This window comes from Synchiropus splendidus, chromosome 5 (genome assembly GCF_027744825.2).
Source record: "Synchiropus splendidus isolate RoL2022-P1 chromosome 5, RoL_Sspl_1.0, whole genome shotgun sequence".
NCBI lineage: Eukaryota > Metazoa > Chordata > Actinopteri > Syngnathiformes > Callionymidae > Synchiropus > Synchiropus splendidus.
In genome coordinates this window covers 4,739,449-4,883,627 of record NC_071338.1, presented here as the reverse complement: position 1 = coordinate 4,883,627, position 144,179 = coordinate 4,739,449, and the positions used below count along the sequence as shown (strand labels likewise).

The window sequence follows — 144,179 nt, the reverse complement described above, 5'->3', positions numbered from 1 at the left end:
GACTGCATTGACAAAGCAGTTCAGTTCTTCATCCAAGCTCTGCGCATGGCACCAGACCATGAAAAGGCCCGTCTGGCTTGCAGAGTAAGTTATTTTTTGTTTACTAATCTGGAACTTTTTTAAAGGCTAGAGCACTATCTGTTTCTGCATGCAGTATTGTCTTCACAGTTTTTCCATTGAATCTGATTTATTGATTTTGGAATATGGAGATCATGATGTTTCGAGTAGCTCTGCATCTCAGTGCTCTGTGTTGGACACTACCACTGCCACTGTGCAGCACATGTGTGTTTTCTCACAGTAGTTTTAGTAAGTTTTGTCATTGTCAAGTGTTGATGCATCAAGTCTGATAATGACGTCATGGTCAGAACACACATCAACACATTTAATGTTACTGGAACAGAAATTTCTTTAAATGTATGTGTCAATTGAAGAAGGAACCACTCATGCACTTTTTAAGGTATACATTTATTATTGGTGTGTTCTTTTTAAGTAATAAATATCCTAAAGTCTGCAGTGTTTTTGCTTGAATTCCAGAATGCCAAAGCATTGAAGGCCAAGAAGGAGGAGGGCAATGTTGCTTTCAAAATCGCCAACTATGAAGCTGCATATCAACTCTACACTGAAGCACTGGCAATAGACCCCAACAACATCAAAACTAATGCCAAACTGTACTGCAACAGAGCCACTGCTGGGGCAAAGGCAAGGTCTTAATGTATGTTTTTGAAAATAATTACCATTTCCAACAACTCTTTGTCCTTGAGCAGCTCAAGAAGCTAAACCAAGCCATCGAAGACTGTTCCAGTGCAATCAAACTGGATGACACGTACATAAAGGCATACCTACGAAGAGCACAATGGTGCGTATCAGCCTCACCACATTTCCTTATAAAAGCTGCAAAATGGTTTTTAGTCCTCTCCTCTTTCAATTTTACCATTTAAAGCACATCATAATATGATATTCTAGGTATATCTTTGTATGACAAAATTACAAACATGAGCGTGGTGTTTGTTACATATTAATGTCGAAATGTAAATTGTAATGGAGTTGGTGTCTTGGATGAAAGGTACCAGACTACAGTGACACAAAAAAAGATCTCAAGTACGTTGCTGAAAAAAAAACGACATAAAAACTGTGCACCGTTTCTTATCCTGGTATTGGGTAGCAACCGGACTCAGCCTCTTAAAGTGGGAGTGGGCATCTGTGAAAAATTGCTGATCCAGGAGCCTGTTTAGTCCTCACGTTGATGTCTCACGTGGCATCCGTCATAACGATAACATGGCAGCGGCTAGAGATACAGCGTTGCTACAGCGAACTGCCGTGGAGTTTTCAATTTCTACCCAAAGTTAAGCTTCAGTTCTCCACCCGAGTCATGCGAGAATGGCTGGATCACGAAATACTTTGATTTAAAAGAGACCAGTAATCGAGGATGGCATTGCATCCAAATCAGCGATCAGTTAACCTACATATATTCTGGCACACAATAGAATCATGTTGCATTGTTTGTTGCGGACCTATGGGTATGTGTTGATCGATGTGCTTTGTTGAGTGATTGATTATGCAGCCCATCCTGTGGTTTCGCTTTAACTCTCAAAGTAAAATGCGTATAACGTCAACACATAGTGATTAATTATGAAATCAGAGCTACAGAGTGCCACTTTAAAATGAGTAAACCAACAACTACAGGAAGTTGACTATTTAAAGGAAGAAAACGATTTTGCCACTATGCGACATGTATCCGATCTTATGACAGTCTGAATAATTTTTTCCCTCCACTCTTCACCCCCAAATGTGACAAGGTCACTTGGATGTGTGGTCCAGAAACCGTATCTGATCTTGAGACATGCAACTTCATGACCAGGTCACATTCATCCGACCTACATGCCATGGAGTGCTCACAAAAGTATGCAGAAGTTCTCTTGTCGTACGGAAATTATGAATGAGCTGAAGTTTCAGTGAAGCTGCTCACGTCAGAATCCCACCACTCTTGGCTGCAAGTCCACAACCACATTTCTCTTATCTTTTCCATCCTAACCTCCTCCTTAAAGCAAATATGTTGTACATGTGGTGGCTACAGTAGAACAGGAACTTTGAAATTACCAGACATACTCCACTGGTCTGATAGCGTCCTACTTTGCAAACACTGAGCACTGGGTCTGGTCATGTCCTTCATTGCACATGTGGGACACTTTAATGTTCAGATGAGAGACTCATACTAATCGCTTTTGATTGGAAATGTGAACAGCCTTGCAAAAAAAAAAAAAATCTGAATTGAGTGTCAGAACATTTCCTAAGTGATGAAACACAAAAGAATCATTGACCATGTGGGTGGATCAGTTGTTTGTGGTATCAAACCAGTGAGGAAATCGGCAGACAAAATGAAGCCAACCTCTATGATGCAGGAGGAGAGAGTCTCAAGACTGGAAACTGGCAAGAGTGAGGAGCATGACAGTATATTCAGTGCCAGAAGAAATGGAATATTATATTATCAGGCTGTTTATGGTAAACTTAATTAAAGGCAAAGAGTTGCGCGCACAACACAACGGATCTGAAAGCTGCCTGCTTGCCGTCTGAGACCACAATCCATTTGGTCAGGCTGGTAGCATCAGGTTGGATGGCCAAACTTGGACATTTAGAGAATAACATTCAAAAGTTTTTAAAAAATAGCATCAGACTAGTGGCAATAAGAAAGATGTTCTGGTAGTCAAAGACACATGCACACATTCTCTTCCCTCTGAAACATGCTGCAGTTCTTGGACAGCTTGGAGATAAGATGAATACGTAGCTCTATAATGGCCTGAATTATTTGTATTGCTGCCTAATGTTTGAAACCACGTGTCATTTACATTCTGCTGTGAAACATAACTGCATGAAGCAAGCTAGTTTTTATAACTGTTTGCCTATTTATTATCAAACCTTTATCAGAGGACACACCACATGCAGGTAATTCCACCAATGACCAAAATGCCCACTTTTCTGTCATTCCTTGTTTGAGTAGATTTCGATCAGACTGTGAGCCAGCACATACATATATACACTTACAATGGCCTATGACGTAATTGTCTTTTAATATTTCAATGGCCTTTAATTCCAAGTTCTGGGATGTGCTTTTTCAAGTGTAATCTTTTTCGTTTCATTACCAAATAGTCATCCACCTTCATTGAAACAAACACATAAAAGCGCACACATATGCACTCCCATACTGGGAATGAGGGAACCTTCACACCCCTTTACACTGAGTCACTTCATTGGAATGTTTGAATTTTGAATTGAATTCTTGGCTATGGATACTTATGTATCCATATTTGCAGGTGTATAATCCTAATATAGACAAATTTTTTGTTGACTTGATGCTTACTGTGTGTCAACTGTAGTTACATGGACACAGAGCTGTATGAAGAGGCAGTACGGGACTATGAAAAGGTGTACCAGACGGAGAAGACATCAGGTAATTATGACAATGATTTTCTTGTGAGTTCTGTTTGGTCCTCTTGAATGTTAAAATGCGTTAATCTCCAGACCACAAGCAGCTCCTTAAAGCAGCACAATTGGAACTGAAAAAGAGCAAGAGAAAAGATTACTACAAGGTACTGGGTGTTGGCAAGAATGCAACAGAGGACGAGATCAAAAAAGCATATCGTAAACGTGCACTGCTGCACCACCCAGGTATCTCTCAACGTCTACACAAATGTAGAATTTACATCGGCTACTTCAGTGTTTCAATATCCACCCTTGTGTGTGCTACAGATCGCCACAGTGCAGCAACACCTGAGGTGCAAAAGGAGGAGGAAAAGAAGTTTAAGGAAGTTGGCGAGGCCTTCACTGTGCTCTCTGATCCAAAGAAGAAGATCAGATATGATAATGGGCACGACTTGACTGATGATGGCGGCTTCGATGGTGGAGGTACCTGCTTCGAATATATTGCCTAATGCTTTTTAACTATTTTCTGTAATTAATGAATCAAGCTCTATTGTTGTCATTGAAAAAAATGCAGAGTAAATTCCTCAACTTGTGGTATTTTCAGTTAAATTTGTTCTATTATTGTGTCAGGTAAAAAGTCTGATCCATACAAGAAAAATAACTTGAACTGGAACAGCTCCAAACAGTGACATATGTTCTGTGCCAGGGACAATATTGCTTTGTTCTTTAATCCCCAAATGATGAAATGATAAAATGAATCAAATCAGAGGTCTCTGTGCTGATATTCACACATTTCTCTGTGACAATAGTACTTAACATGGAACTGAACTTGTTGCTTCAGATAATTAAATAAATAAAATGATCATCATAAAATAACTTGCTGAAATACTTCTGGTAGTCTACTCCCGTCACACAGGGAACCGCACCTTGATGTAGTGATCAGTCATGATGTCATATTCTCATATATAAACTCATTCACGACTATTCCTATTTCCTGTTTCTAGACTTTGATGCCAACAACATCTTCAGAGCATTCTTTGGCGGAGGTGGTGGAGGAGGATTTACTTTTGATTCTAGTCCTGGTAAGTTTGGATCAGTTTAAAATTCAGTGTTCTCCCAACAATTTTGCCCTCGTGTAAAAATGAACTGTTGATATTTGACGTGTCAAAGAAACGCGTTGTAGAAATGCATCTAACTGTAGTACTGAGAACACTCAGAGAGGTGCAATGTGTCAAGCATACAATAAGTGCCATTATATCAATGAGAAACCTCACACCCCATACCCAACAAGGATAGCAATACAAACTTACAAATTCTTCTTCTTTTTTTTTTTTTTTTTTTTTTGTATTCTGAGCTACGATTCTGCACCTGACAGTTGTCCTCGCCCATTCCAAACTGCCTGCACTCACCTCTTCACCTTTTCTCATCTCTGTCCAGCACTCTATTTGACTGAAAACTCAACTGTTTTCACTTCCTCTACTGCCTGCATCTACTGCCTCTCATCCTTATACACACGTGTTCTATCTTATCTATCTTATCGAGCTACTACTACTTGGCTAGTCCACATCCATATAGCTTATCAGCATATAATTAAGTAATGCAGCCCTGGCATATTCTGATATTATTTCTTCTCATTTTGTCGTAGTTATGAGGTCAGACATATCAAACTTTTGTATGATATCATAAAACTAGAATGTAGCCCTTTTAAGGTTGGAGGAGGGTATCTTATGAAGACTTATGTTAATCTGTATTTGCAGATTCCGGCCCAGGGAACTTCTTCTTTCAGTTTGGATAAACCTGCACCTCAAAAGTACACAAGCTGCGATGGACATGTTGGACCCCCAGTCACTTGTCAGGAATCAAACTCACACATGTTCTCTCAAATTGCTCAACTCTTTGTAGTCCTGCCCCTTCTGTGTTGACTAATGCCAGCAGATGTTCTGAAGCAGGCTATCAGACTCAAATAAAGGTTCTGCTCTTGTGGCGGTGGCCATGTTTCAGCCGCCAGCTTCACGGATGTTTTCTCTAGTTCATATATGTAAATATTTTGGGCTTTTTCCCAATGAGAATGTCTATGTTTTACAGGTTCCAACAGACTGTTGAAATTTGGTGTCAAATCTGACCTCAGGACATCTTCCTCTTATCCTTTCTTTTGTTTTTTTTTTGTTTTTTTTTTTCCAACGCATTGTGCTGCGTTGTCTATTGACTTGAATGTTCAGTCGCTTCCCTTCATGTACTGTATTTTTCTTCCCCTCGCTTTAACTCTGGTCTAATTGATATTTATTTCACTGCGTTGTTCCAAATTTGCAGCAAACCTTTCCATGTCCATTTCATGTAAGTCATACTCCGTATGCTCCACTTCAGTCATTGTATAAAAATGTCCCTCCAAAACTAAAACTACCTTTTGACTTGAGCACCGAGCACACCTGTGTGACTGTTCCATGGCGACTCGAGTGCCTTACCATGTCCTTTTTGACCCACTGTTTGGAGTCAATAACAAACTGTACAAAAGTTCTCTCCGAAACAAAACGCTGTTCATGTGACTCGTCCAAATGTAGCTGTTATGCATGTTCTGATAAACGTCCCACCCCTACTGGTCTAGAAACTGTCCATGGACATCATCTGTTCATCATTGTATTCAATTGATGTTTTGTTTATTTAAAAATAAAGGCCTGTCTTTTCCTGATAGTGCTTTTGTTTTCTATTTTCTTTCAGTTAAGTTAACGTTGTTCATTTTAGGGATGGGCGATAAATTATCGTACACGATATACTGCCAAACACAATCTCCACGATGACAACTCTGCAGCTCACAGTTGTGGACTTTTGTTCACTCTTCCACGTCCCCATTAGGGTTCACTGATCGTGGACACCCTCTCACAGGCAGCGCTAATGCTACAACCCGGCATCAGTTAGGGACCATCAACAAATTCTAAGGTGGTCAAAGTATTAGTGAAATCTTCAATATGGAAATGAAAAACAACTGTTTTAGGAGAGAGAATTGTGAAAAGGTTTTTCATCACACGAGACAAAGGACTGACAGTTTGTATAATGATTTCGAGAATAGAATATGACTAAATGATCATTTATTCACATTATTTCTAATATTTCTTCAATAACATCTAGGAAATGTGTCCAGACTGGTCCATAGTTAAAGTCAACTGCTAAGAGACATGAGATACAGCAGACAGACGGCTCAATTTAACCCCCAAATAAAGCTGGCAGAGCAGTATGTCAGACATGACCGGGTTCAACCAGAGGCGTGAAACATTGCATTTCTCATCCTTAACTATTATATATAAACATAAACAAATAATGATAATGAGAATAAGTTTCATCATAAAACAGTTTCAAGAGAGACTGTAGTGTCCAACACATGGAATAGAATGAAATTGTATTTATCGTGATAATTACACAGAAATTACCACATTTATCACAATAACATTTTTGTCCATATCGCCCAACCCTGGTTCATTTCATATTCCTTTACTTGTGATCAACCTTATTCACCTGTACTTCTATGTCTGTGCCAAGACATTGTAGTTACCCATCTGTGCTGAGAATGGCTTATTCCATCCCAAATGACCTCTGGATGCTTCTGCACAGTGGTGCCAAGGTTCTTCTTTGGTCTGCCTCTTTAGTGGAATAACATACATTTTGAATGGTTGATCATTCTGTGCAACTTTGTTAAAAGTGACTTGTTTGTTGATCTAACACACTGGTACACGACACTGTGGCTCCTCATGGCACTCGGTCTGATGGACGGTCCATTTGTGGCAGGTGAAGTGATCTGATCCACAGCACACAGTTGTACACGTAAAGACGATGCTTTAAGTTAATTAAGTTGGCTACACATCTTTTTTTCTGGATTCTTTCTTGAACGTTTGAAGTGACCAAAGTTGTTCAGTACCTCATTAGTACCGTGAGAAACACGGCCACATTGGTGTGGATAAGTTTGTTTTGAAAAGCAGTTTTGTTTAACATTATCCGTTAAATGTGTTTGATAAACACAATATGCATATATATATATATATATGTGTGTGTGTGTGTGTGAGACAAGTTATGATGTGCACGTTATTTTGAGGAAGCTGTGCAAATGAAATGGCATGAACCAGTTTCACCTGCAGTGACAAAACAATGTAATCTCAAGGTCAACAGCCAAAGGATTTCTACAATATTTACCACAAAAAATGTGCATGTCAGCCATCAGTGGCGCCATTTGGCCATAATGACGTGGACAATTGTATGTCAGTGAGTGTTTACTGATGTGACAGGACCTTTCAGTGTCGTGTTTAAGTGTCTGTGCAGGATTCTGCTTTCCTGTATGGGAGAGGTTCTGTTTACATTTTCAGGCACATCTCTAACATGAGGACACTTGGTTATTGTGTTCAAGAGTGAGTCTATAGCTTCTCAGAACTGAGACAGTTTTGAAAATCAGTGATTTGAATTCACTACGGGACCTCGTGCGGTGTCCCTCTAGATTAGGAGAGTATAGATGGGGAGAGGACGGGTGTAAGATTGGATCTATTCTTGTGATGGCCAAGTCTTGGAAACACATCTGGCTTAGTTAGGGCCGATTTGCCGTTCCAACAAGGTTAAAAGGTTATCAAAATTACTAGGTCATAACAATTGGGTAATTGGTAAGTTAGGTTATGAGGTTTACCTTTTCAGGGCGAGAAGCCAAACCACACGGTCGAATAACAATCATTTAAAAAATATGGAGATGGCCATACCACCCTGTTACCACCCTCTCTGTCTGTTCTGAAATGAAGAGAAGGCTGCTAAAATGATGACGGGAAAAAGGGTGATAATTAAAAAAAAATAATGTTGCTATAATTGTTGCTATATACTCTGGGCGTACTTCCATAATTCCATTCTTGACCCCCAACCAATTTCATAAATCCACAACCTCCCATTCCACGTCCCCATCAGGTGGTTGTCATTGAATTAGCTGTCTTGCTTGTCTGATTCGTCTGTGGGCGGGTTTGACCTCCCCACGTGACGCCATTTTGACCAATCAGTGTGCGGGCTGGGATACGTAATCGGTCGTCAGATTATGGTGAGAGTGGTGAGTGTACTCTTAGGAACACACTCCCGATCAGGAAGAGACAACTCTTCTGCTGACCTCTTGTTGGGAGCTGGAGGCACTTAACTTTCTCTACAGGTTTGCCGCCCTCGCTGACAAGGTAAGTGTTTTGTGTTGACGTGGCTTATGCGCTTGCCGAGGAGGTCTGTTTTTGCGATGCTAAGGCTCGGTTGCATTAGCCCGTTGTAAGGTTAGCTCCCGTGTGATGGTATGGTGTCAAATTCAACTCTGCAATCGCTAGTGTCAAACTCTGAGCTGTTGAGTTATGTCGAGAATCTCACTGATGTACACCTGTTGAAATAGTGCTGTCTTAAAAGACCAACTCAAAACGTAGCCTCCGTTTCCTGAGTCTCTCTCAATAGAGTTTCCGAACCGTATATTTTCCTGATTTCTTTTTCCTTGGAGGTACTTGTCTGATGTTATTAACATGCTACTCTGTCTGGTTGTGGTCCAGCTTGACGTGGGTGTGGTAGTTTCATTCAACCATAGTGACGCTCATGAGGTAGCTGGTCAGTCCGAGTACAGTCCGAATTTCTGACTCCTTCTCCTAGACCCCCTGCTGCCTCATACCCTAGAAACTGTGCAGATACTTTTTACGGGTACATGAATTCAAACAATGCTTGCTTTGGCAGCCTCAAACGGGGTACATCTTCAACGCATTCTATTCTTTGTTCAGATCTCTGTAGTAGCAAATGTCAGTATATGGTGACGCTTCAAACTAATTTGGAAGATAGTCCGTGACAATTTCTGACTTTGTTTTAAATAACCAATTCATTTATTGTCATATAATTATCATGTCAGTGATATCATGTTGGTGATAAACATCTGTGAGTTTGTGATGTTATTATGATTTTTCTGGAGTACTTGAGTTATTGCTCAAGCTGTGTCCTGTGCTCAAACGCTTGTTGATTTTAATTGGTTGAGCTATTATTATTTTTTTGGGAGTGACAGAACAAGGGCTGAGGATAAGTCGGATGAGCAGGTCTGGCAGCATGTTGCAAACAAGATGGGCAGGAAAATCGCTTTCAAATCTACCCTTCACTTCCTTTCTGTTGAATTGCTGAGGAGGAGTTTTAGTTGAATGGAACTCAAGTGTTGGCCGTTTTATATTCTATGCCCCTGCAAGTGAAATTTCTCACTGGTGTTAAAATGGTGACCCAAGTTTCTCTTTTTTTTTTTTTTTTTTTTTTTTTTTCTGATTATGAGAATATTGCCGTTATTTCTGTATTCCCCTATTTAGGGAAGACGAAAGGCAATCTAATACTCTAATTTCCCTGGATATCAAGTCTATTGATTGACCAATCTTTCAATAATAGACATCGACTTTGAACTGCATATTGGCTTTATGACCTGTAGTTGTTCTGTACTAATAGATTGCTGAAAAGCAGAAAGTGCTCCCTTCTCTGGGTTCACCCGCTGTGAAACTTTTTTATGAAAATTAGATTGTCTTCATGTGTCACAAAATGACAATTTTTGCTTGTCAGTCACTAAAGACATGATAGTAATCATCTCAATATCATTGATTCAAAGAGGAAAGAAAAAGACAACTCTTTAACATTTTTTTTAATCTGTTGTGTAACATGTTGGTAGTGCCTTTTAGTTTTTCACTCTCTTTATCAACACCCGACTAAGCTTCAATTTCACTAAAACAACAGCCGGCTGTGTGTTTTCATCTGAAATGAACTCGTGACTTTTCCGTCATTTTCATCAAATGTTTTATTAGTGAAATTGTGTAACAATGTCAGACAAATATATTTATAGAATACCTCTACATGTTCACTTGCTTCGTATCCTTACATTTAAAATATAATTGTTTTGTTCTGGTGAAGGTCAGGCTCAAATATTGTCATGTCAACAAAAGCCATCTCCGAGCAGACAGGGAAGGAGTTCCTGTATAAGTATATATGCACCTCAGCTGCTGTGCAAAACCGCTTCCGATATGCTCGGGTCACACCAGAAACGGATTGGGACCAACTCACACAGGAGCATCCATGGCTGCTAACAGAGGTACAGCAGAAGACCTAATGTGTATGTGTATGTGTATGTGTATGTGTATGTGTGTAGATAGATGGATGGATGGATGGATAGATAGATTTTCATTGGTTTCTTATCCTTCTCTCTGTAGTGCCTGGTGGTGAAGCCAGATCAGCTGATCAAGCGACGTGGGAAGTTGGGGCTGGTAGGAATAAACCTGAACCTGCAGGGTGTCAAAGAGTGGCTCTCTACTCGCTTGAATAAAGAGACCAGTGTAGGTTAACTTCTTTTTTTTTTTGTTTGAAGTGATGTGAATGTAACTAAATCCCTTTCATGTATAAAGGAGTTTAAATGTAAGATATGAAACACACTCATTTGTGTGCTGCACGATGCCACAGCTCTGAAGCCACAACCTACGTCATATATGTTACATTTAAATATTTAAATGTTAAATATTTGGGTTATTATCTGGCCTTTAGATGGTTCAAATAATGGTGACTTGAACGTTATGTATATTGGTCCTTGCAAGTGGCTCCCTCATGTTTTAATGTATGGTCTGCTTGGAGCACTTTGACTTATGTTATAAGGTCAAAGGATTTACAATGTCAGTGGCGGCAGATCCTTTCTGATATGCCGTTCGAACTAATATGCCATGGTACATGTCACATATGCATTTATTCCCACAAGACAAGTCATCATTTTATCAGCATTTTATTTACTTACTCCTGCTCACGTTTTTGATACACAAAGAAGGTGTGCTTGGGGACATTCTGCTTTCATACCTGACTTGTTTGAAATACCTGAATGGTTTATGACATCAAGTATTTATTTTTCCCAATAGGTGGGGAAGGCAAAGGGTGTGCTAAGGAACTTCCTCATTGAGCCTTTTGTGCCACACGCACAGGTAATGAGAGCAGCGCAGCACACTGAGTACAAGTTCCTCTCTAATCTCTTGAAAGCAGAAATTTTGTCTGCTCTTTCTGAAATCTTTTTTGTTTTTTAATGTCATGAAATGCGCATCAGATAAGATGTTTCTCTTCCCTTTGTAATGAAGTTTGTATTGGTGGCCTTGAAAGATAAAATACAAATTTTCGAATTTGCTAGCCTTACTCCTGTGACTTATAGTTTTCCTGTACTCTCATCCCTGTCAGGAAGAGGAGTTTTATGTGTGTATATATGCCACCCGTGAGGGCGACCATGTTTTGTTTCACCACGAGGGAGGTGTGGATGTTGGCGATGTGGACATGAAAGCCCAGAGGCTGATGGTGGCTGTGGACGACAAGCTAACGGAGGACCAAGTCTCGTCACTGCTCCTTGCACATGTTCCAGATGAGAAAAAAGGGTATGCGTCAAATGCAATTATAACAGAACTGTAGGACTTATGAATGGATACAATTTCACACCTGCTCTTATTGCCTGTCATTCACTGTGATGATTGACCTCAAGGATGTTTTTCAATCTTGACCATGACAGTAGTGGCCTCTGATCTGGGATCCAAATGAAAGGTCACTTCATTTGTCAGACTGTTCCCAGGAGATGTTTTCTTTTCAGACAACATGCTGTCTGAAAAAGATGTGGTGCTCTAAACATATGTAATATATATCTAAACTGAAACTAGTCAAAGCATTCTAATGAATTTTGTGCATATGTGCTGCTAACTGATTTGTCTCTAATGCTGACCACTGCTGCCCTGCCAAATATTTGCCTCCCTCTCTTTTGTAGAGTCCTGGCCAATTTCATCGTGGGCCTCTTTAACTTGTATGAAGACTTGTACTTCACCTACCTTGAGATCAACCCTCTTGGTGAGAACCATTGGACATTTACTTGGATAGATGTTTGATCCTTTTTCAGTTACGAATATCTGTAAATTCAACGTAAATTAGTTGCATAAAGTATTGAGGTAAATGAAGAATGTATTTTGATTTTTGATTCCTTTTCTGACATCAGCAAGTTTGATTAAATAATTTGGGAGTTTTTTTGTTCGGTTTAAGGGGGGGTGGGAGTTCCTATTTGTTGTTTACTAATAATAAATCTCAAATCTTCTTGCTCCTATAGTTGTTACCCAAGATGGTGTCTATGTCCTTGACATGGCTGCAAAGATAGATGCCACTGCTGATTACATCTGCAAAGCCAAGTGGGGTGATGTGGAGTTCCCCCCTCCATTTGGCAGAGAGGCCTATCCTGAGGTTCGATCATGAATATTATATGGTGGAAGTCATTTTTATTTTTAAATCACTTTCTCAAACTCTGCAAAATGTTTTCAAGTGCATAACCATAATGTGAGAAAGATGCTCTTCTTACTATTTCTATCATTTCAAATTATGGTATGTGCATGCGTGTTTAGCCGAAATAATATACAAAGATAGGTAGCCTTTGTTTCTTCCTGTCTGACATTAAATGGGGGGGGAATCTCATGTAAGGTGAGAAATGATTACTGAAGTTATTTGGTGAAAGACAGAATAATGAGTTATTGCTTACTTGAATCTCAGACGTTAACATAGGTTTCATTTGAATTTATGTTGTCTTTAAAGCACCCTGAAAAACGTACATTTACATGACATTTTTCGTCAGCTGAGCTCAACTATGTGACATGTATACTCTGTACATAAAAGGCAGAGTACTCTCAAATATTAAGGAGCAGCTCTCCTTTGCAGATATTTCATCCATACATGACCGTGTGTAAGCATAATAACAAATGGTTAAGAACTATTTTTTTATTGAAGTTCAGGAAACGTTGATATTGGAAAAGGGAAATAAAAATAATTTTGGTGGCTTTTCGGTTTTCCATCTAAATCCAGGAATCTTTTGAAGGATTGGGTATGGGGGTGATGCTTAGTGTTTGCCCATTCTCAGCTGCTCCATCGAAACTTTGAAGAGCAGTGGATCAACACTCAATAGGCTTCTTGGTACACCACACCTGCGTGGTGAATGGATTATCACAGCGTAGGAGAAGTACTCTTTAACACAGATTTAGACAGCTTTGTAAACAAGAGAGAGAACTGGGCCTGTGTATGTGGAAAAAGTTGTGGATGTTATGTTATGTTCAGCTTGTGAAAAATGGGACCAAAAACAAAAGCGGCGTATTTACATTTTTGTTCCGTGTTCCTGCCTTAGATATAGAGGTGAAGTCACAGAAACAAGTTTGAGATCACCTTATCGCACACACCTTTTCTGATGACTCATGAATTTTAAACTCTCATGCGTACATATTATTAACTAATGTACTCCGATAACGTACACCTAACAAATGTATTGTTGGTTACTGGCGTTCACCATGTATGCTCTGGTGGTTGGGCTGGTCAAACATTTCCCTGATGTCTGCAAATACATGTGTGCTGTTTTGGACAGTAGTGGGCATTCCCAAGTTAACAAGTTGAATGCATGCGAGATACAGCCTTGTCTGGCTCTACCGGTCCTGAACTGGTGAAACAAGTCATTATAATGACGCTGGTATTATTCTGAACCATGGTGCTACATTTTGTTAGTTCGGTAGAATGATTTTCAAGTAGATGACTGTACTTGATGCATGCGTACACCCTCATTTTAGTGTGTGGCACTCACATCACTGCAGTTAACTCTTGAAGCGCTGTGAAGTTTATTGGATTACTGATGTCTTCTCTTAAGGTCGGATGAAGAATTATTTTAAATGCTTTTATTTTGGAAATCAGAGCTTACTACAACAACATAACAACAACATTGGATTGTATACTGCATTCCTCAGAGAACATCAACCTCAAGTGACATGTAGTGATGGGGTCTTCATTGTGTGATGTGTATCAATCATTATGGCATGAGTTCACTTCAACTTTTCAACACAAAGTTAACTTAACGCAATGTATAACCTGTCCTTGACGGTGCTCTTAACTTGCCCGTAACTTAACATATGCCACCACATTTGCCAAATTTGTATCGACTTTTGGATGCCAATGAACCAGCCATACAAACTTAAAGTTGTAGAAATTGGTGAAGTGAACTCCCTGATGTCATTGATAATGTGACTATCTGTATTGTTAGGAGGCATACATTGCTGACCTGGATGCAAAGAGTGGTGCCAGTCTCAAACTGACTCTGCTGAATCCTCGTGGCAGAATCTGGACCATGGTGGCTGGTGGAGGCGCTTCCGTTGTCTACAGGTACTGCTCGTTTTTGATGAAGGCTCAGTCTATTCCAGACATCGAGTACCTTTTCTATTGAATCAACAGACTCTTATCTGTGGCACATGACTCTGCGTATTATAAATTCTTGAAACCGGTTTGATACAGATCTCATTTCCTCTTCAGTGACACCATCTGTGACCTAGGTGGCGTTGATGAGCTGGCCAACTATGGCGAGTATTCTGGTGCGCCCAGTGAGCAACAGACCTACGACTACGCCAAAACCATTCTCTCCCTGATGACTCGAGAAAAACATCCTGATGGTGAGCACGCAAAACACCTCTCAGCCAATGCATTCTATGGACAATGTTGTGTATGCCAACTTGACTGCACAGTGTGTGCGCGTGTCACTGCCAGGCAGCTGACCTCAAGGCTGTCAAATAAACATAGTGTCAAATTTCAGGTTGAAACATATTTTTAACTTGACACCACCTCTTTTTCTTGTCTTCTGTCTGTCTTACAGGGAAGGTTCTAATCATTGGGGGAAGTATTGCCAACTTCACAAATGTTGCTGCCACGTTCAAGGTAAAACAAAGCTAGGAAGTTTGAAAACATTCTGTTTTAAATTGGGCTTTATTTCAATTTTGCATTCTGTTGTTCGTTTTTACGAATATCATTTTATCGATTTGGGTACAAACCCCCCATCGATCAGAGGTCACAAAAAAAACTATACACCCCCTCCCTTTAATGTAGAATTATTCAAAAAGGATCAATAAATCTTGTTTGTTAGATGTCTGTTCTCTTTCAAAATGCTTCTCCAAAATGACAAAACTGAATAAATTCTGTTTCAATTATGCACAGAAATTTACTAGAACATGCAAAATTTAAAAATTTGCCTCACAATAAAAGTGAGAAAATGTGTTGACTAACTTTTCAGGTTTGTTTTTGTTATGAAGTAATGAAATTAGAGCTATGCAGAGACTGTTGAAAAAGCCCCCATAGTAGACGAGTTTCTCAGTTGTGCTTGGCCGAGCGGTCCATTTGACCACTTTTGCACTTGAAACACACTCCTGGAATCCTGCCAGTCTGTCATCAACATAGTTCAGGGTTTTTCAGTGGCTTATTATTAACACAGTGAATTGAACACTCGTTTTTTTCACATTTTGCTCCTTTGTTACATACATTATGGAATATTTATGTGTAGGAAAATGTATTTTACTGTTATTAATGCAACAAAATCATTGAAGTTCCCCAGTGGTCTCAGGCACCCACTACTACTAGTGACGGGTGAATGAGGCATCATAAAGCATTTTGACACAATGCCGCACTGTGCTGATACCATTTGATACCGTGTCACTGAATACTGACACCTGCTGGACATTAAAAATCCCTGCAGTCAACCGACTTGACAGACCAAATTGACACTGATTTGATGATCTAGTGTATACAATAATGTCATTTAAGTCTTTTTTCATTCATATTGTATTGTTCCATATCTTAAAATAATTTGAACATGTATCACAATGTGAAAACCTTATGAATGAGGATGCTGGTGGAATTTTGGGACATTTTTTTAATAAAAAAAAAAAAAAATCCAATGTTTTAAAAATGTCTAAATTAAGTCCGCAAAAAATGGTGGGAGTAGTGAACTAAGAAACTAATTAGAACGCAACAAGACAAGCCCAAAAGCTGAGACAAACTCGGTAAAACCATGAGATTGAAATAAATATATTATTGCACCGATAGGAGATCAGAATGGTCATAGGCTACTTGCGTTTCCCCTGGAGCTGCTCCATAATTAAGTAAATAAGAGACATTCACAACGAACCGTGAGATTAGATTGTTTCAGCAGCTGCATTCCGCTGAGTCGACGCGGTTCGTTCATCGGTCATGTGATAGTCTGATGCGGGGCTTGCTCTGTGAGCTCGCCGCATGCACCGCCGCAACGGTGTTGCGGGACCCATCACTACCCACTACCATACTTACCCCTACATAAAACTGAACAAAAATTGAGGTGTACAAATCTATAAAGAATAAAATGGTGATCATGAATACTGAATCTCTTCTTTTTTCCCAACCCCTTTTGTCCCTCAGGGCATTGTCAGGGCCATTAAAGACTACCAAGGTCCCTTGAAAGAGCATGAGGTGAACATCTTTGTTCGACGTGGAGGACCCAATTACCAGGAAGGGCTCAGAGTAATGGGTGAAGTTGGTGGGTATCTTTTTTTTTGTGTTTCTCTTCTCCCCTCTCTCTGTCGCTGACTAACCTGACTTCATTTTTCAGGAAAGACCACCGGTATTCCTATCCATGTGTTTGGAACAGAGACTCACATGACTGCCATAGTTGGTATGGCCCTCGGTCACCGTCCAATCCCCAATCAGCCTCCAATGGATGCACATACTGCAAACTTCCTCTTGAATTCTAGCAACAGTGCAATGGTATTCTTATGCTCACACACACATTGGTTTGTTTGTTTATCTTTGTGAGGTTTCTCATTGACATAGCGCTTTCCCCAGCCTCTCACCTTAAGCCTAACCATCCAAATCAAATCGCTAGACTTAACCAGGACGCTGAACCACGCTAAAACCCAATCATAATAATAGATTTTTACTGATGTTTTAACCCTCTAAACCTTGTGAGGAGAGGCAAAAATGTCCTCGCAAAGCAAAATGTCCTCACAGGAAAGTGCCGTGTCAAGACTACTCACAAGATTGGCAAAACATGGCAAAGCACCAATTTCAAATTTTCAGATTTAAATACAGCGATTCCCAGACTTTTTCATCTTGCGAGATCCTTCTAGATGACCAAGTCACAATGATTTAGCTACCATAAAATGCAAATTAAATATATATTTATAAGTATATTGAGCATTTTATTTTTGTCTTGTTTGTTATTCTTTCTGTTTGCAGTAGGCGTTATTCTTATGGGTGAAAACGGTGCATTTGTGCACTTAAATGTGAATAAAATGCCTGTAATTTCAATGGTCTGATGTGACGAGGCTTGATCCTGGAGATGTTAAGCTTGTTTACTCATAAATTTCCTATTTCACTATGTCCCCAGTCAACCACGTTGATTGGTTTACTGAGCTGCAATATACAGATGAACTCTGAAGATAAGCGCTGAGACGGACAGATCAAGTTGTTCTCACATGCCGCAGCATGGGTTAGCGATCTACCTACTCTGCCTTGACGGTCGTCCGTAACACCCAATGAATGTGGCTCATATTTCTTAACCCAGGCGAGCCCCATTATGTCCCACTCTTAAGTTCCAGAATCTGGTAATTGTCCACCAGGCCTTCTTCTTCATCTCCTTGGTTTGACTCCATATGACGGTTAAGGCTGTTGCTCAGGTGAAATGTCTGGTCGTACTTAATTAAAAAAAGAAATCAACAAATAAGACAATTTCTTGTCACCCTTATGACACACGAATCTTTCCTTCTTAACCTTAATTTACCAAATGTTAACATTTTACATGATTAGGTTTTTACTTCACTCCACTTTTATAACACCCTCAATACTTCCAATGCTCTCACTTAGTGGCTGCCATTTGAAGCATGTCTTAAAAATCACTGTGCGTTTTAATACAAGTTTTTCTGGTACAGACCCCAGCTGCCACAAGAACAGCCTCATTCTCCGAAACCCGACTGGCAAATGAAGTGTTACCGACCACAAAGGCTAAAGCGGGTTCTTCAGCAGGTAAATGACCTGAATGCACTGGACCTGACCTTCCACGTGAACAAACCAACATTGACTCACAAATTCTTGGTTTTTTTTTTATTCATTTCATTGCACTTACTCTCTTGCGTACCATCTCTGCTTTTGATAATTGCATGTCTCCTCATCCCTTTCGCTCTTCTATTTCACTGATGCTTATTTTCATGGTTGTTTCTCAAAGACCCTCTCCATTCTAAACTGTGGCCTTTGAGGAACGTGGTCACAGGTGATTTGAAAGGTAAGTGATGGGTGTGTCATGCCCACTGTGCGGTGCTCTGCTCCTCATCACCTTTCTGATATGCTGCTAAAGGTCTTCTGAACTGGACCAACAGCTATCCCACCATGCTCTGTCGTGTTTCCTTTTAAAATGAGATTACGCAAAAAGTTTGGAAGATAACTTTTCTTCACTTGTTTCTCAAGTACTTTCACTGGTCCCATTTATAGTATGTAAACCTGAAACAAGGTGAAGAAACTTCCCATTGATCAGGGTTCTGTGAACTCCTGATGGGATGCACACTTTCACGCATCTGTACGATTTCTAAGACCATTCGTCTTAGATACAACGGCTCGTCATAGTTCATGTCATGTTTGACTGAATTTATCAGTAGTCTGTAAGTGTGAAACATTTCAGAAATGCACCCGTATCTCACAAGATGCTTGTTTATCTATTGTATGTTTGAAATCTTTTCATTATCCCTATAATAAAAACAGCTTTCACTCTAACCTTAGTTGATGAATCAGATTTTTGAAGACCTGCAAAAATGTTTTTAATTTATTTATGTATGGTATTTATTTTTGATGTCTCACGTTTTAAGTGTGGACTAGAGTACTGTTGCAGCTTTTAAAACATCTACAAATCAAAACAAGCTGAATGTTCGCAATTCCTTTCTATCGTTTAATTTTCCTGTTGTGTCTTCTGGGTTTCTGAAGTGCAAGCCTCTTCAGGCTGCAGTGGAGGTATGGAAGAGTGGGAGCCTGTGCTTTGTTTTCATTTCCTCTGCCTTACCTTGTGTATTCCCTGTATTCATAAAAGCCACAACATTCATGGCTTTACCATTGTCATTACGACTAATGAATAGATGTAAAAAGCTAAAGAAAGAAAAAAATATTCTAAAAGAAAAAATATTCTGTGGTGAAATAGAAGAAAGAAAATAGTTCAACAATATCTTGTACTAATGGCACAGACTGTGGTTTACCGATTACAATCTTGCCCAATGACACAACATGACCTGGCCAGTATGTTGATGTAAAATTGTCACCTCCAAAATCAAGTACCAGTAATAAAAATCCTGGAAAAAAAACCCAATTTAATCTAGATATTGGCAAATATAATTGTTCTTCTTCCCGTGTGCCACAGATCTGCTACACAGTAACTTATGTCTGAGCTAGACTTGTAGTCAAGACAGCCTAATCCATAACTGGAGTGGGTTGGATGAAGCCCATGTGAGGACAAAGACTTTTCGAGAGTGAGGCCAATACCAATACTTAAAAGAAAAAATATTTTAGGTCGGTAATGGCAAATAGAAATGTGCTACTTTCTGTTGAAACTGAAATTGACAAGTAGAGCATGCATGTTTTGTGTGTGAGCTTACACAGATGTTTTTCCCATGTCATTTGTGTGTGGAAGTTGCATGAAAGCTGCACGATTAGACTCAAATGCACATCAAGGACTGACTTCACCCTACAAGTCTTTAAAAGAACAGGAAATGTGAAATTGCTGTATACTACTTGCTATAATACTTTACATGTATAACAATTCAACAGTTATTTAATTGAAGTGGGGTTTTTTTACCCATAGTTGTGGCAAAATTGTGGCGAAGGCTAATGTTTAGTCTGTATGTTGAATGTTATGCTATTATTAATTATTTTGTCCAACAACACCAACCTTCTTAACTGTAATTAACCTGTATACACAGACAACCAATGGCATAAATTCTCAGCCGACATTGATCAAATTCTATGTATTGTCTGTCACCTTGATGCCCTTGACTTTGGTCTAGGCTGGCACTCAAAGCTGCAGCAGCGACTGTGCCAACTTGCCCTCAGTGTTTAATAACACCACTATGCAGCACAATATCAATTAACATTGTGTTGCTTGCTATACACACACCTTGAAAAGATAATGAAGAAATAATTACCAATTCATGTGATAGTGGGTTTCCTACTGTATTGCTGTATGTATATGAACAGTGATCACGTTATACTTGACATATGTGGTTGAACTGTATATTCAGTCTTCTAAAAGTAGATTTACTCCTTGTTGTTCTGTCTATTGTACCTGCAAATCTAAGCGTAGAAATATAAAATCTGCGCTTGCTTGCCTTCTCGCTTCAGACACTGTTGCCTCCAACCAAACTTAAAACTGAATCTTACCCTGGTTAAATGACAATACTTAAACAAGACTGCTGCAAAATAGAAAGAAAACAGGGAGGAGAAATGGCCGTAAAGTATTATGCTACCTTTAAAAAACTTAAAGTAAGCTAGAAGAGCCTACTATTGTAACTTAATCTTTTAATTAATCTGTGGGGACCTTTTGCCGGTCCCCACAGATTATTGAGGTTGGAAGATGTTGAGGTTGGAACTGCCTTGCAGAAGCTGGACAGGAAGGCCAAAGAGGAGATTTATGGAAGTTTGTAGGTTTGAGTGAAGAGGAAGCAGAGGACAGGGTGAGATGGAGGAAGATGATCAGCTGTGGCGACCCCTGAACAAAGAAGCCGAAAGAAAGGAAAAAGAAGACTTCAAAATAACTGGGTCATTATAATTGGGTTTAAGTTGGGTTCAGAGTCCTGGTTCAGGTGAGCCATTTGTTTTGGATGGTTAGGTTTAGGGTGAGAGGCTGGGGAAAGCATTATGGCCATGAGAAACCTCACAATGTCCCCCACAGGAATAGCAATGCAAATGTGTTTGTGTGTTTGTTGGCTGAACAACTCTCTGATCTCCAACACATAGTGGGATTTAAAGTGCAAAATGTATGTGTCCCTCATTTGTTTTCAATTTTATCCTTTTGCAAAAGATGTCTTTTCTACTGTCTATCTATTCTGGGAATGATTTTTTTTTTTGCTGTTGCGTGTTTTGCCCTTGAAAACTCATGTCACTGTTCTGCCGTTGTTTGAATGTTTACTTGGTGCTGAATATAACAGATCCTGTTCCTTCAGCCAAAGCCACGACACTGTTCAGCAAACACACCAAGTCCATTGTCTGGGGAATGCAGACGCGTGCTGTGCAAGGGATGCTGGACTTCGATTACGTCTGCTCCCGGGAGGAACCCTCAGTTGCTGCCATGGTCTACCCTTTTACGTATGTCACTCAAGTTTACTTGTGCTTGTCATCTTTATATTATTCAAGGTCTTCAGACTGCTCATATGGTATATCCTGCGTGATATAATAATGCCATGCTTTTTGGGATTACAGGCAACCTCATTGTGCTGAATTTCCTCCATCAGACAATAGTAGCAAACAAGAACGTGGTTGATTAAGACTGCATTATGCACCCTCCCATCTTAAATCAAAGTAAATCTATCAAAGAAATGAAGACACTGCTGAATCAACGGCAAAATAAATATTTATTTCTAGATACCATTAATCACTTGTTCAGTTCAAGAAAAGTCGGATGGTATTGCACTTTTTGGTGATTCAAGTCTTCAAAAACCAGAAATCTAAATTCATTCACTGTCATTGTATAGTGGGGATCACAAGCAGAAATTCTACTGGGGCCACAAGGAGATTCTGGTTCCAGTTTACAAAAACATGGCTGACGCTATGAAGAAACACCATGAGGTGGATGTTCTGATCAGTTTTGCTTCCCTGCGTTCAGCCTTCGACAGCACGATCGAGGCCATGCATTATCCTCAGGTAGAAGCCGTGACTCTTGACCAAGAGATGCACCATTTGTCCGCCATCTGACTCTGAACCTTCACTTGGTGGTTTCAGATTCGTACTATTGCCATCATAGCAGAGGGTATCCCCGAAGCTCTGACCAGGAGGCTGATCAAACTGGCTGACGAGAAGGGAGTAACAGTTATTGGACCTGCAACGGTAATATAGGTTTTTTTTTTTCCTCAGAACATTGTCTTGGGTTGCATCATTGGTAAACGTATTCTCAATTTATTTATTTTTTTCAATTTTATTTTTTTTCTTCTTAACTCTTCAAGGTTGGAGGCATCAAGCCCGGTTGTTTCAAAATTGGCAACACAGGAGGCATGCTGGATAACATCCTGGCTTCCAAACTTTACAGACCTGGCAGTGTGGCATATGTGTCTCGTTCTGGAGGAATGTCCAATGAGCTCAACAACATCATATCCCGCACCACTGATGGAGTCTACGAGGGTGTGGCCATCGGGGGTGACAGGTGCTGGAAATCTTCCTCTCAAATTTCTTATGACTGCTGCTTTTTGTATTTTCCTGAGACACGAGGGATGGTTTGCATGTCAAATCTATTGAAAATAATTTTGTTTTCTGCCATTGAAGTGGCCTGTGTCTGAAAAGGCTGGGGAAACACTTAAGTACTGTAGGTTATTGTTTTTTATGTGTCTAGATTCATGGTAAGGAAGCATGGTAAGGTGGATGATGAAGCTCTGCGTCTGCTGTAATTTAGCTGTGTCTGAATCAGTTTATGGACAGGGCTGTCGTAGCTTTTCCTTCATCTACCTGTCTTCTTTTATGTCTTAAGTTCTCTTGTAAATTCTGAGAAAAAACTGTGGCTCTCTTTCTAGATATCCTGGTTCCACGTTCATGGATCATGTTGTCCGGTACCAAGACACTCCTGGGATTAAGATGATAGTAGTTCTTGGAGAGGTGACTGGAAATCTGCCAGTGTTCACATAATAGAGTATTTTAAATTTGAAATTAAATGAATGACTGCAACATTGTAAAAACTAAGGAACAATTATTATAATTCTTGTCATTTTAATGTATAAGAAAAACCCATGCTTTACTGTGTGTCTATAGCTTTCAACTGCAATTCAGCATGGTACATGTTCAATGCATATGATTGGAATATATGTACTCATACCTGAACTTTTCTCAGATCGGTGGCATGGAGGAGTACAAGATCTGTCAGGGCATCAAGGATGGCCGACTGACCAAACCAATTGTGTGCTGGTGCATTGGGACTTGCGCCACCATGTTTGCTTCTGAGGTCAGTTTGGGAGAATTTTATTTGTTTATTAATTTTCTCTCATGTTGCTGTGATGATGCTTTCCACAGGTTCAGTTTGGCCACGCTGGAGCATGTGCAAACCAGGCGTCGGAGACAGCAGTGGCCAAGAACCAGGCACTAAGAGAAGCTGGAGTTTATGTGCCAAAGAGCTTCGATGAGCTAGGCGACGTTATCAAGTACGGAAAAAGTATATGATGATAGACTGTCTTATAACTTGGCATACTGATTTCTCGCCCTACTACAATAACTTCCACAAAAGTGAGTTTTCAGATTTTGGAAATGGCCTGCTGTTAATTTGTGCACGAAGAGAATAGAATCAGTGCCCTATACATTTTGTTTGACATGAATGCATAGTTACATCAATGGCCTCAGCAAAATTGCATGTCATTTTTAGGCATTTTTTCTATGTGGGCTACTACATGTTCCTTCATTCATTAGATGTGTAACATGCATTTAAAAAAGTCAAAAACGTTTTTTTTCTGGTTACCTGCCATCCTCCTGCCTCTCAAACTGTTCGCCTTCTGAAACCCTGCAAACTTTTCTGAACCGAAACTTCTTTTGCCCGAGTTATCATACTTCTTGTGATGTAACTCCTGTTCTATAGACTTTTGTATAGGCTACCTTTTAGGCTTACCTCTTTCTGAGAACAAAATCTGATTTCATTTGTCGATGAAACAGGACAGTTTACGATGAACTGGTGGCCAATGGGACCATCGTCCCTGCACAAGAGGTTCCACCCCCAACTGTTCCCATGGATTACTCCTGGGCCAGGGTAAGATCATTTTATCGCCATGTATGTGACACGTGAATCTGTTCTAAAACAATTCCTCAAACTGACAATGACTACATATACGGAACTGCTGAACTGAATTGTGTTAATGTGCAGGAGTTGGGCCTGATCCGAAAGCCAGCTTCTTTCATGACCAGCATCTGTGATGAGCGAGGGCAAGAGCTCATCTATGCTGGCATGCCCATTACAGAGGTTTTTAAGGAGGAGATGGGTTTAGGGGGGGTTCTGGGACTGCTCTGGTTTCAACGCAGGTCTGTTGAACAGATGACTACTGCACAGATGATGTTCAGGTGACAAGTTCCTGATCCCTTGTGCTTTGCTTTCTTCTAGATTACCACGCTATGCGTGCCAGTTCATTGAGATGTGCCTGATGGTGACGGCTGACCATGGGCCTGCTGTCTCTGGTGCTCATAACACGATCGTCTGTGCTCGGGCAGGGAAAGACTTGATCTCCAGCCTGACCTCAGGCCTACTCACCATTGTCAGTGCCGTTCTTCTCTCCAGACTCACATGTGACGTGTTGTGGTCTCACTCATTTAGGGAAGTCTGTGTGAAATTTATCAACTAAATGTTTCAGGGAGACCGCTTTGGAGGCGCTCTGGACGCAGCCGCCAAACAGTTCAGTAAAGCCTTCGACAGTGGCATGCTGCCCATGGAGTTTGTCAACAAGATGAAGAAAGATGGGAAGCTGATCATGGGCATTGGGCACCGTGTCAAATCAGTAAGTGCACCTCCTACATAGCATTGATGTTGTCCTCTAGTTTTGCTCATAGATCTTCCTTCCCTGATTGCAATTCATTTTTATAAAAATCATATGTGATTTGTGCGGGAACTGCCTAAACATGAATCTGGTGTCTCTTCCTATAAATAAGCCAGCCATAATTCATTGGTTTTTAACCCTTAAGGCATCAAGCCGTATTAGGACAGGCAGCATCGCAGCATTTAAACAAGCCAATCTGGCTGATATAGTTTTTACCTTGCACAAGCAGATGGCCGACACCTGTAACTTCAGTCAGGGCAACATTCGTGGGCGTGTTTCTGTAGAAATTTTGAAGTGAAACCAGATTGAAAACAAAGCGATGAGGGCTGTTATGCAGCTCCAAACAAAACAATGTGGCTCTGGTTGGCCACCCATGCGCTAGTAGTAGGAGCATAACAGAGACTAAGACAGTCAATTTGACTGACTGAGATTCTGAAGAGGAACATTCGCATTCTCATGAAGATCATACAGTGAAACAGGAAGTGAGCTCCTATGGCGTGCAGTGACAGCGAGTCTGTTCTGTCCACAAGTAGCACATACTAGTACTTGACTATATCTGGAATGTAGTGGAGGTACAGTCTGCAACAGTGACGGAGGTAGAGGGAATGGAAATGGCAGCAGACGCGGTAGAAGTCGTGGGAGAAAACCGCTCTTGCTTTTTCCATACCCAGTCGTCGTCACAGCAGCATTTTCTCCCCATATGCGCATGGGTTTTCTCTGGTTTCCTCCCACTGACCAAAGACATGCTTACTGGGTTGAAGCTGTTGAATACCCCAAGATCCATTACACCTTCAACACTATTGTGATGCCAGAGTTGGCCTCACAGACCTGAGCATCACAATCATATTCGGTGATCTCACTGTACAGTACTTTGCTCATTGTTGGTAACGCTTATAAACAATGAGATGATGTCATCAAGGGTCAAGTGCCTGCTTCTAAAGTGAAGTGCCAGTTGACATGCACTGGGCTTCAGGTATACATAGCTCCTACTTTGCATAATTGAAATGGTTACCTTACTGACCTTGTTTGAAATGATGCGGTTTTCCTGGCAGATCAACAACCCAGACATGCGGGTGCAGATCTTAAAGGACTTTGTAAAGCAACATTTTACTTCCACCCAGCTGTTGGACTATGCTTTGGATGTGGAGAAGATCACCACCTCCAAGGTACATTGAAGATGTTTTGATATGAATGTCAAATTTCCTACAGTTCAACAAAAGTGAAGTGAACTGCTCCATGCTGTGCTATATGCTGCTGTTAATATATCCATTCAACAAATATCGTTTGCAGAAACCAAACCTGATCCTCAATGTTGATGGTTTTATTGGTGTTGCCTTTGTGGATCTTCTCAGAACATGTGGAGGCTTCACACGGTGAGACATTCAAATCCCTTTGTGCTGTTCCAACTGAGTTCACTTCCCTGCAGCTCCATGCCCATATGGCACAGACACGTGACAAACCTCACGTGGACACATTGCACCCTCTCGGCTCCACACCATTGCAAGGAATCAAGATCGTCAATACCACAATCAGGGGTAAATTCATTTGTTTTCTGTTCTTCTCAATGTTGTTGAACAGTGATGAAGCTGACGAGTTTGTGGAGATCGGAGCCTTAAATGGGATCTTTGTCCTCGGCCGGAGTATGGGCTTTATTGGTGAGACTTGTCATTGCTGTTAAGTGGCTTCCTTCCGCAGCTTCTTTAATTCCAGTCTTGCCAAATTTAGGTCACTATCTGGACCAGAAACGTCTGAAACAGGGTCTGTACCGTCACCCATGGGACGACATCTCCTACGTGCTGCCTGAACACATGTCCATGTGAGCAGTAGGAGGTGCTGGAGTTCTCTCCATGACAAAAGCCTTTAAGAAGATGGCCGGAATATGGGCGCTCCACCCGAAGCGAGGATGAGTGGGGAACGTGTCTGTTTTTATCGTCATTTTTATGGGGGATCTGGGTGAGACATCTATTTTTAGATTTAAGGAGGGGTAACTTTTTGGATAAAACTGGCCCATCAAGCACTCCACTTGATAGGCGTTATAGCACTCTGAGATATCCTGGGTTCATCTGCTTCTTTGAAACTATTGTCATCTATATTAATATTTGTTTTTACACTTTCAATTGCAACCTTAATTTATTATTTCTGCTTTTGACACTTTGAGACCAGACAAATTTCTTTCACACATGTATTTGCTATGGCACCTTAGTTTGACATAGATGGATCCAGTCAGGTGGGTCGAGTGTGGAACCATTGAAACCAAACAGACCAGAATCAAGCCAAAGTCTTGCTGAATAAATGTGAACACAGTCATGTATTTAAAAAGAAGCGAAAAGTGATGCTTACAGGCAGGTCCAAGTGTCACTTCTCTGGTGTACACTGTCATAATACTGTTAATCCTGCTGCTTTCCTGAAGTCAGAAGTGGATTTGGTGAAAAGCTGAAGCTGAAGCCATGAAGCTGGTAACAATATGAAGGAGTGCTTTAAGAATGGCCTAGTTTCTGCTGTGTGGGACCTGCTTGACTTTCATCTATATTTTCGCTGTGTTTAACTGTGACACTCAGTCATATGTTGTGGGAGAAAAATAAAACAATTGTTTCCTTTACCTCTGACAATTTGTTTGTGTAGTACATGCATACAAAAAACAAATAATCATAATACTAATTACACACTACACAAAAACACGCCAATGAAACTAAAGCAAACCAGACATAATAGTAATACACATTCTCAATAAAGGTGAACAAATCGACAGTTGCACACAAACACTGAGCTACAAAATAAGGGGGATTAAGTAGCAGAAATTCACTCTGCTCCTTTAATTTTCTGCATCATAAAAGTAGAAATGAGTCGGATGTTATGTATCAAAGTATTGAAGTAATCACTCGTATAGTATTTTCATGGTTTGTTGGTACACCTTTGCAAGCAGTTACTGTCTTTTTTTTATGTGATGTACCTGTACCTTGGCATCTCTCGCTTTGCAGTACTTCCAAAGCTACAGCCATCTGACCATTCAAGCAAGCACAGGCCTGATTGTTATGTTGCCTGCCTAGTGGGACCATCGGAGAATAATGTATTTATTTCAAACTCCTTGTTTTACCAAGTTTGCCTCTGATTTTTGACTTGTCTTGTTCCGTTCTAATTCGAATTAAGTTCAAGGTAACTCTCACTATTCACATTATTTATTACATACACATTACATACATACATACAAATATATATATATATATATATATATATATATATATATATATATATATATATATATATATATATATATATATATATATATATATATTAATTTATTTATTTTTTTTTTTTCGAGGAAAGCGGCAGACTTAATTTAGAAAATTTTAAAACATTGGAAACCCTTTTTGTTTTTAATAAAAACAAAGTTCACAGTCATCCTCATTCACATCGTTTTCAATTAGATTTTCACATTATGACACATTATTTAAAGATATGGATGCAAAGGCTTACATGATATTCTTGTGAACCCAAGGTCATCAAATGAGGGTCAATTCAGTCCGTCAAGAAGGTTGGCTGCAGGGATTTTTAATGTCCAGCAGGTGTCAGTATCCAGTGACACAGTGTCAACACAGTGTGTCATTGAGTCTAATCGCTATATGATGATTCAATTACCCATCACTATTGAGTTCCATTGAAAATGTATCGGCTGTAAATTTTATTGCGATCAAATCTATTTGGAGATAAAAATTTCAACGTCACAAATGTGATGACCAACAGTCAAGCTAGTAACAATGCTGGATCCCCACAGAATGCCGTAAGTGGAATGCGGTGCCTCGAGACAATAGCCACAGGTCAAGCCGCTCAATGAGACGTTGCTAGTGGTGTTTTCTTCACCAGACATTGGTCGACATGAGTCTGTAAAATCTGCACGTTTACAGGTTGCATTTCTCGTTCATTTCAGAGTTCAACATACTGTATCTAGGTTTTCTAAAGCATTGTTCAGCTTCTTTATTGGATCAGATAATGAGATATCCACTCAGTAAATCTCCTGACGTTGGCATAGACTCCAGGCTTGTACTTTTTGCCGCACCCATCGCCCCAGCTGACCACTCCGACAAGATAGTGTGTTCCATCCTTCTCACAAACCAGAGGGCCCCCAGAGTCGCCCTGCAGGAGCAACAATGTCATTGCATTGGTACTGACATAGTGGACAAATGATAATGCAACGGACCTGGCAGGAGTCTACACCTCCTTTCAAGTTTCCTGCACAGAACATGCTGTCGTCCAGGGCCTTGCCGTAGACGTGGGGGGCCTGGCACTTCTCCTGGGAGATCAAGACAACCTGAGTGTCGAGCAGCTGATTGGTCCCGTATTTCTCTAGAGCCAAAGACACATGGAAAGAGTATGGAAGTTAAAGAAATGCTTTTGTACTTACAATTACGTCATCATCTGCCACTACAAATTCCTAGCTGTTTCAGTCAGAAGAGTCTGGATTGTAGTGGTTCATGCAAACAGGCATTTAGCTTTCAATTGCCCACATAAATGGTCATGTGATGAATGTAAGAAGAAATCAGAAGCAATGTTATATAACGTGTGGAAGTCTTGTGATTATAACATACTAAACAAACATTCACTCTACAAAAAGATCAGAAAAAAATCACTAAATTGTATCCCACCAGTCTTGAGATTCTGAACACGAGGATATACTAGCTAGGACTGCTCAGAGAAATTCAAAATCCTGAGAGATTCACCTCCATTTGGGTTGAATCGTAAGGCTAGACTGGATCAATGAAGTACTAATCCACAGCTGTCAAATGAGAACGAAACATAATGATTGAAGTTAGAGCAAAAGTATCTACAGTAGAGGAATAACAATAACAAATGTCTGCAAAGATCATGGGAGTGGGTGACGGGGTAGAAAACAGTTTGCTTCTGGACTGCCTCAAATAATATACTTGAAATCACTAAGAAAAAGGAATTATACTTGAAGTGAAGTGAATTATCTGTCTAAACTAGATAGCCATGAATACATGAAGTTTTTTCGTGTTGGTATATTTGCGATTCTTCCAGCAATCGTGGGTGTTATGCCCCTAGAATGGTGTCCTCTGACCAGGGTTACTCACGTGTTTCGGTGACTCCCCAACCAGATATAACACACTCACTCCCGTTGTGAAAGGGTTGGCTTGGGAGGCACGCCGTCTTGACAAAGCGAGTTTCTTGTGCACATAATGGCTTGTCTGTGAATCTCAGCTTCAGCATGGCTGCTCAGGAGACAGGAGTCAAAGGTTAGAGGTCAGAGCTCTGACAGGGTCCAGTTGGGCTGTCTCACCGATATCATTGTGCAGAGCAAAGGGGCTCTCCCTATAATCTTCATGCAGAAAGGCTCTCTCCACAGGAATCACCTGTTTGTAGTGTTCACTTTTCACAAGGTCGACTCCTCCCATCATCACCTGCATCTCTACTCCACTCTTACTGAAAACAAAGATCCAATTTTACATTGAAAACAAGGGTGTCCCGACGCGTCGTGTATGGACCTTACATGCAGTGTGCAGCAGTAAGCACCCAGCAAGAATCCAGCAGGGTGCCGCCACAAATATGGCTGAAGGGTCCTTGACTATTTAAATCTCGAGTTTGCAAGGACACCTGCCATGGATGAGCCCCAGGGAGCGATTTCTTCCCACCAAAGATCCTGGCAGAACGAGAAGGCTGGGGCCTGCCACACTGAGAGAAGGCATGTGGCTTGGTTGGTGCTGGACTGCTTTCATAGATGGTTGGTGCTGTGGCTGGAACTGGGACAGAAGGCAAGTGAAGTGAGATGTTTGGACCCAGACTGTGTCAGCTCACCTTTTGAACATTTCCTGACGTCACAGTAATTCCACCTCAGGTTACCATTCAAGGAGTAAAAACACCAGGGCTGGTCGTCTCCGTCAGGGTTTCTGTAATAAGACGAGACCTCAGCGCAGCATGAGCACAAGTGCATGTCTTGATCAAAGGATGGCTAAAAAGTAGTTATTCACTCTTAAACACTTTCATATTACACTGAATTCATTTTTTGAAAGTTTAACCTCTCCAGCTATAAATGATAGTTAAATTATAAAATTATAATTGAATTATAAATAAATCAAAATAAGATTCAATCACTTTGATACAGTGACACTGTCCACAACTGTTTCTTTTCTTTTTTCCAAGTAAAATCCTTTGTCTCAACTGCAATTTTGGTTGACGGTAAAGGCTATTCCAGGTTCCAACTGACAGAGACAGAGACTACAGAAACAACTGTTTCCTCATGCCTATTTTCCAAAAGTATTAATATATAGTAAAAATATATACTTTTAGCACAATTTCAACTAAATGAATGGCCCTTCCACTGTGGTTGATGTTTCTATTGTAACATGACGCTGGGATCTCAGACAAAGTCAGCTGGATAGCATAGCACATATCAGTGTTTTCTAGTGGTGATCCTCTGGGAGTCTAGTCTCTTGTACTCATGGTGCAGAGCACTTCCAATCACATTCGCAGCATCTGCATCACTATTATCAGAACTGTTGTGGGCCCAGGAGCCGTGACTCTTTGTACGTGTGTGGGCTAGTTAAGAAAAATATACCATATGATAACAAATGTATTTAGTCAAGCAACAGTAATTCATCGACAAATGTTTGCTGACGTCAGCAAGTGAGTAAGTGACCTGGTTTCTGTGCATTTTTTGTTGTATGCGGACCTGGACTCTAGCTCTGGCAACTTATTCAGCTAAATCCCATTAGCTTGTTTTCATGAAAGCATAACATTTTGGACCGTATTTCCCTCACTCTCGACAACTCTCCTCTGTTTTGATTTGGTTCAGCGTTGTCTGTTCCAGTGCTGTCCCACCATTGTCAGTCTTTCTGAGCAAAATATTGTGATCTACTGAACACCCAATGGCATGATTGATGCAATATAGAAGAATTTCATGACTTTCTCCCTTATTTCTTTTTCAGACATGTTTAAAGGGGGTTAATCTTTGGTTTGTTCTTATTGTTTGTTGATGCCTGTTGGTCATAAAATTCGACGGCAGGGACTGGTTGAAATGCTCATTGGTCTATGTGCAACTCCTTGCTGTTACTGTCGTGCACTTAATGTTGGGTGAAGTTGGGTGTATTTCCTGTCGTCAGAGGGAACACACGCGGAGGTGAAATCCTGTGATATTCCAGAGGACGGCATTTTTACAGGACGTTTCCTCATGTGGGGCAGTAACAGCAGTACTCAAGCACGCCACTTGTTCTCCTGTGATGGTCCCCAAATGATGGTCAAAACAAACAGTACTTAGAATTGAAACACACAATCATGGCTTACCGACGTCAGCTCTTTGCAAGAAGGCAACAAGATACCTGCAATAATTGTGAGGTCCCAGTCCATCAAAGCCGGCATACTGCTGGAAAGGATCTTGACCTTTCTGCAAGATGAAGTAGGCGTTCCAGTCCAGACAGTCTTCCCTGTCCACTGTCATGCTTGCCATGCCACGATAAGATTCCCCATTGCCCTCATAGCAATCATTTGGTCCTGGAAATGCATGGTGTAGGTGAGTTGATATCTTTCGAGACTCTAAATTTAGAGAAAAAGAAATTCACTTGCCAACTTCACAGTACTTTCCACTGAATCCTACTGGACAGTGACAGTGGAAGGAAGAAGGTTTGGGCCCCTTCGAGCAGCTGCCTCCATTCTGACATGGATTGGGTCTGCAGGGGGCGGCTGTTGACATGAGTCAGTTTGGTTTTAGTAGATGGTGTGAAATGAGGAAGTACCAACATCTCTGAGCTTTCCCTGCCAGTGCTAAGGTGTTTTTGAAGGATTATGATGCAGTAACAGTGGGCTTAGCTCTGGTGACCGAAAGGACAGGGGAGAACTTTGTAAAGCAATAATAAACAGAGCATTGAGATGATGAGGGACTCACAGCATCATGAAGAGGAGGACTTCAACACTTGAAACACATGAGCGAGTCAGGAAAGTTGGATTTGGACATTAGTTGCTCTTTAATTACATGCAGATGTGTTGGATCTGGGCATCGCAGTGTCATCGGACTATCAACAACGTACCTTTTCTGCAGTTGGGGGGTCTGAAAGGAGGCTTGCATTTGCATTCATAATACGGTGCAGCTGTCGTGAAAACGCAGGTTCCTTGGCCACAAGTGACACCCTTGCAAACGTCCTTCACTGCAAAACAGTATTACATTAGAAATAAATGGTCGGCGACAAATAAAATGAGCTAAGTATGTCACATTCTTGCCTTTCAACACCGTGATGCTTCTACAGCAGTTAACCGAAAATATGTATCCAAACTTTTAAAATGAAACCAGTCCATGTATCTACAGTCAAGACTCATCAGAACTTTACACCTGTTTCAGCCAGATGGACTTCCACGACAAGGATCAGGACTGGTTAACCAGTCGAGAGCGAACTTTCACTTCGTCTGCAGCAGACAGAGGAATTTGTTTGGTCTCAGATGGAATTAATCGAAGAGGAGTTTTAAAGACTGATAGTATTTGAATCTTTTTGTAAACCTGACAATATTGATCATTTATTGGGGACCTGGATGTTTGCCTTACTTTTTTCCTGTGTTTTTCTGGACTGAACATTGGATTATTTGAGGAGTGGATAATTCCATAAGAGTGTTGTGTTGCTGTGAACCTACAACAAGTGAACTAAGTGAACTAGAAAGTAAATTCTGAAATGGCATAAATGAGGCAAAGAAAACAAGGAAAAAGGAAAAAAAAAGTCAAAGCAAGCACTCAGTTATTCATTAGTGTTAAATGATTCTTCAATGCAAGTGAAGAGCTACTTCAATTAAAAAGGCACAAAATACAGCAAAATTGCATTTTGAATTTTCCTCCACTTCTGTCTCCAACTATTATTTGTTCTACGAATGAAGCAGGCAGTTCATTCTGCCTCTCACGTCTGAGGTTTGTTTATTTGAGCTCTAACTGAGCTCTTCAATCTCCTTGACTTGTATATTTTCATTGCAAACACTGCTTGTGGGATTTCGTCTTATATTTCACAGAAATTGAGGAGGAGAGCATGGTGATTTGATGGACTGTGTCGTCTGCTAAGGCGTGCTGCTGACAGGCAGCAGTAACATTAAACAGGAGCCTGTTCTTGCACTGCAAAACTCCATGGAACAGAAGATGTGTATGTCAGTCCATCATGCGTGGGGGCCGCATGGAGCAAGTCACTGTGACTTGATGGGCTGTAAATAGATATACTGCTGTAAACAGAATACATAGAATGAATGGAGCACCATACTCCGTTCCCCAACCTACTTTTGTGTGGCCCTGCCAATGCATCAACATGCAATGCGGAAGGCTGCCTTTTTTGTCAATATACGATGCAAAAAGCAACTTTCCCAACATCAATATATGATGCCCTGGGTGAAGGATGTGTTACAACACAATGGGTTAAATGAAGTCAGATCTGTGACTCTTGCTTTTCCACAGCTGCCAGGGACGATGGACAAGTCGCTCTGGAGTAAATCAGAAATCATTTCGGGTCACTATGAAACATGGCAGCTTAGTTTGTCCGCTCCTCCGAAGAACGATAAACTTGGCCCCTTTTCATTGTCAAAAATAACAGACACCTAGATTAGATTCGAAAACAAGCGGGGCAGATATGGGGAAGAAAGTCAATCAGGAAAGCCACTGCAGAACAATCATTGAACGAACAAGACGTGGATGCGGGCCCGGCCATGTCAACGGCAGACGGCGCTAATCCATAACAAGACGTGAGTTTGCAGAAAGATTTAGCTGAAATAAGAGACTTTTGCAAAGAAATGAACATATGGCTGTCTGATATCAAACAAGATTTCAACAGCCTATGGGAGAGAATGGAGGTTGCAGTGGCTCGAGTGGATGGGGCAGAAACACATATCCTCAACAACAAAAATCTTCGGCACAAACTGGCTAAAATGCAATGAACAATGCAATGAACCAACTGGAAAATAAACTAATAGATCCAGCGGGAAGAGCAAGACGCAATCTGAGGAGATATAATATTCCAGAAGGCACAGCAGGAATTTCACTACTGAGAAAGACTGGTGAGGAAGCTGGAGCTCCACAGAGCTCCATATTGAGAGAGTACATCGAGCACTGGCACCAAGACCTATGGGAGAGACAGGAGACAAACCTTGCTCTATAATTATCGGATTCCATCGTTACCAAACTAAAGAGGACATCTTGCGCTGAGCGTGGGGATAGAAGCAGGTGTACCTGGCTGGAAGACAGATATTTGACACTACTCTGATTCGATATATTAGAAGAAAAATTTGGATTGAGAAGGACGATTTTTTTATATGATGTTTATAGATGCAACAATTTGTCACAAAAAAGTTCTGCAGATTAATGAAGAGCAGAGACATTTTATCGAAATTTGTTAGAAGAAAACCTCTGGAGAGATTTAAAAGAAAATCTCAGTCATGTATAAAGCAGAACAGGACTTAGGAAACATTCTAGTGATCATATTTAGGAGAAATGGGAAGGTGAAGGAACAGTCACTGGGAATGTTACAATCACTGGAAATGTACAAGTTCACAGGTTTGGAAAGAGTTCAGTTGGAAAAAAAAAATCTCACTATGGCAACAACACATCCTTTTGTGGGGTATGTGGCAATGGGTTTATTTGGGTATATTTGTTTTGTGGAAAGCGCTCCACGAGGCACGACAGAAGGTTCTCGGATTCCATTTGAATTTTGAATTTATGGTTCTTTGTTTCTGCTACTTACTACCCAGGAGCTGACCATATCAGATGAATACACAATTGAAGAAATGGCTGTCAAGAGAAGCGCCAACTTTGGCCTCATGGACAGATATTATGTTGGATATATACAAAATGGAAAAACTAACGGCTGCCGTCAAATATAAAATCTAACCTTTTCAAACTGAGATGGAAAAATATATTTCTTAGAGATTGTGTGACAGTTCTCTAGATGGAAAACACTGTTAACTGTCCTCCCTTTATTTATTTATTTATTTTTTTATGTACATGTGTTGCATAAAAGTTCCATAAATCGCATCAAACCTGTATGTGTTTATTAACAATGCCAATACAAAAAAAGAAATCATTTCATCTACATGCTTCGTGCATATGTTGCCACATGCATGTACTGCACAACATGTGTTCATTAAGATAATAATGCGAAATGCTGAATTAATTTACTTCCTTCTCGCATTACATCACTCCTCTGCCCAAATGCAGACAAGTCTCACCTGCATCACTGGAGCTAATGAGGAGGGGTGGGCTAAATTGCAGGTCCAATTGAAATGATTTTTTTTTTTTTTTTTTTTGCTGGGAAAAAAAGAAAAAAAAAAGATTTGAAAAGAAAAATCTAAACTCAGAGAAGCTTTGGGTTTAGTGTTTCAAAGCAGAACGGATCATCCTTGTTCATCCTCTGTAAATATTAGCAATGGATAAACAAAGCCTCATGGAGCAGAGTCCAGAACATGGCAACAGTTGACTGAGATCATTTCATCGCTGCTCATAGAAGGTTATAATGAAGAAGGATCCTATGATGCGTGAATGTAATTCTGACAGAAGGTCACTCGCTAAGCAAAGACAGAGATCACCCCACCTGTCTGGCACATTTTGCCAGTGTAAGGCTCAGGACACAAGCAAACAAAGCCACTCTCATGTGTGGTGTCGCAGCTGCCTCCATTTAAACAGGGATTGGAGTCACACTTGCCTGCATGAGTGACAGACATGAGTGGTTATTTGCAGAGTCAAATGCCACCATTCTGTGACCATTGCAGCCAGACTTACTTTGGACATCCAGGAGATCGTACAGCCAGTCACCCGGATCGATAACGACATCGGTTGGGCTCCCAGTCACGTAATCGTAATACACATAATCTGCCAGAAATTTGAGTTGGGTTATTGTCAGGTGTTACTCCTGGGGATGAGGAATGGAGTGAAGTGAGGCACCTTCATATACATTTGTCCCTGCGTCCACCTGCAACAGAATTCCATTATCATCCAGCTTCTGAAGGCCATGTTTTTCTACAGCAATAAACTCACAGTCACGAATTCCTGTCCAAAAGCAGCTGACGCACACAGCTGTATCAACAGAGCAGCAAAAACCCCCATGGTCCTCCTTCGCTGACTTCTGCTCTTGTGAAGAGAACCTCCACTGTGCCTGCAGAGTGATCCCCTACATAGTTCATTGATTTGGGCAGAGTCCAGTGCTGATCTATACATGTCGTACCCTTCTGACCTTTGGCTTCACAAAACTAACATTTCACAATCGTTGAACATCATTGCGACCACTCTCTGCACCTGAATGTTCTGGTTCCACTTCCTGATGTCTGATACTCTTCAACAGGTCAGTTCTCCACAATGAGGAATTCTCAAAATCAAAATCGCAACAGCCAAAATGGAAACACAATTACTACTATTCGTTGTTGATTGGACAAATTGCACAACCTGATTGCATTTTGTGTATGCAACCATGGCAACCCTCACTGTTGTCGAGGAGTATTTTAATGCTGGACACACTTGCAAAGTAATCACTGATATATTGGAACTATTTGAAGATTGAAGAGCCGTCTGAGGGAAGCAGGATGGGGATCACTGTGAAGCGTGGCGTGCTGATGTCCTTATTCAAGCTATTGAATGGGACGGGTTTGAGAACGTGTTGCATATGTACAAGATGTACATGCAACCTGACTACATGTGGCATGTAGACGGTTCCAATAAACCGAAACCCTTTGGCCTGTCCCTGTCCAGTTGGATTGATGAGTTTTCCAGAAGAGTCATGTGGCTTGTTTGTGGGGCAACTAGCAACAATCCATTTGTTATTGCTCATCATTACCTGAATTGTGTCAAGGACGTTGGTGTGATCCATGTGAGACAAAGAACTGACTTTGGGACAGAAAGTGGGATCATGGCAGCAATACAGCGCACCCTCCGCCATGACCATACCGACTACTGTGCAGGCGCTTCAGCTCACACTGTTATCAATCACGAGCAGTCAATAACGTCAGTAGAAATAGATGATGGAATCAGATCACTGCAGACCCAAAAGTCTCAAGGGCCAGGTGGCTTTATGAGTGTCATGTGTTATTTGTTACTCAGTTATCCCCTGTTTTGTCAATAGTTTTTGTAGATTCTTTTAAAACTAGACATTTTCCAAGCACTCTGGATCAGGCATGCGTCACACTCATGGCAAAAAAAAGACAAGGATCCTACTATCTGTGCTTCATATAGGTCTGTTTCTGTGATGAATAATGATTGTAAAATTCTATACATTATATTGGCCAGGCGTAATCTCCTGATCAGACTGCATTTTTAAAACAGAGGCATATTTTTTCGGCATTAGGCAACTATTGAATGTCATTTATAACAAAAATGAATCTGAAAGTCTTATCGTGCAGGAGGCCAAAAAGGCATTTCATAGAATAGAGTGGGAATATCTTTGTGAAACAATGAAAAAAAGATTTAGAAATAACTTCACCTCTTTGGTCAAATTATTAAATTCCAATCCTACAGCTGCTGTTCCAACAAATAAAAGATAATCGAAACCATTCACTCGGCAGGCATGTCCTCTTCACCCTGTTGTTTTAGTCATCAAGCCTCTTGCTCTCACTTTAAGAGCTGACAAATCCTTGACAGGTATACAGAGAGGAGATAAAGAACCCTAAGTGTTCTTATATGCCGATGATTTGCTCATTTATATATCATAAACAGAGACAGTAATTCCAAAAACTCTAGAGTAGTTATAACGCTTTGGGGAAATATCAGGGTATAAACTGAACCTTAAAGAAAGTCAGCAGACATTAAAAATGTAGTAGTGACAAAGGTACCTTTTAAAGTGTCAACTGAAGATTTTACTTACTTGGGTGAATCAGAATCACAAAAACTTTATTAATCCCCAAGGGAAATTATGTTTGTAACATGCTCTGTACTCAACATATCACAATAAATTAAAAAGAAATAATATTATCATAAAGTGCAAAAACAGAGCTACGGTAACTAAAAATTTTAGAGCCCTATTTCAACATAGTTTTATAAAACTATTCAAGCAGATTGAAGACGATCTTTCCGTTTGGTACACGCTATTCCTGTCCTGCAGAGTTAGTTGAATTAAAAATGTTGGTGCTTCCAAAGTTTGATATTTATTATTACCAATATTCATCCCTGTTCATTCTTTAAACAGCTAGATTCAATATTATTAACATACAATTGGAATGGTAAACCCCTGCGCCTGCGTAAAGAAAGTTTACAAAAGAGCCTACAGAGAAAGGAGGAATGGCACTGGCTAATTTCCGACGATATTGCTGGGCAGCCAACTTGCATGCCACGTCATATTGGATTTTCCATCACCTGGATAAAAACTGCCAGCCTGGGTGAGAATGGAAACATGTGTCTCAAACTCTCTTTCAATCCCTGCTTTAATCGGTACAAATACAGTAGGTCAAACGTTAGTCCAACAGTATGTAAGTAGATTTAAATATATATCCAGTTCTGGAAACATTTCAAACTTCATGGCATGTGCCTATTCAGTCCTGTGGCATTTGATCACACATTTAAACCCTCATTGCAGGACTCATTGTTCAGTATCTGGCACGGTAAAGTTTTAGATATTACGATTTTTTCATTGAAAATATGTTTGCTTCATTTGAGCAACTGGCAAAAAAGTATGTACTGTCAACATTCCATTAAACCAGAGAACACAATTATTGACATTATCATCAGAGCCGACCCAAATGCCAAATGTTCACGCTCAAATATTTTGGATCTGATGTCCTCACTTTTACTACTCTGCTGGCGAGCAGGTTAATACTTTTGAAGTGGAAAGATGATGCTCCACCCTCACAGTCATACTGGGTACGAGATGTGGTGTTTAACTTGAAACTTGAAAAGATTAGATGTGAGGTTAAGAATCTTTTTTTTTTTAATCAAACATGGGAGTCTTTCTTAATTTGTTTTTGATAAACCAACAATAGTGCTTGAGTAGCTAGAAGATGAGTATGAAGATGGAACTCTCAAGTGCTTTTTTTCTCTTTCATTGGTATACAGTTTCGTTTCATCTTTTCCACTTTTCTCTCTCTATTTTTTGTTTACCAGCTCTGGAAAGTCTGCTTCTGTTGTATTGTATCATTATTGTGCGAGTGATTGTGAGTGACAGCAGGAGAGGAGGGAGCAGGGGTTTAGTTTCTTTTTATTTTATTTTTATTTATGTTATTTAATATTTTTTGTGATGTGTATAATTAGTTCAGAAGAGAAAATTAAATTAACAGAACATTGACAGAAAATACACAACAAATGAAAGCTTTTTTTTAACTCGCCAGGAGCATAAAACCATCCTCCGGGGTCTCAGTTGGCGCTGGTTCAACGCTACAAGGCACTTGCGTCAGCAATTGGATAGCCTCTCACATACGGCCGGGGAGTGGGTGCCTGCACACCTAACTTTCCTTGACTTGAGCTGGAACCACCTTTCTTCACCACACCTACCCTAACAGCCAACCACCCACCTGGTGAGCTTGCACAACGTGATGACAGCTTAATGGCAATACAGGTTTAGTTTAAGAGAAACCTTACCTGTATGGACTGCTTTCCAGTTCATCAACAGCAATGGGCTGCAGCTGCATCTGCGACAGCAAAACTAACCATTGACCGTTAGTGTTTGTTATATGTTCAGTGTAAAAGGCAAAAAAAAAACCCTCCAGGCTGGAACGCAGAAAACTCATCGTCCAAAATCAACACCCGATTTTAAATGACAATGTCAGCATTACAAAAATAAATAAATAAATAAAACTATATAAAATACCAGTAACTAAAAGTCATATCCGGACAGCACACAGACATATATATATATATATATATATATATGTATATATATATATATATATATATGGTACCTCGGTTCTCCACAATCCGTTCCAGACGGCCGTTCGAGAAGCGATTTGTACGAAATCTCAATAGATTTTTCCCATTACACTTAATGGAAAAAGAAATTATGCGTTCCAAGCCTTAAAATAGGCTTTCGTAGGAGTGAATGTAGTGTAGTGAGTGCCTGCTGCAGGTGTGCTGTTCGTCTATGTGTGTGGCCGCTGCATGTGGGAGGGGTTGCTGAGTGAGTGACGTCTCTCCAGAAGGGAAGAGGTGCCCGGTGCGTGTCCAGCTCTGAATGTACGGTTCTGTGCAGTTTGGCTGTGACAAAGTAATAAACCAAGTCACGCTCTGTCCCAGACTCTCCTCATCCCTGTCCCAGCTCCAGCCGACAACAGGACATCAAACTCTGGAGTGCGCGCTCCAGCCTCGGAGGTGTGGAGAGCGAGCACCTCCCCTGTGACACTCTACCACGGTCCAGTGTGGAGACAGGAAAGGTTTTACACCTCAATATGAAGAAAAAAACAGTCAGTCTGGACAACGGGACACATCTGCATACAGAGGCTGCGTTATACACAATAACAAAGCGCATCGTGGGTCAGCTGATCGGTCCGTGCGCGTTATGTTTTTCCGGCTTTTTTCGAGTTCTGGATTTTAGTTCGAAATCCGAACAAAAAAAATCTCGAACATCTGTTTGTTGGTCTGGCTCATAATCCTGTGACTGCTAAATCAGAATGATGTGGACTGCTTCATGACTGCCAGTGCAAGCTCAGTGAGGAGCAAGAACAAAAAGGTGCTGAAATTAGATCTGGAACTGGAAGTGACAGTCCATGACTGAATTCTATTACTTATAAACTGAATTTATATGGATATCATGGCCATAAAAGTATTCAATAATATCTGTATCCTCCAAAATAGACCTATGAGTGTAAGATATCAACTCCAGATCCTCTCATGGCTGTACAAAACAATCTCTCATTGCAGCACAAGATTAAGAATGTCAAGTACAGTAATCCACAGGACATTTAAAAATATGTTGTTGAAGTTCTTACATCACAACAATCTTTCAAAACAAGAGTGGAAGATTTTACATATAGACATATAGACCTTCTTTAATTCTGTCTGTCAAGAGATGCTAGTCATCATGCCTCTCTGCCTTCAAGTTAGCAAACCCTTGCTCTAAAATTCCCTCTTAAATAAAGCCGACAGAGGCACATATTCAGGTCACCAAATGACTGTAGCTTCTCTTGTGCTGCATCCAATACAGGGCTGGTGATGTGGAAGTACACAGTGAGGTGAGCTTTGAATGGTGTCTGTGGAGTAAAATCAAGAACTGTATACATTATATATTAAAGAAAATAAATGAACAGAGAAATACTGCAACATGTCAGTGAATCTGTTTTATTTATACACCGGCCATGTTAACAAATGGAGCAATAACACATTTTTTTTTTCATTGTAGGATGAAGAAGTCACTCTTTCACAGCGTCACTTGATCACTCTGTGAATGGTGACGTTGACAATCCAAACTCTTTCCCATGCCACCACAGACACTTCACACTGTTGGCACATAGGAATTGAGTGCCTCACACTGATTGTTGAGAATCAATATTTATTGAGATTCACTTGTTTAAACTCATTCCACAATATTTCCACTGTGATCTCAGACATTCATCTCTTCTGCCTCAGAGAAAGGGCAGATTCTGGTGCAATTCACAGGTTAATGATAGAAACAGACCAAGCAGGTCCAGCTCAGGAGGTATAAAAGAATATAAAAATAAATATAGGGATCTAAATTTAAAGATCAGACTCAGTCCTTCACTTCAAAATGCCAAGACAAACAAAACAATGGTTTGTTTTTGTGTGCTCGCAGGTTTGGCCTCTCACAGTAGGGACCTTGCAGTTGCACGTGCACAAAACCGTTCATGTGTATTCCGATTTTCGAATGTAGTTGGATGGCACGTAGCCTCGTCGACCGCCCACCTCCCCAAGCCACCACTCACTGTTGCCATTCATATCCTGGAACTCCAGAATCCGAAGCTGCTCGTTGGCAGAGATGCTCAGCTCATTGGCACATCGTGCAGTGAAGGAGTAGAGTGCATAGTAAATCTGGAAACAGGAGACAGAATAGTTGAGGATCATATTTTTGAAGACGTCCAACACAGGAGCTACATGAACAAAGAAAACACTGAAAACATCTGAGAAAACACTGTAAAATCTACATTCATCATAGGGTCAGTGGACCCTGTAGGTAGGGATGGCCCGGACATTCCACTGGCATCAAGACTTGAAAAAAACCGCTCGAGTGAAGAATGAAGTAGAGGTGGCGGTGCCATGAGGTACACAAATGAGACATGACGGGATAATCTAGACGTGCAAAGACGTCCATACTTACTGCTACTACTACTTCATACCAACTACGAATCAATGTTGGCCATGCCTTTCCCAACCATCAAAAGGAGTCAGTTCTGTGACACACTGGAGATCTGTCTCACTCTAAAGCTGGAGGACTTGTTCAATCAGGACAATAGAATGACTGAATGAATGTTTACCACAATCTCATCTCATGCATTGTAATAACATAATTACATTTGTAACCTCTAAGAGAAAAAAATCCTAATTGTGTAGGAATGGCAGTCTTGCAGTGCCTGTGCACCATGATGGTTAACTCATGCAGCGAAAACCCTACACTTAACTGATCATTTGCTGTGTTGGGAGTTTTTCAAAGGGATCTCAACTGTGTAAGAGTTCTGTCGGACATCAGAAAGGAAGCCCAACTCTCACCTGGTGGCCGTCGAGATCACTCTCCTGCTCTGCTTCTGGTTCGATATACTCCTCTCGAGAGTGAGGGTACTTTTTCTTCCGACCGTCGTCGCGGCTCTTCCTCTTCTGTGAGGCATAGATTCTGTCAGTTGTCCTGTTTGAAGAACAGGAGTCTGTCTCTGACAAGTCCAGGGTGTTTCTATGGGGACTAGAGTGACTCGTCTCATACGAGTCCCTGTGGCTGGTTGAGTGAAGATATGAAGCCTCCATCTGTCGGTGAGTGGGTGAGTGGTGCCGCGTACGCTCGTTGTGCTCCCTGCTGCGGTGTGGGGGGTTTCGGGGAGAGGAATTGATGGAGTTGCTCTGACTGATGGAGTCAGAGTTCATAGTGTCCTGCGGTTGACTCCGGCAGGAGGACGACGAGTCTGCAGAAGGTTGGGGGGATGAGTGGCTCTGCGTCACAGAGTAGGTGACGGTGGATGTCTCCTGGTTAAACATAAGTGTGTTGGTGCTGTTCTGGCGAGAGAAGACAGGCGAGGAGCCGCCATAACCCGACTCATTGGATGACTGGCTCTCAATGGAGACGTCAGAATGACTCCTGCGCGGGTTGTAGGGCTTGAGGAAGGAGCTGTATACAAAACCCTGCGCAACTGCAAAACAGAAAAAACTGTTAGAGACTTGAAACATTTCCACTCAAGCTGAAATAGCTGAGTAACGAATATCAAAGCACATCGGCAAAAAAAACAAACGAAACAGACGTTCCAACAGCACACTAATAACACTATTAACAGCTCTGGGAGACTGTCTCACCCCCAGTATCGATCAGCCATCGATTTTGGCTTCCCATAGGATCTTGCTGCTTTATAACGGCCACAAGGTCTCCTTCAAGAACGGAGACATCCAGGTCCTGTGTTGCGTTGAAGTTCCTCTCCGCCTGGAAGAGCTTGTCAGGCCCGTAGCGCATCAGGAGAGTCCCACGATGCTCATCCGTCTGCAGCATGCAGTTGGGCTGGAAGAGACAAGGACTTCATTTTAGCTTCGGTGACTTTCACGAGTGACTTGCAGGGATGAGCACGCCACTCACAGAACCCTGCAGCTGCTTCCTGGTACTCTGCTTCTCCAGCGTCTTTTTCTCAAACGGTTTCTTTGCGACTGTGGGGGGGTCTGTGTGGCAGAAGCTGAAGCTCTGCAGAAGTTGCAGCACACGAGTGAATTCCTCCTGGAACTGTGCTATCAGGTTCCCTTCTGTCTCCACTTTCCGAGCAAACTGAAGGAAGAGGAGAAGATCACAACTACAGTTCCACAGATAAACCACCACTGACACCAGTGTACTCACTAACTGACATCAGAGATATATTCCTTTTGTCCTGGTGCATTTACAGTAACAAAGTAAAAAATACTGCAATATGTGATTGAATGTGGCAAGTTTTTTTATTTTAAATCCCTTTGGACTTCTGAAATGTAATTTTTTTTTCATTATGTTTGCGAGTTGTTACTTCCAGACACGCTTTTCCACTGGATGTAAATAGATGAGCTTGCTAATGATCAAATACGGCCGAGCAATATCTCTTTGAAGTACCGTAAGCAGTGACTCAGTGAAGAGACACTGAGAGTCATGTGTGATGAGGACACCAGCTGGGACATTCAACTAAGGCTTCCTGATATGGTACAGAAAAGTAAGTAACTCTGCAAAGTACAGTATATAAACTCTTGGTCTACTGTGCTTAGTGTGGGATTCTCAGCCTAGTGATGAGTGATTTGACTCCAATACGTTAAACAATTTCTTTGACGTTGCCTCATTTTTGACTCAACTGTTCCACAATAAAAACACTGTAGTGAAAAACTCCAGATCTTTAACAGTGGTTAACCTGAAAGACTTAATTGAAATTTGAATTGCTAAACGAATAAACAAGTTGTTCCCGCAGACATCATAGTCTAGTGTGCAAAATACCGAGCAGCAGAACTTGGTTTTCTCCTTCACTTTCACTTTGAAATATATGAATAAAAAGTGCATCATAACAAACTAAAATAATTCACCACATCACAATTGTCAGTATTGAATTCATTTTGTGATGTTTTTAAATAACTCCACAGCAAAAACTGTTGTCTCCATGTTGACCCTCTGAAGTTGATCTATCAATACGACTCACCTGAAGCATTGGCCTCAGCTCTCCAAGTGTTGTCTTCATGAAGTCCTTCTGGGCCTGAGCAAAGGCACGCACACAGCCAGTAAACAGCTCCTCTGCTGCCGTGTAGAACTTTGGCAGCTCATCCAGCAGCTGAGCGTTCAGAGCTTCGTAGTTGTTACGGGCCACCTGAAGCTCGTCCTGGACCCGACGGTCCCGCATTCGATCAGCTCTCTCTTTGCAGTTGTCGTAGTCCAGTAGCTTGTCGAAGCGCTTCTGGATGAGTTTGTGGGGTCCAGCAAACATGAGAAGCAGTTGGGTGAGTGGGTTGATGACCAACGATTCAGTGCGCTCCTTCTGCACAGGGAATCAAAACTCATGGGCATCACAAAGCAATTGCAGAGGACGGTGGGCGAAAGCTTACAAATTCAGTGAACTGTTTGTCGCTGATGCATCGGTGAGCTCTCTGGAAGCGTTCAGGGTCCGGCATGCTGCGTTCTGTATAGATGTCACAGAAGCTGATGGCAGCCAAGACTTTGACTGACGTGGACTCCTGGACAAACAGAATCATCACATTTTCACTGGACATCCAAACTGTATACCAAACTCACGTGAACAATAACCTGGTGAGGAAGGACGGGAATCTTCGCAAAAAGGAAACATATATGCATTGAAAACATTCTTGAACAATATAAAAATAACGATAAAAAGGTATGACTTCATGAAAGAATGTGTGAAAACAACAACTAAATGATGGCATACATGACAGTGCTTATTGTTATTGTTTATTATTTATGATTATTATTATTGGCTAAAACAACATGGTCCTTCAGGCACTAGAAGAGGTTGATATGAATTGAACAGTTCCAATATCACTGGACTATCGATTGACCAGAGAAAGATTGTTTCAATGCGTCAGTGGTAAAAGTGGAAAAAAACACTTCTTTGACTCCTGAGTCTCATCTCAACATCCACATCTCACACCCTAACCCTAAATTCTGCACTTGCACAAATGATTTCTCATCAAATGATCTCCGACATACACGCATCTTCAGTTAACCACCACTTACATCCTGTTAAGTGTTGTGGGGATTTCATATAACAGATAACTGGACAAGGTGTTGTAATTTTTCTTACTCTGATATGCTGCAGGTACAATGATATGTCTCTGATGAAAGTCTTTATGAGTCGTTCCTGCTGCCGAAATCTCTTCTCCGCCTCATCAAATGCATCATCTTTAATCTGGTAAGAAAGAGAGAAACACATTGTCCAGCGATTCCGCCAAGAAGCATTGGTTTTCAAAGCATAAGAGTGAATACCTGCGGTGCTATTCCAGTCAAGTGTTTGAGGTGGCTACTGACTCGGTTGGACTTTTTGATGATTGAGTGCATGCTCAGCTTGGAAATCTTGTCGATGAACGTGTCCTCATCTCCTTTCCTGTACTTCACAACTGTGCCGGCAGAGACATGTGAACACATCAAATGACCGTCCAGATGATTTGCCTAGGCAACCAAATGTCTGCTTTTATTTTGATGGGGAGGGACTGATATTTCAAGCAGCCAGTCATCTAGCACGGACATGGACAAAATGGACAAAAATCTACAGTGTTGTCGCAACCTCCCTGTCGGAACAAGATTAGAAAAACGACAGGATTAACATGCTCATGTGCCCTGGTGCTGCCTACGTTAAAGAAACACCAAAGACATGTCTTGAGTTCCTGAAAGAAAACAAAAAAAACCCACAATTTTCCCTGTAGGTCTTCAAGTGGATTCCACTGGGATGGGACCTAAAACCGGAAATTGGCTTCTCCATATGTTTTCATTCTTAGCCCAGCAACAATCAGGAGACGACTACCTGACTACTGAGGGTCAGAGAGGGCTGATGCAAAAGCAACTCAAATTTGAAAAGCATGGTGATATGATATGGTCTTATTCCTTCTTCCAGGTCCTCGTAAACAATCATGCAGCAGAGCTCTGTAGCACCTGAAGGTGGTGAATGTTTTCTATTCAAAAGACTCGAGTGATAACGGAATCAAATGCAGCATTCAGGTCTCATAAAACCAGAATACAAACTGATGTCGTCCACAACCTGGACTAAGAAGCCTCGGACGGCGGAGTGAATCGTGAGGGGCCTTACCAAGGTCCTTCCTGCGCTTGTATTCGTTGATGTTCACATTGATCTCCTTGACAGCCAAGAGAGCCTCAGACAGCTGAGGACGGTCATGGTGGCCCTCTGGAGTGGCCCCCAGAAGCTCCATCAGCAACAGTGGGTAGCGCATCACTCGCTGCACGGGCTTGATCAGGAAAGAGCCCAGGTTGATGTAGTTGGTTTTTCCCCTGCAGGGCGAAGGCAACAGTTGGAATGAGCCTCAATGGAAACATTCTGATGATCATGTTCAAGCCACCAGATGGGAACTATGGAAAATGATGCCTTGCTTCCTTTCAATGCCACAAAGAGGAGGAGCTTCAAGACGAGAAGAAGAAATCAACAAGTCTAATCATAAAATCTATTTGGTTTTGGTTTAAATCCAAGACATCTTCAATCACCAATTAGCTTGGTCACAGAAGGAGACGGGTGGAGGACTCATGTTGGGGCTGCACGATAACAAAATGTGTTTTTAGTTTTCTTAGCAAAATATACATTTACGATCAAACAAATTAACAAGAATTGTCACCAGATAGCTTGTGTTGCAATATTTGGCATGAAATGGTTTGATTGTTTGATAAGTCAATAAAAAAATGAAGAATAAATCTCTGTTCCGTTTAGACTATCTGTCACTGCTGTGAAGGTTTGACTTATCATTGGTTCCTTGTGTGTGCTTTGCATCGTCATGTCGTGCTCTGTGACAGGGTACCAAAATGTTACCTCTGGTGGAGGCTAAAACAGCATGGCACAATCACACATTTCGGTGTTTCGGTTGACATGATCTTTTTGAAATCCAAAATACATCCAGATAGACACTTTCTCCTGTTTTGCCCCTTGTCTGCAAGAGCAGAAGGGGGAGAGGCTGCCAGTGACCAGACGGTCTGCATGCAGAGAGACTCTACAGAATTCCACAGACAAATCGGAATTCTCAGTAATACTTAAATTAAGCTAAGTAGAAGTTGAAAAGTCTGTGAAAAAAGAAGGAAGATATCGCACTGCCATGCGATGTCACTATCGCACATCATAATGACAAAGTTTGAAATGATTATCGTGCAGCCCTACTTCATGTGGACATCACTTCACCATGAGATTATTTTCCAAGAAAGGTACGTTATCCTTGGATAGAGAATGACAGCCCTGAATACTGAATGTGGCTCTACTATGAGTCAGTGTGGATGACATTATCTGTCGTGCGCCATCAGCCACCAGAAGTCTGTAAAAATGATTTGTACTATTTGCAATTGCATCTAGACTGGAGCTGCACAAACAGTTTGAGTCCACTAGGTGGCATTCGAGAATTTTATGCCACACAGACAGGAAGACAGGTCCTCATCTTAGAGCAACAAACACAAGCACATACACACACAGCAAGATGAAGACTGAACCCTGGAAGAAAGCGCACATGCTTTTACATTTTTATGCACCAACACCAAGATGTTTAGGAAATATACACTCTTGGACATGATTAAGGTATTAGTGAGTAAAAAGCATGCAGGCACAGGGAGTCTTTCATGCTGAAGTTATGAACTTACCACTCTCTGTATATGGCCCTGTTGAGGAATGGAAGACAGAGACGACACAATTCTGGAGTTAAAGCTTGTGACATCAATGCTATCATGAATTAACAGTGATGAATTAAGTTCACAATTCATGAAAACGTAAAAATTCATAAAACGAAAATGATAACATTTCATGTAAACACGTTGATCTGTTAAAAAGATGTTAAGAGATCTTAAGTAAAAGGCCTGTTTAAGTTTTGGTATCAAGTTTTATTTTCCCATGTTTTACAACAAACATTTTGAAAAAAGGTTGCATGCCCTGCAACTAAACAAAAAGAAAACCAATAACCTTTATTGCTGAGTTCACCAATATACATTACTGTGATCTGAGGCAGTCTCTGACTTCCACAAATATTATTAATAAACCAGGTGTATGTTTGGAATACTTTGTGCTGAAAGTAAAACCTGATGAACCGGCGTCTGAGCTGCTACTGCTGTAGTCATCTGCTCTATAAATACTTTCTGGTTGTAAAGGTTGACCTGTTAGAAATTAACATTTCCGGCACAAGATCTGGGAAAGCGCAAATCTATCTGACTAAACACTTGGACTCACCGATCTGTTTCCTGTTTCTACCTTTCATCACCTGCCCTGGTAGATTCGTGGGACTTGTTTAAGACAAATGTGTCCCATCTTCTATGAAACCTCTACTCTTGCGAAACCATAGTCTTCTAACTGGGTGTCTGAGTCACAGTAGGTGAAACCAACCAGGCCAGTGAAACCAGGCAGGGCGCATAGCAGAGTGCAAAGTGCAAACACATACACGTGTAAGGAGACACACAAACACACAGGAACATCAAGACAACAAACCAACACAGGTACTGGAAAAAAAACAAACACTCAAGTTCCCTCCTTGAAGCATGGTTCAAGTCACTACACATTTTCCATCAGAGGATCATCATGTCTCATACTGGAAGTCAAAGTCCAGACAAACATGTCCACGCCTCTGAAACAGTCAGCTGCACTTATTAACTTATTACACAGTAATGCTTTCATTTTGAAACTTCAAAACAAGTGCAACCAGCAGAGGCAATACTGATAATAGTGGCCTATGGGGATGCTCCGATCGATCGGTCATCGACTGTGATCGGCCGATTTCAGCCTGATCGGTGAATGCCCATTACTACTTGTCAATGCCGATCATAACAACTGATCACGTATGACAGCCGGCACACTGCCAGCCGGCGCCAGTTATGATGCCTCCGCTCCTCCCCACTCATCAACGTGTCTGCCCTCAACGTTCTTTCAATCTGCAAAGTTTGCATCCTGCAGCACATGAACGGGACAACGCTATGCAGGGAAGCGCCTTCAAATTAAACTCGCCATTTAAAGCTCCAGCACTTGATGGAGCACTGAGACTTTTCCAGGCTCATGAAAGTGAGACTGCTGGTTCCTCTGCAGCAGACTGTTAGTGCAGTTGAGGCTTAGCAACATCCGCCTGTCTGAGCGTGACATTCTGAACGCTAAGCTAATTGCCCAAAAAATAATCATTAATTTCACCAAGCTGGATGAGCAGCCTTTCTCAGGTGTATATGCGGAGACGGAAACGGCCGAGTCCGTCGCCGGGTGCAACGTTCGTTCTGAAACTTTTGAAAATATCCGGAGTGCAACTTTCATAAATGCAGTGCTCTCTATCTCCGATTCCCGCTAAAAGCGCCCAGTATGTAAATATTTCACAGACATAGCAAAGCCTCTAGAGATTCACAAAACTGCGATGTCTCACATCAAATTCAATGTTTTTCAGTTGTCCTTTTGACAAAATAGTTGCTGCATTCTGACAGTTTTTTTTTCTCTCTATTTTTTGCCTTCTTGAAGAGGTATATAAAAACGTGTCTGAATTAATATGATTGAATGATTTAATGGATCGGCAGCAAAATCCCTGATCGGAGCATCCTTAGTGGCCTCTGTTCTCAGTTATGTGTGATGTTCATTATCGATCGTACTCCTTCATTTCAACTGGACTGGGATTGGAATGAGATTGATTTTGTTTCCCAGATGGCGGTAAAAATACCAAATATCTAAATATGTCACAGTGAATGTCGTCCTGGTCACTACATGCTCATGTTTAAGTTGAATTGAAATTCAATCATCATCATTTAATGTATACTCCTGGTCTAATTGTTTTATTTAGCTGCTTATTATGAACGCCTGTATGAATAGCTTTTCATTCTAAGGTATACAAGAGTTATTACACATATTTTACACTTTTCTTCAATTGTTGTGTTATATTTTGACTGATAGACATAACAAACAATGATTAAAAAAAGTACATTGAAGTGATCAACGTTGAGACCAAGTCAAAGTTAATCACAGTCTACCTGATAACTTAAATTGATCTCTCTTCTACGTATATACTTACACAAAAACAACAACAAAACGTCAGTCATAGTACAGTACACGGACTGACCTCAGCCTATCCAGACACTCCAGCATGTGGCATTGGATGCTCTCTTCTTTCTCATAACTTTCCAGCAGAGAAATGGCATCGTCATGGTTCTGGCAGTAGATTTTGTAAACTTCCTCCAGTTCACCTTTAAAGTCCAGGAACACTTGTCCTGGAAAAACAATGGAGTCTCTTCACTCAAAACACACATCAGTCAATATGTGAGTGACAAGTGGAGTGAGTCCGTGTATCAGGAGGCAACAGCTCAGCAGCCCACGGTTTGGTTGCTGACTCTGCTTCTTACCAGTGGAATCTGAATCCTGCAGCGAGTCAAAGAGACGCTGCGACAGATCGATAACTGAAACAAGGTTGCCAAAGAGGCCCTCAAAATCCACATTCTTCACCTGTGAGAGAAAAAACAATTGTGACATACTGTATACAAAACACAGTGAAGTCAAATTCCGATTATGACACACAGCAATTTAAGATGTAGATTATACCCAAATGTAGACCTCTGTTGTTTAAATGTCCATAAAATCTGGTACAGTTTTTTTTTTTGTTTTTGCATGTACTCATTTGGCTTAAAAAACATTTAATACATGACCAGTCTTTATAAATCTGCCCTGGTCATGTGGAGCATGTGTGGTGGGTCTGGGATGTCCTGCTTACCTGCTTCTTCTGTAGAGGCTCCACAATCTCCTCCACACACATCTGAAGGTCCTTGATATAGTCCTTCTCTGTTTGAAGCAGCTCCTCAATAACTTTTGACCTCTTCTCCAACATTCTCAGACTAGGATCATCGACATCAGTGCCAGGCTCTGAGGTTTTGGGTAGTGCGGATGTCAACTCTGGGGGCGTGACAAGAAAAGTGAAAAATTTTGACTAGTAGCACCAAGAAATGTTTTTTTTTCAGATACATAATGGGTCATTTTTGGGTGATATACACCAAAGCCCCCTTAAATCTCTCCACATCAGCACCCCCCCAATGGGCCTGTCCTGGTAGTAAAATATCACAAGGCTCTCGGGATGCCAGAGATTGGAGAGAGACACTGGTTTATGCACCATTGCTGTTCATGAATGGAGCGCAAACTGGAATGAACTGTGGGCTCTTTGTGTGGAGCACAATAGACTGAAAGCAGACAACCACAGACAAGGAGGGCGGGAAAAGAGCAGTCTGTGGGAGCGGACAAGAGTTAAGTGACAGAAATGGATGAGAGGCTGACAAGATATCAATTAGCATAATGCAACACAGAACATTGTTTAAGGTTCTTGACTGATAATCGCCCCACCATTTTTAAAGTCAAGTTTGTCAAAACCACTTTTAATGAATGTATGGTTCAGTGATATTACATACTATTTAAATAATCTATCATTTGCCCCAAACATTTTAGCTGACCTTCAATAGCAAAATATGACAGATTAAATAATAATGATAAATAAATGATTTAATAAATGGAAGAAAAATGTTAGCAAGTGCTCATCTAGAGCAAAATATGACCTTAAAACTGTCAGCTGAAGTCAGCTGCATACTCACACACACACATGGGAGATTTTTAAATAGTGCTGCCAAGATTCAGGTTAAAAATGAAAATGAATTAGGTTAAAGCAGAAGGTGCCTTAAAGTTGAGGGAGCATTCTAAATAAAGTATATATATATTTGACATTTGCATGGTTTCTTCTGGCTAAAATCACCAAGCTTTTGTCATGCAGGACCTCCTTCCTGGCTTGTCTTCACGTGACAGGCCTTAGACACAAAAGCAGCTTTTCTCAACAGTATCAGGTGGAGGCTAACTGTGTTGGCCTGCCAAGTGCACAAACTGGAGCGTTCGAGAAAGTAGTTCACTAATTGGTTTTAAAAAGTCACGTGACCAAGCAACACAAAAGGAAACAGAAAAACAAAAAGATTCCTCATTTAATTTGAATCAATCGGCTCATTCCCATGTCCCATCCGGAGCACAACAAAATCACATGCTCTAATTCACAGGTTCAGACCAACAACTCCAATGAAAGCATTCTTAGTCAAGTGCATGACCAGGGTTTGGCCTACTTGTTAAACTGTTCCGAGCTGTGAGAATGAAAATGCCCTTTTAGTGTTGTGCACACACCCAGGCTAAATCTCACGACACCGCTGTTAAAAACACCTGCTACACCTACCCTGAAAGTGCAAACAAATGTTTCCTCAACGATTTGGATCACAAGCCCCCGAACCAGCGCCTGTGAGTGAGCTTTTCACAGGCTAAAGCACCCAAATGACGAAAAAAAAAAAAAGAAACAAATGAAGAAATGTAGAAAACTCTCATTTTTTTCTCAAATTTCTCAATCTACATTTGTTCAATAATATAAACCGAATGTGAAACAGCTAGGAGAAAAGAGGGGACTGGACTTATGGATGACTTTAAGTGACCAATCATGCCATCCTGCTTATGTAAAAAATGTTGGAACTCTCGATACATGTCACATCATGGGCTTGCTCGGTTTTATTAGTTATTGATGTTTTCATTCGTAAAGCAGACCACTCCAAAATTCAGGTCAAGGCCACCGTTTTGGCAACTTTCCAAATGCTTACTTGTGGCACCAGATTCTGTGTTTGGTTGAATGTCACATTTTTAACAGCTTTTTAGTCCAGTAATTACCAATCATGAGATCTGAAGTCAGTAGATTGTTTCATTAGATCAAGACTAGCATCGGTTCACAATCTTCCACAAGATTCCATTAGATCCTCCTTAATTCTTTTTATAACAGGAACAGAGAAATGGGAGGGATTCCACTTCCAGCAAAATAGAGACACTATGTGGGGTTCTCTCTCGGATTTTTTTCCCAGCATAGGGTCGGAACAGTAATGTGTACGATTTTGACGTCAGGGAATCCTAAACCAGAGCAGATGGTACAAGGTCAGCCTTAAGTCTTATCTTAAAAGGTGGAGTCCCACTCAACTGATGGTAAGGGAGCACTGAATTGCAGTCACACTTCACTACATTTTGACAAAGAAAAGCAGAAAGACCACTGCTCAAGCACAACAAGGAGAAAAAAAGACCAAAATTCACTCTACATTCATTTAATTTTGAATTCTGAAGTGTGACAAGTCACACCAATATTCTAAAGGCAATGGACGACTCTTGATGATGAGGAAACAGAGAACGGAAGACTATTACATTAAAGGAAACAGTTAAGTCAGAGTATAGAGTGATTTATTTAGCAGATTTTGACTGTGCTGCCCACTTTGTAAACAGAGAATATGGCAAAACTACTAATGATGTCAGGAATCTCAAAACCAACATTTGTGGGTTCCAGTCATGAACAAAGTTTTCTGGTTTCTAAACCAATATTTTTCCCCATCTAATGAACCTTCATTCCATTCAACAGTTTGCAGCCATTTAGCACTCGAGCATTCAGCACTCAGCAGTATTGTGGGCTGAGACTACAGCAAATTTGTTTTCAGGATATCATGCTTCATTTTGAACTTTGTTTTGATACAATTGAAATGCTCATGCTAAGTTTTTAATTTAATGAACAAAAGTGTTTTTAAGTTAATCCTTGTATTTTTACTGTTGACCTGATATATGATCAAACCCATGAGTCGAAACCATGATAAGATCCCAATAGGTTTGAACCATTAGGGAAAAACATACATACAATTTGCCAATACAATTTATTTCGACAAATACTGTGATTGTGATATAGCATGTGATTTTTGAGGTTAACATTCTTCTGCGTGATTCACTAACAAAGCAATATGAAATCTGATCACCACGATAACGGAGCTGGCCACGGAGACAATCTCATTTGATACTTGACATTGATCGTACAGTTGTAATGTTCGAAACGGCTCAGCCATCGCCAAATCATTCAGTGACACTGGGCGATTCCAATGTTTTGACACATACATCCAGGGGGGTATAAATTCTATTATTACTATGAGTGCAAAGTTGGTTTTTGTGTGCTTTAAATGCCCATGGTGCAAGTTGTCTGCGATGTTGCTGTCCACTCAACTGAAAAAGCTCTAATCAGGTTGCAGAAATACTGATATTGGCAGTATTCAAATTCAGGTATTGGATCCAAAGTGAAAAAAAAATGTTTCTTGGTGCATCCCAAATGACCACAGCACTTTCTCAACATGGTTTTTCAAAAGAGGTGCTTGAATGTTGTGGTGTGTCCACTGTAACGTGTACTGAAGTTGGCTTTACATATCCAAGTGTTCCAATTCTTTGGAGTTTGGGTTGAATATAATTTGCACTTCAATCTGTCAAACGTCTGATGCTGCCAACATCAATAACAGACAAATAACAAGGGATGAAATTGACATAAAATATTACAACAATCCGATTGCCAACACAAACTTAGCTGACAACCCACCACTTGTGGTTCAGGCAAAATTAAAGATGAAGCACACAGATGAGTGTATATATGCTGTTCTACTGACTTGCGCTCATTAACAGAGAGGTCTTTCACATTCAGCACACTTTCTGTACCTCTGCCTTCCATTACAAGGCCCTGGGATCAGAAGCATTCCAATAAAGCGCATTTAAGGCCTGGCCCTGGAGGAGTTCTGAGAACAATACAGAGCCGTGCCACTCCAGACTTCAATTACCATCATAAATGATGGGAACTTCCATGATTGCACACAAACACACACTCAGATCAACACAAAAGCCACATACTAGACAGATGCTAAAAAAGTAGTCCTGAGAGGCCACTTGCTAAGATCGGGCATTGACTACCAGAACCTAGAGGTAAAGTAAACAGAGGCACCTTCTTCTCTACCTCTGCACATATCATCTCAGTTCTATGTCACAGAGCGGACAGCACAGCTCCTTCGTATTCACGACCAAAGGTCACCTCTGCATTTCACACCTAGTTTTAGTACTGAATGTGGCCCTATAAGTCACATGAGAGACTACATTGTAGCTGAATGTTCCACAGAAACCATGGAAGCCTGATTCTTTGCGTCAATTGTGAGGTAACACCAGTGTCACTTCTGGCTGTTTGCTCAACCTTAAGAACACGTGACCACACAAAAAAACATGAGACACAGTAAATGTTGACTTTCCCAAAAGGAACAGCTCTGAACAAGGACTGTAGAACTCGGGCAATTTGGCTTTGTGACTGTTGCCGCTGCTCTGTTTGTGCAAAGTAGAGGAGTTTGCCTCGTCCAATAATTAACTCCCTCAGCGGCTGCACACAAAGGTAATTTAAAAAGTGGACAGATTATATTCATGTACCAAGGTCAAAGGTCACATTCCAGCTACTGGCACATATCCCAGAAACCTTTTGTTGTTGTCCATGTTACATTCTGCGCAGTTGTTTGGATGGACCTTTTGTTGACATAAACCGTTCCACTAGGCTTGATGGACTGTCAGTTCAACACGAGGAAAGAGTCTCTTGACCAATATAAAGAAAAGCTTCCTTTAAACCCGTAGATCAGCACATATCCTTTATGCATACAGTATATTCAGAATTGTATGCTGTTCAGTCAGTCACATACACACAAATTACAGTTAACATATCACAAGAAAAAGATGATTATCCCAGCACTATTCTTCGCACCACGCAACGACACCCTCCCACCCCCAAGCATCTTGCTTGTGTTTACTAACATGATTCTCTCAAGTACTAGAAAAAAAAAATTGATCTAAGACAATCAATTGGGGGAACACATACACTACTTGCAGCACCCCGAGTCTTAATGTGATTTTTAAGATGTACGCAAGCCGGATTGAAAATGAAGTCACTTCATTAACACAGAAGTTGAACACCTTTCCTACAGACTCATTTACCACGGTGAGAATGATGACTGCAAATGGGAATGCTATTTCGGAAGTATAATATGGATATTAATGATTGAGCTAATACATAGATCTTTTTTTAAGTCAAAAGTTATAAGAGGGACAAATGTTAATAATTGTTCTTCACCCTATGGACATTGTACATGTAAACTGTGCATGGCAGTGTGTAGAGATGTGAACATGTTACTTGAGCTGGGTGTGTCAAGCTGCACAGGCAGGACCAAGACCGAGTTCTATTCTCACTCAATAATGTAATTTAATACATAGGATAATAGTAAAAGTAATTCAAAATGATGGTCACTGATTTGTTTTCAAGTTAATGAACGAAGTGGAGATGTACCAGAACTGTCATTCAACAGAATGGTATGTTGGTCACAAAAATAATTAGGATTTCATTGTATTTTCACACACCTATCTGTAGAAACTGCTGCTATTGACAGTTTTGCAACTTAAGCAGGTACCGGAAAGATCGAGTTACCTTGAGCACAAAGTGCCCCACAAATACACAGTGATTTTTTGCTTATGCCTTTGGAAAACAACAGGTATGTTTTTGCCATCTTGTACAACACATTTTCAAAACTACCAAACAAAAATGAAATGTCTATTTTGTGACCCTTTGATTAGGCGTGTTTCACTTTAGCAGACTTTTCCCACATCATAAGCTCAGCAGAGGACCAGAGGTCCTCGCTACAGGGGATTATCGGGAACAAAAGCCTTCAAACATGCTTGAAAATTCTCTGAAAGCCCTCAGCCATCAACTCAACATCATTGAATGGGAGCATGGTACTCACTAACTCATGTTTTTAAGATGCAATCAAATACATGGTAAGTGCAAAACCCTGACAGTGCTAAAATGGTTTAACAAGATTAAGGGATGACAAGACACAGAAGAAGTAAGCAAGCATGTGTCCTTGTTTTGAAAAATGGCGTCACCGTTCAGATAAGCCTCCAAGGGCATCTGTGACACATACACACACATGCAGGTACTATCAGTCCAGTGTTGCACTGAGTGCGGGGAGTGCTGGTCACAGCCTGGTACCAGACAGACCCCCACCATTCACACACCATGCTGACGCCAGGGATTAAAACTCCTGAGTCTTTAAATTAGTCTTTTGTCAGGGTCTAGTGTGTTTGTGCGTCGCGATAAATGGGGGAGGGTCAGTGAACAGCCCATGATGCTTTTCAGTGAGCACAAGTGAACTCCACATTCACGGTTTAATTCTAAATAGTTTTTGATGTGCACAATAAGCCAAAAAAAGTGTTGTTCTTAAAAAATAAAATTCAAAAAAGTTCTGGATCTTAAAGACTACTGATCAGTGGGAATTGGAGAAAGCCTCACAGAGTGAACACACACACCTCCACAGAGGAAAAGGATGTTGTTGTCCACTTCTATGGTGAGGTATTAATCGGTCCCGGTCAGAAAAATTCCACCCAAGACCATATAGTGAGGAGACTGTGCATGGCTTCGCAGGTGAAACAGCTAAAAGGAAACATGGAAACCAGCACTAAAAGCAGAACCTGACAAACTTGCCGTGCAGGTTCCAAGATGTCCAAATACCTGGCAGCTCTCAGCGAGATGGGTGATACTAACACACACACCCACGAAGAACAGACTGTCAGGAGTGTCAGCACTTAGAGGACCCAGTTACCGATTAGTTGGCTACAATTATAACTCAACATCGGTGACTTCCCGTTGTCCACAGAGTTTCAACACCAAAAACTGCTTTCAGTCATGAGTTTCAGAGTTTCAATACTCACATACTCTTTGTAAACACGACTCACATCATCCCAGATAACACCCTGGTGTTTACCTGTATCTTGCTTCGTCTTGCTGGGAAATGCTGATGTTCGGAGTGTGCTTGGCGCCGTCTTCCTGTAGAAGCTGTTGCGGTCCAATGAGCCCATATAAACAGGCCTGCGAACCCGTTTTGAACGTGAGCTCCTTCCAACCGACTCGTATCCCTTTTCTGGCTCAATACTGTGCATGTAGACACCGGGGTCCTCCATAGAGTGCCTTTCTCTCAGTGCCAGCTTTTTGTTTTGCTGCTCAACCCACTCTTCACAGTGTGTCTTGTGTGCTTTCTTGGAAAAGTCCTCAAACTGGAAATCCACAGACATGGATCTTAAATCCTGATATCTGTCTCGGTTTTTGCTGGGAGAAAGGCCTTTGCTTCTTTTTTCATACATCAGGGCTTCTTCATACTTGTAATGGTCCTTCTCTTTATGGCGGCCATGATCTCTAAAATTGTCGTGCTCCTTTGGCTTGTCATTGTTTATGTCCCGATACCTATTAAAGTTATTCCTCTCTTTATCTGACTCATAACCACATCGCTCCCTGTACTTACCGTTATGTCCTTCATCTCTTTGATTACAACTGTTTTTATATGCACGATCTTTGTGTTCTTCAGCGTAGAAACGCTCCCTATACCTTCTGTCCTCATAGCTGTCATCTTCCATGTAGTTGTAACGTTCTGTTTTCCTGGAGCGTCTACCTGGCGTGTAGTCATAGTCCCGGTCATAGTCATCGTCCCAGTAATCTCTCTCTCTGTCCTTGCGATCATAGCCGTCTTCGCTGTAGTAACTATTATGATGTCTACTGTCATCATAATATCGCAGATCTCGCTCATCATAGTGGTCACCCTTTCTGTAACGATCCCTGCTGGTGCATTTTGACTTATGATCATACGAATCAAAGTCTCTTTGAGTCCTTTGATCATATGGGTCAGACATTTCAGGCTCATTTTCCCTTCGAAAGACATCCCTTGATCGGTCTTCAGCAGATCTACCGTAACACTCTTGACTTCTAGGGTCACTGTTGCTCCTCTCCCGTGGCTCTTGAGTGTGCTGGCTATGAACCTCCGGGCCCTGGTAGAAACAGTTTTTGCCCCTCCACTGAGAAATCCTCACATCTAGGTGCCCATCCTCTGAACCTGGGTGGAAATACACATTCTTGCTGGGATGGCCTACATTGCCCGGTCTGCTCTGAGCTTGTTTGTCCCACTGAGCTTGAAATGAGTCTGCTACAGGAACAGGTAGTGGTGCTATTCCTCCTACAGCCGCCATTGGCCCAGTTTGGGCCAACATCATCCCAGGATGAGCCGGCATATGATATCCAGGAGCTGGAAGTGGGTTACCTTGAGCAGTCACCATCACTGGTCCGTGTGGTTGGCCTGGTGAAACGACTCCGCATGCGGGATACACAACCTGTTGCTGCTGGAGCAGGTGGAGTTGCTGCAAGTGCTGAAGATAAGCAATCCTTTCTCTCTCTTTGGCCCACCCAGAGTCCCCGAGGTCTTCCACACTTTTTCCTCTCCGTACCGGGGCACTAACAGGATAATTCCAATCCACTGGAGCAAACATGACAGGGTTGCCATACACCACCGGGCTCTTCATGGCTTGTGCTGTCGTTGTCAGCCTTCCCAAAGCAAGCTGCTACGGAGTCAACATGGCTTATTTCCTTTTTCCAAAGTCAGACATTCCATTGCAACACAGCAAGTGATTCCACCTGTCAAACATTGTTAGAAAATTTCCACTGGTTTCTTCTCCACAGCCTCAGCAGAACTGCCTGACCCAGTCATCTCACAGCCAACAGTGGCTCTGACTCAGCCCTGCCCATGAAGATCTTCACCAATCACTGCAGAGTAGGTGGGGTATTGAAGAAGGAGGGGCCTCCTTGTATAATGATTGTGTGAAGTCACATGAGTGGAGGAGCCACCCTATGACCCCTCCCGACATTTTGGATTGGCTGTGTTCTCAGGAAAACAAGCAGACAGGAAAGCTCTCCCTGGTGCAGACAGAAACCAACTTTTCACAACTCGTACAGATTAAGAAAAACCCGGTCATACCCTTGTTTCCTTTGTGTTGCTTGTTGCTTTCATTGCCAAATAAGGAGTCTGTAGGTCTAGCTGTGTCAATACATTAGCCAAATATCTTGTGTACACATGCAACTTTCAGACAATTTGATAGCAAATAAATTCAGCATCGCTCCTAATTCCGCTATTAAGGACATCAACACTGAATCAAATTCAGACAGGAAATGTGTTCCTCTTATGTGACGAACAACACATCACATTCAGAACAGACTTGTTACTGGGCAAGCAGCCAGAAAAAACAGTGGTTGCCCAAGCTCACAGTGTGCTATTGTTGAAGACTCTTCGATGAGATCTTTGAGAATGAAAAAAGGCTATTCATGACAGGGTTGGTCATACAGCCCCCACCCCACTTATTAACAGCAGAGACCATCTTTTCTTTTTGTATCCAGGCTGTTGGATATACGTTATGTTTTTTTTTTAATTCAGTACTATTAATTAACCTTTTTACTTACTGAATGGAATGTCTGTTTCTTCTCAGCAATGCAATTGTTAACCATTTATTACGATGGATTTCACGGACAACTGTGCCAATCAGTCACTCTTTATGGGGATGCTCACATCCTACATTGGCTTGTATCCACAATATTTAGTAACATATCACAGTCACCATCATCAGACTACTATTCCACCTCCACAGAAAACAACTTCAGTATCATACATTAGATTCTTCATATACCATAATTTCCGGACCATAAGCCACTACTTTTTTCTCGTAGTCTGAACCCTGCAGCTTATAAAATGGCACGGCTAATATCAGATCAGATCAAATCAGATGAAATCGGGGGCAATGAAATCAATTAAGTGAGATTGTTTTTATTTACCCTTAAAGCTCTCAAAATCCGCAGTCTGGCAATAGAGCTGATCTCCTGGAGGTCTGGAATTGAGAAGCAGACTGTCTCTGGTGTCAGAACTTAGGGCAATGGAAAACACCACATTTTCAGAGCATTAATGTGAACAAAAGACGTGACGAGTTCATCATTCAAATTCAGAACATCGCTGCGCTTGTTTCATGAGGCAATCTCCATGCTCGACCCCGTTTTCAAAACTTGTTTTGAAAAGCGTTTTTAAGCCGGGTGCACTGACCTGCCTGCGGCACAGACATGGCTTATAGACTGGTGCAGCTTATTTGTGAACAAGATCTATTTTCCTTCCTAAATTTAGAGGGTGCAGCTAATATTCCGGTGCGCTCTATAGTCTGGAAATTACGGTATATATTTGGGATGCTCCGATCATTATTTTCGCTGCAGATCACTGATACCGATCACAGTGCCAGAGTGCCGATCACCACCATTATCACATGGATTGACTGGGAATTTGTAATCAAAATGATGAGACCTTCTGTGTATATGATGTGGAAAATAAATGTCATTTACAAACATTTTTGCATACCTCTTCAAGGAGGAAGAAATGCAGCATCCAAAAAAACACGACAACAGATAGGGCCGTATCCGTCTCTGCGTAAACCACACCTGAGAAAGGCTAGTCATCGCGCTAGGTGAAACTACTCTTATAGTAGTAATGGCAACCTTAAGGACTACCACCAACATGTCAGACTGCAATGTTAAATATTTGATATTATAAATATCAAATATTATATATATTATAATTTAAAAAATGTGGTGAAATCAAGGCAAGAATAATTTTCTCCAACTCTGATTAGCTTTGGTGTGTGTGTGTGTGTGTGTGTGTGTGATGTTAATCTATTAGTGAGTTAAAATTAAAAATTAATTAGAACTGTCAAGGTTTTGGGGTTAAATTGAGTAGGTGAGTGACAGCGCTCTGCAGTGTCAATGAGCTGTTGCACTCCATTCAGGACATACATTCTACTTCTAATTTCACAGCGCTTCACTTGAACGTAGCTCGACCCTGACACGGTTATGAACAGCTCTGTTGAGTTAGTAGCGAGGAGTTGCTAACTAAACGAGAACATGATGGTAATAAATGGATCCTGTCACATATTGGTCCTGTTTCTCATTTCAGTTCAAGGGCTGTAGGTATTCTGCTATGGGTGGCAGAAATGGATCAAACACATGAGAATGTCAGAACATTCAATATAACGTAAGGAAAATATAAGTTATGAGATGACTTCTGGCTGCTCTTCACTCATCTCACATCTACAGACAGAGCAGAGCTGAAATTCCTCCCCGCCTTGTAACAATAAGCTTCCATTGTTCCTCAAGTGTCACGTTTAAAACACACCCTGCCAGAGCACAGAAAAGCACTCACTCATGGGTGACTGAGAGAATGACAGTGGTTTTGTAGGCAAAGATCTAATTCTGGAAGTTAGTCATCTAAAATCATGATCTTTATAATCCATATGGATTACATGATTCAGCACAGGACAAAAGCAAACTACTTCCTTGATGAATGAACCCGTGTCTAGAATTTAAGAGAATTCTGAGAATTTCTTTTCTGAACGAGAGGAAACTCAATAAGCACAGAGCCTGGTCCTGACATCAAGCAACTTCCTCTCTAAATACTGTACAAAAGATCAAAGACGTAAAGCAGGGATGGAAACCTACAATACAACTGAATGTATCAGCCTGATACGTTTAACCACAAACGCATTCAGCAGTGAACAGATGTGATAGCCAATCAAAGTGGTGACAATCAGTGTAACAGTCAAGGGCTTTTGTTTTTTTGTGAATGAGATTGATTAATGTTGGTACATGCTCATTCAGTTCCACCACCAAAGACTGCAATGAAGTAGCAGCTTTCAGACATTGATTTCTCCATGGCTGCACCAGTGACTTCATGAACCTTTGTGTCCACATCATTCAACAAACACTGTACCACAAAACTGATGGCTACATAATAGAAAATGGTTCATTTCTAACACTGGGATGAAAGCAGACACTCAGATACAGGGGCTTTAGCTTACAATTCTGACAAAAGAAATCCACAATAACAAGTCAGCGATATTTATAATCCAATCCAGAAGATTCCAGGAAATATCCAATGTTCGTTGCATTCAGTAGCCACATGCACCACGGAATACTGTACAAAAATAACTGTCATAGTGCTGGGATTCAGATTTTTTCTTATTAACAGCCAAAGGCTCAAACCACCAGTCACTATAAAAAGCCTACATTTCATATGCAGGGTTTCCACCAGGATTTTTCAAAACAGCGTCATAGCCATGCACCCCCCTCAAAAAACTGAGACTTGAATACTAATTCCACGCCAAAACCTCATTACTTCCTGGGAATCCACAAAATATTCAGGGAGTGTCTCAGATCTGATGTCAGAATTATCTGAAGTACATAAATTCAGCATGCAGCAAAGCAATTACCCCACCTAACCTGATCTGTCCAGACACTGCAGAGTGGATTTGGTACTTTGCTGCAGTATAACATATCAATGGCCATTTTAAAACAGGAAACTCTCAATGATGTTATAAAGTAAGTGACGAACCTGTAAACAATTTACTTAAGAAACATGAGTCAATAAAAAACTCTGAAATCAGCAGCATAGGCTGTTTTAAGCAAACACATGCATGCTACACAGCTATAGCAAATGTAAGATTACCAAACAGATCAAGAGTAAATTAATCTGTTCTACAATGAACACTTCTTCCCAAGATCACACTTAATGTTGCTCTAGTTCATTGAAGAAGCCATTTAGTGGGAATCCAAAGAAAACGATCAATGGTTTGTCCTACATGACTCTCCTGAAGACTTTTTTTCTTCAAGGCAGTCCAAAATAAATGTCTATTGACAGTCAAACAAACACTTTACCATGGAAAATGGTAAAAGCGCTCATTTAGGTATCTCAGATGATGCGTCCATGAGTGTTGGAATTTTCGAAACTACTTTTTTTTCTTCTTTAAAATCACTGATTAGCCATATTACACAATTCAGAAACACTTGTGGCTGTTAGGTCTGTATTTATAATGAAGCCGCACCTCAGTTCCCTTTCTCCAGTCTTACCGTCAGTGACAGGCTGACAGAGCATCACAGTCGTGCGTGACACCTGTGGTGTGTCTGCCCATGCCTAAAATCACCACTGGTGCTGCTACTTCCAAGGATCTTCAACTGTCGCACGGGATAATCCCTGTGATAAACGAGGGAACACTATATACGTAGGCAGTGCCAGGATCTTAGGTATTGTATTTTAGCATATGCATAGGCTCCCCTTGTTAAACTTGAAAAATTGAAAGTGAAATTTTAAAATGGTTGTACAATTATGTTGTCATATCCGTCATCGGTATAGGCAACAACTCAAATCTTAATACTTGTACTTGTTCAGCAAAAAAGTGGTATCGGAACAGCCCTAGTGACAACTGAAAGCAATTTTATAAGCGCTGCAACTACACAACTAGTTCAATCAATATCAGCCCTAATGAAACGTGTGAATGTGTTGTTGTGACTGTATGAAACCTGCATATGTGATTGTATCATGGACTTTGGACAAAGTCCAAATCAATATCGAACTACACAGAGCAACCAAATGAATATTAAAAACACCCTTCGTAACATGCCCTTGAACTGACGCCATTGTATCTCAAGATTACCTGAAGTGCAGTGAGGAAATATGAGATCTTGCTTGACAGGATAGTGTGAGGAATGAAGAGCGCCTCATGCAAATGAATAGTATTGCACAAGTTTTTCAGTCACAACTGGTTTGTTTTCAGTAAATGAGGGTTATAGTCGGGCAGAAGTCATGAGAAAACATCACTATATTATCACACAGCTCCCTCACACAGTACAGCAATACACACAGCCACAGATGCATTCACAAACCATGTGTCTTAAAATATGTGGTTCCCAAAGAGAAAGAGATGATAAAGGACCACCAACAAACAGGACCCAATGCCTAAGAGCGACCCTTGTTTCTGGGGGTCCTGCAGCACAGATGAGCCTCCTCAAACTTCCTTCTATGATTGTTAAGATAAAGATACCCAATACCAAATATGACGGTGTTAAACATCAAATGTAAGGCTATAGACATGCCAATAAACAATAGCCAAGTAATCTTCATTGGCTGAGATAGATAGATTTGCAATGTCAGTCACTTCTCATCAGGGAATGCACCACGAAAGGCATGTTTGCATGAGTTGTAAAACCACCAAATCACTGGGACCCTCAAACCCTTGAAGTCATGCAAATGCGTGCTGGGACGCATTACAAAAGAACGCATAAATGAAGGAAACTGCATCTACACGATGAAAGCAGCTCCATCATAGTTAGCACCACTAGTTTCACTCCAAAGTTGAATCCCTGCATGTTCATATTCACGACTGAGTATCCTGCCCTGCAGGACCTTAAAAAAAAGCCTACTGACGGTTTCTATCCACAGTGTAAACAACACAAGAGCTGTGACTAGGAGGGTATATATTTGCTGTCTTGACCACTGGCATACAGAAAAAAAGAAGCAGCCTAAACTGCTTTTTGACTTAGGTGCCAATTAAACAAAGATGGAAACAACTGATTCCGCCACCATTTTGTGTCAGATGCAGCGTTTCTTTTTCTTCGTATCGATGCTGAAGTCATCAGTGTACAAACACTCAACTGAAAAAGCTACAGTTACTACTCAACTAGGTAGAGTGGCTGCCGAAGCAGACAGGTAATTTTGTATGCAACATGCCACAAAACACACCAGATAACTGGGTGGCCTTGACGGAGTCATATTTAGCCGAGATCCTCCTCATTGAAGGACTTATACCATCCTGCCTACTAAACTACTGCACAGTGCACCCAAGCTAAGTCACAGCAATACAGTGGTTTTGTTTGACTTTGGCAATATTGTATGTGAACAACTTCATCCGTTACATGTCAAATCCTGCCCAGACAACTCAACTTAGCACATGTACTCACATGTTCATTACTCTATGTGCCTTTTGTATATCTGTCAAAGCCAGCTTCCCAAAGCCAAATGAGGTCAACCAAACTAACACTTTTCTGGAGAACCCATCTATCTGGGGGACAACCCAAATATGGCTGGTGCTGCTGTTGGTTTCTGGAGTATAATAAATGACCACAATTCTAAACTGATTCAGATTCATTTAGTAAATCACTGCTCCAAAACATCAGTAATTTCAACATAAAAATGCATGTTATTTGCATAGTGTTAAGGCTACATTCACAATTGCTTTTGCTGTTATAGAATAGAAAAGAAAAACAATGAAAATAACAATGTGTCAACTTGCACTCGGGGGACGACAAAGAAACTATATGCTTGGATCTGGAGGACCACCCAAGCGAGGCTGCACCAGCGGAGTTGGCCCAGAGCCTGGGGAGAAACTAGGAGTATAGCTTCCACCCACCGACGAACCGCTGGAGGAGGATTTTTCGACCTCCATGGTGAACAAGGCACTGAAGAAGGCCCTAAGATAGTGGTGCCTCTGGGCCGACACATCGAAGGAGCTGGAAGCACCACTGGGTATCTGTGTGTCCCGTAGAGCATTCACTGGGTACTCTACTGTAGCAGGTTCTGACTACACCATGGGTCCCCCACCACTGGGTCCCCTCAGCTACACCCTGCCAACGTTCCTGAGCTGCTGGTGAAGATGGAGGCCAAGAAGACTTCAGCTCAACTCCACCAGTACTTCCAGTCCTTGCGGTGAGTCTGCGTTGACAGTTACACAACCCGGCACCAGGCCCAAGGAGACGTTTGTTAAGAAGGTGTCAAGAGGCTGCAACTCTAGCGACCATCCATGTTGTCAGTGCCATCCTCATCTTCTTCATCTTTGTCCGGTAGAGGGAGGAAGCCCCAGTTAGGACTGAAGCACCAAGGCCCCTCTCATATGCAGTCAGTACATAAAATGTTCAGACGCTATTCTTCGTTTCAGAGTGTTCATGTGTCTGGCATTTCTCTCACGGTTTCTTCCCACCCTGAGTGTGGTGAATGGACAACCGTATCAAGTGCTTTTATCAAGAGGGACCTGGTGCATGACATATAACTCTCCACTCAAAGTTCCGCTGATCAAGAAACTCAAGTCTCACGACCCAGGCAAGCTAGCAGCTAATAGAGCTAGGCTAACATCTAGCCGGCTGCTTTCGCCAGAACCATGCACATGTGATGAAGTGACTACTGTATATGTATATCTGATGGCCATTTTGTCTCGCACAGTCTGGTTGCGATTCCAGACTCGCTGTGATGGTTGACACTGTGCAACTCGTCAGGGAGCAGAAACTCCGGGTTGTGAAGGTCGGACAGCCCTGGCCCGAGTTGGTTTCCGGACCTGGTCAGGCTAGTGGCGGGACCTCCATGGCCAATCCCGGATCAGGCCTTGCCACTGGCCTTCGCCGTGGTTTTTAACCAATAGCAAAGGCCGTTAGAGGGCGGAGCACATGACTTTGAAATCTGGGTTACCTGGCCACGGTCATTTTTAGAGTACTGTACAGATTTTTCTTTGTACAGGTACAATGAATAAATGACTGAATTAATGGACTGATGTTAATATTATTTTGACTGTGACAGTAGAGAAAAAAATTAAATGGAAACAGGCGATGAGGAAAAAAAGAGGCAAAATTTGAAACAACTACCTTTCAATACCTTCGGAAGAAAATTAAAAGTACAATATAATGGCCCAACAGAAACATGGCGCCGTTTAGTAACACAACTAAAGCTAGTGTTAAGAGGAAGGGGGATAATGAGCCACAGATGTTCTCCAGAATACTATAGACCCAAAACAAATGTAAAACCCTGAATGAGGAGACCGTAGTGTTTATATTCTCTGAATCTCTGGAATATTTTCTGTCTAATACTAAATGAATGAGACATGACAGCTCTGAAAACGAATAACAATGTGCTATGACCATTGTTTTGCTTCAATTCTATTCAATGAGCTGTGAGCGCTGCACCACTAAATATAAGCAGAATTGTGTTCACCAACTGCTTCGTATGCACGACGTGTTTGTCAACCTTATTTAAGCCAAGGCACACTTCGTTCATCAAAAAAACCTGAGGCACACCTCCAAATATATGGCAAAAGTGCAACTGTGCCTTGTTGATAGTCCTGAAGAAAATTCCTTTTAATTTGTGAAGAATTGTAGTTACTGACCAAATCCATGTCATCTCCTTATATATTAATTTTACCGTGCCATTTTTTTGCCCACAATAATCGTAAAGAGAAACTCTGATATTGTGACAGCTATAATCCTTAAGTGCTGAAATTATTCTTAACACATCTTAAATGGTTCAAGTGAGAGTCCAAACACAGGCAATGAGCTACCATGCATGTTCGGATTTCTGACAAAAATCTGCAGTGGGCCTCCACTCTCTGGTGTCATCGAATCATAATGTGGAACTCAACTCACTAGGTCATTGCCCTAGTCAGCTGACTACCAGCGAGACTCAGTGTCCGAGAATAAGCAACATTATTTGCCCAATAAGCTAGTTTCACAGCAGCAACAATCCATTAAAGCATTAGCCCAGAGATAGTGAGCATCAATTGGTAAATTATAACATTTAAATCTTCAATCATTTCATATTACAAATCTGGTCTACAAATCACAAATCTGGTGTAGCATTCAATTTAAATGCAAAACTAACTTCCTTCTAGCTCAGAGGTCGGGAACATATGTCTTGCGAGCTACAAGTGACTCTTTTGACATGAGTATGGCTCTTTGAACAGTTTTGACATGAGAGATTGGAGTGTGAAATGCTGTCAAAACTAACCGCAGTTTCTCTGACATATTTCCAATTTAGCCTTCCTGCCATCTTGACGAATGAAGCAGCATGTGAGGTGCGATCACCCTCAACAGCTAGCTCAGTCAAGGTGACTTCCCACGTCAGCATGCATGCAGGCGGAACCATGTTGTAGCGATAAAGCACTGTGTGGTTGAATGGACTGAGAAGCATCATGGCAACTGTTTAGGTCACCGTAAACAAGTTTATTACTTACTGAGTGATTGATTAAGTTCAAAGATTCAGCGAAACAAAAATAAAGGAAAATGTCAAAAATAAAGGTGGAAATAAAAAAAAAAAACATTGGAGTAGAAAGTTGAACAGAAAAGTTCGGTTCCAAGATGAGGAGTAATGGAATTGCACATTTAGGAACCTTCTAATGTCGTCAAATGACAAAGAAGTAAAAAACACCAATGACTCACTCACATTCTTAAAGTGATCAGGGATAGTGTTACCCTTTCTAACTAAGTGACTAGTGACAAGTATACTTATGAGACTGTAGAAATGTAAATGGACTTCATGAAGAAACAAGTAAACCTGTCTGGAAATAGAAAGTAAAAAGGGCAGAAATTATTATAATTGTTCTTCATTCTGCAACTTTTTGATACCTCAGATCAAGTTGAGATGGAAGAGTGTATGTTTGATGTGGGATTGAAATACGTACAACTACTACTACTTGTAAACTAGTACGTAGCAAGTCACAGAAACCAAGAGTTAACATGATGCAACAATTCTCCTTGATCTCTGTTATGTAATTACCTTGCAACTGCTGCTGCTCCAGAGCCAGTGTTTCCAGGGTATAAGTGCAGAACTCCAGGTTTTCCAGAACTTGTTCTCGCATCGTCTCCTCTACCTCCTCATCCAACATGGTCCTGAGTTCTTCTGCTGTGTTGGAGTATACCTCTAAGTCGTTCTCCACCTGCTTCAGTCGTAGTAAGTGTACGTAATTCTTTTCGGCTTGCTCCTGCATTTGACTATCACACTGCAGTTGTCGCTCCAAATCCTCCTCAGGCGCTAGTTGCAGCTGGGCTTCTTCTCCCAAAGCAGCAGCAAGGTCAGTTCCAGGATATGAACTTTCATCACAGACATTCATTGATGCTTCGTCAGGTGTGAAAAGCCTGTGGCTGTTAGGAAGGTTTGCGGAGTGAGGGGGCCTTGGACTAGGTTGAGGTGGCCGGGGAGCCGGCCGGGCAGGTCTAGACACAGGGGGAGCTGCTGAACGATGGACTTGTGGACGAGGAGGAGGTGGCCTAAGTGCAGTACGTCCATCTAGAGTCGAAGAGGCTGAAACTGACTGCTGAATATAGGACACTGGTGAATGGGAGCGTCCTTGAATTACACCTTTCTCATTGCTGTAATCTAGTATTGAATAGTGCCGTGAGAATGGGGATTGTTGATTTGGGTTACCAACTGATGATGAGCCACTATCAGAACTTGCTTTGTTGTCAGTGAAAGATGTCAAACTTTTCTCAAATTCCAAAAGCTGCTGGGAAAGTTTGGCTTCCAGATTGCTAGCCGTGGTCACCAAAGCATCCATGAGGATGCCGTTGCTGCTGCAAGGTGATGTTTTGATCGAGTTATCACAGCCTATTCTCAAATCTGCATCGCTGACACAGGTGTAGCAGCTTAGCCTCTGCTTCTGACCACCTACAAGGTTAAAAAGTGCTTGACTGAGACTGGCGTTTTGATTGTCCATGGTATGATTGCCGTTGGTTCTGTACTGACATCTGCGGTCTCTAGGTTTGTAACAGGGAAGGGTTGAACTTTGACTGTGAGTCAATTTAGCCTGACCAGAATATGGCCGGCCATTTTTGTCCTTGGTGAGACCTGTGAGGATAGGTCGAGGTGGGACATTAGGTCTTGCAGGGGGAATGGGTTTTGGAGTGGAGGGCCCTTGACTTGCTGCTACCACAGGTCTATCTGGTTGGTTCAATCTATTGGCCTTACTTGTCTGCCCACCGATCTCATTCTGTCCCGTGCTTTCTTCGTCTTCACTCTGCCTCCTCTGCTGCTCACCCAGCTTCTCAAAGTAGTCCAGGTCCCAGATGGTGTGATCTTGATAGAACCCATCTTCTGGTCCATTCGCAGAGTCACGAGGACATGGATCATCAGGGCTGTCATTACTAGGAGGACTCAATTCTTCTGGTTCCACAAAATCTGGCATTTTCTGCTCATCTTCCATTTTAACAAAACGATGTGGAAAAATGCCACGGTGTGTTCTGACCTCTCCTTCCAGCCAGCCATCCCCTAAAGTGCTGATCACACGTATGCGGTCTCCCACGTTAAAGTCCAGTTCCCCTGGTTCCATTGCACGGAAGTCATATAGAGCCACTCCATAGTTTCCATCGACTTCCTTTTCAACATCTGACTCCTCACGTTCTTGCTTTCTCAGAAAGTCTTCATCACCTAAAAGCTGTTCAGCATCACCATCTTCTCCTTTAGTAGTGTCCACGTAACGGAACACTTGGGAATTTTCCTGGCAGTCTGTGAGCTGCTGAGGATATTGAATTGGGCTAAGGAGCTCCACAAATCCTTCTGGGAAAATACCCCTGTGGCCTTGCAGCTCGCCTTCATACCAGCCTTCTTCTGGAAGGCCTGTGATGATGATCAAGTCGCCCTCACGAAAGTCCAGCTCTTCGTTCATCTGTGCATGCAAGCTCATGATAGCCCTGGCCTGGCCTAGAGCATATGGTGGCAGCACAGAGCCCATGACCTGGGCTGACCACTCTGACAGCTGTCTGGACCGACTAGAAAGGTTGAGCTCCTTCACACATGATGTAGGGAAGAGGCCACAAGCGCCCCATGCATTATGGCCCTGCTGCCAATATTGGATACCATGATCCAAGGATCCTCTCGTCTCACTGACTACCAAGTCTCCTAGACAAAGAGAAATGAAAATGATCAGGATTTAAAACAAACAAACAAATCATTGCAATCAACCCAATAAAGGACAGAAAAGTGATTAATGTGATTTGAACGAATTCTTCTATTTCATGAAAAACCTTATTCCCCCCCAAGTGGTGATGGATTAAATGCTCCGAAACATGTCAATGCTTCATGAAAAAAATAACCACAAATTTCTAATTGTCCGTCAATGCATATGTGATCTTTCAAATGCTTTTCAGGTCTTTGCATTAAGAAACAGCTTAGTCAAGAGACACATGATCCAAACGGATCACATCAGGGTAACGTTTGAAGCAGATATATTTCTAGAACTAAATAACTCTATGGTTTTCACATAGACACCATCAGTTGAGGTGAAGTTTGATCTTCCTAAAACTGTAGAGAACTCAGAAAACATGGGTTTTATTGAGTTCTTGGTTTTCCATTATCATTTTTTAATAAAGAAAAAAAACGGAGTAATTCAGTTTTCCAAAAATCACAATGCAACTGGTAAGAATTTTTTCTGCACTTGGAGATTACTTTGATTACAAGTACACCTTTACATCTGGCGAAGTATTTGTCGATGAACAGATCCAATTTTGGCTTTGCTGGTTTTACAATAAAGACACAATGGAGTCTCAAGCCCGAAAATAAAACCTGCAATCTCAGACTGATTTTCATTAATTCAGTGTAATGAACATAGAGACAATGACTTTCTCTGACGCAGGCCGGGTGTGGGTATTTTAGCTAAATCAGAGTACCACTGCAGTGTTCATAAAACAGGGCCCTGACCGAACGGCATGAGGGACAATAGGAATGTTTCCTGGTTTGTGTGAAGCTACAGAGGTCACATTCCATGGTGAACTAGCTGCTTCTCCCATTGTGTCAGTCAGTGAAACCTGAGGTCTGTGACCATTTAACGGCCCACAACAGAAGGACACTAACACTATCGGAATGTGTAATATTTTGAGAGTATTTTTTTCTTGTAAAAAGACACTACAAAATATCAAATCTAGAAAGAGATGAATGCCGTCAAAGTTACATAAAGCTTTTCAGAGTGGTGGCAGATATTCTGCAAAAGTAACAGGATTCATTTTTCCTTCACATTGGACTGGCAGTAGCATTTACTTGACAGTAGAGACAACAGGCTGCATTAAGTGCGATAGCATACTACATTTGTGTTAGTTTCGACGTTTGATGTTCATTGTGACAGTTCAATGAGGTTCTTGCTTGAATGCAATGACATCTAGTGGAGGTTTTTGGAAAATGCCAACACTTTGACAAACGACTTTGAAGTTTCTGGAAATAATTAGTACTCCTTGCAGTGACATTGTACATTGCCAATACAAAGTACTACAGGCAAATATGTTTTCACTCAGTGCCACGATCAGCTTGTTTCATAATTTAAGATATTCTAGCTAGTATGTCAGTTCAAACATCAAACCCCAAACAGTTTATACTGTGAATATAAATGAAACTTGTCAGTCCACCAGGAGGATTTGTCCATGGACCCAAATATTATTTACCTTAAAAATGGCACTACTAATCGATATATAACACATCTTGAACATAAATCAGGATTTATTATTTATTATTATTAGCACATTAATTATTGAGCATCTATCAGCTCATTCCACTATTTTTATAGCACAAATTTAGTGGTTGTCACAGATAAGCAAGATGAAAACTACAAATCCCAGGGAATGGGATGCAGTTTGTGGGGTAACAAGCTGCACCATGTATCAGTATGAAATGATCACACTGTAAATCGTCTACGATGTTGGTTCTGTTGAATTAGAATGCCAATGTGTAAAACTCTTAAGTGTAAATCTCTGCGATTAAGCGCAGTCTTGTGCGACACCAAAACTGGAGAGGTGGCTCAATGACATCATAAGAGTTAGCACCTGTTGGTGCGTCACTTGCAGTAGGTGCAAGTAAGTTCTTCAGCTTCATAATCAGTGAAGAGATGCTGAGCCGATGTGTGGTGGCTGGATGCCACTGAACCAGTAAGCATACTCTCCTCTTCAAAAGGTGTTGAGCATCAGAAATGAGCGAAGCAACTTAAAAGAATAAGGGATCGTCAGCCTTGTCAGTACTTTGAAGTGATCATTTCGCTGCAGGGCAGGAACCGTTTGGCCTCAAAGTTTGCCTCAAACAGGCTGAGAGTGACTGCAATACCTGTGTTTTTCAAATATTAACTGACAGGAATGTGTCATCAAAGCAGCGGAGAGAAGCAGTGATGTCAAAATTCACCCAGGAAAACAATAAGTCCCTTTGTTTACCCACAAACATTTATACATTTTGTTGTCCCTTCTTGAGAGATATAACACCCAGCTCATCTTTAGGAAACATAGCATCAGACTCCTCAACCACTGACGACCATGACTTATCACTTTCAGAACGTTGTGGTTTGAATAAAAATATCTACTTCATTTACATGAGCTTCCTCTTGTTTCTCAAAAATAGACAAACCACCACCATCCACTTCCATGCACTTAGCCGTGTTTACAGTATTAGTACATCTGATAATGTCGCAATATGGTGCCAGTGCTTAGACCCAATTATGACAATTAAGCTTCGCACTTGTCTGCATCAGGGCACAATTTATGGTAGTAAATCGGAATAAAATTTGATTGAAATACTTTGAACACAGAATAAAAACATCATTTCTTCTTTCTATGTATGTCTTGGCTGACTTGAGGTCTATGATCATTTAATGGCCCACAACAGAAGGACACAAACACTATCAAAATGTAAAATATTTTGAGAGTAATTTTTTTCTTTCTTGTAAAAAGACATTACAAAATATCTAATCTAGAAAGATATGAATGCCGTCAAGGTTACACAAAGCTTTTCAGAGTGGTGGCAGTGGTGGCATTCTGCAAAAGGAACAGGATTGATCCTTCACTTTGGACTGGCAGTAGTATTTACCTCACAGCAGTGACATCAACAGGCTGCATTAAGTGAGAGGACATTATCCATTTGTGTTAGTTTCGCCGCTTGATGCTCATTGTGACATTTCAATGAGGTTCTTGCTTGAGTGCAATAAGTCATTACCTCTGCTCAGAGATAGAGTCCCTTGCTCCCTGGCACTGAAGTCACTGATGCACACATAGAGCATGTCGCCAGGCTTGGTGCTTGGGACAGTAATCTCTTCCACAAAAGTGCTGGGAAACTGACCTGGGGAAAGCAGAGGACAAGAGAGAGATCAGCCACTTGGATAACATGCAGCAATACAGTAAAATGAGGAAGGAATGTCTGATACTTCCTCAATTAGGAAAGGGGATCATTTAGCTTCTTGATATGCAACTGTGCAAACTGTGCAAGGTTTTAGACAACTGTATAGACCAATATAGTATTTACAGTCGCCACTCGATGTAAAAGTGAGTATAACAGGCAACAATAATAAGAACGCCAAGCAACACAAAAACAAACTTACAATAACAAACAACATGACATCAATGACCTCACACAGACACAAGCTACACACAGACACTGTTCCGAAAAAGAGGGAACGTGAAATAAGGGGCAGAAATAACAAGATCTGTTCATCAATCTGCTCCTTTTCAATTTTTGTGAAATGTAACAGCAAATATTGACTGAATGGAATGCAATGTATCTATAAGAGAGCCATGGAAGTAGTTATTCAAATGTCTTATAAATTGTCAAACAATTAATTACTAAATTACTCATTAGTATTAACAAGGGCTGTAAATAGATTCAAATGTTAATTGTGATTAATCACACTCCAGCCATAGCTAACTCACGGTTAAAGGCAAATTAATCACACTTTGTGTATCATTTACAGGTACAATGAATTGATGTGAACAGACAACTCTCAAACTTCACAATGTCATGGCATCATACCCAACTTCCCTGCCAATCGAAAAGGGTAACAAACTGGGGGCCATAAGACAGTTCACATGGAGAGGTACCCGTATTATTTATATTTTTGTTGATATAGTGATAATATCTTCATTGTGACATCTATTGCCCACAATAATCGTGATGAGAAAATTAGACAGTCCTAGCCTTCAGTATACATGCTGGGACTAAGAGTTCAACATCCATCAATGCGTACCACAACAGACAGCAGTCAACAGCTCTCACAGCTTACCTGTGACTCCATCTTTGTTACCGAGTAGCCAGAAATCGTCCACAACACTCAGGACCTCGATCACATCACCAGTGAAGAGAGGCAGCTCCTCTGAGACACTCGGGAGGAACTCAAAGATGGCACGCACCACCGACCCAGCCTCCATCACTCATAATCTAAATACCAAGAAAAGCGTCATTATTACACATACAGTAAAACCCAGTCATCAGAGCAGTTAATTTAATAGAAAAACATCACTCCCCAAAATTAAATCCAACAAATAAACTTTTTTCAACACAGATTTCTTCAAAGGTTGTCTATAATGAATGCAGCTGGAAGAAGTTAAAACACCTCACATGGGAGGTGTAAAAGAAATGCTCTCAACATTTAGGGCACTTTTCAAAATAAATGTTTGAATCCATTTTCACAGTTAAGCCTTGGAAAGTATTGAAACTTGAAATGCGCAAAGGTCCGGCAGTGTGCTTGAACAGGGAAAAAGGGAAAAGGTGTGTCTCATCTTCATTTATGACTTCTTGATAAGATATCCGTCACGTGTGTTTAACACAAACCATTTCTTTTCTACTAAAACTAAATGTGCCTGGTTGCGAGTGTGATGACGCATGCCATTGTTGAAGAAAAAATTGAAAAAGGGACATTGTCATAAGAAGCATTACTATTATGCCTAACGATCTTATTGACTCATGCTTTCCCCAGCCCCTGTAAACAGAACCATCCTAAACAAACTACAAACTACACGTTTTGTGCTTTCAGGGCTGGAACAAACACTACGGCCCTTCTGCGGGTCAGTTTGACGCCCTTGCTCTAAACCTTTAGAGAACAATTACAGTTGGGCTTTGACAAGAACGATAGTTTGACAACCAATTTCAACACCTAAAATGAATAAAACTGAGTTAAAACCGAATGGGTAGTAAAATATCCGGTGCTCAGGGACCAAATTTAATTCGTGATGCACACTTGCATGCACACTAGACAACATCCATCACATCACATCCACATTACTTACTGCATCTGCCAATGACCAGTGAGTGCTACTTACGATGAAATTACGTGTCATAAAATTTAGTGAAATAAAACCCGACGAAACAAAATCTGAAGACACATGAAACAAAAATAAATCACCGGGATTTATTTTTACAGGTCCAGAAAACCACAACTTTAAATTATTTTCAGGTAAGCCAAATTGTATAGACATTTTATTCAAATGTATCAATTGTCAGTCCAAACTGAAGACAACCATTAAAAGTGTATTATTCACATTAAATGTGAGTCAAGAGTATTTTTTTCTAATGAAAAATAGTTTATGGGGAACTTAAACATTTTGCAAAGATCTGCCAAAATATGACACAGGTAGTATCTGTCCCATGGCTGACTCTGATGACATCTTCCTGCATAGTTTTCCAAGTGAAATTTTCTGAGGTTCGCAATAAAGTGTAAGTAGGGCACTGCCACTGCTAGCCAGTCAAAACAAATGTAATTTGGTGGACGTTCATGAAGAACTAGTGAAATGTCTTAAATTTATAAATGAGATTGGTATTTCAAAATATGCTTTCATTCTTTTATTTATTCTACGAAAAAGATTTACAAAATACTGGGTCCATATTTTTGCAGTCATCATTTTCGAGGAACTTGTTTCATCTTTCATGTCGCTTCGTGAGGTTAATATTTTGTCACTCCCCTAGTATTTAAGAGTCAGACAGTCCCAGACTGCTAGACAGGCGACACTCATGGTGACAGAAGCCACTGGAATGGGCCAGTTGACAGATGACATCTTTGCAACCTAATTGTTGCTCTAAACTGCTGAGTCCACTCGAACGCTTTCACCTCTAAACAATGAAGGCACAACTGGTTCGCCACCCGTCGACTGGTCTGGAACCGTCACATAAACTAGACACCTGACAGCCTCATTTTGTGACCAGCTAGTCTTTTGGCATGTGGCCCGTCAGGATGAAAGCAGAATGAATGAGAAGGCTTTGTGTGACAGTTGTCAACACTAGTCATGTGGTCTTTACACCATGTGGCCACAACCTCAGTGCCCATTATGGAGTCCATTAGCTTTATACTATGCTTTGTTTCTAGAACTATGAAATGGCACACATTGTGGCACTCAAAATTCAGAAAAAAGGAATGCATTACCTAATTTTAAAGAGTGCTGCCTAGCTCCGATTCATGCGTGTCATCCGCGTTACAATGTAAAACAGTTTGCATCAAATTACGCCGCTGTAGCTCACTGAATAACTAGTTTGTCAATAAAATACAGCAAAATAGAGCAAGCTAGCATTGTGTAACTGTAGACAAAAATGATTTTTATCCACATTGAGTTTGCATTTTGCATCAAATGCTGTGTTGGACACATTTGTTGTTGCGCCTCACTTCCTGTTCAAACAGGTTGGGATCAAGATGGTGATCATATATCCATCAAAAACACTGGAGGCAGAAGGATCAGTTCAACTGATGCAGAGAGAGGGCAGGACAGCTTCTGATTTGTCACAAAAGAGTTGTATATGTGCCAGAGTGCTGTTGTTGCTCACTTACAAGTAACTACACTATATTACCAAAAGTATTTGCTCATCCATCCAAATGATCAGAACCAGGTGTCCTAATCACTTGGCCTGGCCACAGGTGCATAGAGCACCAAGGTGTGCAGACTGTTTTGACAAACATTTGTGAAATAATGGGCCGCTCTCAGGAGCTCAGTGATTTCCAGCGTGGAACTGTCATAGGATGCCACCTGTGCAACAAATCCAGTCCAAATATTCTACAGTCAACTGTCAGCTTTATTCGAGGAAAATAAACAAGTGGGAGCAACAGCAACTAAGCCATGAAGTGGTAGGTCATGAAACTGACGGAGAGGGGTCACTGGATGCTCAGGCGCATAGTGCAAAGAGGTCGCCGAGTCAATTGCTACAGAGCTCCAAACATGATGTCGCCTTCAAATGAGCCCAAGTATACTACTCAGAGAACATCATGGAATGGGTTTCCACGGCAGAGCAGCTGCATCCAAGTCATACATCACCAAGTGCAATGCAAAGCGCCGGATGCAGTGATGTAAAGGGCAGGACTATAGAGCAGTGGAGACGCTTTCTCTGGAGTGATGAATCATGCTTTTCCACCTGGCAATCTGATGAACGAGTCTGTGTTTGGAAGTTGCCAGGAGAACGGTACATTTCGGACTACATTGTATGAAATTTGGGGGAGGTCGAATTATGGTGTAGGGTTGTTCTTCTGGTTCCAGTGAAAAGAACTGTGAATGCTTCATGATACCAAAATATTTTGGTAAATTCCATGCTCCCAACCTTGTGGGAACAGAAGCGGGCCCTCTCATCTTCCACCATGACTGCGCACCAGTGCACAAAGCAAGTTCCATAAAGACATGGATGACAGAGACTGGTGTAAATGAACTTGACTGATGTGCACAGAGTCCTGACCTAAACACCTTTGGGACGAATTAGAGCAGAGACTGAGCCAGGCCTTTTCGACCAGCATCTGTGTGTGACCTTACCGATGCGCTTTTTCGAAGAATTCCTATAAACACACTCCTCAACCGTGTGGACAGCCTTCCCAGAAGAGTTGAAGCTGTAATAGCTGCAAAAGGTGGACCATCATCATACTGAGCCCGCCTCACCCAGGACGGCATCAGGATAATGCTAGACGCCCTTTGTTTGCACTCTCGTTGTTAACTTGACACTCACGGTTTGTTTTTGTTGTTCACGTTGTATTTTATACATGGTTTCATGTTGTATATGTCACCACACGGGCAGCCGAGTGATGATATTTCAATCCTCTGTATGCAATGCACATGGCAGAATTGACAATAAAAAGCTACCGCTCTACCCTTTATGGCAGTGATTCTGAACCATAGGGCCGCGGTCGCCCTCTTGAGGGCCTGTGGAAGTTATTTGTTTTACACCTCTGGGCAGTGAGGGCCACGAAACGCTCAGCTTTAAAACACTTGCCACATATGGTGGTAGTAGTGTGTCAATTATTTTTTTTTATTTTGCGAAAATGTGATAGTTACCAACTATGGAGAGATTCTTGAAAAGAAAAAAATGATACAGAAAGTGATGCCACCTGGTTGGAGCAGCTTGGTTGATGATTTTATGGTGATATTTTCATTTACACTTAACTTATCTTCTTTACAGTTTATTTATGAAAAAAACATTTTATGATATTTAGATTGATTTATTACATACATTTTATTCAGAATATTTAGTTTTTCTCAACTCAAATAGTTGGATATTGGACGGAGCTCTGCTCCGGTATTGGCGGCAGTGTCCTCTTCCACGTCACTGATTGCGGACACACTCTGACAGGCAGCGGTAATGCTACAACCCACCATCAGTTAGGGACCATCAACAAATTTGTTCAGCGAATTTATTGTGAGATGCAGAATTGTCATACTGGAGATTGTGTTTGGCGGAAAATCGTGTACGATAAATTATTGTCCATCCCTACTTCCTACGATTATGAAAACGTGATAATCGTCATGAAACATTATTTAGCTGAACGCCCTCCAGAGCTTCTCAGTGCGAAAGCTTGAGCCTTTGTTTACACGCCATGGTGGTATATTAGCCACTTTTAGCTACCGACTCGGTTGTCTGTACAATAGCTGCTTGTTTGAGATGTTTTTCAAAACAGTGATTATTTGGAAGTGGATGAATGCATCAGAACAACCACTCATGCTCAACATGAGACAGGGGTGATAAAATCAAGTGCTCCCTGCAGCTAAGCCAAAAACAAGCATTCAGTATGATTATCTCATACCTGTACCCACTAATCATTGTGGAGGATTCTGGTTTCCAAACAATCACTTCAATTCGAGTGATTCGAGCCTAAGCCCAACATGAGGACGACTGTCATGACACAGGTTTTGCTGATGTCACAGGCAAAGTGCCTTGATTTTCGGACATCTTATCATCTTTTTTTAGAAAATAATAGTTTATTTTGTCTGAAAGTGTCGAATGTGGAATTTCAGCATGTGGAACGAATGCACTTCTTGATAAAGAGTGGTCGTTTTATTTGCTAGTTAAGTTTGTTCTTTGCGTGTTGCATGTCTGCCTCATGCCACTTAAGAATTTCCACAACAAGCACATTTAGAACACGCCTACACAGTCAGACATGGACATAAACTAGGTGGATCACCACGCCTGTATATATTTCCACATTCTGAACAGAGCTCAGATGTCTGAGGGGCTCAAGTGGGCTGTCATGGAAACAAAAATGTTTTTTGGACAGCAGTGGGCTTCCTCATGCAAGGACCCAAGAGGAGTCTTAGGATATGCCGCACCCTCAAGTCTCAAGGCTGGGGCTTAATGGTGTGCATGTGAGTCGTTTACACAACTTGGACCTACTGCGATCATGCAGGAACATGATCAACAGAAGTCAAGCATGGCTGAGATTTAAGTAAATGTTTTTCTGGAAAATCTCTCAAATTTGGTTCAGTTGAAACTTGTTGACACTTGAATGTGAAAGATATCGAGGAGGGATTACATTTGAAACCAAATGCAGCTTTCCATGGGTTTTTTTGAATGAAAGTTTTTGTGATTAAATTCTTCCTGTCCAAAAGATGTGGGAGATGAATCTTTAACTCGTTTCTTTATTAAATTAGGCCTCTTTACTGGCATTGAACACGAGGAGATGGACAGCAGAGAGGAAATGTTCAAATAAAAGCCATCAGGCATTCTGAAACAGTTCAGTTTTATGAATCTTCTTAAACCAAAAAGTGCTGGATCGTTCTTTTTCAACATCTCTGATGAATCAAAGCATCTAAAATCTGAGGTATAAGATCAACAGTGCAGCTCTGCACAGAGCAGAGTATGCCTGTGAAACATAGCAGTTTTTGATGGCCCCACCCCATGTTTGAAGACACCGAGTTGACGATGCTAGCATGCCTACAGTCAGCCATCCGAATAAGCATTGCTGAGGACAAAACAAAACAAATATAAATCATGGGGAGCGACTGCCTCCCCCTACCACGTCAGTAGACATGTTCATGCTATTTAAGAGAGTATGCTCGTGCCATGCCATAACAATGAAGCAGGACAACTAATTAACCTTGTATCTTGAAAATTCAGCGTGTGACCATCAGACTAGTTTACAGCAGCTGAGCAAAAGTCAGTCATGATCATTCGTAGAAGGGTCCATGAAGACAAAGCAGGTACCCGACCGACCAAGAGCCCAGACCAGAGTGACCATAGGAGTTACAGTCCTGGCGTTGAAGGGCACAGAGACTGAAATGACAGTGACCAGACTCAAGCGATTATTAATGATGATTATGGGCATTATCGATCACCGATCATGATCGGCCGATTTCAGTGTGATCGGTGAATGCAGATCACTACCTGTCATTGCCTGACATTACCCGTCATTAAAGTTTGCATCCTGCAGCACATGCACAGGAAAATGTTGTGCAAGGATTAAAATTAAAGTTTTCCAGGCTTATGAACGTGAGACCGCTGGTTCCTTAGCAGCAGGCTGTTAGCGCAGCAGGCTGTTGGCGCAGCTGACGCTTAGCAACACCCGCTGGTGAAGAAGAATAGTATTTTCACCGAGCTAGATGAGCAGCCTTTTTCAGGTGTCATTTATGTAGAGACGGAAACGACTGGATCCGTCTCTGTTTTGGAGCTGGCAGCAGCGTTCGTCAGTCACCTGAATCTGAACTCTTAGGTTCTTTGAGTGGAAACTTTCATAAATGCAGTGCTCTTTAGTCCCAGCCATTTTGTGATTATTTCACAGACATAGAAAAGTCTCAAGCGACTCACTGAACTGCGACGTCTCACATCAAATTAAATGTTTTTCAGTTGTCCTTTTGACGGAAAAGTTGCTGCATTCTGTAGGTTTTTTTCTTCTATGTTTTGCCTTCTTGAAGAGGTATATTAAAACATGTCTTAATTAATATGATTTAATGGTTGATGTTTTCACAACATGTACACAGAAGTTCTCATCATTTTGACTAAAAATTCATTGTCAATCCATGTGAACGGTATCGGTGATCAGTGGTGATCGGCACCCTGGCGGCAGCAAAAACCCTGATCGGAGCATCCCTAGTAGTACCGCCAATACCGGTAGCTACTATTCTGACGTCGCAGTTCGAGACTTTGCTATCTCTGTGAAATATCGACATACTAGCCGCTTGTATCAGGACTCCGAGACAGAGAGCACTGTATTTACGGTAGTTTCCACTCTGGATGGATTCCGTCGGTTCCGTCTCCATATAAACCACACCTAAGAAAGGCTGGTCATTTAGCTCAGTGAAGTTAATGATTATTTCTTATCATTTCGAATGTCACGCTTGGACCAGCGGGTGTTGCTAAGAGCCTGCTGCCCTAACAGCCTGCTGCTGAGGAACCAGCGGTCTCACTTTCATGAGCCCAGGAAACTCTCCATGCTCCGTCAAGTGTTGGCGCTTTAAATGGCCTGTTTAATTTGAAGGTGTTTTCCTGCACAGCATGTGCTGCAGTATGCAATCATTATGTGACAGATTGAAAGAACTTTCACGGGAGACACGCTGCTGCCTAGTGAGCAGCGAGGAGGGTGAAGCGGATGTATCACAACCAGCAGGGCTTCATAGCAGTGGCGGCTGTCACACGCGATCGGTTGTTGAGATCGACAGTGACCTGCATTCACCGATCAGCATCAAGTATCAAAACATTCTCTTATTATGGTATCGACTGAAATGTTGATATTGCGACATAGCCATCCAAGTATGCAGGCCAATGCTATACTAGTTTTGAATTTTTCATAGGTTTTCGTTTTTATTGAAGTTTTGAATTTTGGTCTAAAAAAATGTAGTTACTTTTATTTCGTTTTTAGAGTGGGTTGGGTAGTTTTAATTAGGTTGAGTGTTTGAAAACAGCTTCAGTTTATTTGTTTTTATTAGTTTTAGTTATTTGTTTTTTTCCTTAAAAATGAGTAGTATTGGAACAAGATTGAAGATTGAAATGTCTAATCAAATCAAATAGTCAGTTATGAAAACTCATCAAAAGACACCACATGAAAAAGGCAACAAGTTAGGAAAGCTTCCTCTAATGAATATAATGATTGCCAGTCTTTAACGAGACAAATCAGGATCAAAAAGAATCTTTTTAAACTTGATTTCTGGCATCAACTTGATTTACAGTTTTGCACAAATGACACAGAGACTTAAGTCACTGTCATTTAGAGTTCAAAAAGCTCAGTGGATTTAGCATCAGTGAAACAGGAACGTGTCCTGCTGTCAGATCTGGAACAGAAATGAACCCTGTAAAGCCTGAACCATGAAACAGTTGAAAGAGAGCTCCAACTGAGGTCTTTACTGGTACATGTGGACAATTTAAAACATCAATGTACATGTATGTACCTGATTAAATATATCAACTCATCCGTACTTCAATAGTCCTATTTGAATAACAATATATACAAGACATCTTAAGTGATGCTCCGCAGTTCGGTTCTGGTTACTGGTGCAGGACACTACACATTGTTAAGAACAAATCAATTTCCTCTGACAACAACAGTTGTTAGCTCAGTGTTGTCCACTGTCACTGATCAAACATGAAACACTCTTTCATCATTTATACCATCGTGTCAAAGGGGTTTGACCTAAAGCTGCATCATCTCTGCAAACAAAACAAAGCCTTATGAACGCTTTTACCATTCATTGCCACTCAAAGTTCTCCATAACTGTGATCAGCTCACAGTAACAGCAGCAAGTAGAGTTGAACTTCACAGTCAGGAACCAATAAGACCAACCAAAATTAACATTTCTTAATAATTCCAGAGAATCTGATGCCCATCCCTACTTTAGTCAGCATTGTCAGGTCAGGTGATCAACACAAGTGACGTCGCAGACTGTCTTGACATGCTTTGCACCTGGCCCGCCAGCTGTCGTACAACCAGCTGAGCCAAAATGAAGAGATTCTAAATGATCTCAAAATGCCTCTGAATGAAACGACAATTAAAGGACAAAGGACAAAAGGACAAAAAAAAGGACAATAATGCTATAATTTTACTTTGTTTTGATAGGTTTTGTAAACAGACAACGCAGTATCTGTTAACTGACATTTTTATTTTATTTCAGTTAACAAAAAAATATTTTTTGTAAGTTTCATTAACTATAACGTTGATGCAGGACCAGTATGACGATAATGATACATGTAACAAGAAACCTTTTTGCAAAATATAAATTGGATTGTCATCTCAAGTAGGGATGCACTGATCCAACTTGTATACGAGACGCGACCCTATACGATGCCTGGGCTTTTAGCTGCTCAATGGTTAGACCTGATGGAGTTTGTGGCCATTAGCCATGATGTCGTAAAAACGTCATCAAATGTCAAGACTTTTGTAGTCAAAAGGATCAACAATAAAAGCCGAATGTCCACAAGGTAGACTAAGGATCCATCATTCCAAGTTTATCCAATACCTGTAATGGCTAAAGTAAGAGAAGGCTGAGAGACACGTATCAGCGCAATAGAATGACACCAACACACCTTTGAATATAAAACATGAATGTACATTTCTGTCCTGACTCAGGAAGACAAATGAAGAAGACATCACCAAAACATAGCGAGGCCCAAGGCTTGCCTCCTTGTGATCTAACGATCAAAAGTTCATGACTCTAAACTTGATTAAGAAGAAATTATTTGTCAAACAGAAAGTTGTCATTTTCGTGCTCCTCTGAAATCATAAGCTCCAATGTATTTGAGTCTTCAAGCAACAGACGGACAGCGGCTGTGCTGGGCAGCACTCGGTAACGTTGGGTCACATGCGATGCCAGGCTGCGTTAGCAGTGCTCGACTCAACTACAGAGAACGTGTTACAGAGGTTACACCGGACACCTGTGTAAAGATACACGCCGTAATACTGTGTCAGTCCTTTTTGCGTTGTATAAAGCAGCTTCTCTTACCTGCAGTGGCACTTGGAGCAATTGGATCCAGAGAGACAACTTGTTGAGCTTGTGACGGTTCAGCTCAAAAGTCGACCCCGCACAATCGTCCTCTCGTGTTCGCGTTTAAGACGTGACGGCGATGGTTTCGGACAGCAGTAACACTGGTGCTGGCTTGGTACGATCAGCTGTCATCTCATTATAAAGCCTGGCCGAACAGAGCGCTTCTGACGGTCCTCGCCAGGGGACAACACACCACCCACTTTTCCAGGCTCGCCCGAGCACTGCCTGACTGAAAATAACAGGGAAGTTGCGTCAAGTAAGACCGGGGTTAATAAAATGGGAATTAATTGAGCATGGCGGTTAAAGGAAAAGTGACTTAGTTCAGATTTTGCTGACTGATTTACCTGGAGGTTTTGGATTTACTAAGAAAATAAGGTCCTCAAATGTGTCACTTGCATGATGTGTTTAAGCTCCACAGCTCGCTTCTGCTTTTTGATATTTAGTCACAATCCACTAGTGCCGATCTAAAATCCATGTCAAAGGCATATGTAAAGTCCATAGTTCTGTGGGGCTCTGATAATTGCTGTTCTTCTGCTGAGTCCCAACCTGGAGTGAAAATCTAAGCTATTATAGCAAGGACTGCGGGGCCTCACTATCTCAGCATGTGGCCATTTGTTAGTGCTGACTCTGTAGAATTGACTGTTTCCTCGTATGTCATCTTGTGTGTCCAGGACAATGACAGGAAACTGTAGCCCACAGGGTGAAACACAAGCCCACAGAGCTGGGAAATTGAACTCAAGCGCCGGCGCGCACACACGCACAGTCTGGTCACGTGCCAGTGCTGCTGGTCAGCGTAGGTGCTCTAGTGTTCATACAGTGCATGTATGTCTTGGCACCCTCACATGCATAATTCATTCACACGTCACGTGGAGTAAATGGCTGCTTTGTCTTCTCCCTCAGTGGCCACTTTCATTCAGACACACTGTGTGGGTCAAATTGATTGGCCAGATCATCCTACTTCATGCCCACAATAAACTGACTTTCATTATGCATTGAACACAAGGCAGCAAAGGCTCATCCTTTTTTCCATGATGAGTACATTACGTTGTTTTGTTGAATTCTTACTGTAAGCAAGGTCAATGACACAGCGTGAGGAGTGTGGTGCTGAAACATTAGCATACCTTAGAACAATCTCCGGATCCTGAACCCATCCATCTGTAAGCAATACGATACCAAGTGTGAGTGCGTGTGACTACTTAGACTTAGTGTTGTATATTTGGAAATATATGGGTGCTGGTAGTTGGGCAAGAGGTTGACATCAACTGACCTGTTGCAATGTTCAATGTTCTTTGCACCAGGATTTTTGTCTTTAGCCTGCTGCATTTTGTATGTCCACAAATCGGTTTTCACGCAATCTCTTTTATTGTTTAAATGATCGAACCGCATACATGTTGATGGATAGAACACTAGCATGGCCACGTATCCATATTTATTGTGTTGTGATGACGTTGCCTACCATTTGGTCACGTCTTAGCGATATCTGTTGGGGGTTAACATGGGATGTCAACACTGTCTTAGATAAATATCAAACCACAGAAACACTGATCGACACGAGTTTAAGATCCATAGGTATACAGGAAATGTCTTGATCCTCCAAAAAAGACGTTTGGAGAAGTTGCATTTCTTATAAGGTGGATATCCATATGAGTTAGCTCTGTCGCTGGGGATCAATCACTACCCGAAAATCCGAAAAAGCTACTGCAGTTCCTGAAAAAAAAAAAAAATCAATGAAACCTCCACTGTGATGAAACAAAATGTTTTTTTGGTGGACTGCTGTGATGTTCTCCACTTCAGGCACTTAATGTTAATGCACAATAATCATGTTTGGTTTATTTTAAAATGTGTAACTTGTTATTCTTCATTTTTAAAATTTAATTTCGAGTTGGTTATGCATTGTAGTTCGTGTCATGTTCTGCGTCAGTGCTTTTATTTTGTTGTTCCCCTGTTGTGTTTTTTCCGTTTCCTGTCTTGTATTTGTCACCCCTCCTCCAGTGTTTCAAACACACGACTGGGACCAGTTCCCCTAATCAATTTTTTCAACTCCCTGGTTCTAGACAGCTGTGCCAGATGGTTGCTTCACTTCTTGCAGTAAAGCTCTCCCTCTCGTGTTGTTCTTTATAATATTGGATCGTGTGTGTTAGTTTTCTGCTGCCTCCTTGGTTATTATTCACATAGAGTTTTTCCTTTGCTGTTTTGCTGTGTTCCTCTGGCCACCATGACCGTTTGGAGTACTGGGTTTTTAAGCTAAGTGTTCTCTGTTCTCTTCCTATATCAAATCTATCTTCTGATTAAAGTGATGAGTTGTTTTCCACAAGACTACAACAACAACTGTACATTAAGGAATTTATAAATAAATTTACATAAATATTGTAATGGCAATAAATTTGGATGTGTTCCGATTTTTTGCCTCATAGATCCTGGTTTAGCTTCGCTACCCACAAGTATCCACTTTCCCCTGAAAATCTTCGGCATTGATATCCCTGATCAGTGATAATCTCTGACAGTTGATGAAACTCCCCTGTTTTTCGTGGAAAAAAATACTGTGATAACTAGCCATTGTCCTCAAAGTCATTCAGGATCTCCTTCAGTTGTATACTTTTACATGCAGAGTATTTCCAACATGGTGACATGGTGACAAGGGGCAATGTGAAAACCCTCTAAAGCAAGGGTCTCACGCTGAGCCACAGAAGGGCCACAATGGGTACCAATCTTGATTTACAGATATCAGTGCATCACAAACTACACCACTAGGGATGCAAATTGCCTACGCGACCCCTCCCTTCCAGATGCACTGAACCAGTTCTATGCCCGCTTCGAGGACCCCGACTCCCCCCCTCCCTACATGAGACTCAAATCCACACCTGGTGACACATCCCTCAGTCTGACCCCAGCCAACGTAAGGAGGACCCTCACAGGGATTGATCCCCGGAAAGATGCAGGCCCCGACAACATGCCAGTGTGGGTCCTAAAGGACTGCGCACATCAACTGTATGAGGTGCTGACAGACATCTTTAACACCTCACTGTCACAGGCATCTGTCCCCACTCTTCCCCCCCTGCACATCGGTGGAGCAGCCGTGGAGGTGATGCCAAGTTTCAGGTACCTGGGTGTGCACATATCTGAGGACCTGAGTTGGAGAACCAACACCTGAGTACTAGTTTCGTACCATGAACGTGACTGGCATGACATTACAGTCTCTCTCTCTCAGTTAAGCCACAGTCACAAAATGGCGAGGGAACACAAGTTGTCTGGGATCATTTTGAACATTTTGATGATTGACATTTTGAATAATGTATTTATTTCCACCTCCTTGTTGTACCGAGTTGGTCTTAGATTTGAGACGTGTCTCGTTCCATTCCAATTAATTTCAGGTAACTCTTAGTTCACTATTCAGATTATTTCTTGCAAGAAACACAACAGACTTAATTTAGAAAATTTCATTTATTTTAATTCTCCAAAAACTCCATAAGCATCCTCATTCACATCGTTTTCACATTATGATATGTGCTCATATTATTTAAAGATATGGAATAATACAATATGAATGCAAAGACTTCAATGATATTGTGTACACAAGTTCATCAAAGCAGTGTCAATTCAGTCCAAGTTGGTTGACTGCAGGGATTTTAAATGTCCAGCAGGTGTCAGTATCCAGTGACGCAGTAGCAACACGGTGTGGCATTGTGTCAAAACTAGGGGTGGGATTTTATTTTAAAAAATGAATCTAATTAATTAGACAATTTGTGATTTATTAATCGCAGTTTAATGATATAAGAATATTTGCCACAAGAAGACACATTTATCAATTTGAATGAATTTGATATATTACTGAATCAAATGATGGACCCATACATACATTTGAACAACAAAATATCGTTTATTTTGCAACAGTTTGACAATAGCACACTAAATCTCAATGGTGGCTACATTCAAGTTTTTATATAACTTTATTTAAACTAAAGCTCTTTCAATGTCTTGAAAACATCTGTTTCATAGTAGTAGAGTAGTGAAAACCCTGGCCATTGTGTAGCGAAAAACATCCCTGAGCTTTTGTTCATGGATTCCTCTATGTTTGTTGTCGTGCCTGCATTGTGTCTTGTGCATCAGTGTGATTGGTGGACCAGGAACTCATGCACTTATACACGTTCTGTGTTGTCTGGAGAGCAAACTGTTAAATTAAATAATTTTTTAAACATGTTTTTTTATTCTAATTAATTAATCATAATTAACTTGTTAAAGTCCCACCACTACTCAAAACGCTTTATGATGCCTCATTTACCCATCACTAGTAGTTACTACTAGTAGTTTCTACTAATACTACTAGGGGTAGATGGCAGACAACTTAAATCTGAGCCACAAAGTTTTGGAGTTTTAGCTATGCATTAAGGGCAAAGCAGCGAGCAGGATAACGAATTTGATTGACTCACATTCTGATGAGTAATATTCATGCTGTGATGCCACTTTCTATTACACTTTCTATTACATTGTAACAGAAAGTGGCAATCCCTGCTTTTGCGCATTGTTTGCCATGGCACATCCACAAGAAGCACATTCTGGAGCCAGTTCATGGACAAAACACTGTGGCAGATGTCGCGTGAATGTAACAGCGTTTGCATGGTCCTTGTAAATATGGTGCATCATTTAATTTATCCTACATTTAAATATTAAAGATGCATTGTCTTTTGTGATTTTATTGTAGTTTACCCTTATAATAATTTTAGCAGTATTCCATTATGTATTCAGCATTCCGGTATCCATTCATGTGTTCATTATATTGTAAATGTCTTGTTGGCATGTAATGTGCCGTCACAACAGGAATTTCCCAGACAATGATGTTGGCTTTTCATCATTCACAATGCGCATCTCCAGAATCAGAAATGATCCACTTTAAAAGTCCTAGTTCAGTTGAGAGTTCACAGTTTAGTTGAGAGTCATTGCCTAGAGACTGGGTTGCCTAGGCGGAGAGCCAGTCAATCGAAGTCTTGGGCCAAGGCTAGTGCCTTGAGGTGGAGTAACTAATAGCAAAGGCCATTAGAGGGCTAAGCACATATACATAGAACTGCTGTTAAGTAACCAGTATTTCTCTCCTGCGCCACACTCTGAAGATAATCTGTAAAGATCGAGGTGGTGCAGCCCTGGTAGTTCAGAGAACTTTATTCTTGCACAGCAACAAAGGTATACAGACCTGGAATAGTGCATTTTTGTGATTATCCCACAGGGTCTCTTTGTTGGTGTCTTGAGGCTGAGTCCTCTGTGTGATCATCCAGCAAGGAAGTCCTTGTCCCAGTCCAGGATTACCTGTCGGAGTGTTATGGCAGATTGGGGAGTGTGTAACCAGGAGACTAAATTTAATTTAAATATATGGACATGGCAGCCTGTAGATTGGCTGTCCTGAGCTTTTTGTGGGACCTTATCTTTTCACCTGTATATAATAGCTCACGGTTTTCCTACAAAGACACTTTGTGCAGGCTGATTACTTGTTTTTTTGAGCTTGGGTGACCCTGCCTTTATTGTGATGTGATGGGGATGTTGGTCACTATGAAAACATTTCCCACTCAATCCCCCCAACACAGGAAGCCACACAGTAAAGCACACCAAAGTTGGCATGTATGTTCGAACTTGTATCTTCACAATTCCGTGACAAATCTGGCGCTAGGTGGGCAGACACATCAATCAAGCATTCTTGTGGATTTTAAACTTGTGACATTTCAGTGAAATTGTACTTCAGTGTACCTCGTATCTACTGAACAACTGCTCGTAAGGAGGTAATTTCTGGGATTTTTTGCATTTTCGTTGAGATTTGATTACATTAGATAGTCTTTATCATTGATCTTTGAAGATTTCAATCAAAGTACAGTGAAAAGTTCCATTTCTTGCATGTCGTGTTGTGTTTGTCTGACGATTTCCATTCTTTTCCTGTCATCCTTTGTTCAGCAAGGTCAAACTTACCAATCCCAGTGCTGTGTAGACAGACACTGACTAGACAGTGTAGACAGACTACAGTGCATTGGCATTCTGCCGAGAAGGTGATCAGTTGCAGACTGCCACTTCTTCATGACCTGTATGTTTCCAGGACCCTGAGACGTCCAGGACCCCGAGACGTTCCAAAGCACTTTCCTAGTTGATGGGATCCCCACTGACCATGGCAATAAATTTGATTCTCATTCTGAAACACCTTTTGGTGCACGAAGGACATCCCTGAGGAGACTGACATACGTGTGATTGAATAATCTGGGGTGGAAAAAAGAAATTGCATATAGATGCTGCTATATATATATACTATACTATAATGCCAGAGTACGACAGCAGAGGCAGGTTTAAGGAAAACATTTATTTCCACGTATTCAGAATTATAAACGTTTTAACAAGTACTGGTTATTGAGTTGGTAAACAGGAGCACATAAATATGCTATGAGGGCAACACATAAAGGTAAAACAGTAATTTAGACAACAAATACAGAATCAAATATATAAGTGTGGACGTGTTTATTTTTTTATTTATTTAGTTTGAGCCAAAACAATTGTGTATTTAAATGAGTGTGGTGTGTGTGTTAGTGTGTATCTGTGCGTGCGTGCCTGTTGTGGTCTCATCTTGGACCCAGCTTCAGGTGAGTCTTAGGAGACAAGTTTTTCTTGCTATGGTTGTGCTTCGATTTCAGGTTCTGTTTTGGTGCAACTTTCAAGTAAAAATTAAGCTGAAAAAGAAAATGTGCAGATCTTAGAACAGCAGTAATCAAATCGAATGACTCGATGTGCTCAGGTACAAACATTCTGCTAAAGGATCACTGACCTGGGTAGCCTCAGCTGGCCCCACCGTCACAGTGCTGGTAGAAGGAAAGTGTCCTGCAGCAGAGGCTGTTACAGTGTAGGTCCCCGGCAACAGCAGGCGGAAGTAGTCCCCATCAGATCCTGAGAAAAACCATTTTTATCGCAAAACTTCCACATCGTCCACATTACTTGAGCAACAGCTTGTATTCTGTATACTGCATCAGCGGATTATAAATGTCAAGATGCAGGTCAAAAAGTGCTATTCATACTGGACGATCCTCCAATTGGCTGTACCAGGTATAAAACTCATATGAATGGATCTTCCAAATCCAACTTTGAGTCCATTTCTACCATGACAGATTTTTTTCCAAAGCTCCTACTTTGGATGATGGATGATGTTGGATGTTGGATCATTCTTGTAAGTGACCCAGGAGGGTAGAGAAAGACCACATAGAACATTTCCCAATACTTCATTAACAACGCTTGTGTATTAAGATTTTCTGTTCCAAAGAAACAACAATGCATTTGTTGTCAGTGGAGGAGTACTTGACTGTTCTTGGCGATTATGGAACAACTTTGGTGTATTTGCAGCAATAAAGATGTAGCCCAATGACACAGAAATACACAGACTAAAAACCACGACCAACAATATATATAGACCTGTGTGACCTGTATGTATGATCCATGTTGTTGAAAAAACACGGACGGCTTACTTATCACTGATTTAGATGTATACTTTGCATTAAAAAAAAAACATCCAGAACACATGGCTGACCTCAACCATGAGCCTGTACCACACCTAAACCCAGTTATAATAACTGAGTTACTTTGACGTTTTAACCCTGAAAACCTCATGAAAACAACCCATTGCCCCATCCTACCTGTGGTGACGTCATGGTTGATGTCAGCAACAGAAATCTCTGCATTGGCAATGGGATTGTTGTTGACGTCATACACCATGCCTTTTATACCGTGATGCACCTTTAAGAAGAGAGGACATAATTGAGTGACAAAAATCTATAAACATGGGGTCGCCATAAAGTTTCATGGTGGACACTGCAAATGGTAGATTCAAATTATTCTCGTATGTATGTTCCTAATGTGTACTTGCCATATATTCCCTCCAATATATTTATTAGTGCATTGTACTGCACCAGAGATTTGAACACCAGATGTCTGAGTTGCGGGGCTGAGGCTCAGCTGCAAGCCACAGCATTGTACTTTGTATTAGACCAGTGTTGATCACAGGTGTGTGCCATTAGAAAAATGACAACCATCAATTGTGTCTTAAGGTTCTTAGAAATATTATTTTTGTGTATATCTATTGTTTTACTCTTCTTGATATCATTGAATTTGCGTAGGGGGGTAGATTTGGAGGGGACTGTCTTGTTGGGGCAAGGTGCTCCTTCAATGAAAAACAAGACAAGACAAGACATTGGACTGCTGATTTCTACCTGGCTCTGGATTATTAGAAATTATTTCACTTGGGTCGCAATAATAAATCTTGAATAGAGCCTTATGCACTGAGGGCACCAGGGGATTCCTCTTGACAGAGCCTGGCACGATCACACCTGAACACAATCTCCGCTGACCACTCACACACACATCTTCTCTTGAGCCTCATGGCGTGTTCCTCGTCTGTCGACACAAGTATATTCCCCTAAGATTTCTTTTGTGTTGTTTCTTGGCTCCTGGTTTGCCCTCCCTTTTCAGTCCTTTTGACTTTTAGTTGTCGTTCTTCCCGGGCTCATTCTGTCCTCTTGTTTTAGTTGTTCCTGTTGTCTGTTCCCTAATCGTGCCTGTCTTGACTGAACGCTAGACTTGTTTCATGGACTCTGATTCTTGGATCTTGCACGCTGGATTCTACACATTTTAGCTCGTATTTCAGGCCAACTGGTACCTTGCAACTGCTTCAGGAGTCCCACTAGACACAAGGTCTAGATAAGACTGCTTCTTCAGTCGCCCTCATAAATGTGGCGTCCGTTGTACATAAATATCTTGATGCACTCTGGACACTAGTCAATCTACTATAATTGCTGCTGGGGATCAACATGTCTTAACTCTGGGGTTGCCACCTTCCTTTCAAGAGGGATACTACAGACTCAATGCGGTGGAGCCATATTACGATAACCAAGACCTGATGGTGGTGTGTTGGGCTGCTATCAAACAATGGAGACACTGAATTATGGGTTCTATAGGTATAGTGTCCCCAAATCATAAAAAAATGTTACAACTTTCACAGTTCAAAAGTAAATTTAGAGAGTCCCCATGAATGTACTCCCCCTAAGGCTCCTGTGTAGTCTCAAAAGAATAGTAGTCTTAGTTTGTTTTTTTGCAAACCAAGCTAAAGTTTGATGTGAAATTTTGATGACCATGATGGTCACATTTGTTTTGCACAGTCAATTCATTTTGAGACATTCAGTGAACTAATACAGATACTTCACAGTATCATACCACTGTGTGACTGTGTGTGCATGTGTGCATGCCCGTGTTAGTAACCTGTTCCACGTATGAGACCAAGGCTTCTCTGTTGGCCAGCCACTCTCTGGGCAGCGCAGATTCAGGAGGGAATTTATCACAGCTCAGCTCGAGTGTGATCTCAAAACAGTTGGTGTGTAAGTAGTTGAAGTCCTGCATACCTGCAACACATGCAGCGTCAGAATTGACCTTGAGGTATTAGCCCACAAGCAAAAATTCACAGTAATATTCAACGCAGTAAGCTAAACGCCATTCCCACAATCACTTATTTTTCATATAAACATGTCTGGGAGGGAGTACCAACACAACCTACTGCAGGGTCGTCCAAGGTAGTGGCTGCTGTCATCAAATTTTAACACACAAAATTGCTTTTTTGTATTCATTAGTACTTTTGTCATCCAATTACATATTGAATTATCAGGTATAATGTGTAGATAAATAAGAAGAAATAAGATTTGGTGGGAAAGTCTCAGGTTGTGCGATTGTTACCAACAGCTATACCCATACACCTCCCCCTCCCCCAGGCCCCTTTCACCTGGTCACTGCAGGACCACGCCCCACCCCCTCTGCAGCAGACCCCAGTCCTCCCCTCACTTGCCCCTCTCCCTCACATCAGATCAGGTGAGGAAAGAGCTGAGACGACTGAAACAGAGGAAATCTGCGGGACCAGACAGCATCAGTCCCAGGCTGCTGAGGACCTACGCCGATCAGCTCTGTGAGGTCCTCTGCCACATCTACAACCTGAGGCTTAGCCTACAGTATAGAAGGTCCTCGTCCTGTGGAAGACCTCCTGTGTGGTCCGGGTTCCTAAGACAGCGCACGCCAGGGAATCACTACAGACCAGTCGCCTTGACCTCCCACCTCAGGAAGACCATGGAGAGACTATTCTTTCCATTGACATTACTTCAGTGTTTCAAAGGCAATCCCCTGGATCCCTTGATGGTATATTTTTCTTTGACTGATTCATCCTAAAATGTCTGTTCTTCTCATGTTTTTAGTCATCTGGTTTTATGTGTGCGCTAGATTGCCTTTTCTTTCATTCACTCATTCAGGCGAGTGAGTGAGGGAGAGACACAAATCATCCAAATGAGGAAACACTATGAGCACTGAAAGGGGCTTTGCTTTATAACATTTGGTGCTGTGATTCATTCGATGTATTCTCACAAGCGGAACAGCAAAGGCATCAGACTTTGTCTAAAACATTGTTGTCAGAGGACAACCCTTGCTGAGTTTTTGTCTGATTATTTACCAACTGTGTCACAGTAATCTTCAAGTCTGTGTGACAAGTATGTGGGACAGGCAGCATTTGTTATGGACCAAATGTTCTAAAGACAAGGCAGACAGATCACAAGATTCCTCAACAAAACCAACTAATGGCCTTGAGCTGGGCATACACTTTCACTCGTGATCAATCCCTGTTCTCACAGCATCCCATCCAATCCAGACTGCCCACAGTGTACGCCCATTTGACACTGTGTCGGAATCTTTATCTCGGACTGCAGTGTAGTAGAAGCAGAAGAACAAGAAGCCGGATGAACCAGAAACTGGAACTAAAAAGCAATTCGACAGAGGAACATAGTGAGGTCACGATGTGTGACTTAAGTTCTGTGAGGAAATGTTTCTGTCATGTACAGTAGTTATGCTGAACACTGTGTGTTTTCCACATCTTTTCAGTGATTCCACCTCATTTTATAACGTGTGATCACATGAAGATTCATGTTTTAAAAAGTGATCATTATTCTGAAGACATGACAACCTGATGTACCATCATGGTGGAGCACCATGATGGTTTACATCGCCAAACTGTTCCAGAAAGGGTTGCAGTGGGTGGGTTTTTTTTTGTTCCAAGCAATCGAGCGCACACAGTTTAACCAATCAGATACCAGCTGAAACAAGCAGCAGCTGACTGGCAATCGCTGATTACTGGAGAGGGTCCTGCAGCATTAATCGCTTCTTGTTACACCGTGTATACGACACAGTGTGAGACGCACGGTTAAGACAAAAGTCGGCCCGATCTCCAAAATAGTCACGTGAGTGAAAAATTGTGTCAAAATGGGCCAAAAATTACCATCCTCATGTGGTTCATAGTCATATTCACTCTTGCTTTCAGTGTGATTTGAAAGCTTTCATTTAGGAAAAAAGAAAACTGAAGCAATAGAAGAGGTGACATAAATATGTCTCATTTCATTTTCCTGTCCAACAGCGTGACTCCTAACCTGTTCCTACAGATCAACCAATCAAAAAAAGCATACTGTACTTGGCTGGTTTGGGGTTGCTACAGCAAATCAGCTTCCTCCATGTTTACCTGTCTGGAGCATCCAAGTTATTCACACCTCTGTTCCTGACAACATCATTTACAGCAGACATGAACATCATTTGTTCTCACATCAGCCAAACTTCTTTACATGCAATTTTCCTCTTCCTCTTTCTGGTGTTGTCCTTTCTAGTCTATACATTTGGCTTCCACACTGAGCGAGCAACCCATCCTCACTCCCATGGCGTAATATGTTGATGTTGATAAAGTGGAATTCTGCGTACTGTACTGACAAAAATGGCAGAGGAAAAAACCTTTTTTCTTCCATATCATTCCAGGCACGGGTGTAGATCGTGCGTCGTGGTGTGCAAGGAGCACCACATGGAAGGGTGTGGGAATGCACGAGCGCGGGGAGTATCACAGGGATATAGGAAGATGTGCTTAAGTCACTCTCTTCAGTGAAGGACAACTGGATGTCAGTTGTTATTTCGTAACCTCTTACATGGCTCTCTGCCTTGGTGATGGCACTGAAAGTCTGACTAAAACACATGGGCATTTGATTGGCTTTAATATTAAAGATAAAAGATGACGCCATGAGAGTGAGGATGTGTTGCCACCAGAGAGAAGCTCAGGCGTATAAATTGCCAGCAGGACAGGAGTGAGACATCGTGTCATAAGAATCAAAATATAAACAACCTGACTAACCGAAAACGAGTGTAAAGTTAAAAAGAATGCCACAACAGAAACATTGAACAATCCCAAAACAATGAGCTATTGAGCAACAAGGGGGTAATTTTTGGATTAAGCTTAGATATTGAATGACTTTATAGAACTGTTTTGATTCATTGTTATTGCATTGTTACTGTACGCTAACACTCACTGTCACCTTTTGTTGTCACTTCTCATTTATGCTCATGTAATTTTGCATTTTCAAGACCTCTTTTTCAATCATGTCAGGTACAGTGTAATTGCTCTGCGCGTACACACAGTGTTTTGTGGTACTAACCTTTGGACAGAGAGTACCAGCTTGCTCCATTGGTGATGCCTTCATCAAAGTAGTCACCGCAGTTCCAGCCCTTGTGCATCCAACTGTGAGCGTACGAGTAAGTCCTTGCCAGCTGATTCCACAAACAAAAAGAAAAACCTGCTGATATTTCATGGTGGCAGTGAACAAAGTTAGAAAAGGACACTTATCGGCAACACACATTTCTGAATATCTTGTCATCTGCCGTGGCTGCGTAGGTGGTCCTCCCTCTAATCCGGGGGTCCCTTGATTTGTCGAATGGGTAGTTGGCCACCACAGCTCCACCATGGAGGTTTGCTGACAAGACAAAATTGTAGTTCTGCATCCATTTGATGACAGCCAAGGTCTCGGGTTCCACCTGAGAATGAGAAAGGCTGTTGATGAGGCAGGAATAAGTCATTTACTCTAGCTTTTGTCATGAATAATGCATTGCTTTGGGACCGTGCATGCAATTCCCTGTGTTAAAATGAATGTGTGAATGTTTATTTCAGTCCCCTCTAATACATTGCAACCATGTTACATGACAAGTTATATGAAAATTGTAAAGCCATTATATCACATTTTATGTGGCGTCATTACTGCCACATACAATTCAGGCAATATTTCTTATCATTTCTGCCCCTTGTTACCTCTTCCACTATTTTTCAGAAACGTGGTGAAGTGTAGCTGTGTGTACACTTGTGCTTTGTGTGTTCGTTATTGTTAGTCAGTGTAGTGGTACTGTTTCAGTTGAGTGTGTCTTTCAGTGTCTCATGTTTGCTTGTTTTTATGATTGTTTGCATGTTACAGTCAGTTTTGTGTTTGTGTATTAGATGCTTTTTGTTTGGTGTTTCTTTTTGTCCTAATTGTGTCTCTAACCTTCAGTTAGTTCTGATTTTTATTGTCTCTGCTCCAGAGTAATCTAGTTTCTGTCTAGTTCTAGTTTCTGTGTCAGATCCATTTTCTTGAAAACGTTCAAGTTGTGCAGGTTTTTCATTTCCTTTGCCACATTTTCCCTCTTGCTATTGCAGTGCACATTTGTCTCAGTGTGGTTCAGGAATATGTGATGTTGGTGTTGATGTAGAAGTTCCCTCTTCTGCTCTCCAGGAGTTAGCATAAGTTAATAAAGACCAAACTAGCTGGCATGGGATCCAGCCCTCAGCAACCCTGAATGTATTCATTCATTCATCAGATCATGGAAGTCTTTCGTTGTACAAGCAGTCCAACATAATCAAGCTGCATTTTGAAGACCTATGAGAGTTTCTAACTAATATTTGTGATTTATTTTCTCTCTGTCACTCACATGCGTGCTGCAATACATAAAGCAGTAAGACTAGAAGAATGCTTGAATGTGGAATGCAGGTCAATAAACACAGACCATATGAATGCAGTGCTACAGTACCAACTGAAGAAGAGTGTTTGGAAAGCTGGCAGATATTTATGACCCGTGGTTCAGTGTGGGTGCTGACACTGGTGTTGAGTGACATATGTCAAATGTCACTCAACACCACCACATACAGACAAACACACATTTGTATTGCTATCCCTGTGGGATAATTGCCATAATGCTTTCCCCAGCCTCTCACTCTTAACTTAACCCCCAAAACACATGGCTAACCTTAACCAGGACTCTGAACCAAACTGAAATCCAGTTATAATCACCTTGTTATTTTGAAGTTTTCATCCTCAAATTGAGGTTTGGACCTGCCCCCATGAGGCGGTATAAACAAACAAACACACACACACACACACACACACACACACACACACACACACACACACACACACACACACACACACACACACACACACACACGCACACACACACTGTATGTGCAGCATGTGCTGACACGAGCCTGCAAAAACAGATTTCATTATCTGATGACAGACAAGAGACATAAATAGATACCTCATTCCTTTCTTCTCTTCAGCAGCAATTACTTATATATATATATATATATATATATATATATATATATATATATATATATATAAGTATATATATATATATATATATATATATATATATATATATATATATATATATATATATATATATATATATATATATAATTATATAATTCTATATATAATTCTAATTAATTAAGCTGGAAGTTTCATTTGAGGATGAGTGATATTAACACACTGAGAGAGAGAGTCCTGCTTGCATTGGATTAGTGTATGGACTAAGACTAAGACTGTGAGCGAATGATGCTTTGCTTGACTTACTGTTGTTTGTCTTATTTCTGTTTCATACAACCCTCAGTTGCAAACTAGTGAGGCAATATTAATGTTTTGCATCGATCTAGATGTCGAAGTCCGTCTTTGAATTGATTTGATTTCATTTTGTCTTCTGTTAAGCTGTCCAGCAGAACTCACCTGTTGCTCCCAGTTGTCCGGCAGTGGCAGGTGGTGATTGCGTCCGTTAGTCTTTTCATAGTAATACATGAGGGCATTGAGGTCTGGAAAGTTACGGTTGAGATCAATGTCGTGGAAATTCCCTCTGCCAACTAGATAGCCGTTGAACTCAGGACCCTGTTGATCCACAGATGACACATTACATTTCCCCAATATCTTTTCTTTGCTAAACCTTTTGCTAAACCCTTCCCAAAAAAACATGAATTGAATGTGCCTAAAGCAAAAGCTTGGAATGGCTTTTCACCGTCTCAATTACAATTGAAATACTCTCCAGCATTCCCAAATAAAAATAACGTGTTTAATGACATCTTGGCTTGCAAAGCTAGTTGTTGTAATATTTGTCGATGTAAGTGAAGTGACTCCCAAATTCTGTGTTGAATCAGTTGGATGAATGGACAGCAAAAGTGTGTGTGCTCTGCCTCAGTCAGTACAAACAGCTCATAAGAAAAACTCTGATTTCTCAGATATGCGACTTCAGATGTACGGAAGCTCAGAGCAGCCAGCAATGGTAAAATATTTTTGGATCAGTATCACATTATTTCATAATACATATCCCGTTATTTCATGACAGTACTACGTTATTTAATGATACGTATCACGTTATTTCATGATAGTATGACGATATTTCAAGATAGTTTCACATTATTTCATGATAGTATCCTGTTATTTCAAGATAGTGTTACGTTATTTCAAGAGAGTATCACGTTATTTCAACTTGTGTACAAAACAACTTACATGCTTTTTTGTCCGCATGGAGTGGATGAGGTAAATCACTTAAACTGGCGGTTCGACCAAACTCACCAATGGTCACCAATGCTCAAATTCACCAAACAGCATGACCGGATATGACGTAAGACATCCCGAATCACCAGAAACTGTCTGGGAAATAACGTGATAAATATGAAATAACGAGATACTATCATGAAATAACGTGATGCTGATCTACAAATATGTTTCCAGTGCTGGCACTGAGTGTTCATACAGATGTGATCAACTGTCGAATATTTGTGTCCACCGGATAGGATTGCTATTTGTTTTCCCATTTATGTGGTTCTTGGAGGCCTCAAGAAGTATTTCATTGTAAAAATTACCTGGTTAGCTGCAACCTCATAACCATCAGGATTCATGGAGGGAAGAATGTGGATCCGTGTGTCGTGAATAAGCCTTGTGATCCTCTGGTTACCAGCTCGATACTCCTCACACAAAAACTGGGAGAACTTGATGAGCAGCTCACGGCCAAGGACTTCATTGCCATGCATGTTGCCCACATACTTGAACTCGGGTTCCACTGGGAATAAAGCAGATTGTTGAAATGAGGGGGACAAGGTGAAAAGTCAGTCACCTACAAGATATATTTAAAGCCAAAACACTTGCACGTGAGACTGACATGTACACCGGCAACATTTACAGTCATGTTCTCAGGAAGCATGCTTAATGCATTTAAAGCATCTGACTTGCGAGGTCAATGCAGAGGTGCTACTACAAAAGATGAACACTGGAGCTGGAGATAGGGGTGACCCAAAAATCAATACTACAATATATTGTGATATTTCCTGGGGCCCTATTGAGATAACGATAACATGATTGAAAAAACAAACATATAGCTGTTCTAAAAGCCTACTCTCATGATAATCCTGCTACAGTTCTTAAAGATCCTAAAGGATGGCCCCGCTTTGCATGAAAAGATTCAATACAGTAGTAGAGTACAGTAGTACAAAATGCATTTTACTATAATATTCTTAGAGTAAACCCTTTATCTTGCTGTTTTTACAACAGCTATAATACACTGTGAATGACCATTTTGTTTTCATGCAGGGGACTGGTGTTGGGAGAAATGGTACAGTCTCAAGAGCAAGTATTTGAGGGAGAAGAGCAAGGAGACAGAAGGAAGTGGGCCAGCTGCAACTGTGAAAAAGTCTTCCCCTTTTTCTGTGCAAGAGAACTGATCGACAGACTGACCTACTTTGTGAATGCTTCAGTGACAGCTGGAAGTGGTACATTGTGTGATCAGTGTTACCAGTTCAGAATCGGTGTGAAGGCACCTTCATTAATCATTTCTGGTTTATATTGTCTGAATGGTTTTGCTTTTATTGTCCTGCTCAAAGATGGACCATTGCCCCGTGCTGCGGTCAGGAGAGCAATGGAGGCTTTCATCTCTCGCCTCTACCCTGACTACACAACCACTTCTTTAACCACCATGCTCCATTTACGGCTGGCATGACGCAGTCCTGTGACCCGCCACTAGACATCCAACCATAGCACGAGTGCTGTCCATTACTGACCAATTTGAGTATGTTTCAAGTGTCTTACTTTTAGTGAAATGAGAGGTGAAGGTGAAGGTGAAAGCTTGATCCAAGGTTGGTGCTGGGGATGGCCCTCTGGCGGAAGGTCTCATGAGTTCATAGTAACCTCCATTGTATCAAGACTTTGGTATACCACTTTTCTGTTTTGTTCAATACAGGCTGGACAACGTATACCTGGAAAGCTACAAATTTTATTCATGGTGCAAAACCACCAAACATTGCAGACATCATGTGCCTCCACTGTTTTTGTCTGGAAGTTTGACATGTGTGTAAGACATAGAAATACAACAGTAATTCACGTATTGACGAGCATGTTTGAAATGTATAATAAAAGATCATCCGCATAAAGGGAGACCATTTCTTGATATACCAGTAATTACAGGATTAGCACGACCGGCCATGGCCAGTGGTTCAACTGCAATAGCAAACAGGACTGCAGTGGACTGAGTGGGCGTCCTTGTCTGTTGGATCTGTAAAGAGGAAATTTTCTGACTGACTATTGTTTGTGTGAAGAGAGGCTTGAGGTGAGAAGTATATTAATCTAATCCAGTTCATTATTTTTTAACTGTGTTTAAATCTCTCAAGAGTGTAAAAAGGTATGGCTATTCCACCCGATCAAAAGCTCCCTGTGCATCCAAAGATATTACAGCTTCTATGATGGTGTTACTGGGTTGAGTATAAATGTTGTTAAATATCTTTCTCAAGTTGAAAAAAGAATGCCGGTTCTTAATAAAACTTGTTTGTTCGGGAGAGATAATTGTTATCGTTCTGAAGTTGATCGAATTTGGGAAATTTGCTGCGAAGCTGATATCTGTCTGGCAACTGGCATGCTAGCAATCTACCGGCCTTATCACCATGCTCAATTTTAATAATAGCTTGATTTTAATAACATTTCTCTTGCTTGATCTGCTGATAATAAATCAAATTCCGTTTTTAGGGAAAGATGTTCCTTGTAAATCAGGCGATGGAGAGGCTGCATAAACGGAGTCCAGCAGATAAAAGTGATAAGACAGTGTGATGAGTTTTGTCAGTCCTTTAATTTTACTCCTTTTTATTCAGCTGTCATTGCTAGTGTGGGAGATTATTTCACCTCCTATATAGGCTTTAGAGTTACCCACAACACTGGGACTGACTACTAGCTGTTATAAAAAGTTTACTGTCATAGTGAGCATGGTCTGAGATAACACTCGCTTCAATGGACTGAACCACTTGCTGGTGCACTGCTGAAATCCCAGAACGAATACTAGCCTGCAATGAATCATTTTTCCCAAAGATATCCACTTTCAACGAGTCCATCATTGTTTCCAAAAATTTGATGCTAAGGGGGCTGTCAGTATCCTCCACAGGTTTACTGCCACAGCCTGCATTTAGTTGTTTGGTTTCTGGTGGGTGGATGACATGGCGGTTAAAAGAGATTTCCAAATGAGTCTAAAGAGTTCTCGTCGCTGTTTTCCTTCAGAAATGCAAAATGTGCATAAATAATTACAATTGGGTCCCAATTCCTATTAGCAGCCTACTTGTCTAGCATCGCCTCCACAACTGCACTTAAAAGCACTGTCTGTTCCGATCTGATTGCATTTAATTTCACGGAAGATAAAGAAAATTTGAGCAAAAACCACAAACCTCTCATTCCGCCTGGCCTGCAGCCAAGCTTCCCCAAGACTCTGGCTACCCCCAGGTTAGATGCGTTTGAAACCCCTGCTGTAGAATTAACCTCCTCATGCCTGGTTTCCTCCAAGCATGATGCCTGACATTCATGTGAAAGAGCTCAATTGTTATCTGATCAGATTGGAACATTTTGTTTCACATGATCTGGCAAGTCCTTATGATATGAGGTGGCATGTGACCTTTACTGAAGAGTGGCTTAGATCACACCTGATTGATAGACGGTTGTCCTTTGGGAAGGTTCGCCTCTTGCTTCAGAACAATGCCTACCTGACTACATCCATTGTAACTGGATCACTCACGAGCACTTTAAAGATTCCTGGAGTTTCAAAATCTCAGATGGGCCATGATGCTCACTGGGAACTTAGCTTGCCCTCCTCCCAAGCCCAAGAATGTTATTTCAGCTCTGCTTTACTAAACAAAGTTATTATCATCAACCTCTGACCATTTCCCTCCAATTCTTCTGCAGTACTAGGATTTAATGACTATAGAGAACTGTCGCTGACACATCTGAATAGCCCCTGCTGTTATGCACACAGTCAACCTTGCAGTACCAACCATATTCCCAGTGATGGCTGGTCAGTATAGAGTGCTGGACTCAAATTCCATAAATGAAGGTACCTGGCAATGTGATTCTTTCTTGTGCACCCTCAACTAACAAAATCATCTGCTATCTTCCACTTATTCATTTTAACCTGAGGCTGAAAGAGGAAAAAGATGGGGACGGTCCTGGTCACTTTACCAGTCCATCTTTTTGTTTTGCTCAAACTTGCTCACTGTTTACACAAACATATCTTTGAGTTTTAAATAGTCCAATTCTAGTTTCCTTTGTGAGAAAAGAAAGAAAAAGGAACATTTTCCAAGATGCCAGCGGCATCCAGGTGGTACTGTAACAAACTCCATGTGAAACAAAACATTTTACAGTTGACAGTTTCACCGACCTGCATTCCTTATTTTGCAAAAAAAAAAAAAAATCTTGCTCAATCAAGGAGTCAAGATCAGCGTAAGGGTGTTTTGAAAGCGTGACACCATGTGGTTGACTTTGTTTAACCTGCTTGGGTTATTGATATTTGTGAGGCATCCAACTTTAATCAAATATGGCTTGCTAATACAATTATAATTGTATTTTGATGTCAAATAAATGGTGGATGTGAGATGTTCATGACAGAAGAAAAAAAAGACATAATATGGCCATGTGAAGATTAAGATGACACGCATCCTGGCATGCATATTTAATCAAATAATCCAAAACCAATGAGCGTGGACAGAGGAGGAACATGAGACAACACATGATTTAATGAATGGGAGATGAAGGGAGGGGATGCTGACCTTCTTGCTATCATTCACTGATTGGGAGGCACCAATCCAAACAGTTCCTGAGGGGAGTGTTCACTGTTCTCGGGGGTCTCTTCATCTATCAATGCTGTAGAATTGAAAAACCCCAGAACGCAGCAGCTTCCAAGTCATTAATCTTTTGGCACCTGATAAATTGAGTTCTTCTTTTAGAGTTTCAGTGTTGTTCTCGAAAGCGGCTTCTCTGATCAGACAGATGGAAAATATTCTGTCAGATTTATGGACGCTCATTACCCGGCAACCTTGACTCCGCATCCTGACATTCTGACACACACATACTCATCAACATGAGAATGAAATGAACTTCCTGTAGGGTGCACAGACCAGAGTTGAGGCCACTCCTGTTCTAAAGTGCACAGTTCCTGTTTTTACCCCCAGTCACCTTGCAGCCCAACTGGCTAACATCCTTCTATTCTGCAGAAGGAAACTACTCTTAGTGCAGACGGCAGAAACAATTGCATGACAACAGTGAGCCAAAACATTATTTCCCTGCAGATATGGAGCTCTTTTTTTCGTGGTCTAAAAGGGTGATTTAAAAAAAACAAGAAACTTTCCTTTGCATTACATTTTTTTTAATTAATCCCCAAATGGGATATTACAGATTGTGAAAGCCTTCATCATTAAAAACAATGTACATGTCTGAGCAAAACCCATGACATTTCAATCCTATTTTGCTCCAAACATATTTGTTCTGTAGTCCACATCTTATTCATAAATGATGAATAATAAATCTTTTTTGTTTTTTGTGCCACCAGATGGTGGCACCAAGTCCACTGCTTCCCGATGTGACTTTCTGGTCCAGCCTACTGAATATCCTAGCAAAAGATAAATGTTCACTATGTGAGTGCCAATGAAGATGAAGGTTGTGCCACAGTGACATCCATGAAGAACAGTGTTTGCTTCATGTCTACTGCTATCTTTGTATTGCAGACATGTTATTTCCCGTATCATTTATAGCACCAGAGCATCAGACTCGACGCGCTGGTAGTTTGCTGCCAGACTGTCTGCATGCATCTGTGAAATGGCTGTTTACATTGAGTGTGTAGACAGAGCATCAAGTTTTAGGCTTTGTTTATCAGTAGCACAGCCGGTTAGCTCCGCCAAATGTGTCACTGTGTCTGGAGAGAAGTGACACAGGCATGGGTTCTTTTGAATTTGTGTATCTCCAAAGCAGTTCTACAAACATTGTCCTCTGTTCTTTATCACAATGAATGCTGTGAGGACTTTCCAATAAGCCGTCCAATGAAAACCAAGAGCCACACAATCAACAACTCAGTCACTTCATCAACATTATGAGAATTTTATTCAATTTTTCAAAATCTAAATTTACAATTGACCAGGAGACTCAGGAGAAAGAATGGAAAATAAATAATATCTGAGCCTTTTCTACCATTTTATCTTCCCGAACATGCAGTATCTTGCATCCCACCCATTTCTGCAAATATTGAATCATATCTTTTCATGGGACAACACCAATGAAGAAATGACACTCTGATACCATATAAAACAGTTAGTATATATATATATATATATATATATATATATATATATATGATATCTGAACAATGATTGATGATACATATTCAAGTGAATGTTGATGAGAGGAAAAGCAGTGGTCAGCTTCTGTGTCACCAACACAGCGATTAACTTGACTGCATAATCATTGAGACGTGTCAGTCCAGAAATACACAAATGGCAACTTGTCTATTGCTGATTGCCCAGATCAGTCAGGGCAAAATGTCCAATGTGTACCACATCACTCAGCGTGTGTAGCTTATTTAAGATCACATTGGAATTGCAACCCAAGTCTGGAAGTTATGTTTTGGAATAAGATGGGAGAGTTTTACTTACTTACTTCTAGTGTGTTGTTCAGATACATGCAACAAACTTCGAATCGTGGAGACTGCAGTGTTTATGTACTTTGCATTACTGGAATCCCCAAAGTCAATTAACAACGGTTTTGTGTCTAAAACAGGTGACATAAATGAGACCCCACTCCTTGGGCATGTCTTGAATATCCACTTGATGTCAACCCAAAAATTGCTCTGGTGCCGTGCATACACACACACACGGCACCAGTGAGTCAAGATAATAACAATGTTGATTGCTGCTCTGATTCACTGCAGGCGACTCATCCAAACACAAGCCAGTTGTCGTCGCCCATGCAACCTCTAGGGAAGAGACTGACATGCAGTAATAACTGCATCATCATAACATGGGACTAACAGCAACATGTGGAGGAAGACGTCAACACATGTCAGCAAAGTCAGAAATGCAGGATGGGTCTGTTTAATATCTTATTTATCCACTAGCAAGGACACTATGTGGCACGTGAACCCAGGGCACAAGTGCAGATTGCTAAGATCCATAGCTTGATGTACATTGACTGCGCTATCACAAAGTGCTTCTTGTGAACCTATGACCCTATGACAACATGCAATCACAATTCTCAACTCATACAGTCTCTAAAACCTGAAGATTCATGAGACAAACCATTTTGTCTCCCCTAACATTCTCATTTTCTGTTTTTGCAGTGTGGATGCCAATAGTATTAAATGAATCACAGATGTTTGCTCACTTTTTGTTCCCCACATGAGCTTTCCTCACCGGCCTACTCATCCTTACACAGACCCCTTAATCCCCCCATCCTCCTACTTGAAGCACACTTATTTGACTTTTAAATGTTGATCCCCCCCCTTTGGAGTGGTTCAGATTCTGTTTTGACAAGAGAAACAGTTCCATTTTCTCAGGGTAGATATGCAAATACAAGTCCTGATAGTCCATTCTGTGCCTGCGTATAACATTTTTTAAGAGTGAGACCATTGCATTCGAACATCAACATCTTTCCTCTGCTTTACACAACTCCTTAGCTTAAGAGCTATTGTTTTGCAAATCAGTGCGCTTTAACGTGGGCAGCCAAGTGTGACTCACATGCTTGGTGGATCCCTGGGTTGTCACTGAACTCCAGTACGTAGAGATGTCGTCCTTCCACACTGCGGCCGATGCTGTATACACGAGTAATGTACGGGCATTCGCTCTGCACAGCAAACAATGCACGCACCATCATTTCGTAGCGGTGATGCTGGAAGTCTGAACCCAACACTGGCAACCCTAGCAGAGCCAGCATAAGGGCAGCCAGCCAAGGAAGAGTCCAGCCCTGCTCCATGGTCCTCAGTCTAGGTTTAAAGGAGGAGGCTTCCAAAACAGTTGATTCTTCTACAAAGGTGACTATTTGTAGCTTTACACACCACACATAGTGTTTGCTGTTTTCTTTACTCTCCTTCTCCCCCTCTTTATTCTGTGCCCTCTACCTCTGCCTCCTCCCACATCCAGTTTGGCTGTCCAAGCAAGGACAGCCCCCTTCTCCTGCTTTGTCTTACTCTCCTCCTCCAACAGCTGCTTTATGCCCTCCCCCTTTTCATGTGAGTCCTTGACAAGTACATGCTCGTTGTTTTATTGCCACTTAAAATGCTCGTGCATGAAGTTGCTGGCCCCAGAGAGACCCCTCTGATCTCGTCAGGATTTAATTTACTTGCTCCGCTTTGAGCAATGTCTTTGTCCTGAACTCCAGTGCTGTGAGGGCTTCAAGGGAGAGAAGGAACCCCTGAAGCCCAGAACCACTCAGTCATTAACTCCTAAGTCAACACACAACCTCAGTGTGTGTGTGTGTGTGTGTGTGTGTGTGTGTGTGTGTGTGTGTGTGTGTGTGTGTGTGTGTGTGTGTGTGTGTGTGAGAGAGAGAGAGAGAGAGAGAGAGTGATGGTGTGTGTGTGTGTTCGAGTGTGTGTGCGTGCGTGCCTGTGCATGTGGGTGTTTGTCTGCACTACTCCTCCGTTGAATCACTGCAAACCATTGCGAAACCTTTGGACTAGACCTCAACATCCCAACAACCTTTCTAAGAAAAAAAACAGACAAAGCACAGGCAAAAACAGCTCCCATAGTTATTTACAATGTATTTGGAAAAAAAAAACATTTAACCATGAGTGTATGAGTTTACATTCCTACGTCATGCAATTGCAAAGGGAGCTTGAGGGGAATGAAAATGATGGGAAAATCCTTAATATTCAGATGGAAGACCAAACAGTGCTTGCAAACTGAAGACAAATGTTTCGTGACTAGTAGAATTTTTTCAGCGTCAGTTCAGCAGCTGGTGGAGAGCAGCAAATTGATTGCACTATCCACAAAAACAGAGAGAGGTCAACATGAACCTTCCTTTGAGAAAAGATTAGATTACATGTCCTTTATTTGTCCATCAGTGGGGACATTTAATGTGTCACAGCGGCAACAGCAAAAGATATAAAAGACATACATTAAACAACAGAGATGCACACACCACATTAGTACAAATAAGCACAAAGCTGCACCACATGAAATAAGTAACAAAATAAATAAATGTTAGACAATGAACAATGGGTCTCATTAGATTGTACTGTTGTACAAACTTACAGCACTGGGTAGAAAAGAGCATTGAAATTACTTCGTCGTGCAGCGAGGGTGCAGCAGCCTGCCACTGAAGGTGCTGCCCAGTGCTGTCAGGGTCTCCTGGAAGGGGTTGTCCAAGAGCAGGTTGACCATCATGGGTGACTGCCTGGCCCAAGTCCTCCTGTGTCCAACCTCCTCTACTGAGTCTAGAGAGCAGCCCAGGACTGAGCTCTTCACCAGTCTGCCCAGCCTTTGTCCATCCCAGTCCATAATGCTGCCCGCCCAGCTCACGACTCCATAGAAAATGGCTAATGCCACCACAGAGTCACAGATTGTCCAGAGTGCACCCCAAAAGACCTCAGCCTCCTGAGGAGAAACAGAGCGTTCTGCCCTTTAGACATGACCTTCAATTTAGTCCATGGTTAAATACTGATATTGAATTTTATCATTCATATTCTTATCATTGTGGATGACAACCAATGAGTAATCAAACAAAAAGGCTTTGTTGTTTCTTTGTTTCAAAAATTGAAACAAAGAAGCTTCCTCGTAGTAACACTTCCCTTGAGTGGTTTTATCGTCAGAACTTGCAAAACATTTGGCCACCATATTAAAAAAAATACATATGAAAGATATGTCACGCTGACAAAAGAACCTGTCTTGCAATAGATCAGTGAAAATGTTATTCATTACTAAAATGTGGATGCTTTTATTATGCGTGGTTGCTTGGCTATTGAAACTGCAAATAAAGAATTAGCATGGAGTGAAAAAATACTAACTGAAAGGTTGAATTACAAAAATGATTCAACATTTTAGCTCAATTCTAGGTTCCTCTAAATCTTGCGCATGTTTGAGAGAAACTCTAATTGTTTGAGAGAAACCGTAATTCGAGTTACTCCAACTCTCCAGTTTTCTCAACTCTCTAAAAAACGCTCCAAGTGAACTGTGGTGACGTGCGTCGCAATTTATGATACAACACTGCCACCTAGTCTGTGAAGGTACATACATCATGGCCTCATAACTGAAAGAATTATGTTGCCTAAAATGACGAATAACTTTAAAATTGTAATAGTCTGATTTGAACCTTATTTAAACCTCTGGAGGGCACTATGCTCAAGTGAGGAAGGCGAGGTGATCAAAGATCAATGTCTCCGAGAGGAGTAGTGCACCTCTCCACTTTTTAGACAAGCCTGAGTTTCTACTATGTAAATGGTGACAAGGATAGGATTAAGTCAAGGATCAGAAGGTTCGTCAGAGGTGTTCGAACCTTACAGTGTATCGACGGAGTTCAGCAGGCAGAATGGTGATACGCTCAGTCAGCACTGAACCAGAGGGAGGCAAAATTGGTGGAGGATGTCGCATGATGGAACTTGTTTCACCAGTGGCGGATTTCAAATGGTTTGATCAAAGAATGGTATTCAGCATTTAACCTCTGCTCCGTATTATGCAGCTAGTAACGGGTTAGCTGAGAGAGGAGTGAAGGCTTTCAAAAACCTGATGAAGAATTTCTGAAGATACATTAATAGACAAGGCAGCCAGAGTGTTATTCCGCTATCCAGTCTACACACCTGACCGCTGCATTTAAAAAGCATTGGGGCGAGACGAATATAAAAAACAAAAAGAAGATAGAGGTTAAACAACAACAACAACAACAACAACAAAAAAACAAAAAACGAAGGGTATGTTGATTTCACAACTTTAGTACATGTGAATGGACATGTTGGACAAGTTAATATATTCTGGCTAGTTGCCAGTCTGCTGAATTTGTTGCTGTGGACCAACCAAATGTCTCAATGTCTCAGTACAATCACCATCTCCAGATCAGCCATGGGAGGAAGCTGTGGAAGATCTATCCAGTTCTCAGAGAGCAAGACTTACCCTCTACAGAAAGTTAGTTGACAGAGACAGATAACAGCAACTCCTTTGAGGTTGTGTAAACATAAAACAGGAAAAAGAGGAAAATCTGTAGATGACGTATAATTGTTCCTGCTTAGTGGGTGGGTGCTTAAATGCAACGTTATTGTGGTAATACCAGGTGAGACCACAAGATGGTGATGAGAGATTCTATTATAGCGTATGCGTGTTGATGGTAAGTGACTACGCTCAAGTGAAAAAGCAAAAAGTGTGTACAGTTTCTACAAAAGTACATCAGCATCATAGCCTTCATGTTAACTAACTCCATTCATCCAGCTGATTCATACTGGCTAAGGACGGTTGCTAACTTTACTGTCCAAAAACTAGTGATGGGTAAATGAGGCACTGAATTGATGACCTAGTGTGTACAATAACAAGCCTTTGCATTCATATTGTATCATTCCACATCTTTAAATAATGTGAACATGTATCATAATGTGAAAATCTAAGTGAAAACTACGTGAATGAGGATGCTTGTGGAGTTTTTGGACATTTATTATTTACAAAATAAATAAATAAATAAATAATAATAATGACATTTTCTAAATTAGGTCTGTTGTATTTCTTGTAAGAAATAATGTGAATAGTGAACTAAGAGTTACCTGAAATTCATTGGAACGGAACAAGTCAAATCCAAAATCTGAGACAAACTCGGTAAAACAAGGAGATTGAAATAAAGCCATTATTACATTATATCAATGGTCAAAATGATCAAAATGGTCCAAGACAACTTGTATCTCCCCTGTAGCTGGTCCATCATTAATTAAACAATAAAAAACATTCACAACGAACCATGAGGTTAGATGGTTTCAGCGGTTGCATTCCGTTGAAAGATGCGCTTCTTTAGAAACGCAGTTTGACGCGTTTTTCGACGCGGGTCGTTCATTGGTCACGTGATAGTCTTAAAGCGGTAGGCGCGCTGACGCGGGGATTGCTCTGTGAGCTCCGCGCGTGCACCGGCGCATCGGCGTTCAGGGTCTTGAGCTGCATCATGTGTACGTGCCCAATCACTTTATCTTCGTTTAAATTTCCGTGCCAGGAAATTCTGATGTCAAATGCGTGAGCTCGCTCTTGGTCTCGCTGATTCAAGCCTTCACCACAGAGGTCGCTATAATACCGAGGAGTTGGTTATAACTTGGCATCTGTGCGCCACACCTATAAATAAAAGCCACCAATCGTTTGACCTCTTATCCGAACTCAGCAACAAAACCCCAACAATACTCGAACACACAGAAAAATATTCTTTGGTCGAGGATGATGTCGCGCGCTACAACCCCCCGGTTTTTTTTTCGACCCCTTGCCATTCTCCACCCATCACAGCCGGAGATCGAGTCGGTGGGAGGACCGAGAAGGTTCTGAAAAGTGTCAGACGCCTCTACTTTCAGCTAGTACCGACCTCGCAGGATGGATGCCATCTCAGCGCTGATGGTTCTCTGGACCGCCCTTCTCATATCTACCGGACCAACCAGCGCCGTTAGTGAGTGTTACGCGCAGTGCTGTCGGGAATTTGTTTTTTAAACTGAGTTGTGGAAGATATCGTCCTCTAAATATTTAATAAATGGTGTTAAAAATGCGATTTCGGGTGTAAGATTTAGGTAGGTACGATGACCATCCAGAGACAAACTGTCCGGCTTCAATTCTCCTTTTTCAGTGTATTCCGACTGACAAATATGAATAGCAAATATTGTTTGACAAGTATGCCATAGAATCATTGTTCACAGTCTAAAAAGATATACTATAGAGGCTGACATACCTCTTTGGTATGTCAACTGATGTCTCTATCGGTATTATGATTATGATAAAAAAGTGAATCAATGTGATGTGTGAAACCACCTCCAAGATGGCAGGTTGTCCTCTAGGTTGTGAAAAATGTAGGATGAATAAAAATGCCAACATCAAATGTTTGCCTCATTCTAGGCTCAAATGTCTGCACCTCCAGGGGGGCCAGCACATGTAAGCAGTGTTTAGCGGTGCACCCCAGCTGTGCATGGTGCGTTCAAGAGGTGAGCTGCCTTTTAAAACCACTTACTTCCCCTCACAAAGATTGCACTTGGAATGGCTGGCTATAATGAAGCAACTAAAATCATATCAGTGGTTGAGCAGTGATGCTGTGTGTGATGAAAAGTAGTGGAAGACTTGGGGCAGGACTGAAGCATAGACAATGCATGATAGGTTCATTTAACAATGTTTATGGTTCATACTGCGCTCTAACCCCCAGTTGTTGCTTGCCTGGGCATTATACAAACCATCTGTCTATTAAAAATGAAGATTTGACCCTTTTTTTTTAGGTAACTATGCACATCTACTCTTCCTGCAAAATAACAACACACTGCCACTAGTATGTAAATTGGTGGCAGCCAATTGAGTATTCCCTTAAAGTAAAAAGTCCAAATAATTAGCCATTTTCCCTCCCTGATGTCATGCGACTCCTTGGAGGTGTCAAGAGGGTAGTTGTGTTTAACTTGGGTTAAATTTGTGGTAACTCACTGGTACTGGTCACTGGCAGGATATGGCACCTCATGACAAAGAACTCTCTCAGGATCTGAGACATAGTGTTGCTGCTCAACATAAAGGTGGCTATAAATGAATTGCCAACCCCCTGAAACTGAGCTGAAGCGTGGTAGTCAAGACTATACAGCGGTTTAGTGAGAAAGGCCACCTTGGAAGATGGTCAAGAAAGATCACAGTCACTGAGGAAACCGTCTCCCATGGTCTGATGCGACCAAGACAGATTTAATTCATTCAGATTAGAGTACAAAGACAACTGTTTTCCCACCAAGCATGGTGGTGGGAGTGTTTGCCACCACTGAGTGTTCATTCTCTACTTGTAATAACTGTTTATGATTGGGGAATCTGTTTGGCATTGGTTAGTGTTCAGTTCAGTCCCTTGGTCTGATATGAAAAGACATGTTTCCTCCTGCAGGATTTTGGTAAAGGTCTTGCCACCTCCTCTCGCTGTGACCTGAAGAGAAACCTGGTGGAATCAGGGTGTGCTCCTCAAACTGTGGAGTCTCCAACTAGCAGATTACAGGTTATTGAAGATCGACCTCTTAGCAACAAGGCTGCAGGAGCCACTCAAGACGTTACCCAGATCAAACCTCAGAAACTCTCTATTACCCTCAGACCAGGTGAGCTTCTACTCCTCATCTTTTCTGAACATTGTCGCATTGGAAATAAAGTGTCCACTCAAGTCATTCTTTGTCTGTCCAAGATGATGCCAAACGCTTCACTGTAAAGGTGCGACAGGTGGAGGACTACCCTGTGGATCTCTACTACCTGATGGACCTTTCCTTCTCCATGTACGATGACCTGTTCCGCCTCAGGACACTGGGAAAGGGTCTGGCTGAGGCCATGAACCGTACCACCAGCAACCTGCGCATGGGCTTTGGAGCTTTTGTGGACAAACCACTTACTCCGTACATGTACATCTCCCCTGAAGAAGCTGTAAAGAACCCATGTTACAGGTAAAACATTTTAGATGGAATATTTATGATAAGTTTGTCTTTAGTATCCCTTACATGCCAAGTAAATGAGAACCAGGTTGATTGTCACTTTTTGTGGCTATGGAGTGCATCGTCTTACACTGAAAGCGAGATTGGAGAAATGAAAAGTTTTGTAATTTAAAAGAGATTATCATCTGTGTATGAGAGGGGTCATTCTTGTCTAGAAACTAGATTCCAGACTAGCGGAGAGAGCATACATACATCATCAGTTAACCACGGCTTAGTGTGCGGGAGTGCCTGTCCCAGCAGTCATGGGGCAAGAGGACAGTTTGCCAGTCCATCGCCAGACCCACACAGGCACAGGGAGCTCAAAACTCCACCCAGAAAGGTCCAGAGCTGAATTCGAACCCTGGACCTTCTTGCTCAAATGCAGCTGTGCTCATGATTCTGTCGCTGTGCCAGCCATGTGGACAGAGCACTTCAGGCAAGAGATCCATTTGGACTGTTTCCACTGAAATTAATACTACCCACTGGTGGAATGCAAGCAAGTGGTATGTCGTGGTCAAGCAGAAATCAAGTTCTTGGTGGGACTTCAGATGCTGGGACATTGAGGCAGAAGCAGACAAGTCAAGCAGCCAGAAATAGTACAGTAGAGTTGAGGTGGACAAACACAGGTGGCGCAGGTTTTACTTCCATCTGATCAAGAGAGCACCTTTTCACCACTCAGATGTCTTGGGAATGTTGTCATTGTTTGGTGCTGTTCGTTTCATCATTGGAGCAGGAAATTAGGGTCAGGTGTGCAGTGCTGCGTCCGGATGGAGGATACCAATTAAGTAGGGGAATTGCGTCAATGGCCATGTGCTGGCGCCTCTGCGAAACACCTTCGACGTCCCCCATTAGGGTTCACTGATCACAGACACCCTTTCACCGGCAGCGTTAATGCGGGCCATCAACAAAATTCTGATTCGTATTAATGAAATCTTCAAACATGCGAATGAAAAAAGAAACATTCTAGGGGGGAGAATTGTGAAAAGATTTTTCGTCACAGTGTGCATAATGTTTTCGAGAAAAGTATATCACTAAATGATCATTTATTCACATTATTTCAAATATTTCTTCAATAACATCTAGGAAAGGTGTGCAGATGGGTCCAAGTGTTAAGAGACATGAGATACAGCAGACAGACGGCTCAATGTAACCAGGTTCTATGGGAGACATTGAATTTATCTTCTCTACACTTTGTTAACTATTATATTTAAACGTAAACAAATAATAATGTTCGAGACAAACTCAAAGTTTCATCATAAAACAGTTTCAAAAGAAACTGTAGTGTGTCCAACACATGAAATGGAATGAAAATGTATTAATCGCCAAAATGGCAAAATGTATCATACTTTCTTTATCCATATCGCTTATCCCTACCTGTAATGCATTTTATCCGTTCTCATCTGTTTTAAGATCTTCATTATCGCCCCATTGCTCAAGTATATGCAAACAGTTATAACATCAAACTGATGAGAACGAACAAGTGCAAACTTTGATCTTCGATTGACAGCATCAACACTACCTGCCTCCGCCAGTTTGGCTACAAGCATGTTCTGTCTCTGACTGAGCAAGTCAGTCGATTCACAGAGGAAGTGAAAAAGCAGATGGTGTCCAGGAACCGAGATGCTCCAGAGGGTGGATTCGATGCTATCATCCAAGCAGCTGTGTGCAAGGTGAGAAATGCATGACTGTTGCCCAATCGCAGGGACTGCATTAACTGTACTTAAATGGGTGCTAGGAGCAGATTGGATGGCGTCCTGGTGCATCCCATCTCCTGATCTTCACCTCAGATGCAAAGACCCATGTGGCTCTGGATGGCAGACTGTCCGGCATCGTTCGGCCCCATGATGGCCGCTGTCACCTTGATACAGAAAATATGTACAGCATGTCAACAACATTGGTGACCTGTCTATTTGGATAGTTTTACTTCTGTGAGTTGTGTGTATCCGAAAACACCTGCTGACTTGTGCTCCTGCTGCAGGACTACCCGTCTTTGGCTTTGATTACAGAGAAGATCTCTGAGAACAACATCAACCTCATCTTTGCTGTCACCAACTCAGTGGTTCCTCTTTATCAGGTCAGGAGGTTTCTGTTTCGTCCTACATTACACTGTGATTGAAAAGGAGCGGAGTGAAGAACAGTTCATCACTTCTGCCCCTTATTCCCCTATTCTCAGAACAGTGGTTGCGTGTAACTGTGCGTATATTTGTCTGTGTGAGGTCCTGTGTGAGGCGAGGTGTTACTGTCAGTCTTTTTGTCGATTTCAGTGATCGTTTGTGTGCTTTTTTACCTGAATTCCTTTGTCAAAAAAGCACCCTTTCATGTGTTCAATAGGGGTGCACCGATTGCTGTTTTTTTCTTTTTTTAAAGACTCAACAGGACAATACTTGGATACTTTTGCCGATTGTTTTTTTCGTTTTTCTACTCAACTAAATCACACACAAAAGACACTTTTTTAGATTAATTACACACACATACCAGATAACAATAACAAAACTGTTTTGAAAACATTGCAAATTTTAAAATAATTCAGCAAACATTAAAAGGACAAAAGTGCTTCATAATAAATAGATTTGTTTTATTCTCTTTTCATTGAAAAATGAACAGCTCAAACAATGTAAACCTCACTTGTCAAGTACCGGAATGTTGCCTTATTACCTGACAGACCGCTCCACTTTCCATTGACTTGTCCAAGGTATCTGTGGTCCATGTGCACCATTAGCTCCAGTCTTCAATAACAGAACTCGACTGCTTGTCCAAAACAATAAACTCCATTAGCATTAGTTCTGCCTGCAACTAGCTCCCGTTACCTTGCGTCGGTTAGCCTCTTGGTAGTAGGTGGCATGGTGAAAAGTTTTGCCAAACGTCCGCCATCGTGGTTGGCTGGCTCTAATGTCTGCAGCATCACAACAAGTGGTGTGAGTCTCAATGTCTGCTTTGTTTTGACATTTTTACATCATGATGCAAAATTTTGATAAGTAATAACATCTCATCAAATGGTCATCAAACATCGCAATGACACCATAGATGCCCATATCAGCACAGATGAATTGGCCGATCGATCATTGCACCCCTAGTGATAGATAGTTTTTCTGTGTCCATCAATGTGGCATCTCATCAAGGACCCACAAAAAAATTTTGTTGGGAATGAAGCAAATGCACGTAGAAAGCAAACACCAGGAGAAGATCCTCGTCAAAATCATTGCTGTCTGAGGCCATTTACAGCATTCCATTTTTTGCTTTTTCAAGTGGATAATGTGTTGAGAGGTAATTTTGTCTAGTGATTTTGATTTGCCTGGCTTCACATTATTACCTTTGTCTTTGACAGAACTTCAGTGAGCTGATTCCCGGTACCACTGTTGGAACTCTGTCTAATGACTCTGGCAATGTGATTCAGCTCATACTGAAGGCCTACGCTGTAAGTGACTAACCGACGCCAACACATCCTTGTCACACGCTGTTTTGCAGACATCAGCAGTTTCTGACAACCACGTGTTGGTTGACACATTGCTTCAGTGTCTGACTCATGTACTTTGTTGGGCTAAAACGTTTGCTTGAAGAAGAGGAACTTTTTTGTTTGTTTTATTTAGTTTTTGTTTTTTGTCCTGGCAAGTCAAAATTCAAAGTCAATTCAAAGGTCCTTTCTTTGAGGATAATCAGGTGCCGTACACTAAAAACAACAACCAAAGTAAAGCCAAATTATCTAAGCTCCAAATTACCATGCATACATTGTCAGTCTTACCGCTGTAACCATTCCTGCTGGGAGTGCTGGAGCCTATCCGAGCAGTCATTGGGCGAGAGGCAAGATTACACCCTGTACAGGTCACCAGTCCATCGCAGGACACACACACCAAGTGCCCAATTAATCTACTGAGCATGTCTTTGGACTGTGGGAGGACTATGCTCCTCTGGTAGAGAAAACCCAGACACATACAGTTAGAACATGCAAAGTCCATGCAGAAAAGCCCGAAAATCGAACCCGCTAACCACTAGGCCGCCATGTGTCTCCAAATTATCTCATCTAAACGTCAAATTAAATCTTTCCCACAGTTATAGTCTCAGGGCTTATTTATCCTTGGTTTTGTGCTGGTCGGAGGGTCGATAAATGCACATTTTTTGGTCTGTTATTCTTTGAATTGCTCATTTTCACTGTCCACTTCTCTGCAAGCACTGAACTTAATTGTTGTTGAAGGTCAGCCATTCAACATTACTGAGAGTTTCTGACTGTCAAATGACAGGCAATGGAAAAAATGTAATTATGAACATGGCACAACTGCACACTGAAATAAATAAGCAAATTGAAATGATTAAACTAAACTTTGAACTAGTCCACAATAACAAACTTTCACTCCTGGACTTTAATTATTCTGTTTTTTTCTACCACTTGATAATAGGCCTGCATGATATTCACCCCTGTGTCTTATTTCATTTTCAATTAATTTCCATTCACATTTAATTTCCAAACCGCAAATTTTCTTATGCTCCCAAGCGGCGCAGCAAGCCACGAGTTTTCATGATGCTCGTGGCTTCAGCTTCAGCCAATGATGAAGCGCCTTGGAGTCACATGTACCATGAAAGCGGTAGTGATTGGATAGCTCAGCGACAGGATAGAAACTGAACGAATATGGATGGCAAACGGGGAACTAGTTACAAGCATCAGCCCACCATCAGCGCTGAAAAAAAGGCTCTCGTTCGGTTGTGTGGCTGCATTTTGGATTCAAACCGTATGACGGTAGTCAGCCTCAAGTGATTTGCAAGATGTGTTTTTCACTCGTCACAGCACCGCTAGGTAACACCACAAATTAGGGATGGACTGATCGATTGGTCACCGATTGTTTGATTGACCGTTCTTAGTGTGGTCTATGAATGCCAATCACAACAACTGACCGAACTGACTGAAGCCCTGATGGTTGTGATGCGTCTGCTCCTCCCGACTAGCTGCTTACTGGGCAGAAGCATGTCTGCTGCAGAGGTTCTTTCAATCTGTTATTTTAAGTTTGCATCCTGCAGCACATGCACGGGAAAATTCTGTGCAGGAAAGTGCATTAAAATTATATACGGCAGTGCTCGAAAAGTATTACTCTTGATAGATGAGTAAAACTTTAAGCATCTGTCTGTCTCCACACTTTGAGCACTGATATACTTATTTTCCAGTTTACGAAATGTTTATTTTTTATGAAAAGAAAACTAACCATTAGGGCAGTCAGTGCCAATATAATGGGAAATCTGATTTTTCCTTTAAAGAAAAATCAATGTTCACCAAAACTGACACTCTCTATTCACGACACATTAAGTCTCAAAAGACATAGATCTGAAACTAGGGATTGAACACTGTACAGTGACTTCCGAAATGAAATATAATGAACAACGGCAGCATCAGCAGCCACAAAATTAGTAACATTCCAGATACATGACAAAAAATCTACCAGTTCCTCTATCTTGGTATCATGTGCCTTGTTGTTGAGATATAGTGACACCAAGATGGCTGAAATGAGTGCAATTTGAATGTGAAACAGACTCTAAAGAATTGCAGAGGATCCTAAAGCATCCTGACTTGAGCCCTGCCAATGTGTACATCACCTCACCCAACCTGCTTTTCTTTGATCCCAGAAAATTCGCTCTAAGGTGGAGCTAGAGCTTCAAGGAGTCCCAGAGGAGCTCTCTCTGTCCTTCAATGCCACCTGTTTGAATGGAGAAGTCATCCCAGGCCTCAGGTCCTGCTCAGGATTAAAGATCGGAGACACTGTAAGTCCAACATGACACGACGACAAAGTCGCCTGCAATTGTCAACCATTTTGGATGAAGTCCTGTTTCTGTAAATCAAAGCAGAACAATTGTGGTGGGACTGAGCAGACGCGCTCACTGACTGCCCAGCATGTCACAAAAAAATGACACCGCTTCCCCTCTGTTGACCTCTGCATGGGTATAGCAACTCTTACCTGTAGCACAAATTTAGTGGGGTTATTATGGCGAGCAAAGACAACAGAGAAGTTTGTAGTTCCGCCAAAGGTTTCTGCTCTATTGGGGTAGGTGAATAAACGTCCTGCCTCCTTTTTTATTTTTAAATTGTGGCCAGTGATGCGATCAAACACCGTGCAGCGCAGCCTGAGTGATGACCTTTTGCTTATAATTGACAACGCAATGTAATGTATTTTTCAAACACAAAAAATGCATCACTGAGGAGGAATAAGCTCTGCAAGACCGCTGACGAAATTCTGGAAACCCACTACTCCATTCTCGAAGTGGCATGAAAATCTGGCTCCACAGTCCATCACTATCAGAGCTGACAGCCCAGTGGAAAGTGGATCCAAAGTCTGCATACGGTGTTGAAGATTTCAGTTCTTTTAAAGTCTGAGTTTTCTTTGACAAACGTCTATCTAAATGTGTTCTCTATGCAATGTTTAACATAGTAAAATGTCACTACTTTTTTTCCCTTATGACAGAGGTGGACTAGGATGTTGTGAATATGGTACTTTTGGGAAACTCAATTAACAACTCTGTTGTTTTATTTTACACAAAGTAATGACACTTATTTGAAAGAAATGGAGGAAAATCAACTAAACTTGCCTCTTCCCCTTTATCTTCATTCTGATCTTGCTCAAAAAAAGTTCCAAGGTCATTTCAAGAATTAGTTGTTAATTTTAATATACCCTGAAATCATTACTACATGTATCTATTGCTCAGAAAGTTCATCAAAACACAGGAAAACCATCAAATTCATTTAATACTCTGAGAAATCTCACTTGGCAAAAGCTCCCAACGAAGACATGAGGTCCCCACGAGGATAGTTGTTTGTCAAGATTTGGTCCCCACAAGGCAGTATAAACAAGCCCACACACACTGAAATAAACATTCATTCAAACATGTTTCGTTTATGACATGGAAATAACATGACTGAATTGAGGCACTTTAAGTAGTCTTAACAAATTCGATGTACAGGGACGAGTGATCACTGTCTTCAGTTGGTGTTTGGGTTGTCCAGATAAGATAGCCCCTCGAGGACTTACAGAAATCCAATTAGCAGTAACTAACTAGCGTTAGTGGTGTCAGCATCATATATATAAGGGTTGCACTGATTTTCTGAAATGTCAGTAACTGAGTTTCCATCCGTTCTTGTCATTAGTAACATTTAGAGCATTTGACTGACACCGCTTTATGTGGATGACATCTTTGAGAATTGAGCTCTATCATCTATCTTTAAGAAGGAATTTGACAACCAATGAGTTGGTACTGTTGCAGTGTTAGGCCACTAACCTTACAATGGCTGTACATACCGTGGCTGAGTAATGGAGGATGATCTCCTTATTTGTGCCACTGATATAAGGAAGGAGAGGGAAATTAACATATTTTACTCAGACCTGGTATTTTGGGAAATCAACCAAAATTACAGAATATTTTACAAATATGATTGTTGTTGTTTTTTTATTATAATAATGATGGCAGAAAAATAAATGTTTTTTTCCCACATTTTTTCCTTTATTTTTTTCAGTATTTTATAATGAGGGTTATAGCTGTTAAAATTACTTCTTCTCTCTCTTCTTGAGATTTGTCTGTATCACTCTGTTTTCCAATTCCTCCTTACTTATTTATAGCTCGTCAATGGAATGTTTCAATTTTGTTCTCTAAAAATGAAAAGGGGGAAGTTCTGCCTGTGTTTCCATTGTGTTACTGCCAACTTCTAGTCAGTTGTTTTTTTTTTAGCCTTACACTCCATCATAGCTTCTTTGGCACACCTTGTCTTTCCCCTGCCCTGGGAGTCTTGTTTGGGCTTCTACTCATTTACTGCATTTCCATATATGGAGTCATTTATCTCCAGATGTTGTAGCTGCAGAAATTTTGGACATTACCCGGACTGAACAATTTTTGCCTCTGCTGGGGCAGTGCTACAGTGAGACAGTTCTAATCCATTAGCATTCCAACACAATGAAACATAAGGAGTAGGCTACCTGTGCGCAGTTTTTGTGACATGAAATGTCACACATGCACAGACAAGTCATTCTTTATGTTGCCTTTTTTTTTTTGCTCTGAAATACTGCTATTGTGGTATTGCTTCCTGACTGTTGAAACAGGTGGAGATGGGTTAAAGGACATCCTGGATTGAAATGTGAAAATGTCCACAGTAAAGTTCATTGTGTTGCTTGTTTGTCTGTGTGTGTGTGTTTGTGTAGGTTTCCTTCAGCGTGGAGGCTCGAGCGCGAGGTTGTCCCAAACAGAAGAAGAAGACTTTCGTCATCAAACCTGTGGGCTTCAAAGACTCCCTCTCTGTCACAGTCATTTTCGAGTGTGACTGCAAGTGTCAAGCCAAAGCAGAGCTGAACAGCCCAAAGTGTAATCATGGCAATGGTACCTTTGAGTGTGGAATCTGCCAGTGCCATTCTGGTCGATTAGGCCCACACTGTGAGTGTGCTGAAGGGGACTACAATCCTGCTGAGCAGGACCGTTGCAGAGGCTCCACAGGCTCTGGAAGACTGCAGGGTGCGGTGTGCAGTGGCCGTGGAGACTGTGTTTGTGGGCAGTGCGTCTGCCATAGCAGTGACTTTGGGAAGGTTTGGGGGAAGCTGTGTGAGTGCGATGACTTCAACTGTCTCCGTTACAAGGGAGAACTCTGTTCAGGTGAGAGACTTCGGCATGTATTGCACTGCTTTGTCATGTTTGTTTGATGTCTGGTCATAACTTGGTAAACACTAACATTAGCACACAGGCAAAGAAGAGGTTTTATTGTGCAGCGAAATTCAGCTAAGAACTCAAAATATTAAACCCGTGGTACAATAAGCTCTACAGCAGAGCTAGGAAATGAAATACCCCATTAACTCATTAGTGTCATTAAATGAGCCGTATTCCAAAAAGCTATTTTCTCACGAACATTAATAAAATCTCATGAACAGTTGATAACAAAATAAATCAGTGTCACCCTGTCAATATCACAAATTATTACATGACTGTACATGATGCAGTTGAATAGTCAGTTCTCTGGCACATGGAAAGTGAATAAGTCTTCAGTGACTCCATTCCTGCAGGGGGCGCTACTGTGGTGCCAGTTATTTGTTTGGCATGGTCTCCTGTGATAGTGCGCATTTGTGTGCATTTGGTGGCTGTAATTGGTGTCATTCTGTCTACACTGCCAGTGTTGTTGGGAATGATTTGATCTTTGTGTTAAAAGTACACACCATGTAGTACTCACAGGATGTTGTTGTTGTCAGGGTATTTTATAATGTGCAGCCACGTGTTTTACTCAACTTTGCCTCTGTTAATCAGCAGACACAGTGTGTTAGTATGATCGTTTGCGAACTCTGGATAATGGCTCACGCCAGACACTGTACTGCTCACTTTGGGCTGTTCTGCTTTGCATGAAGGTGGAATGTGTGATTGAAAACACGTCACTCTGCCACAACCTCTGCTTTCCCAGAGATCTAATGTTGGTCTGCTCTCCCCAAAGACCAGAGATTAAAAGACAAATGCCTTTCTTCTTACTCACATGTGAGTTGAAGTGTAATACTGCTAAAAATACGTTTCGTGTTTGGTCATGAAGGAGCCAAGTGGCTGAACATGTTCTGCTCTAGTGCGATACAGAGAGTGTTGTGGTGGAGGGGGGAGTTTTCTTGGTCAGATGATGGTTGGTGTCTCTGCATCACTGCTGCTTCAGCCACACCCTTGATGTACTCTCTTGTATGACTTATGTTGTGGGGTGAAGAGACAGTGGTTTGTGAGTGACGCTGCAGGGACTGAGCTAGAAAGAGACCATGTTAAACACATGCAATGTGGTTTGTGTGGCTGTGACTCCTTTTCTGCATGTGGCAGTAGGTGTGTTGATATAGATGAGGCCTGAGATGTGAGTTTATTCTTTCAGTCTAATTACATATGAACTGGGAAGGGAAAAAAAAGACACTCATGGCTACAACTGACATAGTATTGGGGTGACAAAGGAAGGTTTCTGAGGAATATAACATATGTTTTTGATATATACACACTCCCATGATTGGCGTGTGTGTGTGTGCAAAACAGCATGGATGTGTGTCGGGTGCTGTGTGACTTTTTTATATAACTGCCTTGTTTTCAGCCAGACTCTTCCTAGCAGCCACTTGATGTACTCACCTTTACCATGTTTCTGCCTCTTTTATTATGTAAAGCAGTTTGACTTGCATCTTTGTACAGAAGTGTATGAATTTGTATGTTCACAGGGAATTTTGCTGGATTCACATAAGGAGTGAATAAGGAGGAGGTTCTGTGCACCATTGGAGTGCGTTTTGTATTTACGTGTCTTGGACAGTTTTGTCCCCCTGGTTCAGATTATGCATGAGACTACACTTGTTCTCAGCTTTGAATCATAATTGTACAGAAATATATTTTTCAAAAGTCCAAAGTTTGACTACTGGCTCGGTACTGGTTTGGTTTTACTCCAGTTTCAAGTCCTGTTCCATTGAGTTACATTGTACTGTTTCACTGTTATGGTCTGTATGAGACAAATGGCTGTGTTGTTTGTAATATCAAATGACCCTTCTCTCCTTCCTCCCAAGGCCACGGCGTGTGTAACTGTGGCTTCTGTCAGTGTGCTCCCGACTGGCAGGGGGAAAACTGTAACTGCTCCAGAAGAACCGATAGCTGCATGTCCAGCATGGGTCTGCTCTGCAGCGGGAGGGGCCAATGTGTGTGCGGGGCTTGTGAGTGCACCCAGCCTGGGGCATACGGGGTCACATGTGACAAGTGCCCCACCTGCCCAGATGCCTGCACCATGAAAAAGTGGGCTGGATAGACTTTCACATGCACACCTGTGGCATGATCGATCACTGAAGGTTGCTTGTTCTTGACAGGGACTGTGTAGAATGCAAGCACTTCAAGAGAGGAAAGTTGTTTGAGGACCACTCCTGCGCTCAAATCTGCAAGGACCACATTGAGCTGGTGGATGAAATAGGTAAGATCTGTATCCAGTTTCTCTTTCAACAAGCGCCTTATATATTTGCCCTGTGGCCCATGACTCCTTTAACAGTGCATCAGCTAAGTCAGAAAAACAGTGTCCAAAGTGTTTCACAAGGGTCCTCGAGTGTGGCTTACCGTGGTAGTGCATTATTAAATAGGACACAAGGATGCCATAAGTCAAGTCAGGAAAGTGTGTTTTATTGAGACAAACACGACAACCAACACAGATCCCTCCACAAATATTTGTCCAGGTTTTCTGCAGTATGTGTCTCAGAAAATCTGCAATGGTTTCAGACCAATTGAAAGAATCCTAATCCAGTTCACCAGGAGATGGGCTGAACCTCACCCTCTTCCACGGAGTTTCGGGAGCAGACGGTATGGTCGGTTGCCAGAGTCGAAATTGAAGAAATAATGTTTATGGGAGCACTGCGACCAGAAGAAGCCTGAACTGCTTCATAAGTGCAGGAAGTGGAACTGTGTGTGCCGATGACCAGGTCAAGCAGGTGCAGGAGGGACTGTGATTCAGGGAGGCTGAGAAAAGTGTAAATTACCAGTGTACAGCAGGTGCGACTGGAGCAGAGGGAATTTTAACAGACAACGTGTCATGGTTTCGCAAGGAGGGACTGAGGTGCAGGAGACAAGAGCAGATTAAAGAATTTAATCAATAAATGAAACAATAAATCAGACAGACAAATAAGGAGAACAAAAAGCGCTGGAACCAAACTTGGACCGGGAACTACACGCAGGGACCTGGGAAGAATCTGAAACACGAGTGGTGAATTAGTATTCAAGCCTGAATGACTAGGAGAACACAAAACGCACTCGGAGTGAAGCTCACAAGGCTCAATGAACAGAAAGCGCTCGTGGTGGAAAACACACACACACACAAGGAAATAACTAAGTTGAAGAGAAATGAAAAGTGAGACTGGAAAACTGCTCACATGCGGGCGGAATAGCTAAGGGGAGAAAAACTGAGCAAGGAAGAACGAGGAACAAAGGAAGCGGCTGAATAGGAATTCAAGTGCGCACAGGATTTAGAAAAGTCAGGGAATGGAACATAAAAAATGTGGAATTACATTTCAAAATATTGTCTTTTTGGCTTTCTAAGTCAAAAGGTTAGCAACCCCTGCTCTAAATTGTTACTCTTTGCTCCAACATGCAGTTCTCCACGACACAAACGCTGTAAACTGCAGCTACAAGGACGAGAATGATTGTGTGGAGCGATTCCAGTATTATGAGGATGCCAATGGGAAGTCCATCTTGTTGGTGGTAAAGGAGCCAGGTAAGAGAAAGGAATGTTGCCTGACTTGAACATACATATATGCGGTCACCTGTTTGAGACTGCCTGAGGAAATTCCTTTTTTTAGAATGTGCTAGCCATGTTCTTTGACGGGAGACATACTCCACACTACTGTATAAACACACCAACACCCCCATCTGTTTCCATTTTCACTGCTCAGCGCTTAGATTTGAGGTCACAATCAACAACACAAAGTAGAAGACAGCATTACTATGAACAGTAGTGTCCCAAAAATAAGGCCAGAAGAAGTCCACAACTTATGCTGGAGAATTTAGACAGGGTACTACTAAATCTATTTTGATTAATACTAGAGATGGTGGAAGTGTGGGGATCAATTAAGTTTTATTTAATCTAATCCTACTACAGTGCTCCCTTGCTATATTCCGCAAATTCAGTACACTGCAGGCTTTTACAGGGCTGTCAACTCTTCTGCAAATGAGGGTGGGCGCAAGTATGTGTGGTAGGCAGGTAGGCACTCCCAGATGTGGTCAAAAACAGTAAAGGTACTTTCAGTGAAATTTCAAAATAAAGCACAAAAACACAGATCAAATACAGAATAACACTAACATTTGAAACATAAACAATACGCCAAACTCTACCACCACCTTCTGACAAGTTTTTTCCACCATCTCTGTTTGAAACACTTAGGGAGTTTAGTTTGAAAGCCTTGGCTGTAAGATTTTCATGCCTTCTGGCAGGTGAGGAACACATGCTGATTGTCTGCAAGTTTATTTGGACTGTAAGTGAGCAGACCTTGCAGACACTGTGTTACCAAAGAACACCTGGAGAAGCTTCCTCGCTCATTCTGAGGCATCACTGCTCTGCTTCGTGCCATTTGTCTGCCTGTAAAATGGCTAGGCAGAAAGTACAGGGCGGTAAAGCAGCCTTTTAATGAGGAGCTGAGCCCGCAAAGAAAGTCTGTCCAGGGGTTCTCCTTTAATGAATATGTGCATTTAATTAAGGCATGACTGTTTAGAAGAGGAGAAGGGCAACATTTGCCTTGAGCAGAGGTCACCCTGCTGAGTGAGATGCTTGTTAAACAGCTCTACTGCTCATCATGGAAGTTGCTGACTCCCCATATCCTCCAGAGAGGAGCAGCCATGAAGATACAGACTAAGCAATGAATGAGAATTTTTAGCAAACATGAAGATGGATCTCAGAGACTGGATGAGAATTTGCACACTAACAGCATATACTTATACGATATTGGAAAAAGTCAAAAAGATACTGACCATTGAGAGCTGAGCAGAAGATGTGTCTGGCTTTTATGTGGTTTAAGTCTAGGGTTTGTCTGTGGAAAAAACATGACACTTTCAGTAGATCTCACACCTGAAAATGGTTGCTACACAACTGAAGAAAATAAGTCACCTGATGAGTTTCATCCACTTTCCCCTCGTCAGCCTGTAAACACTACAGGAAGCAGCCAGAATGTTGCACTTTTACCTTCAGTTTTGACCAAGGAGAAAAAAAAGACTCAGCTGTGACGTCAAATCTAAAACATTTAATTTGTCGTCCAAATAATTACCTATTTTCACAAGCAAATAAATCATTCATTACCATACAAACATAGCCGAAACTGACATCATTAGTTGTCATTTAAATTGAGTTACAGCATATGTGTGATCCAGGAATGAAGCAAAGGGGATCAGAAAATAACTTTGATCTCCCCATAGACTCCCAGTCAGTTTTTTTCTGAACTTAGGTTCCATTGAACGACCGGGAGGGGCGGAGACCTAGGCTCCCCATGGGGGCAGTTGAGTTGTTCACTGTTGTTGTGAAGGAATTAGCCTAGGTGTTTTCTTGTGAGTGAATAACAAGATGGGTTACTGCTAAAGTGCCACGCTCAACTAATAAAGGTCTTTTGAATGAAGTTGCATAATATGGTTTTCATTCAAGTTAAATCAATTACACAACGGTGACTGTGTTAATGATCGGTCTGATCTCTCCATCTCATCTCTGGTGTAGACTGCCCCAAAGGACCGGACATCCTTGTCCTGCTGCTGTCAGTAGCGGGCGCCATCTTGATTCTGGGCTTGGCAGCTCTCCTCATCTGGAAGCTGCTGGTGACAATCCATGACAGACGTGAGTTTGCCAAGTTCGAAGAAGAGCGAGCACGAGCTAAATGGGACATGGTGAGTGAACATGCATGGAACCCTGTTGTCAGGACAGGAGGAGATGACTAAATATTCCGAAAAAGAAACACCACCAAAACAAATATTTTTGGATCGCTAAGTAGCCTGTGTAGATAACAGTCACTCATCTTAAAATAAAACAATTTTCCTTGCCAGGGTTCTTAGGGCAACCACAAACTTTCAGATGTTCAATCGTTGTTTTCACCGTCGTTGTACTCATAGTAAGCTTTTATTTCATGTCTTAAAAGTGCTCAGCGTTCATCATCCACTGAGTTGATCGCGGTTGTTATTGGATATTTAAGGTCATCGAGGTTGGTGGAAAGCAGGGCAACATAATGAGATACCTAAAGTATCCCACAAGAAAAGAAGATGCCCTTCAGTGAAATCTGGGGATCTTGTAGGCCGAGCACAATGGGCAATTGAGTGCAGACAGAGGAGTGACTACTGTGCCCCGGTGGTAGCCGTTCATAACATAGAGAACTCTGGTCTGAACTGGTCTGTGACACACGCATGACAATGCATGAGAGCGATCTGCGAGCTGACTTTTGCGCTGATGAAAGCAAAATATTCATGTCTGTTGTCTTCGCTTTAGTAATGTTACATTCTCTTGTGACCAACAGGGACACAATCCACTGTACAAAGGAGCAACATCCACCTTCACAAACATCACGTACCGAGGGAAAGACTGATGCTTCTGATCCTAAAAAAGGCTTTCTGTCACAACAATTTTTTTTTTATTTCCACACAGATCATGCAGATGCACTATGTGCCTTGATTGTATGACCGCAACCATGCATATGGAATCCTTCCTACTGGCAAAACGCCTATTGAATAAAGTTAAGCTTCCCCTTAATTTCAAGAAAACGTAATTTGTAATTAAATATGTTGCTCCATTGATATGTGTTTGGTCGTCATATTAGCATTGTCAACTGTACTTCCTGTGATGATCTTTCTTTATTCTTTTTGTAATTGTGATTTTTCTTCAAATGATCTTTTTTTTCAATTCAAAATGCAAATCTTCAAATGAATTGAATTGAAATTCCATGTTCAGAAGCTTGCACAAGCCTCATATCAATACAAATTTGCCAAGAAGCAACCACTTCCTTCCCGTCATGCCACCAAGCAATCCTCACTTCGTGTCCTTCATGTCATCACCTCCAGACAATGACAGTCACGTTACAGCGACAAATAATGATAAACTGGAGATCATGTTGATGAAATCAAGTCCATTTCTAGCTACAATAATGCCCGCACTTTTGTCTTCAACTTTGTGTTGTTAGCATAAAAGCTGTGTATTCACTCATTACAAAAGGGTTTGGTTTTCAGTGGGGTTTATCATTTCTTGGCAAATGCATTCATTTTTAGTGGGATTTTGATTTCATTTTAAACTTCATGATTGATATCATCAACATGTCTCAGCTGGTCAGATGGTGGATTATATTCTTGATCACAACACAAGCAGGGGCATAACAACTCTTTCTGCAAGTGCCCAACTAAAAATCATCTTTTTATTGAAATGATCCTGCAAGAGGTAAAGCATTTTTACAAGGTGGCCAGATGGCACATGAGAGAAGTTGTTCCTTCTAACTCAAATGTGTTCAGTCAGTAGTGTGTGAGAGGAGGGGTAGCTACTGCAGGGATGCTTGCTGCTCCTCTGTCCAGCCTCTGATCCGTCCTCTTCCCTTCTCCTTTTTCTGTTTCCTCCTGGCTGCAGGACTTTGTCTGCTTCATTCACCACATTTTGTTCATTGTGTTGCTCTGTGATGAAGACATCTTCATTGTCAGCGCTGCTGTGTGGAGTGTCAAACCATTCTTGACAGCACCAGATTAGCTCCGATTCGATTCTTAACGTCATTGTGGGTCTTTCCTCTGACACTGGATCCTCTTCGAACTCATCTGGACTATGGTCTACCACCGCACCAGACATCACATCAACTACATCCACCAGATCTGCATTTTCATTTTGGTTATTATCATCAAACTGGAGGACATTATTGTTGATGTCTCTGTTATTCACTTCACTGTCGTCATTGACATTGCGGCTGTAATTGTGATCATCATTGTCATGGTACATTAAGTGGTGGACATAGTTGCCATTGTTTGGTGTGTCATGAAAATTGTCCTTGACATGCAGGTTGCCATATTCCGTCGAGGCACTAAGAAACAAGTCTGGTTCATGGACTGATGAATAATTCACTGGTGGGTATTGGGTGGTAGGGTCTGAAAACATATTGGGATGTATTACTTCTTCATAACATAACTTGTCTGTAGATATGCTGAGTTACCTATTTATTGTAACTTCAGTTCTATGAATGTGGAGGTAACCAATAGCAAAGCGCGTTAGATGGCAGAGCACGTATGACATAGAACCACACATGCACTGATAACGTCCCATTATGACTTTCACATTAAAATTCTTCGGAGTTCAGCCATCACTGTCATTTCTATTTTTGTTTGTTTCTTGAGAGTTTATCGTTGTTTATCAGCTGAACCTAATGAATGGAGTTGTGCATAATAAATTGCCTCTTGTTCATCAATATTGTCGTGCTTCATGTTGGAGACCACAAACCATCCATTCAGTGGTTGAAAAAAACTGATTAACTATGGCTTTTTTGTGGCATCTCACGCACATCAGTGTGGTAATCGTGAAGAAAGGCAGTGACTGCACATAAACATGTTAACCTCATCGATGTCAGATTTGTTAGTATGCCGTTAAAAGTTACAATGGCAACACAAGGTGTGTTGTCTCATACTTGCGATACCAGCCACTGTGCACTCCATCTCCTTTCTCACCCATGCCTCCATATGACTACTGATGAGTGGCGATTGAAGGAAAGGCGACCCTCATGGCATTTGTTTTTGAATGAATTATATTGTAGACGTTGTCACCACTTTCTAATGTCTATCCATCTTAATGAGTTTATTCTTCCTCTTCATTCATGTAACCCTGATGCACTTTATGTAGTTCTCAGTCTTTGATCAACCCAAATCATAGGGATCGCAGTATTAGAGGCTGAATGACATCATAGAGGTGGCTCAGCGCTTTATGTCGCCACCATTGCTGCTGCAGGTATGTACGTAATGTGATGTACAGGTACATCTGAAAAAATATATTAGATTAAATTAGACAAGAATATATCTAACATGAAAACGTTTCATCATCCATTCACAAATGAAACCCATATATTGATTCGCTAGACACGTAGTACGTAAGGTACATTTGTCTCACAATCATGATCAATGACGCCCATTTTCTATTTGTGATTAATCATACTTTGTGTATATGCAGCTACAAATATAATAGTTTACGATAATGAATCCCAACACAATTATTGTCTGTGTCTGTACAGCAATGCATAATTTGAAGTCCACACTCAGGATATTGTGTACTACTCTATACTTTCCTATACTGACCAGGTGTACTGTACAGATTGTGGTTGGCTCACAATTCAATACTGTGGCGATATTTGGCCCGCTATAACGATAATATCACAATATTGCGATATGCAATATATTGCAAGAAATTTCATCAACTATACATCATGATATATGTGACTGAAAAAAATACCCTGAAAAAGGACTAATGTGTAATAATGTAATAATGCGACATAGTTCAGATGCTAAGCCTGCTGTCATCAGCATGTGAATGTGTGTGTGAATGGGTGACTTACCGTAAAGCTCTTTGGTTGTTTGGTAAGCATGGGAATCGCTATATAAGTAAGAGCCATTTACCATTTTCACCAATTATTCAATGCACAAAGAAAATTGCGCACAAAGAAACGTGTGTTTGCATAGTGCCTCAATGTACAGCTGGACAAGTGCATGAACATTAATAACATGACAAAAGTGAGTAGCAATGTTTCTCCCATCTAGTGTTGAGCAAAATATATTGCAATCAACTCCTGTGCGCCACGCAGTTCACAGAACATGTAACAGCTACGATGCCATCCACGTAATTTTATCCAGATAGTAATAGGGCTTGAAAGGGTGACGTCAAAATGTAGAAAAAACCCAAGGCATTGTAGGTCAACTGGAAAGTCTGTTTAGCACACCGCCTCTCTAAGCTGTTCTTTTGTTGTAGTCGGTCTGTTAAACTTTGATCATGGATGCATGATGGAATCTTACCAAACCGCTACACTCGTTCCCATGACCCTTTCAGAAAAGCATCATTTTGTGATTGGTCCCGGAAGTAACAGTGATGCACCATATTGCCTGGATAGTTCATGCGTTGGTGTGTTCATGGCAGTTTTGACCCCACAGTTTGTTGCTGTTAGCAAAGCTAACGTCAAAGTAGCCCATATCTCTTCACTCTTTGAGAATTGAATTCGGGTTTGTTGAAGGTTTTTTGACATTTTGCCTTCACACTTCAACCAAATAATGAATCAAATCGTGTTGTGCTGCTTCACAAGTGTCAAGTAGTAGCAGGCTAGCTTATGTAAATCAAGGCAGATGTTGATCACCTTAATTTCATTAAAGATGAAATTCACTTTTGTCATAAATATCCTCAATATGTTAGGCCAGCAGGGAAGGCCTTGCTGGCCCTGAAGGCCCGCCACTGCGTCACGGTGTACACTGGGGCATGATGCCAAGGGTATACGACCTCATTCGGTCAGCGTTCACAACACTGAACGAGGATTTTATTATCTTAAAAGGTCTCCTTCTGTTTCTAGAAAAACAAATGAATGTGTTCATATTTTCTGGTGCCTGGTGTAACTCTCTCCTCTCTGGCATCAACAAGAAATGTCTGTCCCTTGCCGTGTTGCTCAACATTGATCAACATTTTATCTTTTGCATGTAATAACTTTTGCATCATTCATGTTTAGTCCACATCATAGTGAGAACATTGGCCGCGGTACATCAGCCGTCGATAGATTTTCTTTTAAAATTCCAGCTTTTGTTCAAAACTGCTGATATATGTCTGTTTTTGGAATTAATTACGGTTCCCTGCACAAGTATTCTTTTGATGCAAATTAACCATCTTAATGCATGAACATTGCAACATTGTCTCTGAGAACTCAAGCTGAATATCTTCAATTGCTGTACTTTCAAGCCTTACAATCCAACAGAACCAACAGAAACACTATGTAGATACAAAAACAAATAAGTACTCTAGCAACAGACAAACGTGAGCATCAATCTCCAGTTTTGACCCCCAAAGTCCGCATATGAGATTGTAAGTACAAATTTTACCAAGAAGAACAAAGCCAAACTAATAACTACACATTTGCCTGTGGATGCAAAGATCCAACAGGAATTTCCCCACTGTGGGACAAATATGGGACATATTAATCAATATTAATCGTTAACTTTTCATTTTATTTGATCGGATGATATTGGATGAGGATCAGAGGGTCATATGTTTAGGATGAGGAGCAGCAGAACGAATGCACTCTGTGTTCAAGATTCAAGAAGGCATTAATGACCGTGCTCACGCTCGACATTTTGGATGTCTCACGACATTTCCGCTAAATCACAGCAACCGATTTGTCTGCAAATGACGCACAATTATTGTAATTTAAGTTCAAGAAAAACCCCTCTTATGGGCAGAGCGACAACCTATAGGGCATTTTGCCGCTGTTTTTAAAAAGTGCATCGAGGCTGATTTTAGGACTGAGATGCCAGGCGAGAAGCAATGGCTTTATACATTGAACAAATGCGACCTGTGTATGATCCGGGCATCTTCCCATAGGATTGGAGATTGGATCACCGTGCGTTATCAGGATGTGTTCGCAAACATGCTTCCATGTGATTACAGACATTCACTCAGCGAAAAATCTATTTCAAAAAATTTGATCACACTGTTGCTTTTTACATTTCTGTTGTTTTGTTTTTATTCTTCTCAGGGATACTTCATAAGGAGTTTCAATGTTCTCTCTTGTCGATTAAGACAGTATGTTCTTTTAAGTAGATTCTCATATTTATTTTTTTTTCTTTATTTCGTTTGTGCATATTCAGTCTTATGCAGTTACATTTTAAAACTTAACTGACTGAGGGATGGATAGGTGGAAGCAAGTTCATTAAAAAACTACATCTCTGCAGGCCTCAGTCCCTCATGGAGAGATTAACATCTTACTCATTATATTCATCTTATTATCTGATTCATACGCCTTGATTTGTGAATGAAAATAAAAAAAGATAAAATACTCTGCTACTTGAAGATATGTAAAGAAAATGTGGGTCTAGAACCATTGAAAATATAAAAACTGGAAATATTTCAGAAGGTACTGTGTCAACCCTGTAATTTATTGTTTGTCAGTGAGAATTGACAGCGAGTGGAAAAAAAGCCTTACATGTAAAAGAAACGACGGCTGAATGCTAACTCTTGTGACCATATCGTGGAAAAAGGGGGGCTTAATCTGCATATATTCGCAGGCTTTAGTTCAGAATTTAGAATTACATTTGTGACAGTGTGGTGGGGAATATTTAAAAGGTTCTTGACAGAAGACAAAAGTTTCTTTTTTATTATTTGAGAAATGACTGAAGGAATGAAAACAAGTTTGTCGAAAAAAATAAACTCTATCCAGTATCTATAAGCATTCATTTATTTATCATATAGTAGATGGTTGTATGAAAACAAGAGGCTTTAATTCAGGATTCCAAATACAATTTGTGTGAGCAAACCACAGAAACAAAGCAAAAGTATCCTGTTTTGTGTGAAAGAAAAGATTAAGCAGATTAGAAACATCTCAACTCACAAAACGTTTTTTTAAAACAATGAGAAGTTGTTGTTTTATTTAAGTGAGTACTCAAAGAAAACTTGCTACTTACTTGTTTTTGCAAACAATTCAATTTGTGGTACTGGCAATTAAAAGTTTTAAACAGAGAAACAGTGTGATACATTTTAAAATGGAGAATCTAATGGGTAGAGCACTGCAATTAGATATTATAACCTGAACAGTCTCAGTCTGGTGACCAGCGAACAAAGACAAAAGAGGTTCAAAAACCTACAATCAACTAGTCTAATGATTGTCAGTGAGCTTTAAAAATGATTTTTTTTTAAACAATAAAAAGTTCTAAAATTTTAGATGCTTGTAACTAGTGATAAAAAAATATGAAAAAAAAAAATCTGCATTTATTCGCAGGCTTTAGTTCAGCATTTAAAATTGAATTTGTGAACATAAACAATCAAAACATTTGTTTAATTGAAAGACTTGAGAACATTTAATCACATTTCTACTCTCAACGCACCGCCTCTCTTTCGTCTCCATTCATGCATTCATAGATTCACCTCGGTCAGATTCAGGTTAGTGTTTGGATCTAATCTAAATACCACAGCTGATGCTGAAGAAATTGTATACTGCATGCTTAATTTGTTGTTTCACCCTGACAATACAAAACCTTTGGGGACACTTTTAAAGAGCTAGAATGGTTGAAATTATTAAATTATTTCTACACTGGTTGTCTAGCATTGAATGGTTTACTTTTTAAAAATGCTAAATACAAAATGCCCAATACAAAAACAAACAGGTTGCAACGTTTTTCTACTGTTTGCACATTTGGCTGTTTACACCTGAAAATACAGCACAAAGAAATGTCAGTGAAAAGTATTGCTTGTAAAATACACATTTTACCCACTGGTGAAAGTTGTTAACAAGAAAAAAAGGGTTGACAAATTTGGGATATTTCTACACTACTGGGGATAACATCAAGTAGGAGTGATAGATTGAATGAATGTTTATTTCAGACCCTTCTACATTGTAAACGTGTTACATGACAAGTTTTCGGACAATTGCATTACTATTATATCACATGGCTTGGTAATTGTTACATTGCTGAAACATATTCAGTCAATATTCAAGTTTTCATGATACAGGGATTGAAAAGGAGCAGGGTGAAGAACGGTTCTTGTAATGTCTGCAACTTATTCTCACTTTCCCTTTTTTTTTTAACATGCTGTGTGGTAATTTGTGTGTGTGAGGTCCTTTGTTTGTGCGTGTTTTATGCCATCAGTCGTTTTCGTGTAACAGTCAGTCTTTTTGTTTATTTCTGTGAGCGATTGTGCAAGCACATTTCTATCATGAGTAAGTAAAAGTAAAAAAAAAGTGATCTGTTTTTTCAATAGCCTACCTGGTTTGAAAAAATACAACTCGCACCCCTCATATGAGCAGGAATAGTTGTGTCACTCACTAGATTAGATGGTCTTTCGAACTATTAATGAAAACTAAAAGAAATTGTTTCTTCAGTTTGGTATTTTCAGTAGTAGTCAGAAAAAAGAGATGTTTTTAACATACTTACTCAGACTTCTACCAATTATGGCAAGTAACTTCTACATTTTTAAAACCTAGGATCAGGACGTTACGCTTTTAATTATTTAATGTAGAATACTGAGTGAAGAAACTTGGTCATTGATACAGAAACTTGAAGCGATCTCCATTTCATTCTTCTGTGGGTTTTTAAAATTTCTTTCACAGGATGCCTATATTTTGAGGGTGATGCTGAATATACAGCTGACCCCGCAGAGACCCACTCACCACCAGCCCCACCCCACTCCTTGATACTACACAAGCTGTACAAGGGGGTGCCTGTTTATCAATATTTCTCATCTCCTTCCTGTTTTAAAAGAAGGGGGGTTTAGTTTTTAGACATCCGCTGGTCATAAACCAATATTTATGATCTCTGACCCCGGATGAAAGTGGGGAAGTAATACTACTTTTGGTAGTTACAATTTACCAACTTTGGTAGCTACAGTGTGGAGTATCTATGAGATTGTATTGTAAAGATGGTCTCCACCCCAACGAAGAAAAGGCGAACGCCCCTCCTCCAACAAGTGTCACAGAGATGAAGTCGTTCCAGGGACTTATGGGAATGATGATATTTCACTTATGATTATATTAATCAAGTTCACTTGTTATATTGAATAAACTGCTTTAAAATGCTTTGTTGAATAAAAGATTGAATCCAACAGGCGGTGTAATATTGGGTAAGGTAACCTCAATTTGATCCAGCATGAGAGGCGTGTGCATGATAAAAATCGTGTGGGAAAGATGCGTGGATGGAAGAGTGAATTATGAAAGGCAGCTGGTACGAGGACCAAGGAGGAACAGAGGGGACACCCAACCCAGAACAGGTCCAAACTGCCTGATCTGAGCCAGAGTTTGTTGGGAAAAGCACCTACATTCCCCTAAGTGAAGGAATGTAGAAGATAAGGCACCTTTGGGATCCGCGATGGGTGAGGAGGATGAATTATGGACCACGGAGCCAGGCAGAGCCAGGATGAGCCAGTCAACAAGCAGAAGCAAGCCAATCAGAGGAGTGGACCGGATTGTCTGATCACAGCTTCCCAACAAACAAGGACTGAAAATGGACAACAACAAGGGGATTCATCAACATCGCCCCAAGCCAAGGGGAGTCGACGCAAGACCTGGAATTTGGAACCATGGCAATCCAGACCTCAAGAGACCAGGACCAATCAGCGGAGACGACACTCCAAGATGAACTGAAATGCGTATGAAAAGGTCTGAAAAACTCACAAACTCAAAGCACATGGGAACAAAAGGTCACGGTTAGGAGAAGAATCATCCACAATACAAACACGGGCAAGGAGGGTCACACCAGGGCGAGGAAATCCAATGAACTGATGCCAGTTGTCTTCTGGCAGGAAGAAGAAAGAAGAAAGGCACAAGAAAACAGGAGCAGGAAGTTGTGTTATCAATCCCTCTTCCCGGTGAGTCTACTTCAGGGCTGCATTCTGTTTAATCTGAATCAAACGGATAAAGATGGGCTGAGTTGCTTGACTTCTGCGTGCACTCCAAGGGCTTGGATCTGCTTTCACGGATGAATTTTTTTTAAGACTGCCTAGCCACTTCACAACTTTTATCTGCCTGCTAGTTAGCACAAAAAAGCCACCAGGCTACTGTTCATTGTCCTGCTCCATCTGGATGCCCGGTAAAGAATGAAATCCCAAAAAAGGTTTGGAGAGAGTGATAAGCCTCTACATATGGTTTTCTTGCACTGGGATGCAGCCAAAAATTGCCTCAGAGATTACAAAAATGGCCACTAGTATCTTCAGTATTTTCCTGAGTGAGATGATTGTCCTCGTTGATATGCATATTTGGACAGCGATTTTTAGATGAGGCGAACAGTGTCACAATGCCAGGAGGGACTTTCTGCTGTTCCTGGTGAGGTTTTGATTGTTTAGAGTTTGGCTTGGGGCATCAAACACAGTGTGCCATTGCAGTCACGTGGCTCAGAGATTTTCTGTAGTAAAAGTGGAAAATGTGAAAAACAAAGGAGAGCAATACAAAGGTGTTACTAAAAAACTGAATACAAAAGCATAACCCAAAACAAACACATTTATCCTCTCCAGAATAAGATAATCTTGTTTATGACTATGATCGAACAAAAGTCAATGCCTTTTCATGGAGGAATTCTGGAATGTTATTCAACTTTATTGAACAAGAATCCCACTGACATTTTTGGCAATACACCTCCCGTGTACCTCTGCGCATTCATTTACTCGTGAGAATGACTACCAAGATTCCAACAAGTTATATCCAAGATTTATTCCCTGACAGAGGAGTCTAATACAAAAGCAGAATTCTGGGTCAACAACTACTCCTGACTTAGCCTTAGCAGAAGTCCGGTAGAGCGACAAAAAACAATGTAGGGTCTTGACCGTTTTTACACTAAAATGTCTCTACGTGGGCTCCGTCCTCGTCCGATTGGTCCTCAGCTGACTGACGCCAGTCCTGGTCGCTGGCTCCCTCGTAACCATGGGAACAACCACAAGGCATGCGCCCCAGGTGGCTCTTATCAGGACCAGCTCCTTCCAGCTCTGGAGAAGATGGTACTTCCCAGCCTCCTCCACCTGACCTTGAACAGTGTAATGAGTTATAATGTTTGTTCCTCCAATGTGGTTCGCGCCTGTCTTTGAACTCCACCTGCAACTTCAAATTCTCACACACACTCAGCCACACTCCCTCATTCAGCATTCCAGCGTTTTTTTTTCTATTTATTTATTTATTTATTTTTGGACATATAGTTTTGTTTTTGGAAACCGGAGGCCTCAGATCGAAATTTTGTTGCCATAATATAGTGATATGTTTTTGTGCAATGACAATAAAGAAAGTCTAAGTCTAAATCTAAGTCTAAGTCTAATAACAAATATGGTGCCTACATGCAAATTCCTTTTGCCTACACATTTCTTACTGATTTAGTACTGTCATCACAATAGCAAGTTCATTATGGGACAGATGTGCAGTGTTTTGGGGGGAGGGATATGCATTTACCTTTCCTGCACAGCCGGTCAAGGCTCAGTGAAATGGGTTTATAAGCCCAAGGTCAAGTTTGCAAAATGGCTTTGATTCTAATTCGCCTCTCTTGTTTTCCAGATTCTTCCCCAGTTCCTGTGTGTTGATCCCCGGTCTGCGTTTTAGTTCCCGGCGCCTATAGTTATTAGTCATTTGTCTGTCTATTTATTTTGTACATTCCATCGATTAAATCTTGTAATTTAATCACGTATTCCATGTCCTTTGTCGCCCAACACTAACTGCACTTGGGTTCATTCATCCGGCACCATGACAAGATGGCCTTTATAAGACGAGGTATCCATCTCTGCTGAGGAGAAGTTGAAGGAACGACTGTTTCCTGTGTTGCTATGGTGACTTGCATAATCTGTTTTCTATAGATCATTTCTCATGCGAGAGCTTTTTTGCAGCCTTTGGTTGACTTGGTTGCGTGTCTAATGCGGAAGCTTTTTTCCGTCTGTCATGTCAAGTTTGCATCCTGCAGCACATGCACGTTAAAAGGCGTCAACGCCACGAATTCAATACGATATTTAAAACACCAGCACTTGACGGAGCACAGAGAGTTTTCTGGTGCACATGACAGTGAAACTGCAGGAACCAGCGGTCACTCGCGACACTCGCCGGTCTGAGCGTGACGTTCAGAACGCGAAGCATATTGCCCGAGAAATAATCATTAATTTCACAGCGCCAGATGAGCAGCCTTTCTCAGGTGTCGTTATAAGACGGAATCAACCGCGGCCGAATCCGCTGCAGTCTTGTGTGTGTCAGATGCAGCGTTCGCAGTCCAGAGATTGTTTCATGAGTCAGTCTCGACACTGGACCCCGTTTTCAAAACTAGTACTAGAGGATCGCTAGAAGTGATTCTCATGCATTTTCTGTGGCGCAGACAGCAACGGTGCACCCGCGGCTTATAGACTGGTGCGGCTTATGTATGAAAAAAAACAATTTTCCTTCTTAGATTTGGTGGGTGCGGCTAATATTCCGATGCACTCTGTAGTCCGGAAAATACGGTGATACAGAAGAGCTTAGAAACAATGTGCAAGAAAATGCAGATTCAAGGACAGAGTGAACAGAAAAACGTGCCAAAGAATCCTTGATTGTAATTTTTTCAGGGATGAAAGACCGTCACAAGATGACGTCAAAAGCTGCTGTCGGGTTGTCGGACGAGGGGATGTAAACCGTTACAATGGTGTGTGAAATCTCACGGGGCATGTTAAAAGGGTGCAGTCCAACAGCCAAGAGTTCAAGGTCAGGGCCACTCCGGGCCGTTTTTTGACCGTGATGTTACAGGGATTACACCAGTTGTTAATACGCACAGCAAGCCCACCTCTTTTCTGCACGCGGTGAAGTCCCTGTTCGCTCGCATGGTCTCAAATCCTGACAGGAGACGTTGTTGTCTGGAACATCTCGATGAAGCCATGTTTTTGTACAGCACATGACACTGCACTCGCGATACTCCCGTTGGCTCCTGGCTAGCTCTGTTAGCTCGTCCATCTTATTCCCCAGCAACCTCACGTTTCCCATGATGATAGAAGCAACCAC

At 41.3% G+C, this 144,179-nt stretch overlaps 7 protein-coding genes across 17 annotated transcripts in view; 3 read left to right on the top strand and 4 right to left on the bottom strand.

Annotated features, from left to right (window-relative positions):
- The window catches only part of LOC128759464 (dnaJ homolog subfamily C member 7-like), an 11,126-nt gene extending 5,023 nt beyond the window's left edge, over positions 1-6,103 (top strand). The window contains exons 7-14 of the mRNA XM_053866427.1: positions 1-84; positions 535-699; positions 765-856; positions 3,372-3,445; positions 3,517-3,663; positions 3,745-3,900; positions 4,422-4,499; positions 5,175-6,103. The exon at positions 1-84 is cut by the window's left edge and continues 70 nt beyond it. Of these exons, the coding sequence (XP_053722402.1) occupies positions 1-84; positions 535-699; positions 765-856; positions 3,372-3,445; positions 3,517-3,663; positions 3,745-3,900; positions 4,422-4,499; positions 5,175-5,212 (834 nt within the window). The 3' untranslated portion in view covers positions 5,213-6,103. The remainder of the gene's footprint in view (positions 85-534; positions 700-764; positions 857-3,371; positions 3,446-3,516; positions 3,664-3,744; positions 3,901-4,421; positions 4,500-5,174) is intronic.
- A 2,352-nt stretch (positions 6,104-8,455) lies between these two features.
- LOC128758675 (ATP-citrate synthase) lies at positions 8,456-27,586 on the top strand. Of its 2 annotated transcripts, XM_053864873.1 has the most exons (30): positions 8,456-8,600; positions 10,330-10,507; positions 10,626-10,748; positions 11,316-11,378; positions 11,626-11,816; positions 12,197-12,276; positions 12,530-12,660; positions 14,489-14,607; positions 14,755-14,891; positions 15,092-15,153; positions 16,663-16,780; positions 16,853-17,007; positions 18,171-18,264; positions 18,464-18,520; positions 19,213-19,239; positions 21,438-21,579; positions 21,966-22,134; positions 22,213-22,317; positions 22,434-22,630; positions 22,995-23,076; positions 23,309-23,419; positions 23,488-23,615; positions 24,118-24,211; positions 24,326-24,480; positions 24,560-24,710; positions 24,807-24,950; positions 26,042-26,155; positions 26,280-26,362; positions 26,568-26,644; positions 26,715-27,586. In XM_053864873.1, exons 2-30 carry the CDS (start codon positions 10,349-10,351, stop codon positions 26,807-26,809), a joined length of 3,363 nt encoding a protein of 1,120 aa, XP_053720848.1. In that variant the 5' UTR covers positions 8,456-8,600; positions 10,330-10,348; the 3' UTR covers positions 26,810-27,586. The 2 variants fall into 2 exon arrangements, with proteins under 2 accessions (XP_053720848.1, XP_053720849.1); XM_053864874.1 differs by lacking the exons at positions 18,464-18,520; positions 19,213-19,239.
- A 701-nt stretch (positions 27,587-28,287) lies between these two features.
- habp2 (hyaluronan binding protein 2) lies at positions 28,288-37,179 on the bottom strand. Its single transcript, XM_053864875.1, has 13 exons — positions 36,985-37,179; positions 36,892-36,919; positions 36,730-36,819; positions 36,542-36,652; positions 33,023-33,139; positions 32,562-32,678; positions 32,318-32,489; positions 30,798-30,889; positions 30,493-30,742; positions 30,283-30,425; positions 30,077-30,214; positions 29,185-29,330; positions 28,288-29,120 (listed from the first exon to the last, which is right to left on the bottom strand). Exons 1-13 carry the CDS (start codon positions 37,162-37,164, stop codon positions 28,962-28,964), a joined length of 1,743 nt encoding a protein of 580 aa, XP_053720850.1. The 5' UTR covers positions 37,165-37,179; the 3' UTR covers positions 28,288-28,961.
- Positions 37,180-42,182: 5,003 nt separating this feature from the next.
- On the bottom strand, positions 42,183-87,178 carry dnmbp (dynamin binding protein). 6 transcript variants are annotated; one of them, XM_053864733.1, is made up of 17 exons: positions 86,941-87,177; positions 77,058-77,212; positions 75,998-76,120; positions 70,817-72,934; positions 52,441-52,619; positions 52,076-52,175; positions 51,796-51,943; positions 49,364-49,381; positions 47,823-48,022; positions 47,006-47,136; positions 46,824-46,928; positions 46,111-46,239; positions 45,711-46,043; positions 44,645-44,827; positions 44,371-44,569; positions 43,582-44,210; positions 42,183-42,906 (listed from the first exon to the last, which is right to left on the bottom strand). In XM_053864733.1, exons 2-17 carry the CDS (start codon positions 77,200-77,202, stop codon positions 42,721-42,723), a joined length of 4,926 nt encoding a protein of 1,641 aa, XP_053720708.1. In that variant the 5' UTR covers positions 77,203-77,212; positions 86,941-87,177; the 3' UTR covers positions 42,183-42,720. The 6 variants fall into 6 exon arrangements, with proteins under 6 accessions (XP_053720708.1, XP_053720709.1, XP_053720710.1 ...); XM_053864734.1 differs by lacking the exon at positions 49,364-49,381 and having other exon boundaries at positions 86,941-87,178; XM_053864735.1 differs by lacking the exon at positions 75,998-76,120.
- Positions 87,179-93,300: 6,122 nt separating this feature from the next.
- Positions 93,301-110,542, bottom strand: cpn1 (carboxypeptidase N, polypeptide 1). Its single transcript, XM_053866346.1, has 9 exons — positions 110,156-110,542; positions 102,995-103,191; positions 101,865-102,020; positions 99,688-99,864; positions 99,489-99,600; positions 96,250-96,389; positions 94,632-94,731; positions 93,773-93,891; positions 93,301-93,677 (listed from the first exon to the last, which is right to left on the bottom strand). The coding sequence occupies exons 1-9, from the start codon at positions 110,388-110,390 to the stop codon at positions 93,570-93,572; spliced, it is 1,344 nt and encodes a 447-aa protein (XP_053722321.1). The 5' UTR covers positions 110,391-110,542; the 3' UTR covers positions 93,301-93,569.
- Positions 110,543-114,902: 4,360 nt separating this feature from the next.
- Positions 114,903-133,890, top strand: LOC128759460 (integrin beta-3-like). 4 transcript variants are annotated; one of them, XM_053866419.1, is made up of 15 exons: positions 114,903-115,034; positions 115,475-115,560; positions 116,481-116,685; positions 116,769-117,021; positions 118,556-118,718; positions 118,790-118,945; positions 119,027-119,122; positions 120,374-120,463; positions 122,656-122,790; positions 125,214-125,658; positions 127,560-127,782; positions 127,854-127,954; positions 129,122-129,241; positions 131,225-131,391; positions 132,012-133,890. In XM_053866419.1, the coding sequence occupies exons 1-15, from the start codon at positions 114,962-114,964 to the stop codon at positions 132,078-132,080; spliced, it is 2,382 nt and encodes a 793-aa protein (XP_053722394.1). In that variant the 5' UTR covers positions 114,903-114,961; the 3' UTR covers positions 132,081-133,890. The 4 variants fall into 4 exon arrangements, with proteins under 4 accessions (XP_053722394.1, XP_053722393.1, XP_053722397.1 ...); XM_053866418.1 differs by having other exon boundaries at positions 118,784-118,945; XM_053866421.1 differs by lacking the exon at positions 115,475-115,560 and having other exon boundaries at positions 114,933-115,034; positions 118,784-118,945.
- On the bottom strand, positions 132,511-134,312 carry LOC128759461 (uncharacterized). Of its 2 annotated transcripts, none has more exons than XM_053866424.1 (2): positions 134,185-134,312; positions 132,511-133,611 (listed from the first exon to the last, which is right to left on the bottom strand). In XM_053866424.1, exons 1-2 carry the CDS (start codon positions 134,186-134,188, stop codon positions 132,980-132,982), a joined length of 636 nt encoding a protein of 211 aa, XP_053722399.1. In that variant the 5' UTR covers positions 134,189-134,312; the 3' UTR covers positions 132,511-132,979. The 2 variants fall into 2 exon arrangements, with proteins under 2 accessions (XP_053722399.1, XP_053722398.1); XM_053866423.1 differs by having other exon boundaries at positions 134,145-134,304.
- Positions 134,313-144,179: the final 9,867 nt, after the last annotated feature.

What these genes read in the sequence shown, in the direction of transcription:
- LOC128758675 (XM_053864873.1), top strand. Translation starts at nt 10,349, where the DNA reads ATGTCAACAAAAGCCATCTCCGAGCAGACAGGGAAGGAGTTCCTGTAT. An exon ending in TAAAGCGGGTTCTTCAGCAG is followed by an intron (nt 18,265 to 18,463) that starts GTAAATGACCTG and finishes TGTTTCTCAAAG; the next exon opens with ACCCTCTCCATTCTAAACTG. An exon ending in AGAAGATCACCACCTCCAAG is followed by an intron (nt 26,156 to 26,279) that starts GTACATTGAAGA and finishes TATCGTTTGCAG; the next exon opens with AAACCAAACCTGATCCTCAA.
- habp2 (XM_053864875.1), bottom strand. Translation starts at nt 37,164, where the DNA reads ATGTATAGATCAGCACTGGACTCTGCCCAAATCAATGAACTATGTAGG. An exon ending in GGACCTCACAATTATTGCAG is followed by an intron (nt 30,890 to 32,317) that starts GTATCTTGTTGC and finishes GTCTTATTACAG; the next exon opens with AAACCCTGACGGAGACGACC. An exon ending in TGCTCTGCACAATGATATCG is followed by an intron (nt 30,215 to 30,282) that starts GTGAGACAGCCC and finishes TCTCCTGAGCAG; the next exon opens with CCATGCTGAAGCTGAGATTC.
- dnmbp (XM_053864733.1), bottom strand. Translation starts at nt 77,202, where the DNA reads ATGGAGGCTGGGTCGGTGGTGCGTGCCATCTTTGAGTTCCTCCCGAGT. An exon ending in CAAGCGCAGGAAGGACCTTG is followed by an intron (nt 47,137 to 47,822) that starts GTAAGGCCCCTC and finishes CTGCCGGCACAG; the next exon opens with TTGTGAAGTACAGGAAAGGA. An exon ending in GGAAGCAGCTGCAGGGTTCT is followed by an intron (nt 44,570 to 44,644) that starts GTGAGTGGCGTG and finishes TGTCTCTTCCAG; the next exon opens with CCCAACTGCATGCTGCAGAC.
- cpn1 (XM_053866346.1), bottom strand. Translation starts at nt 110,390, where the DNA reads ATGGAGCAGGGCTGGACTCTTCCTTGGCTGGCTGCCCTTATGCTGGCT. An exon ending in CCCAGGGATCCACCAAGCAT is followed by an intron (nt 103,192 to 110,155) that starts GTGAGTCACACT and finishes CTTTATTCCCAG; the next exon opens with TGGAACCCGAGTTCAAGTAT. An exon ending in CAACCATGACGTCACCACAG is followed by an intron (nt 93,892 to 94,631) that starts GTAGGATGGGGC and finishes GGTTTTTCTCAG; the next exon opens with GATCTGATGGGGACTACTTC.
- LOC128759460 (XM_053866418.1), top strand. Translation starts at nt 114,962, where the DNA reads ATGGATGCCATCTCAGCGCTGATGGTTCTCTGGACCGCCCTTCTCATA. An exon ending in TCCAAGCAGCTGTGTGCAAG is followed by an intron (nt 118,719 to 118,783) that starts GTGAGAAATGCA and finishes AATGGGTGCTAG; the next exon opens with GAGCAGATTGGATGGCGTCC. An exon ending in ACAGCATGTCAACAACATTG is followed by an intron (nt 118,946 to 119,026) that starts GTGACCTGTCTA and finishes CTCCTGCTGCAG; the next exon opens with GACTACCCGTCTTTGGCTTT.
- LOC128759461 (XM_053866423.1), bottom strand. Translation starts at nt 134,196, where the DNA reads ATGGAGGCATGGGTGAGAAAGGAGATGGAGTGCACAGTGGCTGGTATC. An exon ending in CACAGTGGCTGGTATCGCAA is followed by an intron (nt 133,612 to 134,144) that starts GTATGAGACAAC and finishes ATATGTTTTCAG; the next exon opens with ACCCTACCACCCAATACCCA.